The 144,179-nt window shown below is 32.3% G+C and overlaps 7 protein-coding genes across 14 annotated transcripts; 3 read left to right on the top strand and 4 right to left on the bottom strand.

The window, feature by feature from the left end:
* The first annotated feature begins 43,720 nt into the window (after positions 1-43,720).
* Positions 43,721-50,321, top strand: LOC128184855 (uncharacterized). The gene is made up of 3 exons (XM_052854478.1): positions 43,721-44,467; positions 49,174-49,331; positions 49,787-50,321. The coding sequence occupies exons 1-3, from the start codon at positions 44,215-44,217 to the stop codon at positions 49,907-49,909; spliced, it is 534 nt and encodes a 177-aa protein (XP_052710438.1). The 5' UTR covers positions 43,721-44,214; the 3' UTR covers positions 49,910-50,321.
* A 3,819-nt stretch (positions 50,322-54,140) lies between these two features.
* Positions 54,141-56,021, top strand: LOC128184811 (beta,beta-carotene 15,15'-dioxygenase-like). The gene is made up of 2 exons (XM_052854401.1): positions 54,141-54,385; positions 54,496-56,021. The coding sequence occupies exons 1-2, from the start codon at positions 54,230-54,232 to the stop codon at positions 55,867-55,869; spliced, it is 1,530 nt and encodes a 509-aa protein (XP_052710361.1). The 5' UTR covers positions 54,141-54,229; the 3' UTR covers positions 55,870-56,021.
* Positions 56,022-58,446: 2,425 nt separating this feature from the next.
* On the bottom strand, positions 58,447-67,303 carry LOC128186338 (uncharacterized). Its single transcript, XM_052856139.1, has 6 exons — positions 67,115-67,303; positions 65,844-66,263; positions 65,338-65,694; positions 64,334-64,420; positions 61,519-61,634; positions 58,447-60,664 (listed from the first exon to the last, which is right to left on the bottom strand). Exons 1-6 carry the CDS (start codon positions 67,188-67,190, stop codon positions 60,578-60,580), a joined length of 1,143 nt encoding a protein of 380 aa, XP_052712099.1. The 5' UTR covers positions 67,191-67,303; the 3' UTR covers positions 58,447-60,577.
* Positions 67,304-76,689: 9,386 nt separating this feature from the next.
* Positions 76,690-85,607, bottom strand: LOC128184428 (uncharacterized). 2 transcript variants are annotated; one of them, XM_052853882.1, is made up of 15 exons: positions 83,340-83,451; positions 83,080-83,183; positions 82,841-82,962; positions 82,123-82,263; positions 80,953-81,197; positions 80,731-80,809; positions 80,310-80,483; positions 80,033-80,106; positions 79,660-79,845; positions 79,050-79,223; positions 78,589-78,744; positions 78,314-78,391; positions 77,906-78,089; positions 77,477-77,676; positions 76,690-76,967 (listed from the first exon to the last, which is right to left on the bottom strand). In XM_052853882.1, exons 1-15 carry the CDS (start codon positions 83,372-83,374, stop codon positions 76,904-76,906), a joined length of 2,016 nt encoding a protein of 671 aa, XP_052709842.1. In that variant the 5' UTR covers positions 83,375-83,451; the 3' UTR covers positions 76,690-76,903. The 2 variants fall into 2 exon arrangements, with proteins under 2 accessions (XP_052709842.1, XP_052709843.1); XM_052853883.1 differs by lacking the exon at positions 83,340-83,451 and adding an exon at positions 85,375-85,607 and having other exon boundaries at positions 76,691-76,967.
* A 19,185-nt stretch (positions 85,608-104,792) lies between these two features.
* On the bottom strand, positions 104,793-108,874 carry LOC128186132 (tyramine receptor Ser-2-like). Its single transcript, XM_052855865.1, has 2 exons — positions 107,708-108,874; positions 104,793-105,678 (listed from the first exon to the last, which is right to left on the bottom strand). Exons 1-2 carry the CDS (start codon positions 108,222-108,224, stop codon positions 104,861-104,863), a joined length of 1,335 nt encoding a protein of 444 aa, XP_052711825.1. The 5' UTR covers positions 108,225-108,874; the 3' UTR covers positions 104,793-104,860.
* A 1,924-nt stretch (positions 108,875-110,798) lies between these two features.
* On the top strand, positions 110,799-118,832 carry LOC128186133 (receptor-type tyrosine-protein phosphatase alpha-like). Of its 2 annotated transcripts, none has more exons than XM_052855868.1 (14): positions 110,799-110,903; positions 111,722-111,872; positions 112,068-112,173; positions 113,543-113,602; positions 113,867-113,908; positions 114,079-114,160; positions 114,256-114,343; positions 114,478-114,554; positions 114,676-114,798; positions 115,260-115,382; positions 115,608-115,753; positions 116,275-116,410; positions 116,586-116,676; positions 117,051-118,832. In XM_052855868.1, exons 1-14 carry the CDS (start codon positions 110,874-110,876, stop codon positions 117,080-117,082), a joined length of 1,287 nt encoding a protein of 428 aa, XP_052711828.1. In that variant the 5' UTR covers positions 110,799-110,873; the 3' UTR covers positions 117,083-118,832. The 2 variants fall into 2 exon arrangements, with proteins under 2 accessions (XP_052711828.1, XP_052711826.1); XM_052855866.1 differs by having other exon boundaries at positions 110,807-110,903; positions 111,719-111,872.
* Positions 118,833-121,467: 2,635 nt separating this feature from the next.
* On the bottom strand, positions 121,468-143,663 carry LOC128184038 (uncharacterized). Of its 6 annotated transcripts, none has more exons than XM_052853337.1 (6): positions 143,527-143,663; positions 125,042-125,167; positions 123,807-124,078; positions 123,428-123,644; positions 123,131-123,286; positions 121,468-122,487 (listed from the first exon to the last, which is right to left on the bottom strand). In XM_052853337.1, exons 3-6 carry the CDS (start codon positions 123,858-123,860, stop codon positions 122,420-122,422), a joined length of 495 nt encoding a protein of 164 aa, XP_052709297.1. In that variant the 5' UTR covers positions 123,861-124,078; positions 125,042-125,167; positions 143,527-143,663; the 3' UTR covers positions 121,468-122,419. The 6 variants fall into 6 exon arrangements, with proteins under 6 accessions (XP_052709297.1, XP_052709295.1, XP_052709296.1 ...); XM_052853335.1 differs by lacking the exon at positions 143,527-143,663 and adding an exon at positions 132,363-132,515; XM_052853336.1 differs by lacking the exon at positions 143,527-143,663 and adding an exon at positions 130,144-130,286.
* Between the last annotated feature and the right edge of the window lie 516 nt (positions 143,664-144,179).

Genomic DNA, 144,179 nt, shown 5'->3' with positions numbered 1-144,179 from the left:
AGCGTTCTAATTTTGCTTGGTTTTCTTAGTTTATCTCTTTTCTCGTAAATATTTCGTTAAAACATGTAGAAGAAAAAAGATTTATATTTACGAGATCTTTTGTTTGACATCAAGGAAAAGGGACTGGCCCCTAAAATTAGGGACCTAGAACCCTTTAAAGTTTTCACTTTATAACTCAAAAGCGGTTAAGATTTCGATATAGCTGTCGCCGCAAAAGTTGTTCATTATGATCGAATTAATGTCATAACAATAATATTTTGTTCGGGTATTGCGTAATATGAGTGTTAAAAGCTAGACTTGTTACCATGTATTTGTATTTTTGGGGGCAAACGGGGTATTAGTGCGTATAACTGACATAAAAGGTACCAGTTTATATTACGGGAATAGTTAGAACATTTTATTTATTTTCTGGTGAAACACATTATGGATAAAAGAACTTCTTCTATGCAATGCACTTAAGTCGCATTTAAAATCTAGCTGGATTCCGAGCTGTGTATGTGAACAATGACGTATCCGATCCCTTGCCCGAGGCCGAGGAAATAGGTCACGGCTGGACTATCGAGCGGTCTACCGTTATCCGATACACCAAATTTGCGCCTTGCTGTTATGCACCCATGGGTTTATTTATTTAGCTGCAAACAGAAAAATTCCAATTCTAAAGATGATACCTACTTCCATAGACAGTAAACCAGCTTATATGCGGAAAGTGTTTAAAAAGTTTAACACTTTTATAGTAAGACACATTATGAATAGAAGAACTGTTTCTATGCAATGAATTTGAGTCGCATTTAAAAATCTAGCTGGATTCCGAGCTGTGTATGTAAACAATTTTAAGCATCCGATCCCTTGCCTGCGGCCGAGGAAATAGGTCACGGTTGGACTAGCGAGCGGCCTAGCTATACCGTTATACAATACACAAGATTTGCGCCTTGCTGTAATGCACACGAGTTTATTTCTTTGCAAAAGATTATACCTTTACCTACGAATGAATTCTGTTTTGGCCTCGTAATTTCAAAAAAAGATAGTATGACTGTCATTGAAAAAAGGTGTTACATAATTGTTCTTTGTGATATTGTCTATGTCATGAAATAGTTCTTTCGTTTAACAGCGCATCGATTGTGAACATTTCAGCATGGTTTAAAACAAGAGGGTTAAACGACCACGAAATTTGACAGATTTACCTACAAAGAGTGTAAAAAAGATGGATACAAAACACAAGTGCCATTATATCTTGTAGGAGATAAAAAATATATATAATTTATCTACGTTTGCCAGAAATACAAAATTTTATCATAAGAATATTTGAACATTTAGATCCGCCGAATATTTCTATTTCCCTTCATTGTTAGATGCTGATTTGAAATAACTTTTCGAGGTATAATAAGTGGAGAAATATTTATTAAGCTTCATGATTACATCTTTGTAAGATCATTCATTTGGTTTGCATGGAAACTTATTTGATACTCGTAATTACACGGAATTAATAGCCTTTTAACGTTAGAAATAAATATAATTGGGCATACAAAACCCCCATAAATACATCATGGGATAGTTTAGAACGGTTAACTGTTTGGTCTCATCCTTCGAATGACCGGGTTTATTCATCCTGCATGTTTTGCATCAAATTATAAACAACGTAAACTTCAAAACTATACACTTTTTTTATCAAATAGTCATGCTGTATATTTTATTTGTTATTGTCAAAATCGTAATACAATCATACTAGCTTCGGCGTAAGGGGCCAGTTTAAACACGAGGCGAAATAACGCGAAACCCTTTTATGTCGTTTATTTTGTAAATAAATGTGTACATTGTACGGTAAAACCAGTCTAATTTGGTGGATAAAAAAACTTGGCCGGAATGGCCGACTTCCTTTTAAAGATATTTGTTGCAAAATAATTATAGTATGTAATGCAGTAGGTCTTGATCGTGTATTCTTGCAAAATTTTCAATTCTTTCGAAATATATTAGATTACATCGATCTTATTTACGGTACCTTTTTTCATTTTCATTTTTTTTTCGGGGGGGGGGGGGGGGGGGCAATAAATCCATAACGGAATACATACGATGGAAATGCTTTTTCAATAAAATCATCGTAATTGATAATTTTTCAAACATCCGATTAACCTGAAAATTCTTAACAATGATTGTTAAAAAACAATAACAAGTCAACAGTGGGCTGAACTAACTAATGGCGAGAACTGTTATTATGCAGGAAACAATAGATTAATATTTATATATAAATGAGAATTTTATATATAAAAAATTGAGAATTTTGACAGAATAATATGCAGCTTTGTACGTGTACCCATACAACGGGGATAACAAACGATATCGGCAGTCTTCCTCCCACGGAATCCTGAATCACGGCCTTAAAAAAAATGGGGTGAACTATAATCTACCTATTTAATTTTGGCAAAAAATCCGTATTTATTTATAACAAGACTTAACGGTATAAACTGAAATGAGCTGCTAGTTTGGATCTTTATTCACAGTTGTTTAAATCAATAGCTACGACAGAAACAATTGTCGATAATTGAGCATTATTTATCTCGCAGAAGGCCGATCGATCGATAAGTGACCGGACTACGGGAGATAACTCTCACTAACTATAAGCATCGCGGCCGGAATAGACAAGATCCCGATTGCACAATATTTCTTAATAATACACAACATCCGGATTCAACAAGTTTCAATATGTATATTATTTTTTCATTGAAATAAGGCTTAATTGACCAGGAAAACTACTGCAACGTATATCATTACACACACACTTAGCATAACCCTCGTTTAAAAGCGTACAAATATTTTATTAAAAATCGGACCACGCAGCTTTAACATTAAGATTTACATGTGTAAGACACTTTATTTGTCATGTGCATGATCCTGGGCATGAATTATTTTCAATACTTGTTTATTTCTCCAAAGTGATCTCTAATTCTATCCACAACTGTTGTCATTTAAAATTACGTGAGGTAAAAAATTTAAAAATTTGAGTCGATCTCAACTGTTAACTGTTCTGTATCGAAGAAATCTATTGATTTTATCATGTGTTACGTAATGAGGTAATTAGATTTTTAGGGGTCAAACGTTGAAAATTTTGATCACCAATATATCATTTGATATTTGACATTTCATTTGATATCAAGAAAAGGGGACTTGCCTCTCAAATTAAGGGACCAGAGGGCTCTAAAGTCTGTTATCTATAGCTGTTTACTGAGAGATATTTTGTGAAAGGTCATAAAAGCAGAAATGTTATCTTACAGTTATGTATCCAAGCAATGTAATGATTTTATCATGCGTACGTAATCAGAGGTTTTCAGAGGTCAAATGTTCAACATTTAAACACCAATATATCAGAAATGAAATATCTTTTGAAATGCAGTATAGATGAAAAGATGCTCAAAATCATTTACTAAACAATATTCAACCTTCAAAATGTCGTTAAACGGCCCCTATAAGGTGATAATGAATTGGTCCCTAAAACTTTCTTTCCCATATATCTCAGGAACGGTAACAAATATCTAAACACGTGTTGAACAAAATATGTTTCAAATTAAAAGACCTTTCTTTTGAAATCAAGTAAAAGGGACTGACCCCTCAAATTAGGAATCAAGATGGGCCTAAAGTCTTTTTATCTATATAGTCATTTACTGAGAGATGTTTTTAATAGGTTCCAAAAGCAAACTAAGGTATGCAACGTACTTTGAAAAAATTACGCAGTTTGAATTTTTTTATTGAACCTAACAATTTAATGATCTTCTCATGCGTTACCTAATTAGGGATTTTAGGGGCCAGAGGTAAAACGTTTAATCTTTTATATCTCAATTGAAAGAATTACAAGCATTTAAAAAAGCAACGTAAGAGAACTTATAAAGCATTACAGGAAAGCATTAGTACTCAACTACTACTTCCAGATCATGTTCTGTCCATGACGTCAAATCCGTTCTAAAATTCGGACGGATGACCTCCTCGTTGCTCGCAACGAGATCGTGTCTAGTTATTATTAAGGTCTTCCGTTTCCCACGGAAGACCTTATTGTTTTTCTTCGGTTTTTTTTTCTCATTCTTCTCCTTTTTTAGGGTCTTCCGTTTCTCACAAATATTTTGTTAAGACATGTAGAAGAACAAAAAATTATATTTACAAGATCTTTTGTTTGATTCCTACAAAAAGGGGCTGGCCCCTCAAATTAAGGACCTAGAACCCTTCAAAGTTTTCACTTTATAACTCAAAAGCGGTTAAGATTTCGATATGGCTGTCGCGGCAAAAGTTGTTCATTATGATCTTATTAATGTCGTTACAATAATATTTTGTTCGGGTATTGCGTAATATGAGTGTAAAAAGCCAGACTTGTTACCATGTATTTGTGTTTTATTTGGCAAATAAACGGGGTATTTGTGCGTATAACTGACATAAAGGGTACCGGTTTACACACGGAAAGTGTTTAAACATTTTAGTTATTTTCTAGTGAAACACATTATGGATAAAAGAACTGTTTCTATGCAATGCATTTGAGTCGCATTTAAAATCTAGCTGTATACCGAACTGTGTATGTTAACAATTACGTATCCGATCCCTTGCCGCAGCCGAGGAAATAGGTCACGAATGGACTAGCGAGCGGTCTGCCGTTATCTAATACACAAGAATTGCGTCTTGCTGTAATGCACACATGGGTTTTTTTTATGTAGCTGCAAACACAAAACTTCCGATTTTAATGATTTTAATAGTAAATAAAAAAGATTATACCTTTATCTAATACCATAGACAGTGTACTAGCTTGCATTCGGAAAGTGTTTAAACAGTTTAATTCTTTTCTAGGGAAATATATTATGTGTATAAGAATTGCTTCTATGCAATGTATTTGAGTCGCATTTAAAATCTTGCTAGCTGTATTCCGAGCTTCATGTATGTAAACAATTATACGTATCCGATCCTTGCCCGTGGCCGAGAAAATAGGTCGCGGCTGGACTAGCGAGCGGTCTGCCGTTATCCAATACACAAGATATACGCATTGTTGTAATGCACACACGGGTTTATTTATGTAGCTGCAAACACAATGAATTCAGATTTTAACGATATTAAAGAGTAAATAAAAAAAAGACTATATTTTTACCTACGAAGTATTGCTGTTTTGCTCTCGTAATTAAAAAAAAAATAGATAGTATGGCTGTCATTGAAAAAAAGGCGTTCTTTATGTTCTTGTCTATGTCATGAAACAGTTTTATTGATGGAAAATAAAATTCAGTTATCAAACTGCAAACGTTAACAGTTCAAACCCACCACGTTGAGTGTACATTTTCATAACACGGGCCGAGGAGATGCCGCGCTAGTGGACAGCCGATTCACTGTAGGACACATGCTTCTCGTGTTTATACGTTATCAAACATTCCAATGCCCATTGATTCGTTGTTATTTTCATTTCCAATTATATTGGTTAACGATGCATCAAACCATTGATTTAAATCATAGTTCGTATAATAAAGGGGAAAAAAAGCTGCCATCAATGAATATAATACAATTGTACGTTTTACAGTCGTACGATTTGAAATGTGAATAAATTCACTTGTGTCCGTTTGTGACATTTTGCTGCTGAGAATTAAATGCATTACACTACAAATTTCAACAAAATATAGGCGATATTCACATATCTATGATAATGTGATACTTCATTTGGCTAACAAAATATTAAAATTTTTATGAGTTATGAGAGAGAGAGAGAGAGTGTGTGTGTGTGTGTTAAGCAGGATGTAGTAAGTAGAAGTTGAAATATATTTAAAAAGCGTTCGAGATAAGGCAGCTTAAGAAGTCCAATGTTACATGCTTGCAGTAGGTACGGGCACGATAAAACAAACCATTTTTAAACAAGTTGAGGTTTTATTTACATTCAGGCCGTAAAATAATAAGGGTCACAATATTGGTATAACCTCTTCTCAGTGGTAGTCAGATTCATTAAAAAGCAAACTCATTGCTGATTTTATTCATTTATAAATTAATTTTTTTAGATTCTGAAAGAATATGTGAGTTTTAAAAATGTAATGTACATGTACATTCATTGTAAAAGTTTTGACTGTATTCGGACAGTTGAAGATCGAGTAGCGAACACTAGACTTAGTAGATTAATTGTCTAATACAAATCGAATTGGCTTTAAAATTTGCATATTCAAGCACACTTAAATAGTTTATTCATAAATTATATATAATTATATTAATAAAAACGTCTGTATACTGTATTATGTATTTGCTGTCTGATTAGGACTGTTCTTCCCCAAAAACAAGCGCTCGGCGATCGCGTAAAAAACGTTCTGTAAAGTACAACACCTGATTGGAGTACATGCTTTTACATAAGCGTCGGAACCGGGGGGGGGGGGATGCAGTCCAGCCCCCCCCCCCCCCAATTTGCTTCCGACGCCAGTGTTATATACAATTTTTTTAAAATGTGTACGTTTAACTAAGCGAAATTGTAGATGTCATGGAGTCAATAGGCAAATCAAATTCGCCAATCAGGCAATATCAGTTATCTAATGCCTATGACTGATAATTTTACAAGGTAAATTAATACATGTAAATATGAGTTTTAAAGCACTCCCTGCTCCCGTGTTAAAAGCTCCCGTTACCTGCATTCTTTTATTAACGATTTTGTGCACACATTTATTCGGAAATGGCTCAAATTTGTTACACGGGCCCGATAAGAAGATGAAAGGATGACCCCTAAAATTTCTTTCCCAAATATTTCAAGAACGGTCTCAAATTTCAAACACTGGTTGAATAACTTATAACTTAATTTGTACAAATTTTATGTGCATGAATGACAATGTTCCTGTAACTTAACAAAAAATGACACTTTTTGAAATGTAAAAGTTTCTGAATTCATCATTAAAATTAATAATGTTAGACGGCCCATGCAGCGGGTTTTTCTAGTCGAGTCTTTCGTTCATCAGCGCATCGATTGTGAACATTTCAGCGGGGTTTGGGGTTGCAACAAGAGGGTGAAACGACCACGAATTTTGACAGATTTGGCTACAAAGAGTTTAAAAGAGATGGATACAAAACACAGGTGCGATTATATCTTTAAGAGATAAAAAATGATTAATCTGTTTGCCATAAATACCAATTTTTATCATAAGAATATTTTAACATTTGGATCCGCCGAATATTTCCATTTCCCTTCATTGTTTGGTGCCTGATTTGAAATAACGTTTCGAGGTATAATAAGTTGAGAAATTTCTTCAAGCTGCATGTTCCGATTTGTCGGCCATTACAGTATCAAATAATTTTCCTTGCAAACCTAATGAATAATCTTACAAATTTATAGACGTATTTAAACGGAAGTGCTCTCCTTTCAACGTTAGAAATATTCAAAGTAAATAAAAATAAATTTGGGGCATACAAAAACCGCCCAAAATACATCATTGGAATGTTTAAAAAAGGAAACCGTTGGGTTTCATCCTCCAAATGATTGAGTTTATTCATCCTGCATGTTTTGCAATGATTATAAACAACGTAAACATCAAAACTATTAATGAACAAATGTACACTGCTTTATTTTTGTTTAAATAGTCATGCTGTATATTTTATATGTTATAATAGATTATATAAAAAAAACAGATGTCAAAGTCGTAATACAATCATACTAGCTTCGACGTAAGGGGCCAGTTTAAACACGCGGCGAAATAACGCAAAACCCTTTTATGTCGATTATTTTGCGAATACACAACAAAACTTGTCTAATCCGGCGGAGGGTGGTTCTGAAAAAAAAAATGGCCGGATTTGGCAACATCCGGTTTAGAGGATATTGTTGCAAATTAATTTTAGTATTTAATGCAGTAGGTCCTGATCGTGTATTCTTGCAAAATGTTCAATTGTTCTGAATTATATTAGATTTCATCGATCTTATTTACGGTACAAATTTTCATTTTAAATATTTTTTTTCAAACAATATATCCATAACGGAATACATACGATGGAAATCCTTGAATTAAATCGTCGTTATTGATAATCTTTCAAACATCCGATTTACCTGAAAAGTGCATGCTTAACCGTAAATTGTTAAACAAAACATTAACAAGTCAACAGGTGGCTGAAATACCTGATGGCGAGAACTGTTTTGATGCAGGGAAACAATAGATAAATATTAATATAAATGAGAATTTTATATAAAAAAAAAATTGAGCATTTTGACAGAATAATATGCAACTCTGTACGTGTAGCCATGCAACGGGGATAACAACCGATATCGGCAGTCTTACTCCCGCAGTATCCTGAATCACGGCCTGAAAAAAATTGGATGAACTATAATCTAATTATCTAATTGCAATTCATAACAAGACTTTACGGTATTAACTGAAAAAAGTTGCTTCTTTGGATCTATATTAACAGTTGTTTAAATCAATAGCAACGACAGAAAAATTGGTCAATAATTGAGCATTAATATCTTGCAGAAGGCCGATCGATCGATAAGTGGACGGACTACGGGAGATAACTCTCACTTATAATATGCAGTAGGCTTTTTCATTGCGCCGGTTAACAGAATAGATAGGATCCGGATTGCACAAATTTTTTTAAAACAAAAATGATGGAAAAATGTCAAGGGGCTGAATAATGTCGCCGGATTGGGCAGCATGCCGTAATAAACAACATCCGGATTCAACGAGTTTCAACATGTACATAATTTTTTTCATTGAAATATGGCTTAATTGACAGGGAAAACTACATGTACTGCAACGTATATTATTGCACACATACTTAGCATAACCATCGTTTAAAAGCGTACAATTATTTTATTGAAAATCGGACCAAGCAGCTTTAACATTAAGATTTACATGTGTAAGACACTTTATTTGTCATGTGCATGATCATGTGCATTTATTATTTTCAATACCTGCTTATTCTCCACAATGATCTCCAATTCCATTCACAACTGTTGTCATTCAAAATCACATGAATTAAACAAAATTTAAAATTTTGTGTCGATCTCAACTGTTATGTATCCAAGAAATCTATTGATTTTAACATGTGTTACGTAATTAGGTAATAACGTTTTTAGGGGTCAAACTTCATTTACAAATTACCATTTTTCCTTCGTTAACATTCACAGGATCGAAAACAGATTTCCTACGGATATTTATAATGGGGAATGTTTACATCTTTCCTCAATTCGGAAGTCTTTCGGAATATCTAGCATAATTTTTTAAAGTTATCATCCGGGCTTTATAATGGCTGATGCAATGCAAAATCCCCGTAGACGTTCTTTTTTTAGCCGTGTATTAAAACCTGACAAGCTAGAGGGGGCGTTTCAAAAGGGAAATCTTGGGATTTTTTCATACTATCGAATGAACATCGTCTGAATCAAGAGATATTGACAAATATAAAAAAAATTTAAGAGAATGTGTGGCAAAAATATCTTGGGACAGACTTTAGGTATAATACGTTTATATATCCGTACAATATAATGATTTTCTCATGCGTTACCTAACTAGGGATATTAGGGGCCAGAGGTAAATAAGTTTAATCTTGTCTATTTCAATTGAAAGAAATGCAAGTATTTAAAAAAGCAACGTAAGAGACCGTATAAAAAGCATTACAGGTAAACATTAGTACTTCACTCCTATTGCCATATCATGTTTTGTTGTCGAAAATTAAAGTCGATGACGTGATTTACCTTTTAAAAATCGGACGGAAGACCTCCTCGTTGCTCGCAACGAGATCGTGTCTAGTTATTATTCTTTTTCTTTTCTTCTGACTCCTTTTTTGCCTCATAACTCAAAAGGTTTTTAACCAATTTTGATGAAATTTACAGAGATTTTTGCAAGTTGGCGTCCCTCAAAAATGTAAAAGTTTTAAAGAGAACGTCACCTCCGTTTTGACGTGACGTCATTTTTAAAAATTTCAAAAAGTCATTTTGTCCCGGACTTTTCTCAAAAATGCTTTAAGATAGAGGCTTGAAATTTTCAATAGTTATGATTTGGTCGATTAACCTCTGTAATAAGGCTCGAAATGAAAATCTGTCACTTCCGGTCGAAACCGGAAGTGAAACAAATTTTTCGAAAAAATGAATTTTCTGATCAAAACAAAAATGAATATGTGTTTTGTAGAGCTTATTAAGCTGAATCTAACCCTGAAAACCCTTTTAAAATCGGACAATGCATTACAGAGATATCGGGGTTTAAAAATTGATTTTTCCGGAAATTTTGATTCCGCGGCCTTGGTTTAAAAAATAGCATTATGTTTATCGGAAAGTTAACTCGTACCAAAAATAATTGTTAAGTCGTACTAAAACACATTCGGATTTTTTTTGTTAAGTCGTTCTTAAAATCAAAAAGGTTTTTGTTAATTCGTACTTAAAATCATTCGGATTTTGTTAAGTCGTACCAGGAATAATTCGATTTTTTTTATCTTTTTATTTCAATTACTCTTGTTATTGGTTTAAGAGCTCTGCTTCTTACATGAACTGTGAGCTTTACTTCTGTCATTAACGGAAGACCCACTCGTTGCTTTGCAACGAGCTTTGCTCTAGTTTTGATTTTTTTTCTTACCTTTGTTTCAACATCTATACCACCCCTTTTATTTGCATTTAAATAATAAATAAAATATATCTCGCACAAATTCAATGTATTAGCTTCCAAACCAGCCCATCTTTGAGACTCTGCCAGTCATCGTTAAAGCTAAACCCCCCTGGACAAAAGAAGTCGTTAAATTTTACTAAAAGGGGAATAACTCAAAACCGGATAGGGATTTTCCTCAACTAAAATATGCAACGACAACATCACGCGGCATGTTATCAGTCCTGAAAATTTCAAAACAATTGATGAACAAACGAGCGAGATATTAAGGATCAAAGTTGGCGTCTAGAAGAAAAAAAAAATAATAAGAAATTTGAAAATTTTTCAGAATAATAGTAAGGTTTTCCGCTCCCAGCGGAAAACCTTAATAACTTTTGGCGGTAATTTCCTTCCATATGCTATAGACGTCAATGTCACAAACTGTTAACAGGTCGAGACCACTAGATTTTGTGACGTCGATATAAAGTTTAAGGTGAATGAGTTGCAAGGCATTGTGGGCTACTAAAAGTTTCAGTGTATACAAAGCGCATTGAAAATATATACCATTTAATTTGAATTGTCCTTTGGAAACCTATTTTGAATGAATTTTCAGAATTTATGAAATAAACATGGACAATTATGTCTGAACTTTCATTTCTATGCTCACATTTAAAAAATGTTGCATATGAGACCTTATATCAACCTATTTAAATGCCCTATTGTCAATGTTCAACTATTGAATTTGAAGCAGTGAGTACTATTTTTTCACTAGATACCCCAGATTTGGGACAACATCAGTAAAATGCGCATTATTATTACATGTATCTTCAGGGACATATCAGAATGCTTAACGTACAAAATACTTTATTATACATAGCTTGCGCTTCTGCATTTGCATATCTGTGCATTTCTATTACCGTGGTTATTTACGTTTGTTAAAAACGTACATTTACCTGTATTTATTTCTAGTGCACAATGATAAAGTCATCAATAAACAATTACGCAGATTTTTATTATCAAAATCTGGTTGTACTTGTATGCGTATGTTTTCCAGTCTTTTGATACTGATCGGTGTTTGAAGCAACAATTGATCAACTAAAACAACAGTATTTTTCAATGTGCACGTGAGCATGGAACAAAGTTAATGGTACGTAATCTTTCCTTTTATACCTTCTAAAGTAAAAACCAAGTTGTACTGATATTCCGCCAAACAATTAAATATTGTGTATAAAACAGACAAAAACCACGTGCGTTTGTTAAACCGTAAACACGTTGTAGACTGTCATGCTTTTCGACTCATTCATTGGATTTTAGAATCTGTTTGACGTAAATATTGTCACATGTTAAATAATGCTATCCATATAAGGTAGTGTACCCAACCTGTTTAAGGATTGGAACATGATATATTGAATCTATCAAACTCTGTTTTCAAGTGTGTTTTATAGCAGTTTAAATGATTCAAGAATTTCAAAGATTGAATATAATTGCGCGTTATTTAATGCGGATATAAACCGTTTGTTGAATGAAGACTGCTTTGTGCTGGCTACCGTTGTTGTTAATTTAAGTGTTCTAATTTCGTTTTTATAATAGTGTTTAATATATCTATCTGCTTTTTATTATGGATATTTGAAATCTTTGTTGCATTATAAGTAAACAAAGTATTCATAAAAATAGGATGGAATATAAAAAAAAATCCTCTAGCTGTTAGACTTCTTAATCAAAATTTAAAATCAATGAAATTTAATAAATAAAAGATACACCAAAATATTATTGCCGAGCAGTTATTGAGAAAGTATCATGAAGTACGTCATATAATGCACAGGGTGTCAGAAAAATCTTGAATTGTGTAGTTTATCGGTTTACCTAGTGCATCTGCATCTGATTTGATTAAAGTCAGTGTTTCAATTTTTTTTTTTTTTTGGTAATCGTTATGCAATATATATATATATATATATATATATATATATATATATATATATATATATATATATATATATATATATATATATATATATATTTTTATAGTTTTTAGTTTATAACAACCTAAAGATTTAAATAAATCTGTTCCAATTCATGAAAGACTGTGTAATTAACGTAACACCTGAGAAATTGTAGCAAATTTAACTTTTTATTCAGCTGTTAAAAATATAATCACTGAGAGCAATCACGTTTTCATAGACATAATTTTCGAAAAGCTAAGTTATGTTTTCATAACAAATCTTTAGCAGTGTTGAAAATTACCATACCAGTATCATTAATCAACAAATGTACACCATACAGAAACGGTGCACTATTTTAAATATTAGAAATTTTCATTTCAAGTAAGTAAGAAATTTAATGATGTATATTTATACTATTGTGCAAAAAAAATATAATTATTCTGATTTGCAAAAGTGAGCATTTGCCAAATCTTGTAATTGTGTTTTTGCCAATGAAATATTTGTTAAATATTTGAATATTTATGTACCTTAAGATACAAGTCTCTGGAACAATTTCAGTTATCAATTAAATGAACATGATTTACCCTAGGGGTTTTAAGGGTTTCGAGTTATACATGTATGTCTAATTTTGTGACACTTCAAATTGCATGACACAGAGGTTTATCAGAAACACTTTTCCTACAGATTTTTCTTAAACTTACCTACTATTCTCTTCCTGAAACTTTGCTAGGACTTTCTTTTTTTTCTTTTTTTATCACACATTACCACAGACATTTAAAAAAAAAAACCCACAAAGAGCAGATTACCCTTTCTCAGAAGTGCGAATATTCGGGATTCATTACTAAAATCTTGTTAACCTCACTTGATACTATTACAAGTCACATACTAATATTATTTTAAAATACATATATGGTATCCTCTATCATGCTTTGAATACCATGCATAAAGATAAAACCACGCAATATGTTATAACCTGCAATGCATTGTACTAGCTCTTGTATACACATAGTTTTCACAATACCAGTTATCATATGATGCTTATCTCTAGCTGTTGTAAACATGCATTTACCATTTATGTACTACATTCAATCCTTTCCCTGACACCAACCTACATGTAAAAACACAATGAATGTCATCGTGCACATACAAATAGATAGAACGTGTTATATTCACAGTGTATATGTACGGGTAAATAATTAGAAAACATGCTTAATTCTAATATATCAAGAGTTGTCACATTAATTGTGAGATAACAGTGTCATATTCAATTCATTTTTTTAAGTATGATATATAAATGTGATGGAGTGTATAAAATATTACTAGGCCCGGCTGACATTACTTTTTTCTTTCTACTAATTAAATGATGATTTTAATGATTGATTGATTGATCAAGACCAGTAAATGCCACCTTTTAAACGGTAATTTTTTCTGTTTCAAGTCAGGTTACTATTACACATGATAAAAATTATTGCTGCATAAAGAATATATATAACTGCTGACGAAAGTTTTCTTTATTTATAGAATTGACGACATAGTTTTTTTTAAGGTGATCGAAAAATGTATTTATAAAAATTAATCTCAAACGGTTTCCAAAAAGTCGTTTGCAATTTGTTTATCTTATTCTTTTTTGTAAATTCACGTGAATGTGACACGGATGTGCCATTTTAATTTATATCCGTGCTGCAATAAACTGAAAGCTTAATGATCTGGCCCCGAGGTTATAAAAATTTCTTGAGTACGAATTCATGCTCCAAATCGTACTCCGTGCTCCAAATCGTACTCGTACTCAAGATATCGAGGTTATAAAACTTTTTCATTCCCATACTCTTACTCCGGCTGAGTACAAAAAGGGCGATTTTCTGAGTAAGCTATGGATCTTTCTTTAAGTAGTACTGAAAACATTTAATCTAAATAAAATGTAGAGCAAACATATTATGTTACATCGTGTAATGTTGCTATATTATACGCTATAATTTAATCCTAATTATATGTATATAAATTAAAATGGAAAGTCTTCAGCATTTTATCAATGAAATATCTAGATATAATGGAGGCGAGTTGAAGAGTAAGGGAGAGATGTAACTAAGATTATCAAAATAACTTTTAGATATTTTGCGTCATTAATTAATGAACATATACATGTAAATGTATTTGATTGAATAGCTCGACTTTTTAAGAATTCTGTTTATAGTAAAATTCGACTCATACTTCCCATAATTTAAAACCAAGATATCAATGTACATGTATCGTTATTAATGAATATTAATCAGATGCACTTTTGTGGCCCCTTGTTTAATTATAGTGATCATGTAGGTTAGTTCTAAACATTACAAAGGATGGGGGATCAAAGGGTTGGGGATGCATAAAAGTATAACACTTTCTATTACTTACTTATTAATCATTTATGTTACATGCCACAAACCTTGGAAAGGGAAATTTTTTATAGAATAAGCGGTAAATCGATGGCGGATTCAAGGAGGCCGCACCCCCGCCTCCTCCCCTAAAATTGTCAAAATAAAGTTAAATCACACACCTTGTGAGTTTCATTTATACTGTGAGCAATGGAAGTTAACGGTTAATATAAATAAGACAAAAATATTGGTATTTTCTAAAGGTCTAATGTTAAAAAGGGAATTTTACTTTAGAAATGAAATAATTGAAAATGTGAAAGAGTTTACATACCTTGGAATTGTTTTTTCACGTTCAGGGTCTTTCAGAAAAGCAAAAACACATCTATGTGAACAGGCACAGAAGGCTATGTATGGGGTCATCAGGAAAATAAGGCAATTTAATTTACCTGTCGATTGTCAGTTAGACCTTTTTGATAAAGTAGTAACTCCGGTACTATTATACGGATGTGAAGTATGGGGCTTTGGAAACATAGAAATTATAGAACGTATTCATTTGAAATTTTTGAAACATATACTGAATTTAAAAAGCTGTACCCCATCATGCATGGTTTATGGAGAAACCGGAAGGTTTCCGTTATCTGTTAACATATATACTAGAATGGTTTCATACTGGGCAAAATTGTTCACCGGGCCAGAAAATAAAATTGTTCATATACTTTACAAATACTTATTAAGTCAATGTAATAATGACTTTTCTAAAAACCCATGGATTGATTGTATACATTCTATTTTTGATAAGTGTGGTCTTTCAAACATTTGGAATGAACAATGTACTGTAAATGTTAATTGGATTACAAATGCTGTCAAGCAAAGGCTTAAAGACCAGTTTGTGCAGAAATGGTCGGCTGATATTGCAAATTCTTCAAAAGGTCATATATATAAAACTTTGAAATTTACTTTTGGATATGAAAAATATTTGAGAATTCTACCATCAAAACTTCGAAAAATACTTGTTAAATTCCGTACGTCGAATCACCGACTTCCTGTAGAAACTGGTAGATGGTGAGGCATTCCTCTAAATGAAAGATGTAGCACATTATGTAATAACAATCAAATAGCTGATGAAATGCACTTTATATTAGAATGTAATGCTCTTTCATGTATTAGACAAAAATACTTGGAACCTAGATTTTGTGAAAGACCAAACACTTTTAAATTTTGAGAATTATTGTCTACTTTAAAACTTAAAAAACTTAAAAACCTTTGTTTATTTATAAATGAAATTTTTGAATCAGTCTGTCCTCCTTGAACATTTGTACTTTTTTCTCATATTTTTTTCTCTAATTTGTACTATACATGTACCTCTCACTCTATACCTACACTTGTAAATATTTATATATAAATGTACCTCATGTACCGTCATGTTGACGGTTTGAGTGAAATAAATTGAATGATTGAATGAATGAATGAGTCTTAAATTATTAACATTTTTGGAAGCTCGTGGAATTTCTCTACATATTAGACTAATTACAAAGATGTAGTATGAAGAAAACCCGTTGGTTCAATTGTATAACGTACATAGAAAACCCAATTTGGTTACGCTGTCCTTGTTTTCAAATGTGACCAGTCACCCAAACAACCACCATTAAGTAATTAGTTGTACTAGCTAGTGTTTTAACGATTCTTCCATGCTTATTAAAATATAAGCTGGCATAGTTATCTTTTTCAAAACTTCATTAATTTACATTGTTCCATTGAACTTCATTTTTAAACTGAATAATTTACAGTCATTCGAAAGAAAAGAAATAAATAAAAGGAAATGTTTCTTATATTTCTAAAAGACAGAAGTTTTTGGTAACTGCAGGTCTTAAATCTACAAACATTAAATTTGTTTTTATCAATTTAAGTGTACCGGTGTTGTATAGCAGTTTTTCCCCCATAGTAGCTTTTCCCCACGGAAAACCTACTATATAGTAGCCTTTCCCCCCGGGGGGAAAAGCTACTATATAGTAGCTTTTCCCCCATAGTAGGATTTCCCCCGCACGTTTTTGGTTCAGATTTTATAAAAAATATTTATGGAAATCCAGTAAGGATTAAAATCAATGTGCATGTTGCATACATGTATATCTGCATTCATATGTACAGGTTAAGTTTCGTTTTGCCGATTTATTATCTTTATAGACGATGCTGAAAGTTGAACATGTGTGTCATGGAATTACACATAGAACTTAATTTAGGTAATTGATTGAAAAAAGTTTTACAAGTTAAACACTTATATTCATAATTCTGTGTTCTGAAATTGTATTAAACGAGAATGTTTTAAGAATTTCTTGATAAATCTATCAGACTGTTTGTCTGCTTGTGAAAATTTCATCCAGGCTAAACCTCTGTATTAGAGAAATTTTGTTTCCGATGTTTCAGAGCCCGATTTTTAAAATCCTATTATAATATTTATAGTGCATATTCTTTAGGGTCCAATGTCTCATAAACTAGAGATGACCATATCACCATATTTTTATAGTGGCAAAGGTTTATCACTTGAAGATGACTCTGAAAATTTCAGCCCTCAGGGTATGGGCCCTTAATGTTTCAGGGCCCGATGTTTAAAACCCCATTATAATGATTGAATAGTGTTCTTTGAGTGGTGACCCGAATCTCAAATTCTAGAGATGACCAATTAACCATATTTTCACAGTGATAGTGGTATACCACTAGTAGATGACACCGACAATTTAAGCCCCCATGCAGGGTAGGAGCCTTTGTTGTTTTCGAGCCCGATGCTTGAAATCCAATTATAAAGAATGTGTATTTTTAGGGCCCCATATCTCAAAAACTATAGATGACCACATGAACATATTTTTACGGTCATTTAAAAGTAAAACCATCATTTAAAAATACACAACCACTCATAAATTTCTTTATCAAAATGATTGAGAATTACTTTAATTCTGCTGCTTTTTTTTTTTTACTTACAAACAAAATTTTTTTAAAAGGTACGCGGGTAAAATTCATTATTCTTCAAAACATTTAATCAATTCATAAAATGACTAATGATATAATAGATAATTAGATAAATAAATCAATGAACGTTTATTCATAAAAGGAGAAATCGAAAATCAAAATAACCAACCTAAGCGCATATACGACTTTTTTACTTGTTAGTTGATTAGAAAAACAAGCTTATATTTTAAAAAAAGTCAGCTCATCACAATATAAGTGTTGGTTGTTTTTTGAGGTTTTGTTTTTGTTTTGTATTTTTAATTACCCTTGTTTAATTGTTCGAAGAAATAATATGGTACACATGGAAATCTTTATTGCAAAAATATGAAACAAATAGTATAAATTTTTAGGTAATGGAATCGTACATCTTGGTTTATATTGCATCGTTTTCAAAATTGTATATTTATAAATCACGTTGCAAACTTAAAAGTGGAAAAATTAGCAAATAGTGAGTGACAATATAAACATAAAGTTAGTTCAGGATCCATTTCACATTTTCCAAAGTAACCAGCAAAGATACCGACATTGTTCTGGTTGTGAAGACATTTCATTGTTTTTTAAAATGTTTAAATAAAAATATCTCGCGTTTCGTAGAAATGTGCTAAAAATATGAATATGCATAACCTTAAAACGAAATGGTAAACACTAACTTCACAAATGCTTTTAATACATAATTAAAATACCCCTTACCCATGATTTAGAACCCCATCAATCAAAGTAAAACTAAAACATTTCAGTTTCTCATCATATCATTGCATCCTGTCTCCCGTTTGATATTTGGCAGAAGAAATATATATTTGTTTTTAAGATCGTCAATTCTAACGGTATTAATTTAAAATTGATAACCTTTTGGACGAAGGGAGTAATACATTTCCACTTTTTATTACCTTCCTCTACAAAATTAAGTCAAGATTGGTCAGTTAGTTCCCTGGGAGAAGCTTATACATTGATGGTAATACATTGGAAAATTAAATTTCCAAACCAGCGTATTTTCACTCAAATGCGTTCTCGCGTGTTCATAACGTCGAAGTCAAAACTGTGGATAAGCATCGATTATAGATGAAAAAGATTCGAGGTATTCCGAAATCCGTGTAAAAGGTGTTCCAAAAAGGGGTGAGAACAGGTGAAATAAACGATGATGACACATGCATGTTATGAAGGCGCATGCCTTAGTTCATATTTGGACTTGAAAAACCATGTATTTTATTCTATGTATTAATAAATGCCATAATTATCCTTTTTGTGAGAAATTAATATCATATCAGTTATTGCAAATTATTGTCACGAGTGCTCCGCAATAAACATGGCCGGAAAGTAAAAATGGGGGAAAATCCACTATATAGTAGGTTTTCCATGGGGGTAATCTGGCTATAAAATGGGGGAAAGCCCACTATATAGTCAGCTTTCCGTGGGGGAAAAACTGCTTTATAGCCATTTTTCCGGGGGGAAGAACTGCTATATAGCCATTTTTCCGGGGGGAAAGATGGCTAGGGGGAAAAGGCACTATATAACACCGGTAATCACGAGAACAAATATCTCAAAAGTCTTTTTGAAGACTTCATTTTTATCCTACAAAACCTCAAGAATCCAGGAGCTTCCAGGGTCGGCTTAGCCCCCTGGGTCACCAACAGGGCTTTTACCCGGACCCAATGGGGCCTAAAAGCGGCCCCAGACCCCTGCCCTATACTGACGCCCCCTTTAACTTAAAATTCTGGATCTTCCCCTAGAACTTAATATTTTCAAGAGGAGTTGGTGTATGTGTGTGTGGGGGGGGGGGGGGGGAGGGGGGGGGAGGGGGTCGAGCTACTGTCTTTGGAAAATATTAACTTTTAAAAATCGCTTTTTCTCTATAGTGTTAAAAATTCTGTTTAATTTAGAACAATTTTGTACAAGGTTCATTTATTTTTATTTCGAAATATCAAGACCGTTAAAAATTATAAAATCCTATTCTGAAAGTTAATAAAAAGCAATCTTACTTGGAACAAGAGGCCAATGGGCCACATCGCTCACCTGAGGAACAATAGGTATGATAAAATCAGCTTAATGGAATCATAATACAAACTATCTGGACAATGTACAATAATACTTGTAGATCCTGTATAAATAAAGTCCATTTTACCCCGGGATATTCTTACGTTTATAATCATTGGTCCTTTTTCTAACAGGATGAATCTATAGTCATATCACATGTTGAAAATTGCAGTTCTCAAAAAAGATCCTTAACAATTGTTTATATATAAGATATAAACCTACATCAAACTCTGAACCTTCTTGTGAGTCCGAAGAATTGTCCTGGATCATAAAGAATCATCTGGCTGATTAGTTTCTGAGAAGAAGATTTCTAAAGATCTACTCTACATATTCCTATGGAAAACTTTGAACCCCCCCCCCCCCCCTGTGGCCCCACCCTACTCCTGGGAGTTTCATTATTTTCACAACTTTGAATCTACACTACCTGAGGAAGCTTCCACACACGTTTTAGCTTTCCTGGCTGATTAGTGTTTGAGAAGAAATTTTCAAAGATTTACTCTATATAGTCCTATGTAAAACTTTGATTCCCCATTATGGCCCCACCCTAGCCCCGGGGATCATTATTTTCACAACTTTGAATTAGCACTACCCGAGGATGCTCCCACACATGTTTCAGCTTTCCTGGCTGATTAGTTTCTGAGAAGAAGATTTTTAAAGATTTACTTTATATATTCCTTTCTTAAACTTCGACCCCCACCCATTGTGGCCCCAACCTTCCCCCATGGATCATGATTTTCACAACTGAGTTTCTGAGAAGAAGATTTTTAAAGATTTACTCTATATATACCTATGTTAAACTTCTAACCCCCCCCCCCCCCCCTCATTGTGGCCCCGACCTACCCCTTAGGGGTCATGATTTTCACAACTTTGAATCTACACTACCTGAGGATGCTTCTACACAAATTTCAGCTAATCTGGCTATTTAGTTTCTAAGAAGATGATTTTTAAAGGTTTACCCTACATATTTCTATGTAAAACTTCGACCCCCCCCCCCCCCCATTGTGGCCAACCCTACCCCTGGGGGTCATGATTTTCACAACTTTGAATCTACACTACCTGAGGGTGCTATCACACAAGTTTCAGCTTTCCTGGATGATTAGTTTCTGAGAAGAAGATTTTTAAAGATTTACTTTATATATTACTATGTTAAACTTCGACCCCCCCCCCCATTATGGCCCCAACCTACCCCCATGGGTCATGATTTTCAGCTCAGGTGAGCTAAAAATAGAAAGTAATCAAAAATCATTAGTTAGTAATTAAAAGCATGTTAAAGGGCATTTTTAAATTATGACGTACATATTTGGCTTCCTATTTGACCATACATACTACATGTAGCTGCAGAGATCCAGATGCGTATTTTGTCAATATAGGCTGCAACTTTTATTTGATTTTACCGCCCCTGTAATGAAGAAAAATGACCCCCGTAGAATAATGACTGGGGGTCATTTTTCGACGTAGAATAATGACCTCCCCTAGCTGAAGAATAATTGGATTTTTCTAAAAAATAAAATGTTTAACATAAGGAAAAATAACAGCCATAGAAAAATGACCCCCCCCCCCCCCGTAAACAAGAATAGAAATTGGTTACCCCGTATCCAAGATATGACTTTGAAATTACTTAATTTTTCACACTTTTTAACTGATTTTGAAGTTATAAACACCGAATAATAAATATAATAAGTAAATAAATCGCTGTATATAGTTTTTCATATCCGTAGCAAGCACACACAAAAAACTCTTACATTGCCACAAATTGATCGTTAACAGTTACGTCACTTCTCTTGTCGACACACGGCGGGAAATTACACAAATGAAGAAAGATTCATACACAATGAGGATATTGTGTGATAATTAACGAACAATAATTATGTAAGAATAATTGTTGTAATAATATAAGCAATATTCATTGGTGAATGAATCGTCAATCTTAGAATGATACATGTATATATCTTTATGGAAAAAAACTAAGGGGGCAGGTAAGGAAGGAATATGAATTCTTCTTATTTACATTTCTTGAGGAAAGTGATATTTGAAAAATCATTTTGCGTTAGTTTTATTTTTTTCTATGTAATACATGAACATCAATATACTAAACATTTGTTGTAATGTTGTATTTGTGATCATGAATAGACTTTATTCTTTTAGAGCAAATGTGTGAAGAGTACCTGACTATAGTAAATCTTAATAGATGATAAACACTGATCGATTATAATAAGAAAAGATTGTTTCTAAAAGCGTTGATAAGAGGTTAGGACCCATGTTAGGGGTTTATATCCCCCTTGATTTTGATCACATGATCTTTATTGTATCCAAAGTTACCAATGCTCATTCATACTATTGATGCATCAATCATATTGATATTAACTAAACTTACTCAAGGATGCCGACGATAAAGTAAAATATATTTTCTGTATGAGTACTATCAGTTCTTTGACGATTTTCCTTATTGGCCGTTAACCTCTACTAGCGTAATGGCTGCTGTCAGTGCCTACAAACTTCAGCTTAGTTATAACGTCTAACAGTGGAGTAAACTTTTCATAATTTTGGTTTCTTCATGAATTCTGGGTGATGCACTTGCAAACCAGTGGAAATCCTCAATGCAAGTATAATTCATGAACAATATGAAGAATATAGACGATGCGACGGCGAAGCGCGAAAATGCGAAGACGAAAGTGCTAAGTTGCGAAGGCGAAGAAGTGATACTACTATCGCTTCTTCGCCTTTGCAACTTCGCACTCTCGCCTTCGAATCTTCGCGCTTTCACCTTTTTAGCTCACCGAGACGAAGTCAATGGTAGCTTATGCTATACCCCCGGCGTCGGCGTCCGGAGCTGGTTAAAGTTTTTGTTGTAGTTTTTGTTGTAGGTCCTGTATCTAAGCTATTACTTGTCCTATCTTCACCAAACTTGTTAACTTCACCTAACCTGAATGGATGGTGTGTCTTATGATACAGATGCACCTGACAGGCATTGATGCTGAATCAGAGCCATAGGTTGGGGATACTTGAGGAGATAAAGGCTTTAATTGCTGGTGCCCTCTGATGATGATATCTTAGTTATTACTGGTCCCAACTTCACCAAACTTGCATGGATGGTGCGTCTTATGATACTGATGCACCTGACAGGTTTGAATGCTGAATCTGAGCCATAGGTTTATGATGCTTGATGAGGTTTAGTTTTTTGGAACAGGTCACATGTTTTATAGATGATAGCTTGCGTAGTTGATTTAACTATATTATAAATGAAACTTAGCCTCAGATGCAGAGCCTGATCTCCATTATTAAGTATGCTAAAGAAATCTTCTACCTCACTCAAACCTGCTTGAGGTGTCCAAGTAGCGTAGTGGACAATGCACTCGCTTTTCACCGCTGCGGCCCGAGTTCGATCCCCGTGATCGACAGTGGTTGTATGTGATAGGGTATGGCGGTCGCCCGCTTGGACACGTGGGTTCTCTCCGGGTACTCCGGCTTCTTCCCACACCAATGACCCCCTCGCGCTAACATCCGTGCCAACGAGAGATATTAATATAAGTTGTAGAACTTGCTTATCAATCGTTGTAAAATAAATAAAGGTCAGTAAACCTGCTTGATAGATAGATGTGGTTGTTGTTAAATGATATAACATGATTCCTATGATTTAGTATTGTATGATATGAAACACCCTTGTTTAATAGGATACAATATTATACCATATGTTATATTGTAAAACGTTATATGATAAGATATAATATTGTATATTTTTTTAAAAAATATTTTATGATATGATCTTGTATCATGATATTGTTATGTATAGCATTGTATATTATGATACAATATTGTATAATATTATATTGTATTATTAACTAATTATTTAATCACATGATAAAATTACATATGATATTGCAATATATAATATTGCATCCTATGATATAATATTGTATATTTTATGATAATGTATCATACAGTATTGTATAATATGATATTGATTTCTGTAATATAGAACTATATCTAATGAAATTGTATATATGATATTGTAATATTATAGAATATCGTATCATACGATATTGTATCTGATTGACCGCTACGCGTTTTTTAAAGCGTAAAATGTGGTTTTATATCAATATCAATTACATTAAAAAAAATATATTTATCACCCCGATTTCCTAAGGGGTCGTATCGAAGGTTTTCATATTTTACTATTAGACCCTACGGTGTCGCTTAATTTTCACATTTTCTTCATGTTTTTAAAACTTACTAGTACCTAACAATCTCTTTCTAAATTTTTGCAAGGACTTTCTTTTGATCAAACATACCACAAACATACCTAAAGTATATATTAAGTAACATACTTTAAAGAATCACAGAGGTATAATACTCTTCGTCAAAAGAGCGAATATTCGGGATTCATGACTAAATCTTTTACGTTACTTAAAGATTAAAACTATCACAAGTCACAAACTAGTACTACCATAAAAATATAATTATATGGTATCCTTTATCATGCTTTAAACAACATAGATAAAACTTAGCTATGTTATAATAAGCAACAATACTCTCGTATGCATTTTTTTTTCATAATACCAGTTATCATTTGATGCTTTCTCTGACACCCACCTACATGTACAAAATCAATGAATATTACCATGCACATACATGTTAAATCAAAACTGTATATATAAATGTAAATAAATAGAAAGCTTTTAAATTCTGATATATCAAGACGTGTCACACAAATTGTGAGATAACAGTGCCGTATTTACACCCCTGCAAATGTGTTTGGAATGTTTTCTTTATTGTTGCTAAGTATGTATTAAAATCCAAAATGCTCGAACGAAAGTTCACGAAACTTTCCCGAGATTTGTTCAGTTCCAGTGAAATTTCGAGCGGATATTTACTACAAAATAAACTAAAACGATGAGATTCAAAATTGGGTTGCTTAATAAAATCATAGCCTTGTTTGATGCTTTTGGTGTGCTTCACCATGCATTTTAAAAAAAGAACGGATGTGTGTTTTGTACAAAAATTAGTATATTGAGCCATTTTAAAGGAACATTCTGCATAAAATAGTATAGTCTTTTCACTATTAATGCTATTACTAGGTCAGGCGCGGATCGAAAATTAATCCTAAGGGGGTCGCTTCTTAGCATGTTATTTGTTGCAAGAGCAGAAAAAACCTATATTCTCTATTGTCACATTTATTTCTAGAACTCGTTTCATCCACTAATTAATGGATATAAAGTTTAAAATCAATAAATGCGTATATAGATTTTATATTTGATTACAAGTATCCAGATTCTGGGAAAAATACTATAAACACGAGGCGCGATTTTAACTGCAAAAGTGAAAGCGTCAAATAAAACCACGTGGTCTAAATTTAAATGACATTCGCAGGGTTGTTCAGTTTATTTTTTAAACGCCAGTAAAAGCTGCTTGGTCCGATTTCATATCAAATTTTGTGTAAGCTTTTAAAAGATGATTATACTAAGTATATAAATCTATATAATAATACACATTGCAGTAGTTTTTTGGTTAATTAAGCCGTATGACAATGAAAAAATGATGTACATTTTTTTATTATAGTAAACCAACGATATAAAAAGGACATCGCGCTATTGTGCCCCCGATGTCAAGGCGGCGATGATTCTATAACGACTCTGACATCGCATTATATAGAGTCTAAATATAGGTAGTCTGGAAAAAAAAAACAGTGTACATGTTGTGAACCATTATTTCTGAGTTTTGTTTTGTTTACAATCGATGCATAACATGCAGTTTGAATAAACCCAAACATTTAGGGGACGAAACTAAACGATTACTTTTCCCTAACATTCCCATAAAGCAATACAATATCTAATATCCTACACAAGTATTAATATTCAATCATTTGCCATAGCTATCCCATTCTTGTAAAATAGATCTTTCACCTTTCGGTTTATTGAGGCTCTTTTATAAATTGACACCTTTTTTTCCCATCACACATGAGCATATACGTAGTATATGAACAATATGACCACATAGATTGCAAACCATTTTTTGGAAGCCGTTTAAGATTTGAATCCTTAATACATTTCTCGATGAATTAAAAATTACCTATTTCCTCAATCCTATTATGAAATGTAACGTGCGTCAGCATATATATATATACTAGTATATATATATATATATATATATATATATATATATATATATATATATATATATATATATATATATATATATATATATATATATATAAAATGGCTCACGATCGACACAAACAATTGATATTGTTAAAAAAAAATAATTACCGGACACGCATTCAGTCCTTTCTTCAGGATACAAGAAATAAATTACATTAAGAAAAAAAAAAATCTTGCACTACAACTAACACTAAAAAAGAAACTATAATTAAGCGTATATTAAATAGTTTCCTTAGTAGTGTTAATTAGATGTAGTTGTAGGCCATACAAAAAAAACCCAACTCAGAATGCATCATTGGATTGTTTAGAATGTTTAAAATAAAACATAAATGTTTGGGTTTAGGACCTTCAACTCCAGGGTTTCTAATGCCCTTTAAGATTTCTCACATGAGTTGCGGGTTCAGTATAACCCTCTTTTAAAAACTTGCAGAAAATCTTAAATAAAATTGGACTAAGCAGCTTAATTTAACTAGCAATGATCATATATCCTTGACGTGATAAGATAATGTGCACGGTGATATTCATTGTGTTTGTACATGTAGGTGGGTGTCAGGGAAAGGATTGAATGTAGTACACGAATAGTAATGCATGTTTACAACAGCTGGAGATAAGCATCATATGATAACCGGTATTATGAAAACTAAATGCATACGAGAGTATACAGTTTAGTATACAGTTTATTGCATGTAATAAAATAGCAAGGTTTTATATATGTTATTTTAAGCATGACAAAAGACACCATAAAATTATAATTATATTTTTATGGTAGTTCTAGTTTGTGACTTGAATCATTATCATTTTAAGTAACATAAACAAGATTTTAGTCATGAATCCCAAATATTCACAATTTTGAAAAAGAGTATTCTACCTTTCGTTATTAGTCCCCTACCGGTTTTCACCGGAGGGGACTATAGCTTTCCTCAGCGTCCGTCAGTCCGTCCGCCCGTCTGTCTGTCTGTCTATCCGTCCGTAAAGTCGGCATGCCATATCGTGGGATATATTTCTGTACCAATCGGGTGTCAACTTCCTGTTAAATGACGACTCTGTTTATTTTTAGCCAAAATTTTCAAACAAATTTTCGTCAAAGATTTCTCAGCAGCTATTTATCGCAGATGCTTGAAATTTTAACACACTATTTGTTTTGGCATGCCATATTGTGGGATATATATTTTTGTATCAATCGGACGTCAACTTCCAGTTAAATAATGACTTTGTTTATTTTTTGCCAAAATTTTCAAACAAATTTTCGTCAAAGATTTCTCAGCAGCTTTTTATTGGAGATGCTTGAAATTTTTACACAGTGTTTGTTAAGGCATGCCATATCGTGAGATATATTTTTGTACCAATCGGACGTCATCTTCCTGTTAAATGAGTACTTTGTTTATTTTAGCCAAAATTTTCAAACAAATTTTCCTCAAAGATTTCTCAGCAGTTATTTATCGCAGATGCTTGAAATTTTAACACGCTATTTGTTTAGGCATGCCATATTGTGGGATATATTTCTGTACCAATCGGATGCCAGCTTTCTGTTAAATGTCGACTTTGCTTATTTTGCATATTCACATCAGAGCGGGGGTATCACTAGTGAGCATTGGCTCACAGATATCTTGTTTAGATTTATTTTAAAAGCAATGACAAAAAAATGTTTATAATGACATTTATACGATGTTATAATGATATTGGACATTTCCAATTTCTTATTTCTATGAAAAAATGATTGCTTTCAAATGAATATATTTTGAACAGCTAAATTAAAAATGAAATTTGTCTACATGCAATTGCTACGGTGTTTAGAAAAAATAGTTAATCATATATTAAAACCGATATTTGATATATTTTTAGGTTGTTGTTAACTAAAAACTATATAAATATTTTATAATGATTACCTAAAAATACCGAAAAAACCTATTTAAAAACACTGAATTTAATCTAATCATATTGTGGTCAGATACGGAAGCACTTTATGACGTACATCATGATGCTTTTTTAATAACTACTCGGCAATAATATTTCACGTTGTATATCTTTTATATATTAAGAGGGCTCAATGGTTTTGGCCATTTTAAGACAGTATTGATCTTCTTTAGAAAAGAACTGTAATAATTGAAATTCGTACGCAAGTTTCTAACTGGAGAGCTCTTTACTATTGTGTTTAATAGATTCATCTATGACATTTTTATATTTCTTGCTTGCTGTTTTCATGAATTTTGAGTCTGTAGATTTAATTCTACCGTGTATGGGTTTATTTATGTAAACATTTTCCTCAGCGCTGTACATTTATCATTGAGGTGCCTCACTTGACCTCGAAATAGTTTCTCAAATCAGCAGAAAATTACTTGGTTATGGTAGATAACATGATGGATAAGAGGCAAAAAGGTGCAATTTTGGAAAAAAATTATATTTTTAAAAAATGGCATTCAGTAATCATGACCAAAACCCCTGGTGGGTTCAAACTCATGATTTGCTGTTTACAAGCCTGATACTGAATCCACTGAGCTATGTCGAAACACATCTGAACCGATTGATACAAACAGTTTAACAAAACATTTTAATCGTCATCTTGTGACGTAGTGTCTTTTAAAGTATAAGTCTAGGTGTATTTAGGTACTTTAACCCAGGGCTTTTCGGTTTTTTTCCTTTGTGTGTTGTTTGTTGTATTTAACACCAAAGGCGTCCTTAGATTCACTTACACAAGAAAGACATGGCAAAGTTTTGCCATTCCGTTGTTTAAGATATTTTTATCCGCCACATTTTTCATAACATATTGAGTTATTTTCCTTTATTTTCAATATCAAGAATTATGAATCTCCATGCTACAAAAAAGTTTGCCTACTTAGAGCACCATAATTTCACACTCGACTGATCCTGGGTTTTTACCTTTTTACGTGGGACACTTTGATGCATCGTTATTCTAACTGTTTAGGGTTTGTGTGCATCAGAAAGAAGGTTTATGAAGTATCAGATTTTAAATTTGCAAAGCAAGCAAAAAGCTGTACACTGTAAACCGCAGACAGTAAGCAACAGTTCCGTAACTGCTTCTCTTGCATGTAAGAGCACCTATAGATTTATCAAGCAGTGCAAACTTTGAACTAATTCTTGCAAAATACGCAAGGAAAACAAAAGGGGCCTGACCATTGGACGTAATGAACTAAGGGCCAACATAGCTTCACATCAAGAATGAACCGAAAAAGAAACCATTGTTGTTATTAGTTCTCCCAATTCTTTTATGTATACATGTACCAACATCCAAGATATTTTGATATTAGCACTAACAATTGCTATCAAATTATTGGATTTTAACAAATGTTATAATAAATAATAATATCCATACTGTGTCACTATCAGGGGAAGTAAGGAAAATAATAAGCAATTTGTTTCGAAGCAAACCGCTTTGCATACATCAGCAATTTGTTGACGCGTTTTGTTTCCAAAGCCAGGACGCCAGGATACAAAACAGCAAACTTAATCTTCTTCATTTTGAATTTTCGAATTGTATCATAATAATAAAGGATTCTTTGTGATAAGTAGATCCATTTTTACGAAATCCATAAGAAAATACATGAAAGAGAAAGCCTACACCCATCCCACTCTAGCCTCCACCCCTCCCCAGAAAAAACCTCAATTAAACTTTAACCTCACCATCTATACTCTGTCCAATTTCCCTTGATATTTTGATAATCATAAATAACTTTGTGCACAAACTATGTTCATCCTCTTATATGAAAATATCCAGATTATCTGTTTTAAGATGCTCCCTTCTACCACTTAAAGCTTCAATATATACCCCATAATAGAAGTTTGCGGGGATTTTGCATTGCATAAGCCATGAATAGCCCGTATGATAACGTTGAGAAATTGTCTGAGGTATTCCTAGTGAGTTCCGAATGGTGAAAAGCTGTAAAATATTCGTAAGAAATCTGTTTTCGTTCCTGTGAACTTTTATGAGTGAAAAATGATAATGTGTTAATGAAGATATCTTGGATATTTCCCCTTCAGTCGATTTCAACTGTATCTCTTTTACAGGTATGTGTATTTTATCACAAATTCATCAGAAAATGATGGAAGCAGTAATTTGGAACAGGCCATAAAATACCTAATGTATAATGATACTCTTTACTGAACAGATGTTGAAGTTTGCCACTAAATGGCCAATTTATCCTGAGAAAGTTGACAAGAATATTTTAATTTTACTTTGCTCCAACGTTCATTGTAAAATACCACAGTTTAGCACTCGCAAATCTTCTTTATATTTCATAATTGCAAATCACGTTCTTTGACATTCTTCGCCTCTAATATTTCAGTTTTGTTTAAGAGTTGCATAAAGTAAAAAATCATAATACATGTACCATCAGGTTATTCTTTAACAATGACGTAAGCACCATGGATAAAGGTGGCGACAATGTGAATAAGGAATGGTAATAACATTTTGTGTATCCAGTTACCATGGAGCGTGTTATGTAATAAACATGGTCACTTTTACAGATTTAATCAAAATGAAGATTATCGTGAATTTCATTTTCCACGATGGAATCGTTTTAAACGTTAACAGTTGATGTTGCTGATGAATATAGATTGACACCTGTAAACTATGCTTTATATTCGTTAATTATAGTTGCTTAAGGTCAGACGCGACCTATCTTCCATTTTATTTCTATTTTTTCCTATCTCCACAATGTGAAGGTTTCTAAAAGTAATTTCAGAAATATATTTTCATGTTATATCATAATGATACTTTTTTATTTAGATATAATGTGTTTAATTGAAAATTTATAAACGTGACTTTATTCATAAGCATTTAAATGCATTTTGCATGCTGTTTTAAGAAAAATTCTAAATATTCTAGCTCTGAAAATAGCTTGGTAATGTACCCTGAATTTTTGGGAATAAACAGCTAGGTCTAAATGTTATTAAATAAGGAATAGTATATCAAGGAAAATTATATAAAATTGAGAGCGTTTCGTGTGTCCTTAAGAGTTAATACTTTCACAAATCGTGAAACTATATTTATCAGATGAACTCTGTTTTGCAATCGCAAATGATTGTTTTCAGTGGTATAGTGTACACTTTGGAAAGATAGATGATCGCGTAAACTGTGAGTTACAGATGAAACATAGAGATAAACGTGTTTAACTATAATAGTTACTAGTAACTGTTCCTGACTATGTTTAGCACGTATTTTTTTAAATAGGCGTGCCATAGAAGTGATTTAGAATAAAGGAAAGGTAACATAAAGTTGACATATGCCACACAATCAGCGCCCAAATAAACACTGAACTCTTTTATGATTGTATGCCACCTGACCACACAAAAATAATGTTTTAGTTTATGAGGTAGTACATATTCAAAGACAATTGTATACAATGAGTAACAGAAGAATATGCATATTTCTTAAATCTAGTGATTCTTCAAAATCATAACATTCTACAAATACCAAACTATATTTACTGGGTAGAGTGTCTATCTTTAATTCCCACCCTAAGCTAAATACGAACTCGAATGACCATGTAGTAGAAATCTTTGACTGACCTATTTGTGGCATGAAAATTCAAAAAATATATTTTTGTTAAAAATGAAAGTTCGCAACATATTATTAGATCATGTACAAAATTCACCAAAAAGTATAAATTACAGACTGTTTAAAAAATCGTTGGCTTTGTGGAATTTTTTTGAATTTGCCAACTGAATTTTGGAAGAAATATTGTATTTTTAGAACTGGTAATGCAAAATAACATATTGAGACTGGAAGATATTTAACATTTCAAGAGAGAACAAAATTTGTAAATTATGTACTTGTAATGAATCAATATGTGGATATTACACATTAAACTATAGATGGAGATGGATAGGTCATGTATTAAGAAAACCAACGAACTATATCACAAGAATGGCACTAAGATGGACTCCAGAAGGAAAAAAGAGGAAAGGCCGTCCAAGTACAAAAAGAAGGCAAACTGTTGAAAAAGAACTTAGAGACATGAACCTTACGTGGGAAGAAGCGGAAAGGATAGCCAAGAACAGAGAAGAGTGGAAATCCCTAGTCCTTGTCCTATGTGCCTCCGGGTGCAACAAGGACTAGTTAAATAGGAAGGTAGGTAATGAAATTAGAGATGAATTCCACTATTTGTTTAACTGTTCTGATATTTGTATAACAGATTCTAGAAACATTCCTTTACTAAAATATTATAAATCAAACCCAAATGTTATAACATATAAAAAACTGTTTAATGTATCAAACAAAAACCAACTTATTTCTAAATTTCTAAATACCACTACCGAGAGAGTTAGCTCTCTTGGTTAATGTACTTACTCTTCTTTACGATTTTATTTGAATATATATAAATTTATCTCTACACTGTACACACAGTTTATTGATAATAAAGCTCATTCTCATTGCCAGTTGTTTAAATATCGTTGCATTCTGATATTGAGCAAATTAATGCTTAAACACACGTTCATGGAAACAAATCCAACACACGAATGAAAATATGTCCGCTGACGAGAGGAAATCGGAACGTGTCTAGCTAAAGATGCAAATAGAATTCTTTACTGAATGCACGTTGTTCAATTCTATAAACCTAAACTAGTTATTTTGAATGACACAAAATATATTGGTAATGACAGTGAGGATTTCGAATGTGTAAGGAAGTTGATCACAGCAACAGAACACTCAATACCAAATCACATTTTTTTAGATAATCACTCAATTTCTCTCTTTCAATATATGCGGATTACTGGTATTACATTCATATTTTTAACGGAGATGTTATAAGAAATAGCAATATTTTTTAATAAAGTCCGAACCAAAAATGGTTTTATTAATTTTATTGATATATTCTTAGAATTGTCTGAAATTACCATTCCTAAGAAATATATGGAATGTATGAACCAGTAACTAACTTTCTAACCAACCATTTTGCAAAAAAAAAAAAAAAAAGAAAAAAAAAGAAATTAAAACCCTTACGGACTCGATTGTTCCATACTTCGCACTGAACAAATATTTCAATTGATATATTCGAAGATTATTCTGGAACTTCAATTAAAAATATTTACTGAGATATAAATGAAAGTAAGAACAAGTACATGTACTTATTCCTCTATCCAACTATTTTGCAAAAAAAGTTCAAAATCCTCACAAATTCGCCCGTTTAACTTTGCACCCTATCAAATAAACAAAATCGTGCTCAGTAGGCACGAATTCGTATGGTACCGGATACAAGTCGAGGGATTGGTGTTAATACTACCAGGGACGAATCTGACCTAAGCTTTCATCACAGCCGTCAGCAATACAAAGGGCTTGGCAACGGAGTGGCTACATTAGCAACATCTGCTACATTCTCTCTCTGGTGGAAGAGTTGACCATCATAACAACATGCAAATCTATGATAAATCTATGATGGTGGAGAACATGAATAAAAACAACAGGCACATCTGTGCTGGTGAAAAAAAGAAATAGATACACGAGGAACTTCATGCTGGTGAAATAAATAAATAGAAATCATTTGACAAACATGTTTTCCAACCCTTTGGGAAATTAGGAAATGTTTTAATAATTGTGTGGTTGTGTTGAAAACAAATAAAATCCCTAAAACTGTGCATGATTTCACAAGGTCGTGCTTTATAAATACAGTTTTTGGGAGTATTATCGAATGAAATTTTTTTGTAAAGATTCTCCTCTAAACCTTAACAAAATTTTCTTGATGACTATATACAATGCAGCTGTACGTATTTTTTTAAAATCAATGTGAATTTCAATGCATTGGTAGTGTATCCATCGATGGTAAAAAAAGAAGAATTAGTTTCCGGACCGAGCAGATGACGTAACGACATACAGAATTACACGTAACTTCTGACAAATGTTAACATATTACCTCCTCAAATTAACTCTGCTTGGAGTGGTTACTTAAGGTTGTAATGATAATGTCTCCGAGACGCAACCGGAAATGATACAACTCTCGGAGCAAATGACCAATCAATGATCGCCGTTATCGATGAAGCATGTTGACCCCCAAGTGTTATTGAAACAGGATTTCACGTGGGAACGCTATTAAATTAAATGGTTTTATAATTTCCTTTCGAATATGCTAGCAAACCCATTCACGTAGTTTACGTTTAATGAGGAAAACACGATCCTTTGAATTAAACATGTCATAATTACTAAAGGGAAGCTATGTACCAAGGTTACTACAGCAAGGAAGTGGTAACTACTTTCAAATTAGTTTTCAGAACTCTTTGATTGCTTGTTCGAGAGACAAGACACCGTTTGAATGCACAGAATATATGCAACTGTAATGCTATTGTTGTGCAATTAATGGACGGGTAAATATCAAACTAGAGGTGTACTATGTTTCAAATACAGAAAATGGTGTAAAAGACATTAAAATATGGCACGAACATGTTATGCTTGAAAGAATGGTACAATAAGAGACAGTTTTCCCCTAAAGCAATAGAAGTGACATTTTTGTCAAACCACAATCTTTATTAAGCTAATGATAGAGTATACTGTTTACATGTTTTCAGAATAACAATGCTGACACTGCATTATCCACCTATAATTCACACCACTCTATCGATCACACACTAATGTACCACACACTAGTATGCCTTGGTATAGTACAGAGTCAGTACAACACAGCACAGTACTTAATACAAATCATGGTGGTGTGGTGTAGTATTTATTGAATTCATAATTATACATTTTACCCCCCGGAAAACCCCCAAATTGTTGCCATTAATTACAATGGATAAGCAAATTACATTTGTCATCTTTACTATATATGTTACCATGGCAACAATATTACATAGCAACAAAAGAATGGTGATTGTCTTTTTTACTCATCAAATATTTATACAATGTAACGAATGAAGAAAATCCGTGGCTAAGCTTGGCCACCGAATTTTGATTCATACATAGAATTGATTTTAAAACAAGTTTTGACATTATTACCTATTAATTGATAAATTGCTCTCATTGCCAGGTGCAAATCGTCCGATTCATCTCGACACTCTGAGTCTCGTATGATCTAATGAACCGACCCTGGCAATTCGACTTGATCCGGTGTAGAGAAGAATTTTGACCCGGATTGAAAAATTGACCCGGGGGTTATTTTTCAACGTTGAATATGAAGACTTAGGGTATTGAATAAAGATCCTAGTCCATTTAAAATGCATCGTAGAATTTTGATCGTGAAACTGGTTCTTATTCAACAGCATATTAAAAGATATTAATGATTGATATTCATTTTCAAATTAATATATCATAACATTAGGAAAAACATGAAGCATTTTAAAGTTTAGCTCTCGATTTATCAGATTAACCCTTCATGTTTGCAACTATTTTAAATATAGTTAACTTTTAGCATATAATCGCTGTGTTTTGTGAAATTTATATTTTTACAAATGATGTCTTTATCAAAAATATTTTTGTTTTGTTTTGCATGGTTACACGAAATAAATGAACTATTTCGTCGAGAAATACTGTTTTCATACATGTTTATTAATTCTGCTGAACTTGGGGTGTAAATATAAAATTTACACTGCATCATATTGTTAATTTTGTATTTACACCTACCCAGTAAATTGAAATTGTCATTTTGTAAATTGCAATTTTCATAGCAGAAACTAATATATAAATACAAAAATTGAAATAGTCAAACAATAAAATGCTTTCTTTGGTGATTCATTCGGAATATGAAGGTGGTGACATTGCGGAAAAAAAAAACCATAACCGCGTTAGCGGGGCGTGTAGATTTCCGTCTGGCCATTTCTATAGAGCTATGCATTAACTTTAAGTTTCCGTAAGAAATAGAGGGGATCATACTCAGTAGATGTAAATAAAACATATTGTAACTTTTGTTCATACACCCACTAAGTATTATCAAAACTGAAGTTTTTAACTATTTTATTTACATCTTCCCAGTAAGTTTGCAAACAATAAGACCTACCCTGTAAACAACAATAAAACAATAGGCTTACAGTATTGCATTCGTTAAAGAGAAAGCTTTTACAGCAATCACTTTTAAAGTTCATTTTCCTTTAATTTCAATACATGTGTATTTGAGCCATGCTGCATGTTTTCATGCATACTCATTCCTTCACTATGCTATAGTACATGTAACTTTCTATTTCCATCTTGAAAACCGGTGTATTTTCAATGGCCTTTAAATTATTTTTTTTGTACAATTTAAATATCTAAATTATTTTTCTCAAAAAATTAACATCAATTGTATCACTCTTTTGTCATTGAAGTGGTTAAAGACATTTTTTCAATAAAAATGTGCATATAACAATTAAATTCTTTTATTGCGTTAATGGAGAAGGCTTACATAGGCATTGCCTGCTGCCTAATCCATTTATGTAAATGTATATTTGCATAATAAAATATGTTCAAATCAAATCAAGTAGATGATGAGGCTTAATGGTTTATATTAAATGCATCCTCTCCCTGTAGATTTTTCCGAGTTTAAAATTTCGTTAATGGAATTGCTTTAACTAGAGCTTCAAAAATATCCAAAACCGGGCTACTCCCTTAACACGCACGAAAAAGTGTCTAAAATATCAAGTAGGCCTTAAGATCGGTTTGAGCAAGTTCAATTCAAAGACAGGTCAAAACTTTGTTGTTGGGGTCAATTTTCAACATGGTCATTTTTCAACCGGGTGAAGGTTATCAGATATAAGAAACAAGAGGCCAATTGGCCTTAACAGTCACCTGAGTGGCATTTGACCCATACACAACCTTGTCGAGGTGTCTCATATATTCATTTTATTGGGTTTCATTCTGGAGTAGAAAAATTATAAATTTGTAATGACGACCACCTCCCTGCCTGAAATCTTTCAAAAAGAACTATGAAACCTATAATTTTTGCGAAAAACTTAAAGATCTGGTCTACAAAATCATTTAATACAGTTTTACTATATGGCCATATTGGTCCCACCCTAGAGCCAGAATCCTGACCCAGGGGCCTTGAATTTCACAATTTTGGTAGACTTCATGGATATCATAACCATGCAACCAGTTTTTTCTTCACATGTGTGGGAGTAGAGAAGAGGATTTTTGAAAATTTGGCTTTTTTTTTTTTTTTTTTTTTTTTTTACATATTTGGCCCCACTTGTGGTGCCCCGGGGGTGGTGGAGCCACGAATTTCACAATTTAGATTCCTCCTACCACAGAGATGTCTCACACCAAAATTGGCAATAATTAGCCTTGTGGTTTTTAAGAAGTTAAAAATGTAAAATTGTTAACACACGACGGACGATGCACGACGCCGGACGAAAAAATCTAAGCCGTGGAAAAATGACCCCGGGTAGAAATTTCATGACCTTTGGTCTCAATTTTCAACGTTCATAAAGTACCCCCGGATCAATTTTCAACCCGGATCAAAATTCTTCGTTACACCGGCTCTTTGCTTCAAGTTTCTTTATGGCAAAATATTTATGATTATACTCTGATTAAAAATCTTTGTCATATATCATATTTACACCACCATGAATGAAAACTCAATGTTTATTATCCAAATAAATCAATATCAATATATAAATAAAGTAGTAAAATAAAACCTTAACTATTGGTTTGTAATTTTTTTTATATACATTGTATCGTGTTACAATAGTAATCGAACACACACAACAGTTGTACAGCGTTGCTAAACAATCAAAAGCTTGTAAATCACAAAATTTGTATAAAAACAAAATGTATAATTACAAACGGTATTGACGACCAATTAGTCATGCTAAATTCAATTAACATCCCTTTTACCGTCGATAGATAGCGTTTGTCGTTTTTTTTGATTGATCAAAAATACGAAGCTTTTTCTGCCCACACCGGAAGACGCGACATACAAGGTGCGTTCGAATTCAGCGGAGTAATAAACCCGTTTACACATGCCTGAGATTACTGTTCAAAATGAAAAAAAAACAAGCAAGAGAATTATGACAAAAAAGTCTCTACTGTCGGGGTCAAGGTGACTTGGAGTCGTTGCGATCATTTCCGCGTGTTTTCTGATGCTGTAGGAGGGAAGCGTTTCCTCTCGGAGACAGATAATTAGGTGAGATATGTGATCAAAAATCACAGGCTCTACATGAATGAACACTGGGCTTTGTGGAACGGCTAACCTTCGTGCTTGTCCCTGACTATCTGTTCAACAGTCTCTCTTCCTCCGTGGTCTAACCCACATAGCACAGTACAACGCTTACACAAGTAAATGTGCTTAAAATCAATGTCTTTTTAAAAAAAAATACATATACCATTATTATGCAAAACAATAGTTTTTTTTTCATTTTTCTAAAAAGATTTAAAGTAAAATTACGAACTCTTTGTGAATCCCAGGCACGTTGCTGCCCCCCCCCCCCCCCACACTTTTTGTCATAGCGGACATTTTCATTAAATTTAAGTAGGGAAAAGTGAATTGATATTGGATCCCCCTACCATTTTTTGGGGACTCCGTCAAAAAAAAAATGGAAGTAATATTGAAGTTTTGAAATTCAGTGTATTATGTATGCTACATTAAAATATCATTCCAAACCGGACTAGGATTTTCAAGATTTAGGCATATTGTGGTTTTTTTTAAATTTCCTTTTTAAGATTTTTTGGACGTCTGCCCCCTCCCTTTTCAAAAGCGATACTACGTGCCTGCATCCATTCTTTCTTTATTCTTTATTAAAATGAAGATTATGGCACAGAATGTTTACAATTCACAATGCACAAATGTTACAATATTCATTATTTATCCATGAAATTTGGTAATGGTAATGGACTCCACCGAAATCTGATGGGATCCTTTTTACTGCCATTCGACAAATATCATTCTTTAATGAAAATGCAACAGCAGGTGTTCGCTATCTACAAAGATATCAAATGTCAAATGTCGGGAAACGTATCACATGAAATTAACCCAGAAGTGGATTAAAAGACTTTCACTGTACAAACCGACTTTTTGGTGATGAGTTCAGATAAAACATATCAATAATGAATAGTTTACCAAATCAGAGATCGGTTAAAAGCTTTGAAAAGTACTTATATGTAGAATATGTTGAAACATTTTCTTAAACATTTGGTGTGACCGATATTCTTGCAGTGATGCATCGTCTTAGCTGGCATATTTGGAATTAGACCCCCCCCCCCAAAAAAAAAGAAAGAAAAAAAGGAAAAAAAAAAGAAACTTCACATTAATTTGTACTTTTTAAAACATAGTTTTGCAGTGTTTCTAATTAAGTTAAGCTGTTTGTTTCTTATCAATATCCTAAAACACTCAATCATTTGTGAAATCAAGGCTTGAAATTTTTATTCAAATATTAACTGTTATATATATCAAAAACGTCTAATACGGTTTTAAAAAAAAAAGACCACGTTAATATTCATGTTACAGAAAGAATTTTATATCTTAGCAACCATGATATATTACTGACAAAGAATTATTTTTGCAGAATTCGTAGAAAGCTGTTACAGTTACTGTAAACAAGCAACGACATACAGATGTATCCATCTTTCTGTTGAACTACGACCCAAGACTAGGAAAATTAATTCGGGCAAACAGATCGTAAATTTACACTTCTGAACCAATAAGTTATCGTCAACATCACACAGCGAACTACATGTACTAGTAAAGGAAAATGGTTTACGTGTTTACAAACAGTAAAAATGGCGATACCTGAATTAAGATAATACAATTAATATATTTATCAGACAAATTAAGAGTCAGCAGCAATGACAGTTCTTCAAGATGATTTAGAGAGTAAATAAGTTTGAAATTTTGTGTCCAGCAATTTATACATATTTTTTCCATATTTGCTCTCCGATTTGTCAACCCAAATTTTCCGGCAGAAGCAAATAAAGTTTTGCAGGCAGCTGTACATAAGGAAACTGTTCTTCCGTGCACATTGCGTTATTTGTTAATACTCTGATACCGTAATAAAACGCTTGTAAAACCCCCAAAATGCTAATGTAAGGATTATGAATCTAAAGAATGACTTCCGACTTCCAGTAACAGAATAACATTATTAATGTATAATTATCTTTCACTCAGATCGAAAGAGGTGAGAATATAGTCTGAACAGAATTGAATGCAAAGAATTGAAAACTCGTGAATAAAATATGGACGAGGATGGAAATGCAATATGCCATTTTTAGTATGTGTCTCATTTCAGTAAATTAAATGTAACCATGGCTTTTTAAATATTTGATAATCGGAGATAACTCGATGGATTCACTGTGTCTAGAGTAATAACACTGTTGCTTAAATACTGAGTCAATAGAGCTTTACTTTAAAAATCAATGGATTTGGTCAATGCATATGATTCACAGTTAGAAGGCGACAAGAGATAGCGAAGTCTAAATGGTATACGACGATAGGCCCAGTAATGAAATTATTCCTGGCTTTGGCGGCACTGTCATGAAGCAAATTCAATTGGAAGAAAAAAGTGAGAGCAAAAATCGGAATGTATGCCAAAATCCATTACACAGAGCTTAAACAATGGGCAGTTATTAGAGATAAAATTGTTCACACCTCCTCATCATCCTTTTTCGTCACCACACATCACCTAGATAAGCTGTTTTACTATTAGATATATGCAGATAATATGCCGAAAATATCAATAGTATGATGCCACAGAAACTGGTATTTTTTCATACAGAACAATTTTGTCTTACTTAAAATACTGCCTTTATTGGTTGAAAACTGATTCATTTGAAAAATGTGGTCCGATTTTGAAGAATTATCAGTACTGCAATAGTGTGATAACATGTGCAAGATCAGACTGATGCTAAACTCACTTATAATGAACTATCAAAGGTTCGTGTGTAAATGTTTAGACTACAAGAACAAACGAATGATGTCACGCTAGTATTTTAAACAAATACTGTATGCAGTGTTATTTTCGCACCGTGTAATTTTCGCCCTTTTACTCTTTGAAACTTTTCCGTTTCGTCTTGAATTTGCCCGGACACAATGAAATAATTTTAGACATTGGAATACGACAAGTTTTAAATTCGCCCGCTGACAAGGAGGACGAAAGGGGCGAAAATAAAACGGGGGCGAATATTTCCCTGTACACAAAATTCAAAATTTTCCATAAAGTTTTCAAGTATTTTATTTTCTAATCCATATCAAATCATTTCAGTAGATAAAAATGAAAAATAATCATTATTCTAGAAGAAAAAATCCTGAAAGATATTTCTTGCTTTAAGATTTATTGTATAATTGCAAATTTTGCTGTTTTAGGCATTTTTTAATCGTATGTATCGAAACTCCCCCGCAGTCCCAACGGATTATAGATTTGGTCGATTGTTTATTCAATTTAAAGTGTTACTGCTATCTTAATTAAATAAAAGCCATTTATATTCATGCGCTATGCCAGATATCGGTCAATCGGAAAATAAATACATAATTACATTGCAGTGGAATCTTGCTCAAAATCATTTGGAAATGTAAAGATACTGTTTTTGTTTTTTTTTTAATTTTAGTGCAAATGACTTGCCCGCTCTTGTCAAACACATGGTTAAATTTGGAAAAGTATTTATTTGTCCGTCTTTTATTTGTACAGTAGGTAATAAAGTGAAAAAAACCCCTTAAATAAAACAAGTTCATGTAAGGCCAATTTACATTGCAAAAACCTCATTGTGTTGAATGTTCTTTTAAATTTCTCTGATTGATATTTAAAAAAAAAATCATGTATTTTCATTCTTTTTTTAAAAATAAAATGTAATTAATTCTTTTTTTTTCAATATACAAGACAATTTAAAAAAAAAAGTATTTTTATTGAAACTATGTCTGATATATTGCAATGTTTTTAATATATATGCGTTTAATGAAAAAAACCCTAATATCATATCATTTTTATTACATTTAATTTTAGAAATCGGTTATTCATTTACAAATATCATTTTAATTATCTCTAAAACCAAGAAAACAATTGAGAAAAAATCAATTCTAAATGTTCGTAGAAATTGCACTTCGATTAATAACAACGGCACGGCTAAGCGGAGCATCCTCTTGCAAAATAAAAAATTGTGGAGGGGGGGGGTGCATTATTTAGGATCGATATACAAGTAATTGAAAAGACCAAATATTTATCTTCACAAAACCTCTTTGAGCTCTGGGGTGTATCCATAGGTGGGGGGGGGGGGTTGTTACATTTACGTGATTGTACAATCTTCTCATCACTAGCAAAAACAAAACACGTACACAACACATGTTTTAAACTTTAGTAATATAGTTATATTCTCTTTTTTCAATGATCTAGCGATTTGTAGTCTGCCCTATGGAAAAATTTGAGTTAACAGGTCGTAACTTCCCCCCCCCCCCCCCCCCCCCCCCCGATATTTTTAATAGAGTAACGTATATACAGAGGTTAACATGAAAGGAAATTCGGGTTAATATTGTTGACAATACTTGTCAAAGTTTTTTCTAAATTATATAACTGTTCTTCTCTTAAAGAAATTCGGGAAATTTAGCCCGAAATTCGTCTCGGACAACTGCTTGTTTTGATTAAATTGGGATAAACTTAATATTCTCCTGATTAAATTGGGATGAACTTAATATTCTTCTGCTCACTTCAGTTTTTCACTTTGAACATCCCTCTTACTCCCCAATTCTAAAAACGTTTGCTTCTTACCTTTACAAGGCCTAAATCCAACAAAATATCAAGCTGTTGATTTGAAATGTTTACTTTTGCGAACAGGCAATGTATATTGTCAAGTCGTACATAAAAGGTCTTTTTAAGTGTTGTGATTAACGATATTTTAATATTTAACTGCATTATTTGAAAATCAACAGGAATTGTCCTTTAACCATGCTTAAAAAGTGTACGAAATTTGATAAACATGTAGCAAGGGTTTTCCTTAAATTTTGCTTGAAAGGTTCAAAATGGACACACATACATACACGCAAACGCAGAGCAGCGATGCTATAACCCCTTTGCGCGAGGGGATAATAATTTTCGTGGATAAACTTAATAACGAAATCCACGAAATTAGTATTCGACGAATATGAAACTTAAATTATTTCTAAAAATATATTGATTTGAGATATCAATCAAATTACCCATGTGTATGTCGTAAATTTTCCTAGATGATCGAACCAAGTTTCCGAAGACCATATCATGGATTAGGAGGATTAGAAATATCGATACACATCAGATTCAGTTTTGGACGACGCATCAGATTAAACTTTTAAAAGATAAAAACTTAAATCGTTAATTTAAATGGGGTTTTCTCCATCAAACCAAATGTGTGAATTTTATACATGTATTTGAGATTATATATATTTTCTAGTCTTGTTAAATTCGTGTCAGGAAATGTTACTTAACTATTGATATTATATAGTATACAAACTTTCACTAGCTATAGGAGAAAAGAAAAGGTCACGTACTAGGATTCTAAAGTGACGTAAACTCTTTGTGACGAAATACACATATCAGGCCAAAGTCGTCAACACCATTAAATAATGACGGATTTTAAAATCTTAATTTCATCAACCCGGATCTAACATTAATCAGAAACAATGTGTATAAAATCAGGGTGGGCATCAGCAAAATGCCAATGTACCAAAGTAGAATAAGTCAAATGTGAAACCTATTTATTTTGATTATCACCATCATTCCTCTAATACCGACTATGAAAACACTGTGAGCGATTGTATCAACAAACCTCAAAACGATGCCAAAAAACAGCATATGTTATCAGAATTTCAATCTGTATCCGGAAGTCAATAATGGCCATTGTAGAGCAAAATTCCGAGTCTGCCGCAGTTTGGAGAGACACTTAACGTACAGAAGAGAATTAAAGTAATATTCAGTCAGTGATGTGAAGAATCAATAATTGAAAAAAAAGATATACCGCTAATAAAAAAAATGGGCAGGACAAAAATCTAACACGTGGATGCCAGCAAAACGTCATTGAAACGATAAGCTTAAGTGAAAAAAAAATCAAGCCTTCTGCCTTATTTAAAGGTGTTATCGTAGGTATATATATTGACTATCGCGAGCGAATCTTTATTGAATTTATACAATGTGGGAGTAATTTTCTGTCTATATATATGTATTTGTTCTATGAAAGTAACACCAATGTATGTTGAAAAAGGACTGAAAACAAATTAATCTTTATTTTATTTTAAAACAAACGTGGAAAAAAACCGTGTGGTCCGAAGGCTCATTACAACTGAAGATAGGATATTTTGGAAACGAAAAATTGGCTTCGTAAAGATTTGTGATGCGTGTATTTAGATTCATATTTACAACATATTTTGTTCTGGTGTTTCTGTCTTCGACTTGTGCAAAGAACAGAGCCAGATTTAAAAGCAAGAAAAATACATGGCGCCTGAGACTTCTGCGAAAACTCTCAAAACTGTATCCAGATGTGGAACTTCTTAGTTTAAAAAACAAACATAATACATATTTACCCAATAACTACAATGGAAGTATTAATGGGAGAGCTTCATCTGGAAAACATGTACCAGTGATACGTAAGTTTTTTTTCTTTATCTTACATAGTATTGTTTTGCTGCAATGTAAGCTTATTCATAGTGATTCGTAAGTATTTTTTTCTTTATCTTACATGGTATCGTTTTGCTGCAACTTAAGCTTATTGATATCTCTTAATCATGTTTGGAAAAATAAGATCAGGTAGTTGAAAATGGGGTTCTATTTCCAATAGTACTTTCTCCAGCATCATGAAATAAGCAACAAATCAAGTTGTTACGTATGCTCATTTTACATTTAAATGCTGAATACTTGGATTGAATCTGAAGGCATTAATGTTGTAAAGGAATCGTTTAGAAAGAGCATTCGGCAATTGATTTATTTTATGATTTCAAATTAACGCTTGAATTGATATTTAAAAACAATGCAGCTATTTACTCAATACCATTTTAAAAGTTTAATGAATGTCATAAACACATGTCCTTTTCCGTTTAACATTGATTGGACGACTGCGTATTATTCTCTCTCAGAGAGAGAGAGAGAGAGAGAGAGAGAGAGAGAGAGAGAGAGTCATTATAATGATTTTTACGATTTTTTGGTGCCGTTTAATGTTGACATGCAGTCTACTTGATATGCTAGCGATGGGACATCAATTGGGCAGGTGGGTTGTAAATGTCGATGTTAATCAAATGCAGTTTTGTCATTGTGCAACTTTTAAGCCCATATTGCAAGCAAACTCAGTTATCCAGGCCATTTTATTGCAATTGTCCATATCCTAAAAGTTCAAGGCATCGATTAACATTAAAACAAACAAGATAGTCCAATTATATGATTACATACGTTGTAGGAAATTAACCTCAGATTTTGGCTTTGATATCTTCAAGGCATTTTTGATTAACAGTTAGACGACCACATTAGCAATTACAAAATGATAAAATTTGTAAAAAAAAACCAAAAAAAAAAAACCCCAAAAAACCAAAAAAAAAAAACCAACCCCCAAAACAGAGAATAATTATCAATTGAAATAGGTTCACAAGGAAAGGAGTGTTTAAAAGTCGTAAATGAAAGGGAGAAACCGTGTAATGTTAATTCTCTCATGCATACTTTTGTGGTTACTTTTGCTGTACACACCAACCAAAACCAAAGAAATTCTCTTTGTGATTTTTTTTCGATAGAAAACCAAAGAATAATTCTTTTTTTTTTTGTACTGAAATTCTTGTGGGTATTATTATCTTCACCAGCATTCTACGCAGTCATACAGGTCTCGGGAGGACACGCCATTTTGTCACGCCACTGTGGTTTTTAAAAATATTTTATGAATGTTTCGTTCATTTCTTTCAGGTTGGTTTTCGTAATACACACTTTCATTGTCACCAGCATAACTTGATTCATGATTTAGGATTTCATTAAAAATCTGGGGGTTGAATTTTGTATAAAACAATAAATATTTGGACTCCTTATTCCTCTAACATTATATTTGTTCTGATTTTGCTGAACCGTCAGAATTGGTCTTTCAGCATACTACACAGTCTCACTTGTGGTCATTGCAATATAGTCTATGTTTTGATGTATTCTGTTTAACAAATATATTATTTGAAAACCAATCCCCAAATCTCTAGTGTGGAATTCAAAATTCAAGGCAAAGGTATAACATTTTGTGACGATGCCTTTTAGTGGCGCATAGGTCGACAATGTATTAGTAACAGACTCATTATCAACAAAACCATAAATTAATTTGCTGATTAGTTCCTAAGGTAATTCATTCTATCAAAGGCATATTTCATTGATCTAAATTCTAGGGATATGATCTTTTGTTCAACCTTACTTTCAATTGTCTTTCAATGACAGATAAGTTGTAAGGGGACGGATAATTATGCAATTAATTGTGCTGTGCCTTTAGACATAAATTGGATCAAAATACCAGCTCTGATTTTTGTTTATAGTTTTTGTTTCCTTCTGCAGAGTTGAGTATATATGTATTTGTGGTTTGGTGGACAGACAATGGATACGACTGAATCTATCAGAGGAGTTGAAGTTCATGTGTACTTTCATTTTACACCAATCTCACTAATTAGTTAATTATATCGAGCGATACCAACAAGCAAAATACAAGCACAAGTGATCCTGACTATTTAACTGCTCTTAAAAATCAGACTTGAAAATGCTGTATAGACTCCTTATCCCGTATAACGAGATCCTAATCTCGCACTGAGAGAGGTACCTTAATGGAATTTACTATTTGACGGACACGTGAGTTGAATCCCTCATTTCGACCTTGCTTGTTATGAGGGGGAGTAGGCTTCATGTTATAATGTACTTCGCAAAACATCAAAAATCGATGACATTTCATAGTTTGTAAATATTAAAGTTATTACAGACACAGACAAGCGAAAAGATTATCGACGCATCAATAAAATGTTTTCACCGGCTTTTTAACCATTAAATTGAATGTCGAGTTTAACCTTTTAAAACTGCTTTTTCATTCAAACTAACCATCGTATCGATATTCTCTAATGGTGCATGAATAAAAGGTTGAAGTGTGTTCTAAAATTAAGTAAATTTTAAAATTGTGTGACTTGATACTTTTATTTATTTCAACAAAAAAAAAAATCGAGAATTAGAACACTTATGAAATAAAATTAAGTAAATTTTAGAAATGTGTGACTTGATACTTTAATCTATTTCGAAAAAAATCGAGAGTTGGAACACTTATAAAATATTTGATACTAAAATACCTTTTATTTTAAGCAAAATTTAGAATTTAGAATGTTGTGTTCCTGGTATCAGTGTATTTTAATCCATCGTAGCATTATTTAAACAAGCCTGCTTTTGTAATACAAATCCTTTACTTACAGAACTTGGCCGATACTAATGTTTGAGCTTTTAAAATCACGGATTAAGTCATCTTCCTCTCCTCTCTGTAATAATTTTGATTCAATCACAACGAATCGATCACCCATTCGTCCATTCAGAGAATAAAGTAGCATTGATTAAGAGAGAAAATGCCTCAAGATTATTCGCGCCATTAGACTCAGAGACCGTTTTACAGAAACACTAAAATAATCATTGGGATTAAAGATATTCTAAAATTGGTATTTAATTTATAATGTGATATGTTACATATCCGATATTTCGCCTGTTGCCTTTTAAGCTTTAATTAGGGATTAGCAGTTCGCCTTAGTGCTACGGAAAATTTCTCTGAAATATCGGATAATGGCAAATTGATAAGTACATATTTATCCTTCTTTACTTCCGTTTCCTATAGCATGGGTACAAGGCATTTCATTCGTCAGTAGAGCAAGCTAATATCAAGGTGTCATCTAAGTAATGGTACGAAATTTAGAGTACAAATATTAACCACATTTTCTTTTAGGCCTCTTCAAAGACGTTATATAGTTAGACATTTAAAAATTTTAAGAAATCTTAAAAATCATATAATATGATTTTTAAAATAACATATCGATATTATCGTATAGTTATCAGTACGTAATGCAATATTGTCAATTTGAACCACCATAAGTCAGATAATTATGAAAGTCATTAACAAATCCATTAAACATAAACTAGATTCTTTGACATATGAAAGGCTAAATATGAGTGTCTCAACTTGAACCGTTAAGTTTTACTTTCTAGGTCTTCCATATGCGAAGATATCAGAAAATACACATATCCAAAATTTGGTCCCAAATGCATAAGAGACAGGATTTTGAATGAAAGTGTTTGGTTTGCGAAGAGACAGAATTTGAAATTAAAGTTCTTTGGCTTGCGAAATGTGATTTCTTTATTTTTTTAGGAAATCAAACTAGGATGAAACATTTGACGCTTAAGATTATTTATATGAAGAAAATTTAGCAAGAATAAATACAATCTAAATAAAAGGTCTTGGTAGTAGCCGTTGATTCATTGTAAAAATTTTTTTCTGAATTAACTGTTCTTAAAGCATAAAATGATTACATGTCTAATTTTAATCGTTGAAAGGCAGATTTGGCTTTCAGTCTTTGATAGATTAAGGATTTACTGTAAAGTAATAAAATGTTCGCCTTCAAATGTTATTTCTTAGTATAACAAATTATAGATACAAAAGAAAAAATACGTTTGATGTTTTCCAGACCAATTCATCAAAAGAAACAAAAACACCAATATTCATTGTCATTAAATCAGACCTGTTGCTTAGAAATTGAAAACCTTGCCCGATGTATATTTATTTCAGCCTGTATGTGCTACGAATGCAAAGGCGTTTAAAAATACGACTGATTTAACGATTGCAATAAAAAACAACTTACATATCGTTTTTTCACCATCATAAATTAGGTAAGGGCATTGATCAGTTTCTAACGCTAATTACAAGTCTGTAATTTTTCCTTGACCTTTTTTTTCTTGAATTAAAAAATGTATTGACCGGTTATCGTTGCCCATTCCAGAATCTATAAAATATATTTGTGGTCACCAATTGAATGCTTGAAAAATTCCACTAAACGTGAGGGAAGAACAAACGACCAAAATTGTTCTTGTTTTTTTTTTTTTTTTGGTACTGTTGATGCAAGTGTATAATTCATTAGTTTATATTTTACATAATGTTCAGCATACAAGTTTTCGGCTTCTTTCATATTGTAAAGGCAAGTTTGTAATTTATGAGTTTATATTTTACATTCAGTTAGACATACACATTTTCAGTTTCTCTTGTACTGTAAATGCAAAAGTGTAATTTTTGAGAGTATATTTTACATACAGTTCACTATTTTTTCTTTAGAATGTGGAGACAGCTCGTTCGCAGACTTGATCGCCTGCCCCTCTCCTAGTGCTAGAGGGGAATTTTTCTGTATCAGTGAGGAATACCTCTGTGATAAAAGAATGGACTGTCCTAATGGCGAGGACGAAGATTTGGTCTCTTGCATGTTTCATCAATGGGTAAGTCTTTCAGTGGCAAGTCATACTTTGTCTTTATTAGTAAAATTGTCTTTTGAAAGTTAATTATTTACACAAGCCTCATTGACAGTAACCTAAAACCAATATCGCATTGCTCACTGACCTTGGACCAACTCCTTGAACCTTTTGTTATTAATAATATTTAGTTGTTTTAATCCACCAAACTCTTTAGTTCTTTTAAAATATGAACTTGAAGAGTATTCATGAAAACAGTTCTTAATAGATGCACATATAAGCATTAAAGCAATTGGTGCGATCTTCTTCACAAAATTGTGAAGGAGCTAAACGGAACAGTGCACGAATTATTAATGAGAACGAGAAAAACGCAGCGTTGGTTCACGGTAAGCGCATGTGAGACATGCAGATGGATTCTTGATGTTGCTTATGTTCACGATAAAACTGTTATGCTCATGCCTTTCTGTTGTTTTCTCTTTCAGGCAAACACCTTCTTCAAAGCCATATCAGAGTCACTAACCAAAATGAAAAGCAGTGTAATGAATTTGAGACGGTCTCTCGAAGATATGAAAATAAACAATAGTGGACTATACCGGTCAGGTTAAGGAGTTCATAGGACTTGAAAAATCTATACATACGTACCATGTCGGATTAAAGTTAGAGAAAGAAAGAGAGAATCCGTAAGAGAAGACGCAATCCCGAAAATAAGCGTGGCATATGAGTAATTTATAATGTCTGCCTCATGGTGCTTCAATCACGGCATTTGCTGCTGGTGTTATTTTTTATCTAGGTCAATGTCTCCAAAAGTACATTTCACTGCAGGGAATGTATGATTGTCACACATTTGCACATGTACACACATATGTATACGTATGTGTCATAATGATGTTTTAAGCTCGTATGTTGGAACTTACTAGCTTTTTCCGTGATGGAGGAAATGTTTACTTTGATATTTTTTTCGTTGACGAATTTGTTTAATTATTATTACGTATTTTTAATCGAAATAAAACGATGCAATCTTAATATACAAGCGTTTATTTTTATGTTGAATAATTTTGAATAAACGAATTTAAATGTCATTGGTATGAAAGCAATGGGCGGATACGGAACTTTTCCCGACCCTCTCCCCTTTCAGCAGTATAAAATCTAAAGAACTGTACAAAAATTGCCTATTATGTGAATTCAAAATCATTAACTTTCTGCAATACACATACAAAATATTTCACGATTCCGTGAAGTGTAGTAACCATTTTTTCTATTATTCTCTCTGTCAGTATTCTATGTAATATCGAAGAAAATGTCAGCTGCATGAAAATGCATAGAGCCTAAGACATCATAACGCAATGTATCGAGGGGGGTTTTGCTTTTTGGCGTCAATAATTTTTTTAGCCCTGATTCGTTTAATCTGCTTACAAATAACAAATGTATCACTTACCATTTCAGTAAATGTACCCTCATAGAGTGTCAAGTTGTAATTTTAAATAAAAAGGGTGAAAATAACACTTATAACAAAATTGCAACATGACTGTTATCAAATTGTTATTTTTGTATTTTTTTTTTAATTTACTACTTTTCACTTTCCAAAGTAAAAACAAATTTTAACAGTTTGATTAAATGATGTGGAAAGCGATACCAAACATCATCTTTATATCTCCACAATTAATCGTTTAAGTCTAAGTAGTAGTCCCATTTTCAAAAAACAACAGTACTGGTATCTGGTTCTCCAAAGATTAATTGAAGATAAAAATCAGACATTGGAGTTTTGTTAAACAACTATCATAACGTTCAATCGTAAGATAATCGTCGGTCTTAAGACAGTTCTTATTTCCAAATGTAAGAAAAATATAAGATTTTCATCCTGACAGAATGACTATATCAATATCTAAAAAAAATATGTTGAAAAATTCGACAAAAAGAAAACAACAAAATTGTACAATGTACAATGTAGTTCATAGTACAAATATTTTTAGGTTTTTAACAGTTCAGACAAGTTGAACGAATTTGAAAATGTGTTTTTGACAAGTGAAGAACAACTAATTAAACGTAATCGTTTTTCACATCTTAAGAATAAATATGTAAGTATGGAGGATTGCAACGCACATTGTGTATAGCAAGATACAGGACTCACTGTTCTATGTTATGTAAACAAGGCTCGTGCCTTGTTTGTGTTTACATAGGTTCAATATACCTGTAAAAAATCTTTTTCAAGCGGATTTGTCTATCTTCTTATTCATTCATTCGAATAAAAGATAAATGGTAAGTAAATTTGTTTCAATCTCTCTGAAGGTTTTTTTTTTGTTTAATCTGATATATCAAAAAACAAGAATTGTTCCGTAAACAACGATTGGTTACTGAAAAAGTCGCATTAATGGTAATGTCACATTATGCTGCACAAGCATTAAGCTCTAATACTTAAAGTGTTTTCCCAAAAATATTGTAGTTATTTTCTATTATTTACCTTAGATCAACAAATAGAGGACACTGTAGCAAAACACAGTGCTCCCACAGGGACCAAGCCCGTTTTAACATTAATTTCATTGTAAACATAAATAATTTTTTTTTACTTATGGTTACATTGAAATTAATGTTAAAATGGGCTTGGCCCCTGTAAGTGTTTCGACGAAGTTTTGACGACAATCTGTAGATGTAAAGGTTATCATTTTTGTCGGATAGGTTATTGTGTTTTTCAAAATATGAATATATCTGAAAGATTATCATAAGACTTTTATTGATTGATGCAGTTAGGCGATTGGGTTATATGAAATCTGATGATTTTTGTTCTGTTGATTTTTTGCCAGTTAGATTTGATATATTTTTCAAATTTAGAACTAAATTGTATGTTGGTTTATATCGATAAAATCAAAGTATTCACTAGATGTACATAAGCACCGAGAGACAATGCTAAATGAAGATCTATCTAAACTGCCTTGAAAGGATTACAAACAATAAAGGGCTCTATAGTCAATCACATCGTATGTTTTAAGACATAATTCTGAATTACTGCGAGTACTTGTACGATAATGAAACAAGGTTAAGTGGTCAAGATTCAGCCGATATTTAATCTATACTAGGATGATTAACACATTGTAACATATAACAGACATTGCCACACACCATTCTCGTCATTAATGTTCTATTTTACGGAAAAGAAATTGTCATTTCTTACCAGTTTTGCGTGCAGTTAAAAGCTTAATGGAAAATGAAATTGAAGTTCTGTAGGTGTAGCCATGAGAGTAAATTTTTTTTCTGTCAGCAATCTCATAGCAACTTTAAGTCCAAATCCCCGTGCTTTTCATCCCCCGAACGATGCGCATTAGAGGGAATGAGAATCCCGTAAGCGTCGGTAATTTGATCGGACTTTAACACCATATTCACAAAGAGTGCCAAATCTACACCAAGGAAAATTGTTGTGCGTAAATAACAAGTAAGGTAACATTAAAAAAATGTACATGTACAAAACTCTTGGTTTACTTACAGCCTTACTTATACTGTCATTTTTATATACAAACCATATCTTTGTTTTATCGGATACGATATTTCCATTGAAATGTTATATTGCTAATCTCAATTTGCAAATACCCTACAAATGCTCTGATATATATATATATATATATAGAGAGAGAGAGAGAGAGAGAGAGAGAGAGAGAGAGAGAGAGAGAGAGGTTGAATTTGAATCGGTTAGATTTTTACTTACTTATATCGATGAATTGAGATGGCAAGCATGGAAAATAATACACACGTTAAAACAATTTGATCTTTTTTAAATTTACCATTGGTTCAAAAGAAAGTTTGTCAAAAAAGATGTCTCAAATCTCGTTTAATTAGGGTTGCTTTTTCAAGTTATAGCCAACATTTTCAAAATATGACACGAGTTCCTTTTTCTAGCTTTGGTGGACATTTTTAAAGATATTTAGATTTTAGGCAAGTTTTAAAATAATACATTGTTACCATGATAAAGAGTTATAATATCACATGCTGACTCTTGTATTAAGTGGGTAAATGCTGAAAAAGTTGAGACTTGCACCACTGGATCAAAGTGAACAGTCTATTGGAAAATGTTATCGATCAACGTGTCTGAAAACTGAAAGTCTGCCTTTATCTGTTGTGTATTCATATCAATATGTTTCAGGCATCTTTAGATGTAGAAATCAGTTTTAATACTCATAAACTAAAAACCCACCAAACAAATAAACACCATAATAGCAATAAAGCTACAGACGCACAATAGCTTTGTCCATCAAACAATTTATGTATGTAGTTGGAACGCAAACAAGAGAAATTTTATTTCAAATTAATTCTCATCACCATATTAAATGCGTCAAAATAATTTCAACATATCCCACTGAAAAGAATATAAAAAAGCTTACACTGCCTGCAAACGAGTGTGGTTGCATTCATTATTTTACATGAAAGAGCCTAGAACTTGTTTACAGTTTGCTGAATGTATCATTTGTCCACAAAGCTATTCAGAGTCTGGTAATTTAACATGAAATGGTAACACAATCTTCCACAAATACGTTTTACGTCATCTTATTTATCATGAAAGACCATAAAAAAGGGAAAAAAGATCATTTTTACTGTGAATTAATCTCACTTCTATCAATTTATATCCCTTTTTCCCTTACGAGACCAGATCTTTCGGATTCCATTTAAAAATTCAAGAAAGAACGTATAATTTACTAGTCAGGAAAGATTTGAAAACTAAAAAGCAATAAATTGTTTTTAACAATCTATTTCGATTTTCTCGATTGAATTCTCTTACCAAATATTCTTTCAAAATCAGGAGATCGTGAATTACATAATCTTGCTAAACATAGTGTAGCTTGCGTAGGTATATTTATATAATGTGAAGAGTTGAACTTGTGGTCAGCAGTATAAATTGAGGTTAAAGACCAGGTGTAATCAAATCAAAACTTTTATTCAACATGATCCGTCTACTTCTGTGCTGTCTATACTTTGTGGCAAGCCTTGCGAAGACCCCTGGGTGGAACCTACTGTTTGGAACTTCAGTATTAAACGAGACCCACAAATATCCACTATACTTTGACAACCCCGTACCAAAATGGATTAAAGGCTCACTGGTTGGTAATTAAAATAAAATTACTTAATAACGAAAGAAACTGTTTTTCATATTATGTTGTGAAACTTTTTAACGTTAAATATGCGCATCTGATTTGTATTTTTTTTAAAGATTCGGAACGGACCCGCGAGGTATGAAATGGGAAGACGGTCTTTCCTGAATCTTTTTGATGGCTTTGGGAAATTGTATTCATGGCAATTTCCAGGCAATGGTTCAGCCTTCTTTTCAGCAAAATTTCTTGGTAGTGAATGTTACAACGAATCACTGAAAATAAATGACATAGCCCCCTACCAGACATTTGACGACCTGGTTCCGCCCATGAGCTTCTTTGATAAAGAACTTGCTTTGCATCACGGTTTAGACAACATGAACATCAATGTATATAACTTCTCTGGAGACTGCGTCGTTCTCAGCGACACCTGGAAACTGTATGTAGTAGACTGCTATACTCTGGACACAGTTCGTCCGAGCAAACCAGGTATTCCGGGAGTAGAAACCGGATTTCCTTATATTAGTATAATGTCTGTGGCACATCCTGTTAAAGAATACGGCAAAAATGGTCACCTCACCATTCTGCAGAGCTTGAACATTTTACCCGATATGCGTCATAAATTTACCTTAGTTCGAACAAAATCGGCCGATGTTCGTGAAAAGATTGCCGAATGGGAAGTTAAAAAGATGCCTTATCTGCACTCGTTTTCTACCACAAAACGATACGCTATTATTTTTGGATGTCCATTTTACATTGATATTGAAAAGATGTTGAGATACTCTCTCCCAAAATATAGCATTTCATTTCATAAAGACGAGCCAACTATAACATATGTTATAGACCTAAAAACTGGAAAGGTTGTAACGATGGAAACAGAAAATATATTTTCCATGCATCACGTCAACGCTTACGAACTGGACGACACCACCCTTGTAATGGACGTAGTCTCTTATCCTGATGCGTCGTTGACAAGTTTTTTCGAAATGGACATTTTGATTAACAAGACACGACGGGATAATGTGCCCTTTAAACCTGATCTAAGAAGGTATAAAATAGACTTGAAAGCCCCAAAAATGACCCCTGTTTCATTTGACAAAAACCCAAAGTTTCCTTTTGTCAACATGCTAGAAGTTCCTACTATTAATGAGAAGTATAGGTCAAAACATTACTGTTTCGTATATGGCGTTGTTTTCAAGAGCGACAACAAGATATGGGGCAATTTTTCTTTCGTTAAAAAAGACGTCTGTAACGCGTCCGGAGATTTGTCGTGGTCCATTCCTGGTCACTATCCTATGGAGGGTTGGTTTGTTCCGAATCCCGAAGGCTTGTCCGAAGACGACGGTATTCTCATGGTGCCAGTTCTGGACGGAAACCTCGGCAAAAGTTACATTTTACTCCTTGATCCAAAGACAATGAAACCGATCACCAAAGCCATCGTTCCTTTCCAAGTTCCTTTTCATTTTCATGGTAGATTTATTGAAAATGTATTTTAAGACACATAAAACTTCAGCGCGTGTTTGACATAATTTTTTTTTTTGATATTTCTGTGTGTAATGTATTCTTAAAATTGAACATATACAATTCAGTAGTTTAAATGATTAAACAGTTTTAATTTCGTACTATGTATGATTATTTATGAATAAAAACAAACAGTATACAAAAAAAAGTTTTGGTTCTGGTGTTTTATTTCAAGACTAGAAAATAAATGGGCTGTTACAAGGGGTCACTTTGTCGCCTATCCTATTGAATTGACCAATTAAATATTTTAAATCAATGAAGGACAAAGTTTTATATTTGCATTATGCGTTTATTTTGTTTCCTGATTTGCATTGGTTTACATCAAAACGTGTTTCTTTTGGTTTTATTTTGTCAAATTAAACTCCCAAAGATGTATATTGCCATTTCCATCAACATCTAATAATTTTTCTCTGATAATTTTTCGAGAACAAAAAAGGGAGGGGTCTATTGAAATACAAAGAATAAATAATAAAAATTGTTCGAATAGACAATTTCCCTCTTAGTCCTATAAAGCAGGAATGGCTTTCAAATATGTATCAATTCATGAAACAAGATTAACTAAAAATTAAACAAATGGGTTTTCGTATCCTTTCTGCACTCAATGCAATTGATAAATGTCCGGTGTTAGAGACCTTGATTGTACGTGTTATCAAATGATTGGTATTGATGTACGTCTGCCTTTCGATACTTTGACCTATTTATACACATTAAGATAAACATAAATTCAATACATGCATGTTATCTTTAATGCGCTATTCAGGTTCAATGTCATATAATGATATAAAATAAACAATACACGAGGTGCCATATAAAATCCCCCCTCCCTCCCTCTCTCTCTCTCTCTCTCTCTCTTATTGAGGGATCGAAATATTTTGTGTTTACTTATTAATTTGTTTTCTTAACATGGTGATAATAGAAATTTACAGATATATGTATGTATGCTATATGATATGTAACCTTGAACTTCTACTGATACAGGTTTGAAGTAACTGACCTACATGTACATCTGTACATACATCCATTGGCAATGAGTTAGATACGGCGTAAGACAAATAGAGATAACCGTGTTACCTACATGTACTAGAAAATGCTTTCTTGTCCAAAAAGTAATAAAGTATGGTAGATAGGTAAATTACCTATCTTAATATTCGATTGTCGTTTTCAAGCTTACCGACAGTTTATTGCAAAATGCGATTTTGAACTAAAAATAAAAGGTATCATGTATAGTGTCTTTAATAAGAGGGTATGCACTGACCTTGGACAAAGTTTCAGGGTTCAAGTCAGTGTTAGTAAAATGAAGTCATGTCCAGACCGTATGTTATCTCCCCTCAGACTTATCTGTATAATACTTCATAAGAAATTGCTTTTGGGTAATGGTTTGAAATGAACTAGCACCCAAATCATGGATCAAATGTAGAGGCCAAAACGTGTCTTCTTAAATTCCAGTTTTTGACTATAATATCCCTTCTATTTCTTAGGCCAAAGCTTGCTCTATTTACCAAAAAAGACTGTTATGAAAGAATTTGCATGGTCTTTAATTAAAATTCTATATCAAATGCAAAATCAATTTTAAGCTAAGCCATTTTTCATACCAAGTTCAACCCTTTAAAATGGCCACCTTCTAAATGATGTCTATTTTCTTTTTACTTCATTCAGCAGGAGACTAGTCCGTCCTCTCTTTGAGAAATCCTTCCATTTTCTACACATTTCAGTAATCAGATATGCGATGTCCCGTCAACATGAGTAAGGGTTATGATTTTTCTCAGTGCTAAAATGCAAACTCAGGATACTTAGAAGTGACAACTAGGAAGGTGCCAGTAGAATTCTACTTAAATATTACGCGTCTAGTATCAGATTCACGTACAGTCATTGTCAGATACAAAGTAACACGGTTTTCTGTTTCAAATTTTAAACACGTACGTGCCCGCCTTCAGTATGTAGTAGTAGTATTTCAGTACAATATGAACGATAACTCGAAGTATAATTTCAAAGGAATGTCAAAATATCAAATTGTAATGTTAATGTAATGCAATGCTTAAAGTACTGCCAAGAGTTAATTTGATTGCGTGGACCATGAGGTCCACGCAGAAAATATATAAGCGAGGTTATCCGGATGCAATGGGGAAAATTCAGCCTGCGCATGAGCTAGCCTGGTTCCTGTGCGTAATGGGTACCTCAGGGAACCAGGCTAGCACACGTTTATCTGAATCGGGATCGGGATTCCTTGCCATATGCACACATAAGTTCAAAGGCGCTGTAATATGCAAAGTTGTCGGTAACAGTACAGAAACAGTTTTCCTTTTAAAGAAATGATTGGCATGTGATATGAACTATCAGTATTATGAAATAAGTTAATGTTATGCCGAAACTACAACATGCATCAAATAGCATAATTTGCAATGTTTTGTTGTTTTCCGAATACACATGTAGCTTAACTTTACTTTTTAGTAGGCGAGGCTAGAGGACTTCCCGTTTAACTTTTTTAAGCATTTAAGTATGATCGAATAATTATGTCACTGTATAAAAGTTTAAATCTCAAGAAAAATGCATCAAAATATGAAATTTTTATTTCTACAAAGCTGTCACTGCATAGTTAACAAAGTAGTGCGAATCGTAATGTGTGCGCAAATAGTAGAATTCACCGAATGCCTGATACTATACATGCAAACTTCATTCATAGATAGATCAAAATTATTTTAGAAGTATGAACCCTTTAAATTCTGAGATAAAAAGTCCGGGCTATATACGTAATACAACGTACAAAATTAAGTGGTAAAAAGCAGAGGGCTAGAGTCGGTGGAATCTCTGATAATCTTAAGACTTTCACGTTTTCGTTGGAAACACATGCAAATGGTCCACGTAATGTAGTCCTTTTTTAAAGGACAGTAACTTGTTGATTATTATATTTTAAAAACAAAGATATGAAATTTTACAGAGCAAGTAGTTTCTTATAGCTGTATATTAATAAATACGCACATTTTTTTTCTAATATGAATTATTGGACTTTTTCGACAAGGCTTTCAAGCAAGAGATAAAATATTTAAAGTTAGCATTCATTCCATCAAACTCTACGATGCATTGTGTATCAATAGTCGAAATAATTGGATCCAAGCAATATTGAACTCTGGAGTAGAAATTCGACTGTAATAAAAATGTCTAAATTGCTCGAACCATTTTAAATCTGACTAATTTCAATGTATTTATAAATACATTTCCTTGAAAACAATTATGCTTCTGCATTTACTTGACCATGTTGTTCATTTCAACTGGTGATATAGTGGAGTCTCCCTTGTCACTCTAAATATGTATGTGCTGGCACGATAAAAAGCATCTCATTGTTTCAAGTGGTATGGTTACGATTTTGGTCAAATTTTATTTTTTTGTTTTTATTTTTTACAATACTTTAGGAATATAATGTATTTCTAATGATCAATTAAAATTTGAGAGTCATTCGTGGAGTAATAAGCAAGATAGAGGGCTCACAATTCTTTGTCATGTAAACAAGGCTCCTGATCTGTTTTTGTTTACATACTAAGTTCAATATACAAGTAAAAATTTTGTTTCCATCTCATTTGTCAATCTTTTTATGTATTTCAGCGTAGATAAACAGTTTCTAACGTTTAACACATTTATTTTAGGTCTAAAACTAGATTTTTATTTCACGTTTGTAATGTAAACAAACGCCTTTTTACATTCAATGGAGAGAATTTTAAGCTCTGTAACTTGCTTATAACTCAACGAAAAACCCTATAAATTTCGGTTGCCTATCAAAAATGCCGAATTGTAAATATAAAAATCGGTCAAAGAATTTTAACCAAAATCGTAACCATGCATGCCTCTTTAAACATAGCATGCACATTTTCCAAGTTGTACGTGTATTTTTAGAGAGAAACTTCAAATTAAAAAGGAACGTACTTGGTTTGATGGTAACATACATGTATCTATCAAAAGTTTTAAGAGCCTTTTATAACGTTGACATTTATCTAGTAGTTAATGACCATTTTGATATGGACAATATCGTGCGGGTGTATTTATAAAAAAAAACGACTTTAGAAATAAATCGACGAAGGTAACTAATAATAAATCGGATGTAATGACAGTAGAATCAAAATCATAACACATGATTAAGTATTACGAGAAAATAATCTATTGTTACACACACTTCTTTACTGTGTGAGAGTATTATGAAAAACAGATTTACATGTATATATTTATCATAATCACTTCATATTCTTTAAGCCTCGGATGGAAAACAACCGTATAAGATTCTAAGGAATATTTTTAACGTGGAACAATGAATCAATCAAATGTGGCATTTTCTACCTACTCATTTCATGTGTCGTATCCACTAAAATCGCACATCAATATTTATAATCGCAAAAATATTGTATCATCATCGTTCAATATAAAAAATGTTAAGGTGAATAACACACCTGGAAAAAGTCTCTCAAATTAACAGTTAATTATTTGATTATAAAAGATATAATAATAAATAAACTGTACATATATGTATGTCAAAAAAGAGAAAAATGTGCAGTTTGGGAAAAATGGAGGTAAAAAAAAGTGACAAGAAAAAACCCTTCAGAATTCGAATTCGGAATGTACTGATCACAAGCTCGACACTTTATCCACTCGGCTATGTGTGATAATGTTTTTTTCAGCCTTAAGTTGACACTTCCGAAGCTATTGCAGCTCTTTAACGTTGTTTGATACATTGTTCATTCCAGGAGTGTCTTCGTTTTTTGGAAGGTTTCTTCTGTCATCTTCTACCTTTAGAAGAAAATAAAAATATCTTGTAGTATACCAGTTATTTGTGGACTAAATAAATTTATAACCGTGTCTCTTGGAAATATATTAAGGTCACTTTGAGCAAAACAATTGCGGAATAAATTTAATATAACTTGTTGTAAACACCAAAAGAAAGCAAAATAATTTTGAAAATTCGGAAGCTTATTTTATATTATGTGTCTTTGTCAACAAATACAGATCTTTGTAACTCGACATGATACATTTATTTCGATGTATATACACATGCATTATGAGAATTAAGGAACACCGGACGATTCTTTGAGTATTGAGTATTATGAGGGGATCAAATACGGTCGGGGGCTTTCTGATAGTTTAATTACGTTCGACCGTATTTGTTCAACTCATAAAAATCAAAGAATGATTCCTTATAACTTATGTTTATATGATATTCAGGAACTAGACTATAAAATGTTTAAAAAAGTCATTGATGAAATTAATGTAAGGGATTATACGTTACAAAATCGATTGATAGTGTTATCAGAGACAATAGCATTGGAAGATGTAAATACTGCAAACTAATTGGCAATGTTATAATTAGTACATTCAATGTAGTTGTCGTAGGTCAAACAATGCTTTTCAGATATTTTTTTGACATATTTCCTTGACTTCCGTCCCTCGCCTTTAATGAGTCTGACATGATTTTATATTTCAAATAAAGCATTTGGAAAAGGTGCTGACAGCTCTCATACCTAAAAAGTAGTGGGAGAAATTTGGTATCGGAGAATAGTTTATCTATGTTTTAGACAAAATATATAATAGAAATAAGGGTGAACTTGTGTTGTGTTTTGCATTGAACATAAAAGAGATCGCTGTACTTTTCTATTTGTTTTGTTTGCTTTGATCCTTCTGTGCACCATAAAGCCAATTATAACACAGACTGCTAGAAACCCAATCCCTCCAGCTATGCCAGCTACCATATAACCATTCTGCTCTGCAAAAGATAACGTCACAAAAATATATGATTATTCATATATAATGTGCTAAACAAAATGATCGGAGTTTAGATTTGTGCAAAGAAAAACATTAATTGCTCACAGATTTTTTTTTAAATATAAAAAAAGCAAAATTTAGTGAGTATCACGTACATGTTATATTCAATTTTTCTATTTGTCAGTGTTAAAATATACGTTTAGGTGGCAAAAATAATCCAGACGAAAAGCAAAATTTAAAAGCATTTAAAATAAAATAATTAAATGTCAAGATTTACAAAAACTTCGAAACTTTCAAAAATGCGCTCGATTAAAAAATACACATGTTATAGTTTACCGATTTGGTATATACTTGTATATCTATGTATTACAGGCACCTACGTGTATTTATTAACAAAGAAATAATTTTAACACAGCTGTACATTGAACTGTTAATGAGGTTTGCAATTGGTGGTCAACAATTTAGACTTCAGGGGCTCGTTTCATAAAGAAGCCTACATTTTGGGCCTAACTTTAGTCTAGTTCGAGGACTTACACCGAAACTTAGTCGGGCGTATTTTGCATTTCATGAAGCGGTGTAACTAGAGGCGTAAACTTTAGACTGTAGCTTTAGCATAATGCCTTGACAACGCAGCACTGCACATGCATAAAATTGTGTCTATTATACTCTGTTATGTAAAGGTGCATGTAGCATGTGAAAATATGATCAAGTTTAGAGGAACTAGCAATTATAATAATTTTTATTTAAAATATTTAAGATTTCATAAAGTCTTGTTTCACACAAAGGTTAAAAATATTAAATAATATTCCCTCTCCTTCAACAATTTACCGGACAAAAAAACAACATAATATCAAAATTAAATTATACAAATAGAAAAAACATTATTAAAACGGCAACTACAAAATAGTGAAGTGTATATGATTTTCTGGAATACCAGCGCAAGGAGTATTATTTAGTGTCAAAAACACATGGAAATCTTATTTTAAAATGAATTATCCGTATAATACATGTATAATGTTTAATTTAAAGCGGGCTTACTCGGTATTATTTTGGTTGAGTAAATGACTTGCGTAATGTGCTCAATAGAATTACCAATATATCATTTTAATTAATTAAGTAGTCCAAAATATAAGTTATTGTATTACTTTTATCATATTGAATATTTTGAATTTACTGGGTCGGTGTAAATTTATATGTTGTCATATTGATGTTTACATCCAATTTTCTGACCTTTGTCGCTCTTTTTCATTGTGCATTTCAATTGAAAGGACTTTCAGGGGTTATAATGCATTTTTGTTTTCAATCAGTTCGCGATGTTTTGTATTTTATCGCAATATAATGTATTTTAAACATGTACATGTATTATGATAAGCTACACTTTCTGTATACAGTATTTAGTAATAATAATTTGTATTTATCAAATCAGTTTGAATTGCAGACTTGTCTAAACTCTAATGTGGCATCATTCGTGTAGTGAAAAACCATGTTTCAATAACATATCTTCACTTTGAAAAGAGAATAACAAATTTATAATTGTGCAGTTAGTAGTACCAGTGAGTTTAATCGGCCTCGATTTTCATTATTATTTGCATTTAATATTAATGCATCCAAAGGTACATTCATGGTATGTTATAAAAATATACTGTTCATTTATAAATTACAAAAAAAAATACCTTTTTTCTCAGGAAGCAATTTTAATGAAAGATTTTTAAAAGGTGAAGTTATTACTAAATGTGATGTAAACTTGTTCATGGTAAACGTTGTATAAAGAAAAAAAATGGTTTAGAAAACTATAACGTAAGTTTATAAAAATCAAAATTTAGGTACGTTTTTTTATATAAATTAAGATCTCTCTCTCTCTCTCTCTCTCTCTCTCTCTCTCATATTTATTTGGGGGAAACCCCCAAATGCACATTAATTCCAGAGAAACTCCCGTGGCAATCAAAGGCCAGAATTAAGAGTATAAATTGTTATTTCTCAGTATCTAAATGTGACAATACATTATATCGCATTAGTGATACAATACAATCGTCGTTTCATTATATTTATGCTTACTTATGTTTACGTCCGAACGCCTGCCTATGAGTGGACGTAAAATTTTGGCTTAACTTTAGTCGGACGTAAAGATTCGAACTAGTCCCGTATTTACACCGGCGCATCGCTAAGTCTCGACCCTTTATGAAACGAGCCACAGATCCACCTCACATTTTTCAAACTGATTCAACTGAGTATAAACTACCATTGAGTAAAGAAAAAAAATTTTTTTACTTTAAAATTACCGATATCTTTAAACAGAGCCCCCCCTTTTTTAAAGGAGATTTATATACTAGTCTAAATATGGCCACGGCCATCCAGCCCCCTTAACAGTTTCTAAACTGCTGTACACTCTTTGAGACAATTAAAGAAGTGTTATCGTTGTATTCAAAACTGGGTTTTTAACAATGTGCTGATATTTCTCTGACTCAGACATGGTTGTAAGTAAAAAAAAAAATACCACTTTATGATATCGTTTCCGTTGTCAACAACGGTTGATAGCCAAGGTATTATCTCATCGCATAATGCGTGTTGCTCAACTATACTGGATGGAAATAAATCGCATTCTGTTTTCGCAATAACTTTAAGGGACAGATAAATTTCATGAAGTGTCAAGTTGAGTTTTGAAAATGGCAATTCTAAAGTATAAATTTATATATTTCTTACTTTTTTCCTGGGAGAGTGGTTCAACATCGCCTGTGATTTGCGTCCCATCTGATACGTCACACGCAATCACAATATAGGCATCATTTGCTGTGCGGGTAAAAATATTTGAAACATTCTAATACATACTAATATATGTTATTAAAATACAAAATGTAATTATATTTTTCGGAGACGTTTGTAAAAATCACGCTGTCGAATGATCATCGATAAATATAATATAATATTTTATATATATATTTTTTAAAACTGTTCAATGCCAAATGTAGGTAACGATAAGTAAATAAAAACCGCGCCTGCTATAGCGTCCTCGGTAGCGCATTGGGCTACTGATACCTAAGCTAATAATAATAGGATTCAGAGGTCGATACCCGCTAAGGACACTCTTAAGATTTTCCTACGAAACATTCTCCGTGCATTATATTGGCATAGTATATTTATGCTACATAAATTCTTTGTATACTTTGTATGCGAAAATAGATGAGTATTATTATTGAATGTATTAGTGACAAACTGACAGGAGCACAATAATATGCATGTATCATATGATTTTTCATTAATTCAATTCAATTTATTATCCTTGAGCTTTACAACTCATCGGAATACAAATTATAATACATATAAAATTATATACAAATGTGCAATGTGCAGTAAGTGAGTGGACATATTAAGACAATATAATTAAGAGTACACCTTAGATGGATGCATAAAAGTCACTGATATAATTATCCGCACTGTTTATTACGGCACAAATAGTTATTTTAAAACAACTACGAAAGGAGTCTCTCGTAGAACTGTTATTGAATGTTTTACTTAGTTAAAGCATCCCATTGACCTCCTACCAAAAATGAATCCTACATTAAATTCCCGATCTTAAACCACAGGATGTCAAAAATTTATTTTGAATATAATTTCAATACATAACGTCATTCATTAGGTACACACAGAATGTCAAATTATTAAAAATAATAGCAGCTCAAATTAACATTCATTTGAAAGCTACTTACCTGCAAACCCGAGCCAAAGAAACTCGTCACTGCTCCTGACTGTTTCGAAGGTAATATTAATACTGGAGGAACTTGAAATCGGCTGCAAAAATGGCCGAGTATGATTTGACCCTCCTAACCGTTTTCCCGTCGATCCATCATATATAACCACTTTCTGGAGGGATTCTCTTCGGAATCGAAGGTCCATAATCCAGACCTCAATGGTTGAAAGGTTAGTAGACGCTGTTATACTGCATGTAACATTTCGGTCCAACATGCCACTCTTGTAAGAGTTAATATCGTTGGCTGTTAGATAAAACATGCCGGAATTACGGCTTTGATATCTGTGATTTCGAACTGGCGTTCCTATTGTGGCTTCTGTTATTGTGAAGAAGAAAAAAAAACAATTAAATGTTAACATGTGAGAAAAAACAGTAAACTTGAAATTGTGAACTTTTCGAAACAGAACTTATATCTCTTAAGGACGTAAATTTTTAAATCTAATATTAAATACATAAATATCTTACTTTTTATGCAGAAATAATCTAGATATGCGTAATTAGTTGTTGATTTATAGTGATATTCAGCCGAGCAAGACATATTGCTGGTCGATTCCCATACAACGTGTATATTTTTACAAAGGCTAAGACCCATGCAAGTTTCAATAATTAGTGTCCTGTTTGGGCCGTTGTATTCGCCAGTGCAATCAGTGGTCTCGTTTATATTTCTGCAACACTTTTCTTTTAAATCCTTATCATGTTCTGTGTAATCGTTTTCAAAGTCAAGACATCCCGTAGAATTAGGCTTCGCTCCGACATACACTTCTAATGGATACACGACCTCTGGCTGTGGACAACTTAAGTTGACAAAACTTGTGTAAGTAGAGCCGTAGCATGCTGGTTCCGAGGTTTTCTTGTTATTACTTTCATATGTGAATGAATCACTACCTGTTAAATAATAACAAAAACCGTATCATAACATATGCATCACTCATAACATTGTTGTCATACAAATTACGTAAAATTTGTCCTTATTGTAATTTTTGTTTCAGGAATATGCTACCAATAAAATAATCGATTTTTTGAAAATTATTGTAATCAGCTTGCTTGTGGTTACTAGTATTATTTCCATCTCCACTTCTGTGTTATTTCATATATTTCTATTTTTCACATGTAGTTACCTGTAATAAATTGTCATAGATTTTCAGAGAACGCTTCTTACTTTTATCACATATTTACGTTGTCTTAATTACACCAACTTATCATTATTTTTCACGTCTGCGCTTTACACTAAAATTTGTCAACTCATCTGAAACATTTCAAGGTAGCTCACTACATCAAGGCTTTAACATTTTATGACAATACGTCACAAGAAATTGTTTGTATCGAACAATTTGATTGAATATAACCATAGCTTTAGTGGTAAACGTATCGGGGTTTGAACTGTTTGATCGCGAGGTCAAATCCGCCTGAGGCTTTTGTTCATATTCATTTATTTTCTCTGAAGATGATATGCTTATGATTTGCCTATTTGACGTAATACTTTTTTTTTTATAACAAGTAATTTTCAGCTTATTTGAGAAACAATTATAAGGTGTAGCAAGCCACTTGAAGATTGTGTTTAAATACCCTTTAGAATACACATGAATTTATCAGTTGGTTTTCAATAAGATTCCTCTACGTTTTGATAAACTGATTTCCCCTGAATAGACAATCCTGGCAGTATAAAATACCTAAAAATTATTTTGTTTAATTTCACCTGAAATAATACCCATTTGTTTTCAAATGTCAAAACAAACCTCTTACAGTTGCACAAGTATATCCCAACACAAGTAAAGTAGATCCTATCATGTATAGGTTTTCGTTGAAACCCATGACTTTCAATAAAAACGCTAATCTTTCGATTCAACAAAGAGGATAAAATCTAAACAAATTCCGGATCCTTTGCAAACGAATGAAGTTTACATAATAAGGTAACTTAAATGTGCAATCGGGAAGTTTAAAACTTCGATTTATAGATTACCACATGGAAGGTGATAAGCGAGCTGGATAAATAAATACCTGCCACTCCAAGAACATTTATTTGCTCGTGATATATATGTTTTATAGTATATCTTCATGTCTGAGCGACTCTAAAGCGATTTTCGAATTTATGCTTATTACCTCGTATTATTGATTTTAATTTTGTACTGAGTGTAATTATTATACTATCTGTGGAAATCCTCATATAATAGACAGTCGTAAATCATTCAATTCACTCTAAAAATAATCAAATTTGCTTACTTTGATGGGTTAAAGATATATGAAACAAACGTTTTTACTGCAGACCTGTAGCTCACTGGTCTGAAAAAAGAGAGAAAAAAATCAGGAAGCTACAGTGCAACCGATTGAAACAAAAGGTCAATAGGCCTTAACAGTCACCTGAGTACCATAGCTCAAACACAAACTTGTCTCATATATGCATATAATTAAGTTTCATTCTGGAGTAGAAAATTTACAATATTGTTATGACGACCACCTTCCTCTCTGAATCCTTCAAAAAGGACTACGTGTATAAAAAAATCCCAAAGATCATATTAATAATAGAGTGCGTGGCCTGAGATTGAAAAGGTGCAAGACTCTGATAGAAAATAATTTTCCCATCTTTGTTAACTTTCAAAATAGGTTTTATGTGTATGTGTTTTCAAAGATATACTAAAACAAGGTGGTTAGTACACATGTTTTGTATAAAACAACCTCATCCTCTGGCGTAGACAGAAACTCTCCATGGTGGGCCTTTTAAGCAAAAAAAAAAATATTAAAAAAAACATGAGTACTTCTCCTGCTCCAGCTTATGAATATTTAACCTTCATTGAGAATTACAACCATTTTAACAAGAGCTTGGACTTTTGGTAGTTAGGCCAATAGCAATGTGACGTAAGTGTGTCTATTTCATTGCATGCCACTCAGCCATGGTTCTATGAAATCAACAAGATTTGTCTGGCTTTTAAGCTAAAACTATGCAATTGGTGACTATTTCGCTTGAAACCAGTGCCATTTTAAACTTGATTTGACTCAAGAAATATATAGTTATATCCTACTGAAAGTCCAATATCTTGTTAAAATGGTTTTAATTTATTTGGTAACAGATGAGACAAACATACATTCCCTCCCAGCCATAACCCTAGCCTTACATGTACATGTAGGTTACACGAAGTATTATTAAAGATGACAGTTTTGTGTTTTTTTAAATATGTAGTCAGGATTTATTCTATGCCAGTAGATGTTTTTTAAACATTATATACATTAAAACTAAATGTGCATTTTGGCCACACTTTAAAACCCCTACCCTATACACTATATGAGTGTTTTGGCTCCGCTAATATCAGCAGCCAGAAGTAAAGAAAAAAACACCGATTCTTTTAAACATTAACACTATTTGACTATTTTGATCCCAACCTAAAGCATATTCTTTGATAATGTATGGAAAAAATACCGGATTTTGAACTCAGTCATTTTTTGACAAAAAATTGCATATAGAAAACCCGCATTGTACGGATTCAAGATAGGAAGTTGTTCTTTTGCAGATCAATTGTATATATATCAAAGGTGTGCATATTGCTAGGATTTTGATTTCTGATAATATATGGAAAAAAATACCAACCTTTGAACTTTGTCATTTTTAGGCAAAATATTGCATGTGGGTACTCCATTTCACTGGATACAGTAGGTAGTGCTATATCAAATCAGGGTTGACATGGATTATGGATACAGTTCACATTAAAGAAAACCCGGTTTGCTTTTCACTAGTCTTACAGATGTGTGAGAGTAGAGAAGAAGATTTTTAAACACTATATGCATTAGCACTACATGTTTATGGCCATATTGCCCTCCCCCCCCCCCCCATGGCCCATAGAATTGATGGGAGATTGTGTGGACATCATAACCATGCGTTCAGTTTTTCCTCCATATGTGTGGAAGTAGAAAAGATTTTTAAGATTTATTACATTTTCAATATATGGCTCTATTGGCCCCGCCCAAGGCCTAAGCCCATGTCCCAGGGACGTATATGGGAGTACAGAAGATTTTCTTAGATTTACTATATGGGCATAATGGCCGTACCCTAGAGCCCGAACCCATACCCAGGGCCCATGAATTTCACAATTTTTGTAAAGGGCTTCATGGACATTATTTACAATGCCATCATGCGGGAATTTAGAAGAAGATTTTTGAAAATTTGTTTTTTTTTTTTTTTGCATATTTGGTTCGCCTATGGCGCTCCAGGAGTGGTACAGCCATGAATTTCACAACTTAGATTCATCTAACCATAGAGATACTAATCACAAAAATGGTAACAATTGGCTTTGTAGTTTTTAAGAAGAAGTTAAATATGTAGAATTGTTAACGCGCGACGGACGACGACAGAAAGCGATTGGTCACATGAGTTTACTCAGGTGACCTGTAAATGCATATTTACTGCGCACTAAAAACTGCCTATTTCTTTATTCAAATCTCCGTGCATTTCAGAATATTACAAGTACAGTTTGTTCCTTACATGTTCTTTAACTTCTTCTACAACATCTTTTACCAAAAGTCCCATGTCATGCACAAAGCGAGTTGAACTGAATTGTCTTATCACCCTAAATGGCCGTATACAAATTTATGTTTTCGAAGCTCTCAATTTCAAGAACAGGAGGGCTATTAACAATAATTTGGAGAAATGTTTTGTTCGGGGAGTAGTTAAATAATGGTTAGTGATATTTTGAGATTTCAGCTAAAATATACGGTGAAATAAATAAAAAAAAAAGCAGTGCTCTTTTTGCGCTTAATAAATATAGATAATTTATAGGTTTTTGTTCAGAACTGTTAGATAGAGATATTCAGCTACAAATATTGATATTCAATTTCATGCGCGGATTCAGAAATTTTTTTCAAATGGGACCTGGGGTGGGGTGTCGAACATTTTAACAAAATCAAACCAGTGATAAAATGTTCAATTCTTTATTTTCTAACCTTTGAAGGAAACGCTCAATATATCCACTGTGCCATACGGGTGACCTTTTTGTAGTGTGTGATATTTTCAGGGAGGAAATGTTATTTAGTTAAAAAGACTTGACTTAAATAATCTTCGTTTTCCTTGCCTAATAAATGATAGTACGGTTTCCCTTTGGTAAATTTCTTATGAATTGTGAAATACATTAGTGCAAGCCCAGCCAATCTGTCCTCTTGCATAGTATTGCGCATGTAAATCTTGATGTATCTTATTCCAGAAAAGGATCTTTCGGCCTCACATGTTGTGATAGGCAACACACATCCAATGTGAAGAAGAATTTTCACGTTCGGGAAAACGTCCCCATCTACAAAGTTGAAAAAATTGAGTAGACTGCAGAGCTTGTCTGAAGTTTCTTTGCTCATGTTAACACAATAATGTCTCCAATATTGACAGGCAAAAAAGAACATATCGAGTATGTGGTCAGGTCTTCTTTTTGAAACCTCGTATTTAATTACTGAGGAACAAGTCCAGAAAGGAATGGCTACGTCAGATCTATAATAATCTCTTGGATTATTTGTAGATATTTTCTCTGTGTTGCTGCTTAGAACAAACTCTTGGGGTTTGAATCACTATATTAAGGTCGTTTGCAATCTGTTTTGCATCTTCAAAACAAGACTCAAATTCGGTATCTTTCGCACTACGAATTTCTTTGATCCTATCCACGTGTTCCTGAACTAACTTACTTGCAATAAAAATGTCCATATCTCTCTTCTGAAGTTTGAGAGTCAAAGGTTTTATTGTATCTAGGACATACCTTATAAACATAAATGTTACCAACACAGAAAAACGTCATCGAAGCTAAAAGCCCTTGTGCGGGCACTTTAGTTTGTCTATCCAAAGACCAGTTTTCACTTGTATTTTCATAAAGGTTTCGACTTAGAATGTGCTGCAGACATTTGATGACGAAAATGTACATAGTGTAGATCACATTAAAGCAGATATGACGCTCATCCCACCTAGTCTTACAGAGTCAAACTAGTTTCTTTGTTGAAAAATCTACAGACCCATCATTTTCTATAATAGTCTCAAGAAACCCTCGTCGTTTAGGGGAACTGTCAAAGAAAATAAACACTGAATTAAGGGCATCTATCATATTCCCAAGGGGTACTTTGCAGGCAGAAGCGATGCTCAGATCCAATACATGACTCCGACAGTGTGTGTACAAAGCTGGTTTAGAGACTTCATTTGTCCCTGACACCCCCGTCTTCCGATGCCATTGCTGCTGCACCATCGTATGCTTGCCCTCGCATTTTCTCAATCGGAATTTCAAGAAAGCGGAGGATTTCAGTAAGTTTATCAGAAATTACATCCCCAGTAGTTCTGTCTATATTTGCAAAGTCAAGAAATTCCTCCTTAAAAATGGCAGGATGTTCTCTAGTATCTAGAAATCTAAGACACAAGACTAAAACTTCTTTGGTAGCGTACTTGTCAGTTACCTATGATGGAATAAATCCCCCTCCCTTGTAAACCCTTCAAAATTTTACCTGTGATGTGATTTCCAATGAGTTGGATAACCTCATTCTGAATGGTTTTGCTGGTATATAAGGCGTTCTTATATGCTTTTAGTAGATGAGACCAGAGCTGCTCATCATACTGTAATATTGCAAAGAAATTACCTTTATTTGTGGTATCATCCCTGTGTCCTCGGAGAGGAATATTTTGTTTCCCACAAAGAATGATCGCATCCACTATTTTCTTAAGCAACTTTATATATTGCTGATTGAGTTTATACGGAAGAGACAAAGTTGGCACTTCGGATGTCATTTTGATTTGTGATAAACAGATTTGGCTTCCGTGTGGTGTTGCAGTAAAAGGTTGCGTAACAAAATTTAATGTATTTTGATGTTGGACATCTGACTGAGGAAACATGACACAAAACTTACACAGACCGCCATTTAACAGTTTGCTGAAGGCCAACCACGAACACTGATTCATCCACGAAGATATAAATGATAACTTTTCTTTTAATTCACCCGTATTCGTTGTTTGAGCACGACCCGTTTTTAACTTGGCAAATCGTCTGGCAAAGGTTGCTTTAGAATATAACTTATCATTTCAGCTGAGGACATTGTGTTCAACTTTATTGCACCTGTTAGGTTGTTACAATTTTACCAAAATCAGAAAAATCCGAATCGTCAAAAGATGTTTCATGTTCTCTACATAATTCATTGTCATCTGACTTAATCAATTCTCCTAATTTTGTAAGTCCATGGTGATATCTGAATCAATACAAAGTTTTGACTTTTATGGGCAGGTTCCTACATTTCATCAGATTAAGTAGATAAAGCAGTTGGTCAACAAACCACAAAATGATTTGGTGACCAATTGTTTGGATTGCTATTTTCAGTGTGTGACCACATGATATAGATGGCCTTGGGGGAACCTTGTCGTACCTTTTCATCTGAAAATGGCTTTATTTCTTGTAGAAGAAAATGTCTGTTTACAGCAACATTTTATATTGATGGATAAATGCTATATACTGGTTGAGTCAGGGCATTTGCCGCTGCGAAAGAATGAATCAAAGAATATTATTCCCCTGATTTGATTGAATTTAGAGTTTCATTCTGAATCGACTTGAGAAAATTCCCCGGTAGAAGTGAGCTGGCCGATACTGACGTCTCCACAAACATATTGTACGCTTGTGAAATGAGAACACATCTTGTCATAAGTTGCCTGTGACGCATACTTCCTCTTCTAATAAGGTCATGGCACGAAGTTCGATATGTCTCTCTTCATGCCCAAAAATGGCTTAAAAGAGGGTCCTATAGAAGCAATTACCATATTGTACACTTTCACGGGACAAACGTCTATCGGGCCATCTTCTGGATAAAGCGCCTTGGAAAATTTGTTAAACTAAAAAAACTAATGAAACTTACGTAGTTAAGGATCTTAAGATAAGGTATACATGTTGATTTTAACAGCTGGTTTATTTCATTTAACATAGATAAATTGTTGGTATTAAATTTAATACATTTACTTGCCTAATTAGGTTTTGTATATGAAAAGGTAGATTTACTGTTATATATAAAATGTTTTTATGAGATCTCTAATTACAATGCACTAACATGACGTAATTAATGACAAGCAGTATAATATCAAATCCATATATATAAATAAGTCAACCCATGAATGTTTATTGCGATCGAAAAAAGAATACAAAGTCCTGACAGCAAGGCTCAAACGTCAGTATCAACAAGCGGAGGGAAACATGCTGGACTTCCTACGTAAAAGTAACCCGAAAGCCTTCTACAGAAATTTCCGAAGGAAAAAAAGGCAGCAGACAAATATCAATCCAAGTGTATTTTATGAACATTTTAAAGATATCGCGCACACCATGAACGCGTCCGAAAAAAGTACAGATTGTATAGACTCTGATCCTATATTTGAGGAACTAGACTGTCCAATCACAGAAAAAGAAATTGTTGATGCTATCAAACGTTTAAAAAACGAAAAATCACATGATACTGATTTGTTAATTAAAGAACATTTCATTGAGTTTAAAAATTATCTTGTTCCAATTATACTAAGATTATTCAATAGAATATTGTCTTCTGGTTTTTCCCCTAATATGGGGGCACAGTGTATTATAATACCAGTTTTTAAAAAGGGTGATGCATTAGACCCCAATAATTATAGAAGCATTAGTCTTGTCAGTTGCTTTGTAAATTATTCACATCTATTTTAATCAAAGATTGTTAACATGGTCTGACGCAAAAGATGTAATCACTGATGCACAGTTTGGATTTCAACCCAAACGAGGTACAGCTGAGGCTATATTTAGCCTTTCAAATATTATTAATATGTCAATAAGAAAGAAAAAAGATTGTATTGTTGTTTTGTTGACTTTAAGAAAGCATCTGACTCTGTTGAAAGATTGAAATTATGGGAAAAATTGTCTAACGTTGGTATTAGAGGAAAATTGTTGAATTTTATTCGTAGTATGTATAATAATATGAAATCATGTGTAAATTCAGCAGGAAAGTTATCTGAGTTTTTTAAAAATAACACAGGACTTTTGAAGGGAGAAGTTGTATCTCCAATATTGTTTTCATTATATGTGAATGATTTTGAAATGGAATTTTTGTGCAAAGGTAACATACCAATACAAATTCAAGAGTGAAATCTTTTTGTTTTAATGTACGCAGATGACATGGTAATTTTCTCCGAAACTGCACATAAGCTTCAAGAAATGTTAAATACATTGTATTCTTATACATCTGTCTGGGATCTTACTGTAAATGTACAAAAAACCAAAATTGTCATTTTTAGAAATTGTGGTAAAATTCACAATAATGAAAGGTGCCATTTAAATGGCAAGCCAATTGAGATTGTCGATAGCTTTACATACCATGGCCTTTTGTTACAATATAATGGAAAGTTTAACAATAAACAGAAACAGTTGGCGAGCCAAGGGAGAAAAGCCATGTTTTCTTTAAAGTCAAAAACAAGTCAATTGTTTCTGAATACAGAAACAATGCTGTCAATTTTTGATACTAATATTGCTAGTATATTAAATTATGGCTGTGAGATATGGGGCATGCATGCTGCAAATAATATAGAAAAAGTGCATTTAGAATATATTAAATTTTTGTTAAGTGTGAAGAAGAATACAAACACTGCACTTGTATATTTTGAAACTGGGATGCTACCTATGAAAACTATACAAATGTTTAGAATATTCAAATTTTGGTTCAGATTGTTACAAAGTCAGAACTGTATTTTGCAGTCCTGTTACAAAATGCTGTATAATGAGTGTGAATCGTCTTTGGCACCTGCTGAAAATTGGGTTACTGAAAAAGGCTAGGACATATATGGTATGAACAGGAGTATATACATTGTGCAACCTATTTTCCTCTAATTAAGCAAAGAATCATTGATCACTTTATTCAACAACTTGTAGAACAGATTACTTCCTCATCTCGATGTTATTTTTACAAGCATATTATTGACCAGTTTTCATTACAATATTATTTAACAAAATCAATACCTTCTACATATAAGAGACAAATTACAAGAATTATATTGTCATCTCATAGACTTGCAATTGAAAGTGGACGACACACTAATGTACCAAAAGAAAGACGCCTATGTAAATTTTGTTCAGATATTGAAGATTAATTCCATTTTGTTTTGAAATGTCAGCAGTATAGAGAAATCCGAGTAAAATAGATTAAGAAATATTGGAAAAAACCTTCTGTATACAAATTTATACAATTATTAAGTGTTTAAAATTTTAAAGAACCGTGTAATTTGGGGAAGTATCTCCATCTAGCTTTCAATATTCATGATAATTAAGAAAATTTTCTCGGTTTTTTTCGCCTATTAATAAAATTTTATTTTATATACATTGTCAATGTACTTTACATGTACATGAACCATACCATTATTTCAATATTGCTATTATTTATATGTAATAACCTATGCCATAAGATGTATGTCTTGTGCAAATAAAGAATATATAATACCTTCGTTTCATAATCTAGTATGGCGATATCTATGAACGTCATTTAGTTAATAATCAATGAACCATTCATCGTTGATGTAGCCATGTAACTGTTCACGCAACTAAACACAGTTGAAAAAACCTATAATTAAAAGTAGTCAATCTTATTAAATTTCATTCGCCTATTGCATGGACGCATAATTTAAAATCAAGACGTTATAACATACATGTAAACAGTAACTGATTAATAATTTTTTCATGCAAGCTTAATCTGTGATTTGAACATGTTTCATTATCATGTAAATATATATATTTATGAATTGGGCAGCAGCCATTGCCTATGGAAGTTCTTCCCTTAAGGTACAAGGTACATACAATCAATGCATATAATCCTATAACAGATGCGTGTTTTTTTTTCAATATAAAAATGTAATATAGGATAACTCTGTTTATTACTGTAAATTCCTTATATTACGCGAGTACTTAATTCCGCGATCCCGCTGTTTTGTATCAAATGGCGAGAATATAAAATCGCGAACGCGGAACATTTATCCATATTTCTTATAGTTATCAACTCTCAGAAAATAATTGGGAGGTTTTAAAATCCGCGAGGGACGCTTCTCGCGATTTTACGCGGATATAAATTCCTCGCGTTTTATTAGGAATTTACAGTATTGCTACATATAGAGTGGAAGAAAATCATGAATGATAGAAATGGATCATTGAAGAATGACAGCAGAGGGAGAAAAGGGGGACTATTTTTTACACTTTGATTGAATGGACCACTCATTTGGGAACATCTTTAATAAACTATTAACTTAAAATGCTACATGTATACCTTTAGAACCTATTTTCCTCTTATTAAAAAAAACAACAACAAGCGATTTGATTTGCAAATTTATGTAATTTAAATAAAACTATAAAATTAAATACACTTTGAAATTTGAATTGCAAACATTTATCATGTACAAATGCGTGAACAACAATTCATATAGATATCATTCAAAATATAAATATTAAATGAACAAATGTTTATACATGTATGTTTCAGTTAAATGTGATGATTCAACATCATTATCAAATTTAAAGCGGCTTTTAAAGAATTTCAAATTTTCAGTCACTTTTCGCATCATTTGTCTTTTTCTCTTGTAGTTCCACTAACTTGTCCAATGTTTCTCTGAAGCAGAAACATAAAAGTTGTTATCGCAAATGTTTATTTTTATCAATTGTTGCGGGCAACTGTTGTTTGGAACAACATTTTGTTGGTAATTTTTCATCACGCTCAAAGCAATTTAGTAGAGACATGATTTATTTTAAATTGACACTTTTTGATTTTTAATCAAAAACACTAAAATTGATGGGGGCTGATTTTGATACTCAAAATTTATTATAAATGACCAATAAGAACATTGTTGAAAAAGATCACGAATAAGTTGTTTAATAGGGTTTTTACAACATAATTACAATTAGTTTTAAAAATTAAAACGTATTAATATGATGTTGAAATAGTTTCATAATTTAAAAAAAAATCTCGTTTTTTTTCTGTGTTAGATATTAACAGTATTTTGTTCAATATTATTCCAACCTGCGAATATGACCAATGGAACAACCTTACATATTTATCAGAATCATAATTAATAAAAAACTAATTATTTGTTGAATTTATAAGCAATTAATGGTTCTCACTGTATTTTGGATAAAGTGGACTCCTGACGGGCCAGTCTGTTCCGGACGGTGAGCAAGTTCATCTTATGAGAATCAAGACTCTCCCATATATCTTGAATACACTTGTTCATTTCGTTTAATGGCGGACATTCCCATTTTTCTAGAACGTCCCTGACATCATATATATTTTCACTTTCTTTGTAATGAGTGATTCTGTGTCCCTGAAAAATCAATTCATACAAAAGAAAATTTCAAACACATTATTTGATGCAAGACCTTTTTTTAACCTTGTCCATGAAAAAACGGCTTTTTAAACAGCAAAAGAGGTATAAATTTTATTAAGAAGTTAAACTTTGATATCAGTCCCAATTTTCTCACTGGTCTGCTAAATCAATTTTGTAAAAGCTATACTTGGATCAAAAGTGTATTATGGCCCCTGAGCCTGATCACCTTTCCGATATAAAGACTGTTGAGTTCCACCCTGGATACTATCCAAGCTCGGTTAACCTCTAACCCTCGTTGCGCATCTTGCTGCACATTTTGATAGGTGTCGCTGAGTTGAGCAATCAATATGTTTAATAACAGAACGCATATTGTGAACAGAAAGGCCACCATGATAATCAAACTCATCGTTCTGCAAAAATAAAAAAAAATAACATACTTTGGTAAATTCATTCTCTTAAATGGCCTGAAGTATGAACATTCTTAGGAAAAAAACTTGATTTGAATCTTATTATAGTTTCTCAGTAGCCACTTCCGTACTCCAAGTGAAAAATGTAATCGAATGTAAAATTACAATATAACGAATTTTTGTAATCAACTTTACAAAACGAAATACATGTTTAAATTGCAACCTACTGAAGTTCAGTATATTCTATAATTCTTTCTGCCTCTATCAGAATCCTCACTCCAACAAAAAGAATGGACCAAAACGAACTGTAAAAAGAAAGTAAAATGCATCTTGGTTGGTCAAATCAAAGAGAACAACAAACAATGTCTTGAATAAAATTACTAAAACGTGTCAATGATATTCATAACGTTTAAATTGTTATCTTATTAAGTAAGCTTTAGGCAATTCATTTAAGATTTTGTTTTGAAGTATTGTTGGTAAGGGATGGAGAAGAAAAAAGCACCTGCTTTCGGAGAACTGTTCTAATGATCCTTCTCCCCGTAGAGACAGTAGAAGACAACCACTGAAGGCCAGGAGAATGAACACAAAGAAAGTCGTAAACTGTACAATGTCATGTATGAGGATCCGCCATAGAATCTGGGCATACGCTCCTGTTTGTCTGAAATGTATTTATTAAGAGAGTATAAGAAGCATTTTTCGTTTTGTTTATTGAAATGCAACCATCATCAACATTAGTGTACTTAAGGTTATAACATTGATAGATACTATATAACCAGTAAAAGTTTAGAAAACATCTGTATATATTATATCTGTAAATGTATTTAACATAATTTTAAAAGAGATTTTTTTAGATAATATTTACGATTTAGTAGAAACTATTTTAAACCTCTTTAGAAGATAAATACCTACGTATTTATCAAAAAAATTCATTATTTTAGTATTGCCTTTTAGAATCGTATTAACCTGAACACCGCAGCGTATTTGAATACCCGAATCGTCCACAATAAGAATGCTGCTGAGAACACGAACCACTGCTCATTCCTGTGAGTGAACCGTAATGGCGGCAGTAGAAGTATCAGGATAGAAGAAGACAGGTCTATCCAGTTAAAGGCATCCTGCCAGTACTCCAATCGATGTCTAGAAAAATGTGGGAATAAATTTTACAAATGTCTTTGAATATGTATTGATACTCTCTTTTACGCTGTATAATTCTTTTCATAATATGTATGTAACAGTCAGCGATAGGCATGGAAATCAATTTACATTGTATAAGCATTCCATTAAAAAGAAAACGTAAATAAAGTACTGTGGTTTCATCAATATTCGTTGAATACCAATTTTCGTTGATTTCGTTGCTAAGTTTATCCTTGAAATTAAATATTCATTGAACTGCAATTTCTACTAATATTTTGTATTGATACGGTCATTGGCCACGAATTTATGTATCCTTGAAACTGTGATTTGCACTTTATCCACGAAAATTGATACCCTTGAATATTGATGAAACCACAGTATTTTACTTTTTACCAAGTGGTACAAAAATGTGGTTAGTGTTGTTCTTGTTTATACGTACTTACGTAGTTGGTTTAATTCAGAGACTAGTGTGAGGGCAGCCATTCCAAGGGACCAAATCTCGCAAACTGCGCGCGCAATTTGTAAAGTAGAAACACCATACACCGTAGGATCCGGGACTGTGCTTGCCACAATGGCGGAGAAGGTCAATGTGATGAGAGTTATCATGTAAAACAAAGAGTTGAGTCTGAAATATATATTTAACAGGGATTAAATCTAAGTAATGATGCTCAATAAAGATGTGCAAGATTTTTCGGCAACTGACTCCAAATGCTAAAACTACATGTGTTCTCAAATTAAAAAGACGAATTCTAAATTGTAACGATACGTAAAGAAAGATTTTTAAAATATAGCAAATAAGGTGATGCTCTTACAGGAATCTGAATCTTGCATACTCTTTCCATTTCCTTCTTATAAGTAATCGCACAACATCATGATACACTACGGTCTACAATAAAAAATAAAATAAGATTGTACACATCTGACAGATTAAAGCAAAGCGCTTCTAGTCATCTAATAAAATCCGTTCTATACTACCAATAAATAGTCATCTAGGTATTTCAAGGTTTATTGATTGTTATCCTCAAAGCTTTATGTTCTAATACCCTTAATATGTTTTCTGAATACATCAAAATTCGCAAATGAACTTGCTTTATTGCCACTTTTTGCTATAATTTGAAGCCCAGATTTGGATCGAGAATTAAACATGGAGTCGGTCGGGACTCGTCCATTGTCGTCTGCGTCTAACACGTTGTAATACACGCATACGTCTCCACTGGGGCTCACAGGATCTATCATACAATCCAGCACGGCTATAATCGTTTTCTGGAACAAATAAATCAAGCCAAAAAAATGCAATTGTGATTTTAAAAATGCATCGCAGTACATGTTAAGAATATCGCAAAAATAACGCTGATTTCACATATTTATGCATCATAAAAACTAGAGCTATATCAACTAACAATGGGTCAGATTAAAGGTTGAAAGAAATAAGGATAAATTCTTATATTTTTGTTTTTGTCACAATCGTATTAATTAAATCACGCGCTAATTGTATTTCACATAAACTTACAGGCATGTTTTTCTCTAGCAAATTATGAAAGCTGAATTCCGCAGGCGCATTTCCATCACTGCTATATATCCTGCGCACGCTAAAAAAATTAATTACACAATTAACTGATTAAAGGGTCAAATCTGTTTCTTAGAAGAGGCATTGCTATAAAAATAGAAAAGAGCTGTATGTATCAAAATTGAACGTTTATACACGACGACGGAATATTTGAAATTAACTTACAATTGGTTCGTCATACATGTAATTAGCATTGAAGCAATATCGTCATTTCCGGCCTCATACGCAAGTGTGTAAGGCATGACTCCTTTTTTGTCGCGTGCGTCAGGCCATGCCTCGTGTTCCAAGAGTTTTGAGCAAACGCCTTTATAATTTTTCTTCACGGCGTAGTGTAATGGAGTCCATAGATCCTTGTTACTGGCGGATGGGTTTGCACCTCGATGAAGCAAACAGTTGATCAACATTTGTACCTAAAATAAATTACATCATACTAGAGTGTATATATTTTTTTTTTGTTATCGGCTTCGGCCGATCACAGTTGTGTCCATATGAGGCATCCGGCAAACTTCACTATTTGCGCACACATTACACTTTGCACTACTTTGTTAACTATACAGTGACAGCTTTATGTTAATCTTTAATTAATAGTTTTATAAATAAGGAACAATATTTTGATGTATTTGACTTGAGATTTAACCATTCACACAGTTACACAATGATTTTCTTTGCATGCGTAATAATTTCGCTCGGAAGTACACTTTGTATTAAACTTTAAGTTAATTCGTCCCTTGTTGTTTCAGAAAGCAACTAACAACGCGATATATCCTATTTAATGCAAGTCGTGCTTTTAACAAATTTTTATCTAAAATATTTTATGTTGACAATTTATAACACATGCTGATCATTCCTTTAAAAGGAATGCTTGTTTTACAAATATACTGTAACTTAGGTTAAATAGTTATTAATACTCGCGTTGTAAAACACGAAAAGCAACCAGCTATATATTTTTATATTTCTAAACAGAGTTTATAGATCGACAAAGCTACATATAGATCAAAATAAATTTGAAAAAATATGTTTTGGTTATTGTTAGTTTTAAGATTATTTCATTGTCAAATCCATGTCATATTTTGGATTTACCATGTAGGAGGAATTAAAAATATTTACACATACATGTAAGTATACCAGTATTAATTTTGTTGCTCTTAAAAATATTTCCCACTCCTCTAATCTTAATCTCTATCTTTGATAATAATGAATATTCCTTTTGTGATCAATATCTCTCACTTGATTGTTTTAATATTTTTTGTTTTGTTTTTGTTTTTTGTTTTTTTTGCGGGGAATGTATCAAGCCAAACATTTGGAAAATTAGTTAGACGAACACTCATCAAATACCTTGTTTTCGTTGGGTATTTCGGAAACGATGAATAAAAGAGCACGGTCCTTACTTCCTTCTTTATTGATGATTCTGTCTAAGAATACTTCCGTTTCCGCTTCCTGTTTTCCCACGAAGTACATTTGAGTTTTCTCCGCTACCTAAAGTAAATTAATCAAAAGAATGCCTTAAAACATTGTCTAAGGTCATACTGTATTTTTCAACAGTTTTTCTCTGTTTTGAATTTGCCCCAGACACAGTTAGAACCTCGCCCAGTCTTAAATTTTGCTCGCTACATGTAAAATGATCAAGGGTAAATAGGTTGAAAATAAGCGAGGGAAGTATTTCCCTGTATTCAGTAAGATATATAAAATTACCATTTATACAGTAATTGAGGAATTTTTTATATATAAAATCAATACAGATGACTAACATACTAATCAAATTATACTGACTTTTTTGATTTTACAATTCTATATAAATGGATCATTAAGTACATTTGTAAAATTCTTAACAAATGTTTTAAAAAGTTTAAACTCTAGTGGGTATTGATATTATGCAATAAACATGCGATCATACAATGTAGTTATTCATGAAGTTTATTTAGAAAGAAAGTGTTCTCAATAAAGAGGTGTCCCATACCACTTTATAAAGGCTTGTAATTACAATATTATAGTATAGATCCAAATTAATAATGGTTCGTATCATTTCTTAATAAATGATAAACAATCGATGTACCTCTTTCTGAAATGAATCGTCACTAGCTGCATCGACGAAATCCGAGTTCAGGGACTGAATAGAGCTTGATCTGCGCATGTGCGAAATCTCGTGTACCGCTAGGTTCTCATCGCTATGAACATCTACAAAATTGAGAGATGTTTTACTTGAAATGTTGTCTCAATATAGGTACATGCCTTGTGTGTCTCAATGAGCTGCAGAATTGTTATGCATATACTAATTCTAAAACGTTACTTAACCTGGGTGTTTCCGAGGGATTTCCTTGAGTGGCACATGATGAAAACGAGGACGGTTTCCGTCGCTGTATGCTCTTCTGTGTCTTCTGGGTTCATTGCTCATGGTTCTAAAATATGAAATTCACATTAATTGTACGTAAATTTACAGGCATTAAATGACAATGTTTTCACACAAGAATTTGATGGTAGCTAAATCATTGATATACACAGTTACACATATTTTGCTACGCCTCTAAAAAGGGAATTCCACATTTTTTTTTTACCTTTCCATGAAAATCAGTGGTCTGCTTCTCAGCATTTCTATCTGATGTTGAATACATATGAACCACACCTTTGTTTAGATATGCGTTCAAATACTTATTCTTCATTACGATGGTAAGAGCATTAAGCTAAAGGAAAATATCGATTTTCTTTCCCACCTTTTTTCATCTCCCTCTTGTCTGTTCATAAACTGATCACGTGATTTGTCAAAATGATAGCGATCTCAAGTTTCAGTATCATTGTGCTTAAGTAATTATTAGTATATGGATTATACCACGCTCAATTAATTTTATTTTGTGATGAATGCATGAATGTTCAGTCTATATACATCTGTTCTTTGAGGGTTAACCAATGATACAGTTCAACTACTAGTACATCATTTATTTGATAACAGGAAAAATATATCATACCCCTTATCTTTCCTTCCAAAAAATACTTTATTCAGCAACTTGAAGTAAACGTATAAGAACGGAAAAAGAAAGAAGCCATTTTGTTAATTAAGTACAGTGATATTGAAAAAAGGAGCTGGCCAACCAATAATTTCTCCAAGGATACATGTGTCTTAAAGAACCTGGAAGTGTTTCAACATAAACACTTTTTAAAAATCAAATTCTACTGAAGAAATCGTGTAGTCAAATAAATCACTGCTTTTTAAAAAAGGTGTAGAGCCTTTTTCTCGCGCGCAGATGTTCTAAAAGATCATAATGTTTTTTTTAAAAACATAACTAACGTTAACGTTTTCTTTTTTACATGTACATCATGTTTGTTTATAAGCACATGCAATTGAAGTAAGTTGATTTTTTTTCAAAGTGCGTTGATATACTAGACGATATCAACACTGTTTGATTTGTTATTTCAAATCGCGTTTAACTTGTCCCAAAATTAACAAACTTTGAAAAAAAAATTCAAAGTGCGTAATTTTGAAATTGTAACAATGCTTATATTTATTGTTTTATATTTACAGGCACATTTAGAACAGACAGAGAACAATTCCGTAAATAGATAAATAAAATTTCCATTGTCATATTGATTTCATATCAGTTACAACTTATTATTAAAGTCAGGTAGGCAGCGTAGCTGGAAATAATTAAAAGTAAGGCGTGACTCCTAACAGTGACATAACCAATTTAGCGAAAGCAAAAAGTAGTATCTACTTCAAGGAAATTCATATGAACAAATACTCATATATACATGTATGTGTATACTAGTGTTTGTCAATGTCATCACGGGGCCTCAAGTCTTACTCTAATTGTTTGTTTTTGTCGGGTGATGATGGTGGTTAATGGGATAAAGAAAAGTTTTCTGAATGAAATCAACAAAAGCAAGTAGCATTTACGAAACTTAGGGAAATGGCGTAAATGTGTGTATGGGGTGGGGGGTGGGGGTTAGGGGGGAATAGAACGCGACCATGTGTGTGACAAGTTGTTAACGGCTGTAATAAAGTTGTGAACGGAGGGTTAATATGGAACCTCCTTACTGTCTCCTGCTTATCTACGGCTTTGGTGAAAAAAAGAAATGTACATTTTTTTGTACGTGTTATAAACTTCAAATGGTTTTACACAGCTAGTAGCAAGTACTTCCTTCTTACACGACGACGTTTGAGAAAAACTAATTGCCATTCACTTACATTACTATCAAACACTTAAGGTATATGGTGAAACAATGCCTTGCTCTTGAATAATATATATATTTTTCTTTTTTTACTTTGCTGTCGTAAACAGTATGTACATGTATATGTATACTAAAACTCCCTGCGACCCAATAACACATGTATAGACGAGAAAAATGTATCGTCACTTTGTTTATAAAGATCGGTAATGAATAATTTCATGCATCGCTGAAATAACACCTGACAGTTAAACTCGCAAAGTAATGTATACAATGACATTTAATCAAAACACATACCTACGATTCAAAACAACGACAATGTTTTAATGAACTCTTTCCCTAGGAAAATGCATGCTTATTATACACTTAATTATCATATTTTTATACGAATACTGTAACATTTTCATAAAAGCATAAGTATATACTTACGTGTGTGCAGTCTGTAACCGGTGCACTGTCTGCAATATTACATACGATCTGCTCAGATTGTGTAAAAAAGGGAGAACTACAGCGCCGATCTGTCACCTCTTGTTAATTTTTAAGAGGCCATGAGGGGGGTCACTGGAGCTTTGCGGGGTGAGCACAAGGGCGCAGACAGAGCGAAAGTAGGCTTCCATTGCATTAATTGATTGTGATATCCGAACACAGGGGCATCGTATCCGCTCTACACTCCATGACATAACGTTTTATATATATATATATATATATATATATATATATATATATATATATATATATATATATATGTGTGTGTGTGTCATAGAGTGTAGAGCGGAAACGATGCCCCTGTGATCCGAATGTACGATTAATTATAATATTTTATCATTTTTTTTTTGTGAATGCTGAAGTTTTATTTTGTTCTTCTGTCTCTGACGTGTTTTGACTTATGAGTGAGTCATGGTTAAAAAAAATTCAGCTTAACTGCATATGGAGATATGGTACTTGTGTTACATTAAAAGTTTAAAATTTATCAATTTAAACTTAACTATAACAAAGTTCAAAGTATTTAGAAGTTTGAATAACCTTGATTTGAGATTTTTCATCATCTGGCAAAGTACCATTTTCAAGATAAGCATAAATGTCTTTAAAGTCTGGGCATTCACGTTGCAAACTTGAAAGATTTGATAGATTGGAAAGATCAGGATTTTGAAAACTAATTTCCGTTTCTGGTTCTAGAGAAAAGATTCCTTCATTTGGGTCATCTTTACAGTAGAAAAGAGTAACTTGAGTAGGTTCTGAATTTGGTTCCTCAGAGACAGGTTCAGAGATAGATACAGAAAAGTCAATTTCTTTGTCATCATCAACTGAATGATTTGGTTGGAAAGAAGCTACTGTTGCATTATTGGTTTCATCTGAATACTGTCGTCTACTCAAGGCATCTGCTACTTGGTTAGATTTACCAGGTTTGTGTATGATTTCAAATTGATAACCCTGTATTTCCATAGCCCAACGTGCTAATCGACCTGTAGAACGCTTTTGGTCCATAACGTATTTCAAAGCTTTGTGATCAGTATAGATAGTAAATTTTTTGTCAGAAAGATAGATTCTGTATGAACGAATTCCTTCTATAACTGCAAGCATTTCTTGTTCAGATGTTGACCATTTCCTTTCACAAGGAGAGAGACTCCTGCCACCGAAAGCAATGACATGTTCTTTCCCAGAACTGTCTATTTGACCTAATACATATCCAATAGCTGAGGAAGATGCATCACATGTAAGAATGAAATCTTTGCTAAGATCTGGATAAACCAAAATTGGAGAGGAAAGTAAAGATTGTTTGAGTGTATCAAAAGATAACTGACATTCTTCAGACCAGTGAAACTTGGTATCCTTTCTTAAGAGATTGTTTAAAGGAGATGAGAGCCTCGCGTAGTCCTTAACAAATTTGCGGTAGTAATTACACATACCAAGAAATGATCTCACATCTTTCTGAGTTTTAGGGACAGGGAATGAACTAACTGCTTTTGTTTTGTTTGGGTCTGTTCTTACACCATGTTTAGAAATGATATGACCAAGATATTTAATTTCTTTGGCAGCAAAATTACACTTGCTAGGTTTCAGCTTAAGATTAGCTTGACGTAAGCGACTGAAAATCTGTTCAAGATGTGACAAATGATCATCAAATGTTTCAGAGAAAACCAAAATGTCGTCAAGATATATCAAACATTGACGCCAAGTCAATCCTCTAAGAACTTGTGTCATGACCATTTGGAAAGAGACAGGGGCATTCATTAATCCATAGGGCATACGTTTGTACTCATAAATGCCATTTTGAGTAATAAAAGCAGACTTATGTTGAGAGTCAGGGTGCATCCCAATTTGTAAGAAAGCACTGTGCAAGTCAAGAGATGTGAAAAATTGAGCTTTGCTTTGTCCAAGAGTATCAAATACACATTCTAACCTAGGCAGAGGAAATGACATTGGTTTTGTGATTTTGTTTAATTTTCTGAAGTCAGTAACGAGTCTAAATTCACCTGAAGATTTCTTAACCAGCAAACAAGGAGAATGCCAATCACTATTGGATTCTTGAATAATGTCATTTTTCAACCAATCTTCAACTTGTCTATTGATTTCTGCGTGATGTGCAGGTGATGTGCGATAAAATGGCATTTTGACAGGTTTGGCATTAGGGTCAGTTTCAATTTTGTGCATGTATGTATTGCATTTTCCAAGGTCATGAGTTCCTGTAGCAAAGATGTCTTTGTGCTTGTGTAAAAATTTTGTCATGGTCTCCTTTTGAAATGTATTTAGGTCAGAATTACTGAGGTCAAATGAGATGTCTTTTGTATCAGATGGAGTTGTTTTTGACTTTGTTTGCGCCATGTGATTTGTTTTAGTTGTTGTGTCAAGGTTATAAACAGCACAAGAGTTATGGTCAAAATCTACAACATTGGCAACAACTTTACCTCTACCAAAACGAATGCTTCGATTGGTTGGATTTAGGACTCTTAGAAATGAGCGACCATTTTGAATTTTGACTAAACACTTAGAACCCAATACATGCATACTATGAAGTTCATCATCAAGTGGTTCTAAAAGCACTTCTTCATCAGAATTTCTCTTTGAAACTTTAACACTTAGAATTGTTTCTGAATGAGGTGGTAAAGTTGTAGACTTTGCAATTCTTGCTATACCACTATTTGATTTTAACATAAAAACATTAGCAGCTTGATTGAGAAAAGACATGGTTTTGTTGGCTAAGTCTAAGTTCACCTTGTATTTTTCCATGAAATCAAGACCAATTATCAAAGAATGGGGCAATTTGTCTACAACATGCACTGAAAAATTAAATATAGCACCTTGAAAAGATATGGGAAGATCAAGTTTACCCAAAACCTTTAAACGACCTCCTACTCCATTAACAAAATGAAAATCTGGTTTCGTTAACACAGCATTGGCATAAGATGTTTTGTTCAAAAATAGAGCACTAACTACAGTAATTGACGCACCAGTGTCAACAAGAGCATTTGTTCTTTTCTTGTTAATAGAAACATCAACAGTGTTCTTTGTCATGTTAGTAGCAATATTGATATCTGCTGATTTACATTTTGCACTTTCATTTTCAAAATTTTCGAGGCGCCTATCCATATGATGGATAGGCTTGAATCCCTATTGACATGAATGATTTGACTCAAGATTTGCTAAATATTGATAAAAAGGACTATTTGGATTTGAAACACATGCAATTTGAAAATGATTATATCCATAACAATAATAACATTGTTTGCCTAATGCAATACAATGAACCGTATCACAAGTGTCCATAAAACAATTTGAGCACTTACTGGGACCTGGTGGATGTTGGAACTGGGATGGGCGGTTACTATGCTGGCTGGAGGTGTCTCTGGACTGATGGGCTGGCCGAGGAAAACGGTTGCCATGGGTACCATGTGCTGGACGGGGTCGTTCGCGATACTGGGGACCGGAGTTCTGGTACTGTCTATTTCCATGGAAATTGTTCCTGGGTTGGAAATTATTAGCACGGTATCCTTGGTATCGGTCACGGTGGTCACGTCCCTGGGATTTTTCCTCGAACCTGGCTGGACTGGGGGAGTTCTGTTGATTGCTTAGAGCCATAACAGTGGATTCCAACTGTTTCGACAGTTTGTCCATGAGTCTGTCCTCCATTCCCTCAATTGAAGCTATTAAAGGGTTGTTATTGCGTAACTTTATAGTTGACTCTGCCCTCTTCGCAAATTTGAAAAGGTCCTCAAAAGTTTCAGGATCCTTGTCAAGAACTTTTTCTGCAATGTCCGTTTTAAAACCTTTTGCTATAAGATTGATTAGCATAAGGCTAGGGATGTTGTCGTCACATGCCAATTGTTGAATTCGCGAGATGTATTCTTCACAGGTTTCATCTGGCATTTGTTTAATATCCAAAACGTCGAGATGAAAGGAATTTTGTTTCCCGAATCTGGCCAAGAATGATAATTTCAGCTGTTGGAGGGTACTTCTCGAGGATTCTGGTAGTGATAGGTACCACTGTTGAGCCATATCGGTCAAGTGAAAAACAATCCTTCCGAGAATTTGTTGTTCAGAAAAGGCATGAAGGGAACACCACTGTATAAAAAGCATCCACCATTGTGTGGCACTGACATTTCCACGTTTTCCAGAGAATTTGGGAAGCTGGGCACTTTGCTCTGCTCTATGCATGTTGACCTGACTTGCACTAGATGTTGTCACTGTAGCTGTTGTTGAATTTGACACTGATGTTGATGTAGACGGTATTGTTGATGCGGATGATGTTGATGTTACTGAGCTCGATGTTGCTGGTGTGGATGACGTTGTTACGGTAGCTGTTGTTGATCTAGACACTGACGTTGATGTAGGCGATGTTGTCGATGCTACTGGAACTGAATTTGACGTTGCTGGTGTAGATGATGTGGTTGATGCTGCTGATGTCGATGCTGGCAATGCAGATGTTGTTGTTGCTGCTACAGAAGTTGTTGCCAGTGTGAATGATGTTGTTGAGCTTGCTGATGTTGTTGAAGGCAAAGATGATGTCGTTGATGCGGATGATGTTGATGACATTAAGGTACGGTCTCTTAGATAATACGTTAAATATTTCCTATCTTCGGGGTTGACCATTACAGTAGATGAGGAACTCGCTGGCGAGAGGTTAACCTGGATCGGTTTGATTCTGACCACCAAAGTTCCAGACTTCAAGCTTTTTGATAAAGTCTTGATCAAATCCCACAAGGTTCCAATTGGCTTGTCTCCGAAACTAGTTGAGAAATACCAAGGTCCATATTACATATCAGAAATTGGTCCTAATTTCACTTACAAGATCAGAGATTGCAAAGAGCGCAAAGAAGTGAAATCTTTTATGAATGCTATTCAATTAAAACATTACAATGACCCTGAAATTGACAGACAACATCTTACAGAAAATTCTTGCACTAATGTCCAAAATGAAGGTCAGACACAGAATGATGCTCAAAATCTAGATGAAGAAACTCAAATTGACCCTCCACCATCAAGTGATGATGATACACAAGATGAAAATGAAATTGATCAGTTCCCTTTTGACATTCGAAAGCTTCTTAAGTACAGACATAAAGACCAACATTTTCGAATTGAGTGGACTGATGGGACCAAATCTTGGGAACCTCAAGAAAATGTGCGCCCAGATTTAGTTCAACAATACTTTGAAAAATATACAAAGAAAGGCCGCCTCAGGAAAAAGTAGTGATTATGACTTTGTTTCGTGGATTTCTGTTCGATAAACAGTGTTAATAGTTTTGTGATTACTGGTCATTGTTTACATTAGATTTTATTGGTTATAAAGTTATTGATAGTATAGTGGCAATTTAAAAGGCTCCTTCAGAGAAAGCGTCATGTATCAGTCAGATAGTTGAATTGGTTACTATCGCTTCCATGGAATTGATTCAAAATCTATGATTCATTTAGAAAAGGAATAATTATGGTCTATAATAGTCATTTTGACAAGTTTAATTCTTGTTAGTTCTTAGTGCTATATATGTGTCTGATCAACACATCTCTTTCGACTATTTCCTTAATTTATTCTTCTTTATGTCCTTGTAGGTTTTGGTCAATGGCGTTGGTATCCTTTCTTCATCTGCACTCTGGTTTGCCTTTTCCATCCATCAAATGCCCTCTCGACACCAGCCAAACACGTTATTACCGAGATAGACAATGCCATCCATCGCCTTAATTATGGTACTATTTTTAAGTCAATGGGGAATCTTCATATTTCTAGCGAATATTGGTTGCAGACCTACCAGATATCTCTTCCAAATCAAATAACCAAACCAAAAAGTTTCTTTGTTAACAAACAATCTTGTTCTAAACTTAATTGTCAATTTTTACAGTCTTTGTTAAACCAAATTCATGGTATTCAGGTTGACACTTACAGTCATGTTAGCAAAACTCTTGAATTTCTTAAATCTGTTGTCCCTTTTCATAAAAATCAATCTAAAAGGAAAACTCGTTCATTACTGCCATTTGTAGGATCACTCTCTAAAAGTCTTTTTGGTACGGCTACAATGGATGACGTTAACATTTTAGCTTCTCACATCAATACTTTAACTCAGACATCCAACAACTTAGTTAATGCTCTCCAGAAACACAGCGAACATATGACTTCATACATGGCAACAACAAACAAGAGAATGGACAATCTTCAGTTTGGTATCTCAAATAATTTTAGAGCTATTAACACACTTTCTAAAACATTTTTCCTTAATCTGCAACATCTTGAAATTGTAATTGAGAATACAACAGGCATACTAGTCAATCAGTTAGACATTGCTAGTCAATTGAGAGCAAATATTGACAACTTACATGCATCAGTTTTAGCTTTGATTCAAGGAAAATTGACTCCATATCTCATCTCTAGAGAACTTTTACAATATTCAATTTCAGAAATTCAAAAATTGTTGTCTCACAAAGAACCACATTTTTACCTTTCTCAAAAATCAGTAAACTGGTACTACCAAAATGCAAAATTTTTCTATGTTAGACACAAAAGCTCATTATTTATCACTGTTAAATTTCCACTCACTTCTCAAAGACAACCAATCACACTATACAAAGTACTATCATACCCAGTACCAATCAATGCTACATCATCACATGCTACTAGTCTATTGAATCTCCCAACTTACTTTGCCGTCACTTCACACCAACAATTTTACACAACATTCACAGTCACAGAAATAGCCTCATGTCAAAATGATGATGAAATTCACTGCACTTTCAATAAGGCTCTTACACCTGTTACATCACCATCTTGTGTCATTGGTCTTTTTGCTAACAATAAAAAGTGGGTTAAAGATTTTTGCAATTTTAGATTTTTACAAAATGTTTTGAAATCTGACATCATTGAACTTTCAAGTACTTCAGTCCTAGTCTACAATGCATGGAATATAGATATGAACTGCCCCAATAAACAACAAATTTTAAAAGGTTGCAAATTTTGTGTACTGCACATTCCTTGTAGATGCACTCTCACCACCAATACCTTGTTTTATTCTCCAAAGCTTGTTGACTGTCATAAATCTTTACAAAATATTACTACCTCTCACCCTCTCAATTTGGCTCTCCTTCAGGAATTTTTCAGTGATTCATTATTAAAGTCAATTTCAGGTGACACTACATTTTTAGACCCAATTCAAGTAAACCTCCCTGACTTTAAATTGTATTCACATAATTATAATCAATTTTTGGCTGCGGATCAAAAAGCTCATCTAAATTTGACAAAAATGGTTCAAGTTGCAAAGAAGGATCAAATTATTTTCAAATCTTTGGCAGAACCTCTACTTGATGGTAACATAGAAATTAATTCATCTTGGCCTTCTGTTAATGATATTGTTGATTTTGTTGCCCTGGGAATAGCCATTCTTTCTTTAGTAGGGTTAATTTTTATGTTTTTCAAAGTTAGGAAATTGCTTTTAATTGTTTCAATACTAACACAGGTTAAACAAGCTAAATCTGAATCAGAAATACCTTCTTTTGTTTACAAACCATTTCAACCTGCTACCTCCTCTCCAACAGAGTTTGAATACTTGTTACAAAATTTTTCATGGAATCATGCATCAGTTTTGTTGTCTTCAATTGTTATTTCAATTTTGTTTTTCTTCACTGTATTTCTTTGGTATTCAAAAAGAAAACTGAAATGCACCCAAATTATTTTAGAACTTACAACTGGTGGTGAATGTATACTTGTTCCTGTTTTAACATTACCATTGTGCCCTTCATTTTGGCAAATCAACCCACCTTCTCAAATTAATCATATTTCTGTCAAGTTTTCATTGTTTTCACCCAAAATGTTTATTAACTGGTCAGATTTTACTGTGACAAATATTAAAGGTACTCGAGCGATTACTGTTAAATCAAAGATTAACCTTGATTTTTGTACTGCATACAAAGCAAAGAGAATTACTGAACAGCCTTTTGATGTCCATATTTTGATCTCTCATCATGGTTTATATCAACCACTGCCTCATTTTGGCACTTTTATTGTTGATTCAATGAATTTTAAAGAACATTCCCCATAGATCTTGTGTATGTGTTTCAACATTGTTGTATTTCACTTGATTTTATTTTTCATATCTGTGACTCAAGATTTGTACAACACATGTTTTGTGAATTGTAGACAAAATTAGTGAATTGTTTTTCTTCCCTGTTTGTTTTGCATGTATGTCAATTACTTTTTATTGCTTTGGCAATTTACTTAATTTAGATTCATTTCACCAAGTTTTATTAGTTTTTTCTGAATGTAGATTTTTGTATATACTTGTAGTATAGAGTATTTTCTTCATTATAATATACATGAAGTTTGTCTATCAAGTTGTATTATGAATATCATTATTTTTTTTTTTCATGTATTACATGTAATATTTTTCCTCATCTTTAATCCTATGCTGATAGTTATTCATTTGTTTAGCCTGTGTTTATTGTCAGTTTTTCTTGTATATATATGCATTTATATTGATTTTTCATTACACTTTTCAATTTGTAAATATATAAAAAAAAAATTAAAAAAAAAAAAAAAAGTATCCATTTAACAATACCTACCAGTTGAGTCACTTTGCTTTGGAGGACCAAAGCTTATTTTGGCAAGGGGGGTAAACTGTTATAGTTAAGTTTAAATTGATAAATTTTAAACTTTTAATGTAACAGTTATAAGTAACATGAATCAGCAATTCATGATATTTAACTGTTCAATTAATTGAAAAATGTTGTTATTTGAAATAGAAATTCGTGCATTTATGACCTTTAATTACGTATCAAAATTTAATAATTGAAATTAGTTTAATTAATTTACTTCGTTTAGTGCGATGAAATATCTCATACATTCTTTTAACTTAAAATGGTATTCTTACATAAATCTTATTTAGACTAATTTTCACTCCCAAAGTTTACTAGCACATCTTATGTAACACATAGAATGTCATTTTACATTAAAGAATTTTTGACAGGCTGTTAGGTAGTAATGTAAACATTTCGTTTTTCGGTTTCTTTGGAAATAAATTCTTTGGCACATTAGCTTGACACTTCGAAATTCCACGTACAGTACAGGCAACGCGGATCCCGTACTGGCCCGCGTTACCGTCACGGTATTTATATCGTTCCCGCGATACACCATCGCGGTTTTTGATCGCGGTATGGATTGCGACCGTGATGACACCGCAACGGTGTGATTTACCGTTATTCCTCCTGCTGCTTGTTGTTTTTTACTTTACCTGTACTGTCCATTACAGGCAATGCGGGTCGCGTAAATCCACGTCAAATATGCAACTTCAGATTTAAGCATAACAGCTGCATTATAAATAAATTGTGGTCCATATTATTATAAAATTAATAAATTTTATTTATGAAATAGAATTTCATGAAAACGGAAACTACATTCGAATTACAACATAACATGATTATTACGCTGTTAAATTTTGTGATGTGTAAATAAGAACACATATCTTTGTATTTGACGTGCTAATTTCAGTTATTATTTCTATTAGTTGATAATCCTGTTTTTATAACAATCTTAAAATCAAATATTTTCATTAAATGAACTCGTATCAATGCAGAGCAATTTCATCTTCTCATTTTATAAGTTGACACGCATAGCGCCGTAAACTGTCAATACATGTGTATGTTTTAAATTGAGAAATGAACAAATGTCGGGAATCAACTAACAAATCTATTTTCCATTCAATAATAAAATTATCATTTATATAAAAGTTGGTGCTGCGTTAAAGCACATGGAATCATAACGTGTTATGTCAGTATGCGTTTCCTGTGTATACATATAAAGTTTAAGTCACGATCATTTATTGTGTATACATGTAGTGATTAACAAACTCGTGGAAGAAAACGACATGCCCTTGAGGGTTTTCACACCTATTCACGACAAAAGAAAAAGTCTATATCGCGTACGGCTTCGTCTAATCGGACAACACCTTACAGAAGAGAGAGAGAGAGAGAGAGAGAGAGAGAGAGAGAGAGAGAGAGAGAGAGAGAGAGAGAGAGGGAGAGGCGTTTAGGCGTAATTTAACGTACACTTATGAGAAATATACTAATATCCAATACTAAATATTCATAAAATTAGTATTCATAAAAGAATATGGAACATTGTGATTGAATCCATCATGCAATTTCAGATTTGAGTCCACGTGCTGCACCTGTCAATCAAATCAACCCGCTAGCTCTACCACGTGTTCCCTCCATGATAAAGTTTCGTTCTACTAGTTTTATTTTTAATAAGAAAATAAGAAGTATGTCTAACAGTTCAGTTTTTTTTACAATGTTCGTGATGCATGATATACTGTGTTTGGAAAGTTTAATTCGTTGTGTTATTTCTCTATCTCTCGTTTAGTTTATAATGGGTGTTTTTTCGGGAAGGAACATCTTAAACACGTTTAGCGGTTAAAGAACGCAGTAAAATGAATCAATTTTAAGGTTAAGGTAAGGGGTAAGGTTACGAAAACGGGAAACGGGTTACATATGTGTAGTAGCTTTATATTCAATAAGATTACATGTACATGCACACATAAATGATATCAATACATTTACTGAAATGTTTAAATGTGTTTTTTTTATCGGCATGAAATATCAACAGCAAAACTTTCAAAACATGTTCCTTAATTTCTTTCAAATGTGTAAGAACATAAGAACGGTTTAACAACATTTCTTTCTCAAAAAAAATTATCTAGTTATTCTGTTAAAAGAGAGAGAGAGAGAGAGAGAGAGAGAGAGAGAGAGAGAAAGAGAGAGAGAGAAAGAAAGAGAGAGAGAAGGGGGGCTCGGTCGCGAGCGAACGCTAACCTCCGTCACGGCGGGTAGCTACAACATGACATGGGATACCCACAATATCTTTCGATTACATAATTTTATGCAACTCTGGGTATCTCTAAGGCTCCTTACTCTCCATTTGTTTTAATCCAGTTCAGAGAGATACACGTTAATTTGATTTTTCGCATTACGATGGGGCGTATTCGAAGAAGGTGGCAAAGAAGTTGATGAGGAAGGAAAGGCTGATAGACACTCGGTATCTTCCATCTCTCGCAGCTTGGCCCTCATGTCCTTCTCACATCCAGCATGCAAGACCACAGCTCGATCGACTTCCTCAGGCCGGCCCCACTGAACGTCATTCTCATTGAATATTCAAGTCATTCTGAGTCTTGAAGAACACACGGCTTCGCACTTAAAGATTGTTGCAAACGTAACGCACTAGAAAGTGGGAATCCTCGCGCAATGACAAACGACGAGCCATACTTAAAGTAACGCAACACAAATTCATTAAAACGTGAATTCACAAAAAATGTTTTTTACACGTAGAAGACCTTGTAAGAAATGAACGGAACGTGCTAAAAATACCGGGCTGGTAATTTTATAGGAAGCCCTAATTTTTAATCACTTGCTCATCATTAGTTGACACGCATGGACATCAACAACAAACAATACAAATGTAGGCGGACCAATTAATTGTTAAGAAAACACTATCACACTGCGTACACACTTATAATTTTATTGGCAATTTAAATCATTTCATGATAATTTTTAATTTAACGACCTTCTTAAAATATGATAATGGAATCGAAAATATTTTATTTGCAAATGCTGCACAAGTATTAAATTAAATACTTTGATAATTTATTTAATAGCTATGAAATAAAAAAAAAATAGTAATAAAGACTCCAAGTATTTCGATTATAATCTCTGTCAAAATCTGGTTAAATATCGTCATTAAATATAAAGAATTTATCATTCGGGGAGATAATTCCCGCTTGTATACGATACTTTCCATCGATAATTTTACCGTGGCGGGGACAGGTAGATGATGAGTTTACCGTGATGGGAACGCGGTATACCTGTCTCACCTGGCCGATCACCTCGATGTGTTTATACCGTGACGGGGCGCGGGAAACACGGGATCCGCGTTGCCTGTACTGTAGATAAACTTATTTATTTTGTTTCGGCTTCAAGTTAATCCTGTCTTTGTTACAGGTCTTCTTTGCGGAAATGCGAGTAATTGTTGTAACACCTCTTTGGCTTAGTTAACAGTGTCAAGCATCAAAGAAATTTTGCCGAAATTGGGCGTTAACCTTTTTAAAATGAGTTACCTGATTGGTCAATTTCAAGTCCGTAGAGTGACCGCGTTGGTAGGTGATTTTTACGAAATCACTTTCCAATTGCGGCTCATCGAAATAAACATCTTTTAATTAATTTCTACGGATTTTGATTTTGATTCCTCAGGTAAGCTCGAAATTATTTCTAAGTACTTTTTAATAATATTTATTATTTAGGAAATCTTATTTTAAGACTTTTGAAAAGTTTTTTTATTATTATTTACTTGTAAGGGAATTTGATTAATAAATCATGACAATTCTTAAATTATCAAATCTAACTATAAAGATTCTGTTCAACTTATATTAATTTTGTTATTGAACTAAATAACGTAAGTAATTCGTTATCCTTATTAATTAATTAGTTTCACGAATTTTTCATATTTCAACTTTAAATTTTACCGCGCTAAATTAAAAGAACTCTTCTGTGCTAAGAGATAAACAAGCTAACCTATACAAAACGAAAATAGAAATTTTATCCGCTAAATTCTAAAACATGTCAAAATCTTAAGTAATTATTTTATTCTTTCGATAATTCATTTTCGATCCATTATGTTATTACAAAGGAAACATTTTATAGGTAAGCCGTGTGCTTGATCTTGTTTTGATTTCTTTTTATGTGTACTGTACGTTATTTTCACTCGTGTTTACATGTTTGTTTACATCATCATTTGTGTTTTAGATAATGCTTTTAATCTCTGAAATTGTACAACTTTATATTTTTATATTTGTGATTTGAAACCACTTTCCAATTGCGGCTCATCGAAATAAACATCTTTTAATTAATTTCTACGGATTTTGATTTTGATTCCTCAGGTATTGTGAACGTGAGTTCCTCACATAGCCACAAATCTGCTGAGCTATTCCCCAAACATCACGACGGTGAAAACAAGAGTGTGATACTTGTACGTACCAACCGTCTTTCAAATCAAAAGCATCACAGATATATGTATATCATAATGATGCCTTGGACGTCTGAAATCTCAAATCTTGAATAAATTAATTTCATGCCCTTTTTTTTCTTCATATATATATATACACTACGTATGATTTCATGAAAGTTAAGATTTCATAGCTATTCATTATATGTCAATATATTTTTTTTTTCAGGAAGACCGCCATTTATTTGAACAAACTTCGGTCAAAACTTTTAAATAGAACCGGTAACACCCCCCCCCCTCAATATATATATATATATATATATATATATATATATATATATATATATATATATATATATATATATATATATATATATCACTAACTTATATATATATCGAAACATAGTGAGTCTACCTGTTTCTGTCATTCAAGATATGAGTAACTATTTTACATGAAAATTTTCCAATGTAAAAATCACAGCTCACGTTGCATTAACTGTTTATATTATACATAACTAGTACTTATATATACAGCGATGATGCTTTCAGTACACGTAACTTATATTGAGCCGGAAAGAGAGGAAGATCATCTGAAAGTTCTTATTTAAGGTTTTTTTCTTTATTGTAAAGATAAAATACCAAGAGAGCGGGAAAATGTGCACTTAAATATGCGTGTCTTTCATATAAATAGAAATTGAGTATTTTTGAGAGGAAAACGTCGATCTTTCCATACATTATGAATTTATGATAATACACACCTGGATTTGTCTTATTACTGTTAAGATATAAAACCTGAATAGTACATCATGATTTGATGGGTTGTAAAGGAAATATTTTATAGACAAATAAAACTCATGAATTGTTAATACTTAGATTCTATTGCCAGGTGAACTTTTAATCCTAAGCCATTAAATTTGCCCACACCAACATAATTTCACAAGTCTGAGTGACAATTGAATTGATAGATTTAATAGGTTCTTAAAGTGCGATCACTTAATTATCTGAATCAACCGATATCAACTACTCTAAATATTGACCCTATGTACGAATAAAGTGGAAATGATCACGTACTTCAATAGCTACATGTATCATAGAGTGATACAACATCAAACGTTAATACCTTCAGGAATGTAAAATCTTTCCCACAGTATTCGCTCGTTACTCTCTTCTACAACACTGAAATAATTTTGTTAGCTCACCTGAGCTAGAGCTTAAGTGAACTATTCTAATATCTTTTTGTCCTGCGTCATTCCCTCTGGTTACATGTACATGACCGTCAAATAACTCTTTACATTATTGACTTCTTCTCCTGAACCAACAGGCCAATTTTAATAAATTTTGGCACAAAGCATAAAGAGGATTCTAGTTTCAAATCACGCCCTTTGACCAGAAAGGCTGAAACTTGCAGGAAGACTTCTATGGTAGTGTAGATTCAGAGTTAATATCATGACCCTCTTGGTAGAGTAGGGCCACAATGAAAGGTTAAAATTTTATACTGAAAATTATAGAAAAAAAAATTAATTAAAATATTCTTTTCAGAAAATCATTTAGCATGAACGGCTGAAACTTATCTGGATAAATCCTCAAGTAGATTCACATTTTTTTTCAATTTTAAGGAAGTTGGATAGCCACCAAATTAACAATCAGATCTTCCTAAAAATTTTACACATAATTTGTTAAGTTATAAACTATCATTTAGAAAGAAACCATCCATACATTTCATCTTTTAATTTTTGGTATTTTTCAATATTTTCATACAGAGCTCCTCTTGTGAAGGAGTCCAATATTGTCTAAAAATGGCCACGGCTGTCGAGCTTTCTTAACATAGAAATAGATATATAAATTCGTTTACATAGGAATAATTAAATATCTATTAAAGGAAAACAATAGAATAGGCTTAATGTTTAATATAAGAATTTGTAAGGAAAAATTGAAACTCTTTTAGACAGCACCTACTTTACTAAATTTTTCAGATATTTTGCAATTGATACCAGGAAGCAAATTTGATCAGAGTTAAGGCTATTGTTGTTCAGGTGGGCGATGTGGCCCATGGGTCTCCTTGTCTTGTGTGTGTGTGTGTGTGTGTGTGTGTGTGTGTGTGAGAGAGAGAGAGAGAGAGAGAGAGAGAGAGAGAGAGAGAGAGAGAGAGAGAGAGAGAGAGAGAGAACAAAATAGAAATGTTGTATATGTTTGCTATTTTTCAGTATACAAACAACATCAGAGAGAGAGAGAGAGAGAGAGAGAGAGAGAGAGAGAGAGAGAGAGAGAGAGAGAGAGAGAGAGAGAGGTTGTTATTCTATTTGAGGATCCTGTAGAAAATTTGTGTAGGAAGAGAACAACATAACTTACAATGTTTAGACCGTTTCCTTAAGAACGACATATTCCAATTTGTTGTTATATTTTTTAAAATCAATAAAACATTAAATCACAGATTACACGAAATGGTTAATCTATAGGATTAATCAAAAGGTTGTTAATTTTTGTGTTAATTTTTCTTTCATACACATTGCACTTTTCCTCTGCTGTGAATACTATAGAAAATGGATTTATTTTAACCATGACTTACGTATTTTGATGCATTACTCAATGTCGCAAAATAGTTTCCTTAATAATCTCAGAACACGTTAAGATGCAATAATAAATGACGGAAGGTTTTAAAAATGTTTTTAACTGCATTTCTTAATATCTCTATATTAACCTGTCCGTACCTAGGTTTTGTGGAAACATTTGCTATTTGATTGATCGTATCCTATGATAATGATGAATATATATAGCTGAATGTTGTTATTGCCCAATTTTAAGAACAAATAAAAACAATCCCAATGAAAATCTAGAACTAAATTGTTGTCACTGCGATGCAGGATGGTTGAAACAAAGAGAAAAGATGGCAAACTGTCAAGTTTGAAAAGAGTTTTAAATGGTTTTTATACGACGGCGTGGAAAGGCAAGACGAAAAAAAAATATTCGGACATATTAGTACGGCGGTGTTGAAGGTCAAGATGAAAAAAAAAAATAAAACAAAATCCATATAACTCAAATTTTAAATTTAGATTTGAACATTTTTCTTTATCTTGATACAAAGTTCATTTTTTCAAGAAAATGAATATAGTCTTAAATAGGCACAACCATCCTGTCCTTTTAATTATAACGAGACGAAAAAAATGACACCCCCCCCCCCTGAAAAAATTAAAAAAAAAACTAGTAATACTAGAACAAAAGCAGATAGAAACGACAGATTAATCAATCATTAGACTCCCTGGATTTTCCAGTAAAGCACTAACAACCCCTCCCGATTGTTTATTCGTTTGTCAGTAAAGCCCCAAAACCTACGATTGCCATTCAATATATAATTTTTATTATCACTTTTTTGTAAGACAAAACTTTACATAAATAATAAGGAAGTTAGATTAGTAGAACTACATGTAGATAGACAGATAAACAGTTTCAGCTGCATTGTGGAGTTATGACTAAAATAAATGTAAAGGTAAAACGATCTCAAACTCTATGCATATAGTAACAAGAGGCCCATGGGCCTTATCGGTCACCTGTTTAACTGCAGTGTGGCTTCTGCAATGCATAATTATTATTCATGTGCAACATAATTACGAGGCTAATGAAATCATTTGTAATATCTGGGATTGTTTAATCCAATAAACTTTCTATATTTGAAAAAAAAAAACAAATATAGAAAAAAAACTGTGGCACAATATTCAGTGATAATAATTAAACAATTCTAAAATACAAAAAAATTGGTCGAAATTACACCATCCTACCCTATATGATCATTAGAACCCTGTCCTAACACCAGAACCCCTGACCCAGGGCCATGCAATTCAAAGTTTTGGAAGAGACACTCTTCCTCATCATAACCATGTACTTCATTCATCGAACTTAATAGTATTACCTAGAAGCAAAGGAGATGATTTTCAAAGAATTACTGCATTCATTTAGAGCCCCACCCCAACATCAGAATCCCTGACCTAGTGGCCATGAACTTCACAATTTTGGAAAAGGCACTCTTCTTCTTCATTACTATGCAATCATTTTATCGGCTAAATACCCAAGAGCAGAGCAGAATATTTTTAAAGAAGTAATGTATTTCCATTAAATAATCATCCTAGCTCACCCTAACACCAGAACCCCTGACCAAGAGGCCATGAAATTCATAATTTTGGAAGAGCGCGGCTATGTTAAGGCTGCCCGATTATTTTCACAGCGATATGTAGAAAGTCACTAGTCTGTACTTCATAAGATATGACGTCATAGTTAACTTTGACGTCACGATCTGCATTCCTTTCGATCGTTCTTAGGGAATGTATCGTAACGTAATAAGTGATATTCATTGTGCATAATAAAACTGCTTCATTCCTTTACATAGACACTGTTGTAAATACTAGTGATACTAAATTCAATATCACCGATATGGAGTATAAAAAAATCAACAGTTTTAAAGCTTCGTAATATGTAAATAACTATTCATAAACTAATGGTTTTGAGACTCCCCATGCTACGTGTAATCTAATGAATGGTGATATGTATGTGCATATAAAAAAGGGCTTGGCACAAGTGAAAGATAAAAACAATCTTAGTATATTTTACGTGAAATCGGGAGAGAAAATAAGTACCACTTTGAATCTTGCTGGGGGAAACCTATCGATTGACCCGATTTTGTGTAAATCGAGCCTAAAAGGTAAATATGTGCCTAATTTCGATGGCGGTGCGAAATGTTTTGACAATATTTGAAATAAACGAAATATTTATATGAACCCCCAGCAAGAACTGCAAAATACATTACTTATCGAAGGATTTTTCATAAAAATATTTTTGATTTAATGTCATTATTCATTTGTGGCGATGCGATTTTTATAGATTATTTACCGTGTTAGAATACACCCGTCACGTGCTTAAGAAAAATATATGACGTCACAAAAATACATCAAATATAGTGTTGGATGCCACTGTTAACTTATGTAATAAAAGTTTAAAGAAACTCACTCGGTTAAAGCATTTTTCGATAATTAAAATAGTATCATTTTTCGATATATATTTAGCTTCGGACAGCCTTAACATAGCCGCGAGGCATTCTTCCGCATCATAACTTTGTACTAAATTTATGGGCTTTATACCTAGGAGTAGAGCAGAAGATTTTTACTAAATATAATAATTAAAGCCCTACCATAGCGTCAGAGAGCCCTTGACCCTGGGACAATAAATTTTACAATTATGGCAGAAAGATCAATGCTTATTACAATCATGTCAGCAGTTTAACTGTTTGATGTCCAGAGTAAAGAATATTTTTAAAGATGGCATAAAATTAAATGTTTTTGGTTTTAGACCGTCAGACCCGGGGGGGGGGGGGGTCATGAATTTCAAATTGACAGTTTTTACCCCCCCCCCCCCCCCCTTTACCCATAAATACTCTATTTCTAATTTGGATGAAATTGATTTAGTGGTTCCAAAGAAGAAGCTAAAAATGTTCAAATGCTTACGATCGGCGAACGACCTACGACGAACTACGACGAAATAAAAACAGATGGAAAGGTCACCAGAGGGACTCATATTACTTAAAAATTAAAATTTGTCATCGTATTACCTTTTCTGTCGTGGTTAAGGTTCCTCGACACACACAAACATTTTATTTGATGGATCGATAAAGAAACGTTTTTGAAAAAAAATATGATTTTACAAATAGAGACCGATATCGGCTTTATAATATTTATTAATATAAATTTTTCTGTAATTTTTCAGTGAAATGGGGAAAATTGTTATGACGGTAAAAAAAAGTATGATAGAGCTTAAAACTTGATCTTAATTGATGTGTAATATATTGATGAATGAACACATGCCGAAGATGTTGTGGTCAAGTTTTTCTTAATATTTGAATTAAAAATATATTTTTGAAAGATAAATTGGTATTATTTTTATCTTCTAAATCTATAACAGTATGAATAAAATCCCAAAAATAAAAAATAAATCATTTTAAGCATTTATGCGAGTGACCGTTGATTTGTAGTTTTTTTTCATAGGTTTGAAAAATATCTTTAATTGTTGATTTTCATATTCATATTTTTTTCAAAAATATTATTTATATAAATAATGTAAAGTTTATTTGTCCGCTTTGATATGTGTTTATAAATAACTGGATTGTGCATTAATTGCTACCGGCTTTTTTGCTCTATACTAACCTGATCGCAGGTGTTTGTACAATCATTTTCAAAAATTTTCTTTATGACCCACCCCCCCCCCCCAAAAAAAAAATGCACTAGTGTGTCGATGCCACCTTCAGGTGTTAACTGAAGAAAAACTTCCAAATCTTACAATGCACGATAATTTAACCCCGCTAGGCAGAAAAACTGAACAATTTAGATAAAATCATATATAAGTAAGTTTAGTTTTTATACCCACTAAGTTTGTCATTATTATAAATAAATGTCTAGAACAACAGTGTTAGTTTGAACATTGTCGGAACGTATTGAAAATCCGTCTAAATTCTTTTCCGAATCGTTTGTTTAATACTCCGTAAATTATTGGATTGCAAGAACTATTAAAATATCCTATTAATAAAGTCGTCATATGAAATGATCGAGGTAGAAATATTTCTTGCCAGTATATTGTAAACAACATGCTGACGCAATACGGTGACCAACAGATTGCAAAAACAACGACGACGATACACAACATCCGGGCTAGATGAATCTCGCTTCGACTTGCAGAAACAGTTGGCGGTTGACTAATTCGACTTTTATCTGTCTTTTTAGCTTTCTCATTTTCACAATGACTTTCATTAACAGTTGGTGTTGATTTTATCTGAATTTGAAATGCCCGGTTTGTTGCTTCTTTTGTTGATAAAAGATCATCCAATGGAATAGAACACACGACTTGTTTTTCAATAACCTCGCTTTCACTACAGATTGTTATTGTGTCACTTCCGCCGGAAGACGTTTCCCCAATGTTTGTGAATGTTGCCGGAGTTAGTTTTCTGTTCAGATTATGACCTCCCGTTATCACGTTGACTACCGCCTTAAAGTGAATCTTTTTACGGTTCATGACCCTTCTGTTCCTTCTCCTGACCTCGCGCAGAATCATCAGATTACAAATCAGCATCACGAAGAGTGGACAACCGAAGCAGCACGAGATCATGAAAATGGCGTAGGATGGTGCTTTGGCCCAATCACTAAAGCAGATGGATTGGATAGGGGCATAGCTGTAATTGGTCCAGCCGAAAATCGGGGGAAGAGAAAGTACAAAGGCAAGAGAGGTGGACACTGAAAAATATAAAAAAAAATAAGGGACTAGAATTAATAATGAAATGAATGAATATGCAATGCTAGTATATTCTACACAAATATGATACTTGAGTATGTGATATGGCATTTATTTGGGTGATATAAATGTCATATGACATATGATTCAGAAATGCCGAAAACGGAGAGGGTGAGCTATGGGAGGCACAATTCCATTTTGTCATTCGATCCAAAATTGGAAAACTGTTTTTGTAACGTAATACAATGATCAGTCTATTATATTAAGCATGATTAAGCATTTTAAAACAGGTGTCGAACTTTGATGTTAAAACGCAAAATTAAACGTCAACACAACACCTTTTGGGGTGGTCACTATTATAAATTAATAATTTTGCAGTTATTTACTAATCTAGTGTGATCAAATGGATTTCCCGTTCGAACAGAAATTGCTGCTAAGGGGCGAAAACTGGTATTTGCTATCTCAGTTCAGTGAACGCTCTGAATTGCCCAGTGGCACAGATAACATATGCTTGAATTCGAAAGCATCCACATAATCTACCAATATACCAAATTTAAATAGCCTAGACCCCAGTGGTGTCCTTTTTTTTTAGTAATATGTGATGGGATATCGATTTGTAGATTTTACATCGGAAATTTCATATTGCTAAGCTATTAACTGACAATAGACATGTAATGGTTCTGGATAATGTTCGACTAGGACTAAGTTCTTAACTGAGAGTTCGGTTATTCAACGCTTGATTTTTTAAGATTTGGTTTTTGCTGTCGAATGTTGTGAATAAAACACTCTCAACTTTGCTAAATGATTTTCAATGCTATTTTACACATATGAATATCAATTAATATGTTACCCGTTAGTTTACATGTTTTAATATTCTTCGACGATCAAGATCATACCGTAATAAGTTATAGATATGATATGAATTAAAAGTACCTAGAAGAACTATGATAATTTACTTCGACATATATATATATAATGACAATAAACTTAAAGTGAATTTTTTCGAAATTTACAATTTTCGATTGAAACGGACTTTTGCGCAATCATGTGTAAAACATTAATACATTACGATTCCCGATCGAGTTATGGATCGATACAATAGCAGCACTTATTTAATTAATTATCTTATAACTTACTAGTGATATCATTTTACAATATGTTTTGATGGGATAGTTTATGTGAATTCATGAATGAATCACTAGTAGCTTATCATGTTACATGTACGCTGTTATTACCTAGGCTGTGACTTACGAAGTGATTTGTTAACAAACTAATCAAAAAAGGATGTTCTTAGAAATGCTCTACTAATGAGAGTTAGGTTTTAAATTGTAAAGTTTTACAAAATAATATTGAGAAATAAAAAAAAAAATAAAACTGTATCATGTTTTATCTCAATTTATCATGCATCATGTAAATTTTAGCTGACACATGTGATTGGTCCTATGCCAGTAACGGTAACTGTTTATTATATTAAAATATATATTTTGAGACAATATATGATGATAACCAAATATTTTATTATACTCCGTCCCGAGTTTTTGCTTCCACCACTTTTTGCTTGATATTTCGATAGTCATAAATACCTTTGTGCTCAAACTACGTTCATCCACTACTATGAAAAATGTCCAGATCATCTGTTTTCAAACGCCCCCTCTACCGCTTCGGGTTTCAATACACATCCAAATATAGAAAGTCTACGGGGATTTTGCATTGCATCAGCCATTAATATGCCCGGATGATAACGTTGAAAAATTGTGCGAAGTGTCTTGAGTACTTCCGAATGGAGAAAAGATGTAAAATTTCCCATTATAAATCTACATAAGAAATTTGTTTTCGTTCCTATGAACTTTTATGAGTGAAAAATGATAATTGTTCAATGAAGATATCTTGGATATATTCCATTTTATCGATTTCAACAGTATGTCTTTCACAGGTATGTGTATTTTTATTAAAAATCATCAAAAAGTGATGGAAGCAATAATCTGGGACAGACGACAGACTATAATTGGCATTATAAAAATAAACCCTGACCTGCAATCATTATGATGGCGTTTCTCTTGGTGTAAACATCCTTAAACTTGGTAGGTTTACAGACCATGATGTACCTATTAATGCTTATGTTACATAGAGATAATACGCTGGTCACAAGGGTCAACATATTTATGAAGCCCAGCGCTGTACATGCAGTCTCCGAAAATATCCACTGACCCCTGAAAATGGTTAAAATTGTCACCGGCATGTTTATAATGGACACCATTAAGTCCGCCGCTGCTAGAGTCAGCAGAAAAGAATTTGTGACAGTTCTTAGATCTTTGTTCCGAATGACTATAATCCACATACAAGTATTTCCAGTAATAGCTAGAATGCATATGGCAGTCAGAACTAGTCCCTCTGCCACGAGTTCACCGGTTGAAAAATAAAGTTCATTGTCAGTGCCTGCTATACGTGAATTGGTTTCATTTCCTGGCACTGTCTTGTTTAGATCTGTAATATTTATTATCCCACTTACAGGTCCAACTATATAAGTGACCATGATAATAATTCGCATCTCTCGAAATTCACCTATTAATTTCTTTTCAAAGCATTAAGATAAACACGAACTCATTATAACTCCAATGTTTGAGTTTCTGTGATTTCTATATGCTGCTTACAAAACCAATCCAACGCACTGAAAATCTTGCGAGAACTTTGCCTCTGTCCATCAGTTGTGGTTTTGTAATGGCGACTGTCGTCACTCGTCAATCTCATCAGGTAAGTGACAACTTTTATTGGACGCCACTTGACTATCATTTAGACTCCTTAATAATGACAACATTCATCGATTGCATGATGCTTTAATTGTAGCAGAATTCGGGCCAGCAAAGGAAAATCTGACTGCCATGGCTCGGGGACCGGGCGTAGCGAGTGTGTTGATTATTGTCAACCAGAAGGTCATTATAGCTAAGTGGATTATTTATCCTGTGTCTTTGAATCTGGAAATCGGACATAAAGGGACCTTGACGCAAAATTGACGGCAAATTCTGCTTCATCAATATCTAATCACTTCTGTTACACACCCTAGTGCATTTTACGATAATGGGTCCTTTGTAATATGAATCACAGTTTACGATCTGGAATTACCACTTTAATGACCTATGGCAATACTGTAGGTATAAATAATTTTTTTTTTTAAATTTATTAAATTTTGTTTGTAAATGACCAATGATCAAGTGTGGGATGTATGTTTCTTATCCAAAAAGTCAACATAATTAAATTAAATAAAACATTTACAACGATTTATGAAATTCGTGGCTCAAAATCAGAAATCTTGATGGTTTGACAGATAGAATGTGCGAGATATTTTAAAAAACTTGCGCTGCTTTAAAGATTTTGTTGTTGCTTTTTTGTACGATTATGTTGCGGAGAAGGTAAGATACCGTATTCTAAAAAAAAAAAGAATACAAGAAAACAGTTAAATTCATCAAATCAAGTGTTAACAAATTAACCATGAAGAATATTTTTTTAAAATAATAGTTTGTTTAGTTTTAAAATTTCAGCGTATATGTATAAAAAAAATTTCTGATATATTTTAAACAATATAAGATGCATTTTCATGTCGAATTTTTTTTTTTTTTGCGAAAATATTTTTTTCTACTAAAATGACAAAAAATATTATAGTTTTTAAATTTTTGTTAGCCATTTTTTTGTGGGGAAAGCCGTTTAGAAGTCTTAATTGGAGCAAAATTGAATTATTGTCGTCCTGTTCAAAAATTGATCTGCAATACATGTACATTCCGGAGAAGAGAAATCTTTCTTCTTACAAAACTTCTTGTTTATTTCAAATCATGTTAATCGTAAAAGTTTAAGTTACATGCAAATTTATCATACAAGCAGGTTTTAACCGCAAAATTAAATATTAAAAATACAGCTCATATTGCTTTAACCTTTAAATAAGCATGATTGTTTTCCATAACTTTACACAGCGTTCTTCTATTTCATGAGATTTATGTAGTTCTAAAAATGGTCATGAATACACAGTCCTCCTTATGTCGGAAAATTCGATACGACAATATCAAATTCAAATCTTTTACTGTAAAAAAACCACACCAAATAACTAATTGTGAAGGCTTTTCAGTCCAATTAAAGTAAATGATACTATATTGATAAGCAGATACATATATTACAAAGCAAGAAAAATAGGAAAACCTAACTCAACGAGGAAGATAAATTCAATTGTTTACATCTTTATCATGTCTACTTTAAAATATACACTTTATTGTAAAAATACAAAAAAAAAAGAAAACAAAACAAAACAAAAACAAGAAAAACTGAAATTAATACTAGGTTGTCTGCACGGTCTTCTTTGTTTGGAACAGGCAGACGATCGGTATTATTTACATAACTGTTAAGCTAAAGCAAGGAATATGCAGTCACTTGTTTGTTGATTTGATTTGAACATATTTTGTATTAATATTTACCATTGGGGCTGGACACAAGTTCTGAAACTAAAAAATCTCCTGAAATTTTGATTGTTTATTGCTTATAACAGTCCGGTACAATCTCTTGATTTAGCTATATAGCTTGAAAAAGCTTTATAGCTTTATAAAGCTATTCAAAATAGCTTGAAAAAGCTATTTATGCGCAGTTTTTGAAGAAAATATTTATTGAAACTAAAAAGTCTCCTGAAATTTTCATTGTTCATTGCTTATAACAGTGTATATGAGTGGCTATGCGTAGGAATTTTGCCGAAAGCCAGTAAATAAATGTAATATTAATCATTTTATTTAAACATTTAAAACTCAGTGGCGTTTGATATTAGTATATGACATATGTATATGACATCACAGAATTATTTAACATATATTTGTAAACAACGAGTATTGATTTAATATGATGATGACTTTTCAGTGTTTTAGTGTTCCTCGAGATTTTGAGAAATTATAATGTATAACACTTGTTTGATTTAAACTTTGATAAGATTTTCGTCATTTTTATTCTAATAATGATCTTGATGTCTCTCAAACTTTTTGCATGTGATATGATGTTAATATGGAACTGATATAGGTGAGACCTAAACCAAACCTCTTTATGGTCTAATCCATTGCATAACCCTACATTCTGCGTACATGAGAACTTAAGAACTCAATTCGTCCTTGAAAAAGTACAGTCTCACCATTGAGAACGTGATTTCATATACTTCCTTGTCTGAAATTAAAGTATGCGGAGAATACGACAAATGATTTTACAGGTAAGTACAAAAGATTGATTTTGTTATAAATATTTGGATTTTCATCGTTCATTTTCTAAAATCAGAATACCTAATAAATTATGTATGACATAATAAAAAAAAGTTTGGAATGACATCTATGGAGGCGTATTTTCTGTGGTGTTTAAAAAGAAAAATCCTTCAAAAATTTACGTTACGATTTTAGATGCAGATAACCCACAGGGCTGCATTTTACAAAATCACTTACGAAAAAGTCGTAAATATTTACAGTCTAGTAAAATGATCTTTAGAGAACAAAATTGACATAAAACCATTTGTTAACAAATATTTCAATTCCCATTGATAGTTATATTTTCCAGCCATAAGAATAAATCATAGCATTCATAAATTTGAATGTAAGTCGTAAGTTCTTTTGTAAAACGCAGCCCATCGTATATATTACTTTAAAATCAGTAAGGCTTTTAGTAAGTAATTGATACGTAATGAAATTACTTACATTTGTATGTGTATAGTTCCACAAATATCCATTTTATCGCAAGAATGTTTAATCGAAAGACTGAAATGCAAATTATAAGTTCAATAGAAAATACCCTTGCAGATCATTCTTTGCATAAACTTGTGAAATTTTAATTTTGACAGTCTAATTGTGTTCATGGCGTTTCGCTCAGTTACATTGAATTTAGAAGAAAATCAAAGCAAATAGCTTAAAAGAAACCTTTAACCCGAAATTACATTTTCTTTTGTTAAAACCGTATTTAAAAAAAAAAAACCCCACAACACTTGATACAAATACTACGTTGTGGCAATTTTTCCTTTGATAAATATGATTTAAAAAGCAGGTAAGCCTCCTATTGTTCAAGTTTGCTGAGGCAGAACTAGGAGATCGTTGCTTGACCCTGGGTGAATGTGGCGGATACACAGGTGCGGTATGTAGAAATGGCTCCTGTCATTGTGTTGGGACCATTAACGCAGAAAACCAATGTAAATTGGGTATGTGTATATACTCGTATTCTAGGCAATAAGCATTATAGAGGTATTAAATGTACATTTTTTAATATAATAGAAATATAACATTTACAGTCAATATTTTTGCTATATTAATCGACAAACATCATACATGTCTGTATATTCCAATGACACTTCTTGTACATGATTTAAAAAATATATATATACTTTGCTGTTTAGATGAAACATCGCCAAAGGAAAACATAATAATCGCTGTAACGATGGGTGTTGTATTTCTTCTATGTCTATTGTTAGTTGTTGCCATCTTGGTTTACAGAAAATGTGGGTAAGACATTCTAGATACACGCATATGCAGTTTCTATAGGTAAAAATAAATAAAGAAAACATATTTCAGAAAACCAAGTGTGTTTGTTAAAGAAATAATTTTCAACCGTCGATCATGTGGTATAGAAGCAAAGTTTATGATTGCATGACCTTAAAGGGGCGTGGTCACGATTTTGGTCAAATTCTTTTTTCTTTTTTTATCATTTAAAATGCTTTCAGAATGCATTTTTAATGATTAAATGAATTTTAAGAGTTAGTCATAGAGTAATAAACAAGATACAGGACTCGCAATTTGTCAAGTAAATAAGGCTCGTTCCCTGTTTCTGTTTACATAGGATCAATATACCCGTAAAATTCTTTTTCAAGCTGATTTGACTATCTGCTTCATTTAAAGCATAAATAAACAGTTCCTTTTGTTTAACACATTCATTTTAGGTCTAAAAACAGGAATTTTCTTTTTAACATAAAAATGTAAACTAAAGCTTTGTTTACATAACAAAGAATTGTAAGCCTTGTAACTCGTTTATACATGTAACTAAGCGAATTACGCTCAATTTTGGTTGCCTACATGTATTAAAAATGACTTACCGAAGCACTGTAAGCATTAAATTCGGAAAAATTTTCTTGACCAATATCGTGACCATGCCCCTTTAAGAATCTAATGACAATTACCTCTAATTTTTTAACATAGATACATGTAAATATGATGTAATTGTCTGGTATTGATGTAGACAGATATATTATAAAATCTGCCAGACCAATCGTTACAAGAAAGACCCCCCAAAAAATATGAAGCCTATTTTTCCTTTTATATATAATCAATCGACAAGTAAAATGTTTACAGGCAAATACTACAAGCGTTTAATGGTTTTTGCTCAAAATCCATCTTGATTATTGTAGTCAAATTCAAAGTTTGAAAAATAATAAACTTGTTAAAGTTTTTGAGCCTTCGTGGGTAGTACAAATCAATAATTCAATCTTTTTCTTAAGATAAAATATCTAACTCTATTACGACAAAGTGTTGATTACAATTATCAATGTATTTTATTTAAGATATTTCTTGAGTTTTTCCAGATGATACGAAATTGTTACCAGAGTGTGTACTGAAAATCAGTTTTGAGCAATACATGTTCAAACATGTTTGCACATGCGTTTATTGAATAAAATTAAAAATACAAAGAGGTAGTTTCTATTTTTTTCACATTTAAGACGCTTACCTTGATGAAAAATAACATAAATTTTCTGGAGTAGAAATATACCTTCACATTATTTATAATTATAACACATATCTTGAGACATATGTAAGGTAAAAAAATGAATTAAAAACAATAAGTGTACTCTACACTAGCAAACAATAATTGTTTTTACAGACGAGGAGGATTCAATGTCAAAAGTTATGACGATTTGATTTTTTCTGATATCACTGCAAGGTAAGATCAGTTATTAAATTATTCATAGAATTTAAAAAAATACTTTCCCGCCCAATCCCCCCTCCAACACCACAAACAAACAAAAACAAACAAAAACAAACCAGAATTCATGAGAACATAAAAGAATTAAACACATTAATCGAAATAGATTTAAATGTTTCATGTATAATTACTATAGCCATTTCAACATTCCATAAGATGAAAACAAAATTAGTTTTTCTCTGATATGTCTTTCCTGAATTAGACTACATGTTTATTTTTCAGTGCCATTGGATATACTCCCATTACAAAAGTATCTAAAATAAAGTTAGTATCATTTTTCTTCAATACTTATATATATCATTCCTATCGTAACTTCTGCTTATTGCAAATTTACGATTGAGATCAGGTCTAATGATATAATCTAAAATGAGGTTGTATTTTAAGTGAAACAAAAACGGACTCTCACTAATATACGCTTATAACTATTTTTTTAGACCAGTTAAAATTGATATGTTCCAAAATCATGTCCACGAACTGCTAAGAGACGATGGAATTGAACTATTCAAAGAATATACAGTGCGTATCCTATATATTGATTCTTCAGGTAGTTAGGTATTTCTGCCCTCGTAGCAGATTTTTTTTTTAAAAAATCGATTATCAATTCATTGTAGGAGTTAGCTGAGCTAGTGTCAAGTTGTATAGCAACTGTCGGAAACTATCCTCAAAATGTAGAGAAGAACAGGACTTCAACAATTCCATGTAAATGACATTGCAATAGGGATATTTTCAAATCTTAAATCTAAAATAGCAGAAACATAGGACACCTTTGTAGTACCATGTATTTTGTTTATGCATGTATATCTATAACTTAAAGAAAAATGTTTATAATACAGATGACTTTAACAGAGTAAAACTGTTGGATGAAAATGGAATACTTGAAGGGAGTTATATTAATGCAAGCCATGTTCTTGTAAGTTAAATTACACTATCTTTTTTTCTAGTAAGCTTCAATGATATGAATACAGTTTCATAGCACTTAGATATGTGTAATTGATGCAATTTCTATAAGATTGTATTTAATAAATTTGCAGCAAAATAGATACATAATAACCCAGTTTCCCCAGCGTCGAACGATGGTGGATTTTTGGAGAATGGTATGGGAGCAAAACGTCACAACTATAATCATGTTGGCTCCATTAAATGAAATGAAAATGGTACATATTCTACTTAGGTTTTGTTATGATGTCTAAATAAGTTTTATCACTAAGGAGACTGGACGGTCAACAAATTATCAATTAGAACTAACTTAAAAGTTTTAATAAAATATTTTGGTCAAGACCATTAGTTAGTTGAACCTTTTCTTTATCTTGTAATAGAACTCTTTATCTAAATGAAATTAATATAGTCTACAAATGGCCACGACCATCCAGTCCTCTCTACAATTAGATGAAACTCCAAAAATAAGATACAGTATTATTGTATCACAGCAAAGAGTTTGTGAAGATAACAGAAAGGTACTATACAAATCCTTGATTTAAGTTACTGGTATTTTAATGTGAATTTCAACATTCATATGAATTTCTAAATTGTCGAACTGATTCATTTATGCTGTGGTTAAAGTAAACAAGTCTTACTCAGATGACCTGTTTGTCCATTGCATTGTTTTTCTTTGTAGTGTTTTCGGTATTACAGTCGCCAACCAGGGAGGGAGTGTGTGTACGGTGACATCAAGATCACAGTGATTGCCACTTTTATGTATGGTCAAAATATGAAAATCCGTCACTTTGTTGTGAGTAGGGTAAGTTTATATGTTGATAAGTTGATATACATAATGTTTTCGCAACGGAACAAACGTACTTTCTATATTATTTTATGACAAACGAATATTATTGTATATTACCCTATGGATCCCTGACTTTTCCTAAAAACTGAAAGCATTTTTGTTGATTTCAGATTCATTTTTAAGTAATAATTTGATTTAATAAAGGAAACAAAGTGTTTTATTGGACTTTTTTTTTTATAGAAAAAGGTAAACAGAAGAATAACCCAGTTTCATGTTTATGCTTGGAACCATCTTTCTATTGCTCAAGATATTGTTGACTGCATTAAAAGTGTGAAGTTAAATGTCCATTCCAGCAGACACATCAGTCCTATTGTGGTCCATAGTGGGTACGTCATGTCGTGAACTATTCAATGTTTTAATTTTTAAGCAAAAGGATAGAAAACTGGTGGAAAATTTTGTTTTTTCATCAGTTTTTAAGTAATTTAATTTAAAACAATTGTATATATTTCTTCTTTAAGAGCTAAACTCTTTTCGGTTTTTTTAATATGCCATCATAAGATAATTGAGAAAATAAGACATTCTTCAAGTTTCTTTATTCATTTAAATTTCATGGGGGAAGAATTTCTGTATGGTCCCTAGAAATTGGAGTTGGGTAATTAAGACATGTTTGACAAGCATTTTCTCACTTAGTTCTTCTGTTAACAAAGTTTTTTTTTAAACATCATCTTCCTCTCAAAAGAATCCGTTAGTATAAAAAACAGTGAATAAATTATGAGAAATTTATTTCCTATCACAAGTCTTACACATTTTCAATATCAAGCCATGCTTTCTTTTTATAATAATAGTAAATATTATAAAATCAAGCCATTTTGATTCAAAATGTGTAACGATTCTAATGTTTCTGTAGATCTGGGGTAGAATGGAGTGGAATATTTGTACTAGTGGACTACTTGATACAGAAAATTGAAATTGGTTCAGAGGTCATCGATGTACCGGCGGCTACCTTAAACCTTCTTGATGAACGAATGTCAATTATCTCAAAGGTAAATATACATAATATTGTTGGTGGTGAGGGGGTTGATATTAAAACAGCATATATTTGAGTCATATATCGCCTTTAAGTTGAACACTTAAAAATGTATCCGTAATTTCTGTTTTAAGAACTGTTTCTAGAGATTCAATTAAGATAAACGTTTGAATGACTTTTCATTTCCACAGAAAGCTTATGGACTGGTTTACTCCTGTCTCCATGAATATCTAAAACGAAATATACTTACAAGTAATGATATTTCTACAACTGAACAACAAGGTCTGTGTTTAGATTTTATGTCACTTACTTTTTAGGTTATGAAACAAGTTAGACCGATTACACTCTTTGTATTTTAAATTTCAAATCTTTTTATGCAAAATTTAAGTTTCATATTCTAGTTACACGTTATTATATTAAGTGTTAATTAAAATATATTTTAAAGTTTTCTTTGATTTGTTATGCATAGTTCTGATGAGAAAAAATTAGTTACATGATATAATAAACAAAATGGTTTTGGAGCTCATATTAAACGAATACTCAAACTGGATTCGGGGCAGTTTAGAGTGATGCAAAGTTATATTAGACCCATTTTAAACAAGGTTATTTGAAATTAAATAAGGAAGGTTTTAAAAGTATTTTTTTTTCTTTCTTAGAACATTCATTAGATTATGAAGAGCTCCCTTAATCACATATGAATGAGATGAAATCGACGCGGAAACAAAGGAAAATGACAGAAGCCCATCCATGATGTTAAAATGAACTGACTGTACGGTATACCACTGTGATTCTTACATTATTTATTGCAATTATATATAATCTTTAATACTTAAGTTTCGTTCGCTTAATTATATATTGTATAACAAAAAATACAAATTTTGACAACTACTCTAACCAATGTAATGGTGATGTGAAATTGTTGTTAGATTAATTTCCCATTGATAATCAATGGCGGGAAGAATCAAAGCATATTCAAGGCCAACTTGTGTACGAATTTTTTTTAAAATTGATTGGATATTTTAAATGTCAATCACTGATCTAAAGGACAGTTGTTCCATGTTTTGGGAAGTTGAAATTTTATAAATCATCACATGCCGTGATGTAAATACAACGCCCTGATTTTATAGATTTATATTAAGAATGATAAAAATATGCATCATATAACAATAGTTAATGTGTGTTGTGCATGATGACAATTATATGCATGAATATGTATTCACTTAGACGATTAAACCTGATATTATTTTTTTTTCCATTCAACAATTTGATAACATGTGCTTTAAATGGCAAATTTACTTAAAATGTATTCCAATGAGCTAATGATACAGATAGTGTATTTAAAATTTAAAACTCAAAATTAGCTGTTTAAAAAAATGGCAAAAATTTTACTTTACGTAGAATCATCTCTTTGATAAAGTGGTAATGCACTAATGCACATGTGTATAAGTGAGATCATAGAAAATTATGTCACAAGTTATATCATAGGAAGTTTACGAAACTAACATCACTTAATCATTTTATTTGAATATGAGTTATAGGGCGGGTTTTGACCCAAGCTTTCTCTTACGCCTTTAGCCTCGCCTTGTTTCACTCATACCAAAAAAATTATACATCTTTAACATATCAAATGTTCAATAACTAGCCATTATCTTCTCCTTAGTTATAATTATTTATCAAAATTTTGACATCTCGCTTATGAACAAAACAACATCATCTCCTTTATAAAATACATGAATGCACAAGTCATAGTAGTGCTTAACAATGTATAATTCTTGCAAATGTGTGATATACATGTATGTTTATTATATATATTTAGATTTATAGGGGCATGGTCACGATTTTGGTCAAATTTTATTTTTCGGTTTTTATTATTTACAATGCTTTAGGAATGTATTTTTAATGGTCAAATGAAATTTGGGAGCCATTCGATGAGTTTTTAGCAAGATACAGGGCTCACAATTCTTCGTCATGTAAACAAGGCTCGTGCCCTGTTTATGTTTACATAGGTTTAATATACCAGTAAAAACTTTTTCAAGCTGATTTGTCTATCTTCTTATTCATTCTACACTTAGATAAACATTTCCTAACGATTAACGCATTCATTTGAAGACTAATTTTTGCCTACAACAAATTATCTACAGAATCATATATGGCATATCTGCGATTTATATCTCCTTTTTGCATAAACAGCCCCGAACATTGCTTGCTGTTTGGAAAAGTCGTTTCTCTGATGTATGATGTATTTCTGGAAAAGTTAGGCAACATGTATAGTTGGGAAGCTTTTTATATATAATACACGTAATTAGTTTCAGTTTTGATTTGAATTTTTGAATCCAAACAACCCAAACTAAAACTAATTACGTGTCTCTGTAAACAATCTATCCAGTTATTCTGTTCTGTTTTTTTTGCTCTTACTCAAGTTGAATATCATATAGTTTTTATCTTACATGTATTTAAAATATGTTTTAAATACTTTTTTCTGATATGGCATTCAAAATGTTGAAAGTATATTCTATTATAATGGATTCATTTTTTAATATATTTGGTTGTGTCTTGTTTGTTTTTTCAATAATAATCTTATTACAATTACTTCGCAACATTATAAAATCTTTAGATAATGAAACAAAAGAAATAAATAGACAAAATGTATTTTGTAATAGTCAGTATCCGTTGAAAAACACTTCACGTAAATCTCTCTATTTGTATGCTCTATAAATACGTCATATCATTGGATTTAAATCAACAGAGGGAAATATAAACATCTGAAACTTGTTTCGATATAAATGGGACATTCCGGTAGGGAAACCCCAAGTTAGAACGAGAAAACGCGAAGACAGCTGGGGTTTATGACTAGATGTTCCGCACTTTAAACGGAGAGAGAACTAGGTGTATCAGTGTCATATTTCTCGTGGAATAACAATTTATGTGCCATTTCTAAAAAATAAATGCTGTAAGGAATTTAAAAACGCAAAAAATTGTTGGAAGGACTTAACGTTATCTTTTTATCACAGTCTAACTAAATAATGTTCAACATAACTACTGTGGTTTCATAAATATTCGTTGAATACCAATTTTCGTGGATTTCGTTGTTGAGTTGATCCATGAAATTAAATGTTCATTGAAATGCAATTTCTATTAACATTTTGTATTGAAAGGGTCATTGGCCACGAATTTACGTATCCTTGAAACTGTGATTTTCACTTTATCCACGAAAATTGATACCCTTGAATATCAATGAAACCACAGTATTGACTTTTTCGTTTCATTTGGATGCGGACTTGTGCCGCATTAACTTTAGGTGCTTTGTTGTGTTGGCGATTTAAACAAAGAAACAGAAATACTCAAAATTATCAAATCTATAGATATCTATATTCAAATCTTTATAGGTTTGATATTAACCTTCAAACATTGCCTCATCTAAAGAAGACACTATAATGGACCCATTATAAAAAAAAATCAAGTCATAAAATTTGAAGATATTAGGATATAGTTAATATATTCTGTTTAAAACTTATATATATATTATAAAGAATGTTTCCCAAAATTATTTAAATTTGTAAATATAGAGTTTTCTGAAACGTTCAAAACATAATTAATGATAAGCTATAGAGAAGTGCCCGTTTTTGTTCTACATTTCTCTTCATCTTGATTATCATGTCTTTTACTTTCGGACTAAAAAGGGAAATATATGGTTAATACAATATACCCTTATAAAGTTTAAATATACAAGAAAATTCAAGTCCTTGCAATTGGCTGGAGGCAAAATTAGTGCGTATCATACTTTTTATCAAATCAATCGATTCTGTGTAAAAGGGATAGTTTAGACTCTCAGAATAATGAATAGTTGTTGTGATTTCAGTGGATGGCAGACTTTTCACTTTGTGGACCAAGTAAAACGTATAGTCCATACTAATGTGAAATGGACTTAACTTATCGATATCAGTGTTCTAGGTTGTAATGGATTTTTTTTTATTAAAAAAGGACATCTAAGACTTCCATGTTATTTTAGGACTTGTGAATAATGTGCTATGTTTGCCGAATAGTGAAGAGATATTTGATTGTTCAGTTACTGTTAAAAACTGTGGATGTGAAAATACTGTAACGGTAATTTACTTTTATTAGCACTATGAAATCTTTTTTCACTAATTATTTTAATGAGATAAAAAAAACCCCAGATCTTGGCGATCACCTGAGTATCAAAGTCCGTAGATGCCTGGACCTGTCAGGAAGTATCATGTTTGCATTTAAGCTGTATTTAACCTAATGCATGACTCCTCTGACTGTTGCTCCGGCTTTTATTACTTTTACCCCTGACCCACTGGCAGTAAACTTTGCAGTTTAAGAAGAAGACATTTTATGTATTTTCACAAGATGAACAAATTAGCCATACCCAAGGGTAAGAATATTTTATCCATGTGTCAGTGCAAAAAAAAGTTTCATAGACATTATGTCATGCATTCAGTTTATCTCCCCGCCATTGAGGTAGAGAGAAATATCTTCAAAAATACATTTTCATTTGATGGCCTTAATGGTCTCACTTCATCTCTGTGTTTGCTTAAATTTTTTGAAAATATCTTTCTCATAGCAAACTTTTATTCACATTGATCAATATAAAACGTAATCCCACTTTTTGAACTAAATTTTATTTTACATAAGCAGTACATTATATAATATAACACACATAAAACACCATATTACATTCAAAGTAAACCAACACAAATCGCCAACTTAACAAACAGATAAATACCAGATAACTGATATTCTGGTCTTAAACTTCGAAGGCATCGGAAGCAAATTGAAAGGAGGGGGGGGGGGCAAGACTAATCCTCAGACATTTTGACAGGCAAAAAACCCAACCCCCCCCCCCCTAAATCCCAATCGGGGGGGGGGGGGGGGGGTCAGTATAGGTATAGCGTAGTATACCTATGACTCCAAGTTCTCAATATTTCCATCTTTTCAAGGTAAATTTAGTATCAATTGTCTCTTTGCTGCAAGAAGAAGTGGGGGGGGGGGGCTGAACCCTCTATGCTGCTATGTGCCTAATGGTAAGGTCTAACTTTGCCAAAAAAGCCCCCCCCCCCCCTTAGCCCCCCCTCTCCCCCCGGTTCCGAGGCCTATGAACTTTATGGTAAAAACCAATTATTTTAATTTTCCATGACACACAATGGACATAAAAATATTCACTATGTCTTGTTAGCATGAATACTAAAATGTTTTTGAAAAAGAAAATATTGATAAACGTTAATAAATCAAAATTCCCAATATTTTGGTATGTAGCTCTTTTAGCAAAAAATAAGATATGGTTACATCTAGTAGAAGATTAATAAACAATCAATAGAATAAAAAGAAAGATCTCATAATAGATATAAGTAAGGTGTTAGTCATTTTAGTTAAACACTGATGGTATGTTTTTAAAACACGTTTAAGTTATATAATTAACAAATTGTTCTTCTAAACTATCCGCAGTTGACAAAGTCGTTAAGATCAAAACAGTTTGAAACCAGGCTGATCCGACTCTTGTTCCTTCATTACTGGGACCTTATTATAAATTTTCAAAGTATTAAAACAAATTTAAAAAAGATTTCAGCTGTCACTCTTTCTTAAAACTGTAGAATTTACACGGTCAGTTAATTTTGAACAGCAGTACATATATATGTATGTTAGTACATTCAAACTTATGTGAGACACATCACAATATGCAGACATTAAATTTTAAATTGGTTATACAATTGAATAAATCACAAAAATCATTTATTGTTTTTAGCTACTGTTATATAAAAATCAATGCTATCTTTCAATTTTACTATAGCATAGAATAAGTCACAAAAGCTATGCTATTGATATAAAGACAAATATAATAAAATCAAAGTCACAATATTGCAAGAGAGATAACTCTCGCAAACTAAACACAAAATTATCAATATACATAAAACATTTTTTGAAATTTAATGTTTTCAACGTCAAATACATCAAAGGGATACCCATCAATACTATCCAGTGTATGTTCACTTTGTTTCAAGTACCTTTAGTCACTTGGTATTAAACGTTGGTCAATGCCATACCTCTGAACAAGCTCGTCGTAACTGGGCATTTCTGGAATAAAAATACAATATGTTTTAAACATTTATGAACATTTTCCAACTTTAAATTTATAGTATGCAAACTGTTACATAAGTCAGATGAAAACCAATTGTACGAAAATTGTCTTAATATACTGTATAAAGGGGAGTATCTGCCCTCGTTTATTTTCGCCTTCTTGTTCGCCCTCCTTGTCAGCGGGAGAATATGAGTCTTATTTATCTTATATGTCTTATTTATCTATCTTAAACACATCTGTGTCTGGGTGAATTCAAGATAAGCTCAAATGTTTGCAAGAGTAGAAGGGCGAACATTACACGGAGCGAAAACATTTCTGTATACAGTATTCTCTGATAATCTTCTCATTTTTTGGATTTACATATACTCTATTCAGTCAAAAAGGAAAAATAATGCGAATTCATAGTCTAATATATATTCATGGTAATATATGTAACATCGGAATTCAATTAAATTTAAGTATAAAGTGTTAATATTTCTAAATTCGTAATTTGATAATTGTAATTATTTAAAAATATATTTCTTAACATCGCATAAATGTCTTCTACGTATTATTTACAATGTACATTAATATCTCTCAAGGTCTCGCAATTTATTATCATCTTACATTGAAACAACTCATAAGATGAAGTATACCAACCATTTTCATGAGAACGTCTGTGGAATCTTTTGAGCTCGTGAAGGTTTATCATTCCTTCACGTATTTCTTTCTCCTGCTTCTCGATGTATTCCAATACAAGAAGACATGGCTTCTGATGGTATGTTTTAATGTCATTTACGGAGTTGAGTTGAGGAACTAAAAGTTGAAAATGTATAACGGGAATACAAAAAGATAAATCAAATAATCTAATGTGAGAACATAGTTTCATAAAACGTTTGCCATACATTTTGTTTCTAATAAAATTATTGAAATTATTATCAAGTGTTGTAATTATACCGTTGTTCAACATGGATACTTTTGCACATCCAGTGCATTCAATATAACCCTCATCGGCGTTGTACACGCATCCACTTGCTGCAAGGCGAACGGCTGATATTTTATGCGTGACGTCCTGGTCTGTTAACTTGGAGAACGTCGACAACCTTTGTAGGTCAGTGCTAACGGTGTATTCACATGGAGGCAGTATTCTGTTCATTCTGTTTGTATTGCCTCTCTGTATAAAAAATATAAACACATTATACCTTTTGGTATTTTGTGTTTGTCGACTCATAGAATTAGATTTCTTTCTTAGTAATCTATTACATATACCATAATATGTGAATGTATCAAAATTATATCTAAATCCAAATTTTGATTAAAAAATATACAAGCTTACAAGCATATTTTCTCCAGAAATCTCTCTAATCGAGTCTGTCGTGTACGAGGCCATGATCCGCACTCGCCCAAATCCCCCAGAAACTTCCGTTAGCTAGGTGGCAGTGATGTTTCCCTACCGTACTCAATTCAGACACGTAGGAAATAGATGGTGTTTTACTTATAATATCCAGGAGAAAGTGCACAGGTGTTGAACGATAATCGTCTCGATGAAATTTAACAACTGATATCTGTATCCAGGCCATTTATATCAAACAGGATAATACCATTGCTCTGCAATAAAAGTATCATTTCATTTCTTAATTTACAAAATGACATAACATTTTAAATAGAGTTCATAGCCAAAAGTATGATATTCACAAATTGTATGTCGATGTCTTTACAATCAAACGTGTTCTAATGCAATCTAAAGTGTAGCTTTAATTCTTAATTCCAAAAATTCTTAATTCCTAATTCCAAAAAATATAAGAAAAATCTTCAACAACCTCAGTCATATATTTGTCATCGATATTTCATTAGATAGCATAACAAATTAATATGATCATAATAACAGTGTACATGTATTACATATACATACACTATCATTTCATATTCTTACACTTATAAATTAGAAAATTTCTTTTTTGTCATAGAACTAGAACTTTAAGTAATTGGGTTACCGAAAAAGTAATGTAAAGTCAAGGTACCATGCATTCATACAACAAAATGATACACACAACAGTAGATGAAGAACAGAAAACTACTAATTTCTGCACACAATTCTTTGTATCTGATGCACAATATTTTGTGTAGCAAACACAGAAGTCTATTAAATTTTCTTCGCGTTAATGTTACACTGTCAGTTTATATTTGAAATTTTTTTTTAAGCAATAAGGAGAATTTAATACATAGGACTAGCATATCCTGTTATGTAAATATCACAGAATACACAATCTATTTTGCAAAACGAAAGTTCAGAATGAGTTTAATGTAAATTATGTGAATATTTGTTGCATGTTATTATTGAAACACAGGAATCAGTACACTAGCCGTCATGCTAAGTTTTGATGTCAAGATATATTCAAGAAATACGAAAAGAAAATATAACTCTTCTACATCATTCATATTCTATGATGTAATAAAGATAGCAAAATAAAGCTTGTTTACGAAAACGTTATTGACAGAGACTAATGAGCAATACAGTGGATAATACGGAAGTTGAAAGTCTTTTTTTTGTCAAAGAGCGATAACACTTACTGATTTCGTTAAACAACGAACTTGATGATGGATTCTGAACAACTCTCTCGCCAGGCTTTGATTGAAATCAACACTGTGTTTAAAGAACCTGGTAAGGTAGCCCTGAGCTTTAGAAAAATTAAATCCCTGCAATACAAATAAGAAAGTGTTATTTTGAGGGAGTTTTTCTATACTGAATGGTTAACCATTTTAAGGAGCTTTTTTTTTACCTAGATAAACCTTTCTTGTATAAAGAAAAAGTATGTCCTTAGAATGTATACACTTATCATTTTTCATAAACTAATCAAATCATATTTTTTTAAAATTCATTTTTACAACTAAGAATGTGAATTTTTAAGCTTTAATCTGAAAATGTTTTTTGAATAAACTGCTCTACTGATTAAAGTTTTTTGTACAAACAAAGATCTCGTCATTTTATTAAATCTGCATGCATAGCATAAACAACTGCCCAAACTGGTATGCTTCATCAAATATTTGTAAGAATTACCACTTTATCTTAGAGCAATAAAGATGAATTAAAGAATAAAAATCGTTACGATCATTATGACATTTAAACCCAATTAAATTTCATATATGAGTGACATAAAAAGTAATAATTAACGTTGCATGTGTTCAGCTGTATTCATGGTATAACTGCAAGTAACCTTAGAAGAAAAGACTTTTCCTGAATTTTTATTTTATTTATGCAGAAAATGAAAATAAGATTTTGTTTCCAAAATAAATTAATGATGAATAAAAAACGTTGTCTTGTCGCATCAAATAAACCTTTCTTCATAAAAGTAATTGATTAGTAAAAAAAAAACCTTTTATAATTTTACAAAAGGCACTTTTATCTATCACTACCAAACCTTACCAAAACAGCGTGATTCAATGCATGATTCAAAGTTATTGATTTTTTACAAGCAAAAGACAAACCCTTTAATAATTAAAATCTTACTCTTTGTGTTGTTGAATTTGAACGGATTTCCTAAAGGGTAATGTGTAATGAAATTGATGTTATTAAAAATAAAATTGAGGTGTGTGTTGTTTAAAAAAGTGTACTTTCAAGGTTAGCACACTTGTAACATTAAGGTTTTTAAATTCAAAACCATAATTACAAAAACAAGCCGAGTGACATCAAATCGAGTAATCTCTTACTCAATCATTCACAAACAGAGAAAAGTTGTGTGTGAAACATTTATCAATGTAGGGTATCTCATTGATTGGTGTAAATATGTGCTACAGGACAAAGTATGTATAGTTAATGTGTTTCCCAGTTTTCAACTACACTACAATTCAAGTATTCTTGTATCTCAGTTTGAAGAAGACCATTAGAATTATATTTTTAAAACTATGTTCAGAAAAAAGCAAATAAAAGACAAATCTTGATGCAAATCTTGTTTAAGTATTATTCAAGGTAATTTCCCTCTAGAACAAATCAAATCGTTTTAAGAATAACCGGCATTCCTTTTTACTAATTGACCTGGATTTATATATTTAGTTACTTAATTAGTTACTTTAGTTATCGCATACTTAATCGATAAACACTAGACACCACCATAACATCAGTCAAAACAAAAGTAAACAATAACAGCATGTTTCGTATCTAATTTTGAGTAAAAGGTGACGTTTTCAGAGATAATCATTTAAACTTACTTCATAAATTGAATAAACCTTCTCCAAAAAGATCCTTTGAACAAAATGACTCTCACAGCGTATGAAAATTTAAAAATCACTCCTGCTGTGTTGACTCTGTTTCAACAACTAAAATAGACTACAAATACCAGAGTGTACTGATATAAATGGAGACATTTAAATCACGTGGCAATCTGTTTATTTTCAATGCACCTTGTGAAAATTTTCAAAATGAAAATATTTGTTCGTCTCTTATGAAGATGAATTATGATTCACTTTACCAACAAAACATCCTGTATATCTTCATCGTAATGAATCAAAAGGACTGAACAAATGATTTGATAACCTTAATGGGGTCGGAAGTTACTACTTCATTTTAATGCATGTCATGTTGTAACGTTTCAAATATCGATGCTCTAGATGTTAGAGGGGTGATGGAATTAACACTTACACCTAAGTACATTGATTTGATGCTGAACACTTCTTACGGAAATTGTTTGTAGATGTCTGAAGTTGTGGATAGAACATGTGATTTGATTTGAGCATATTTTATTGTGTAATTAGACAAGAGAATTAGAAACAAGATCTTCTTACAACCTACATGTTCCTCTCCTATTGTTCCTCTCCTATTGTTTGATGTTGAAAACTTTTTACGAAAATTAGACGTAGTTGTCTGAAGTTGTGGGTATCACATGTATTAAGACATTGATAAGATGTCTTGAATTGCTTTGCAAAAAAAAATAGGAAAAAACACCAATGCTTCCGTTTTCCCAGTTGTTATCAGAATATTTAAAATGCATACACAACACGCATTAAAGAATGACATGGTCTACTGTTTACTGGTATTCTAGGTTTTGTCACTCGTTTATTTAAATGTTGCCACACTTGTATTTTTAAAATTTCAACATTTGGATGCATTTGTTAACGGCAAAAAATACATCTTTTGTTTATTATAGATAGGATGAATGACAATTTTTAAAGACATTTATTTTTAAACAACTATATAAATTGGGTCGGGTTTTTTAAAAAATCATTAAAGGGGCGATTTTGTAAAAAAAAAAAATGTATTTACTATTTCATCGAAACCTTGTTAATTTCAACCCTTTTTGACGTATTCGATTTTGTTATTATCTGTGTTCAATTTAATTAGGTTTTAAAAATTCTACAGTCTGTTCATTTTTTTAAAGTTAGAAAAAAACAGGATAAAAAAAGCTTCAGAGATCAGCATATCGGAAACTTGAGCAAGTATTAAAGAACACTGTTTATTGGTGTACACCCTGTGACATTCTCGGTGATCATGTGTGTGTGTAATAGAACACATGTTGAAAAATCAGATGGGAGAAACACACAGTGTATTTTTTTCTCACATAATTTTCACTTATAAAGACTTAAAATCAAATAATACATTTTATGTTGTCTAATAGTCTGAATGAACATTACTTCCTCCTATTATAGTTCTTACAATGTTTGTATAATTGTCAATCGGTGTGAATGTTATACTCTTTTACATTAACATGTGTTATAGCTCAGTTTGAAAAAAAAGGTTTATATAATGATCGCGTCTTACTACATGAATCATTGCAAACTTCCGGACAATAACTTAGAGAGACCATGCCATAGCATTTATACTTCCTTGTTTTACTAGAACTTCCCCAAATAACTTCCCCTAAAACGGATATAACTGTTATTATTTAAATGTTATTTGGATGTATTCTTATATCATAATCTATTCCCCCATCAATAATTCAATCACAATGACTACGAATGTCTCACACCGATATACTGCACTACTTTCGATGCATAACAGTCATATTGGTAACATGATAAATAACACAATTTTTTATCTTGACAAATGGGAATACCGGATACACATTAATTATTCTTTTTCTTTATCATACTTCTACGTAAGCAGATCTATTTATTGAAATGGCCTTATGGAATTCGTTTCTGATAATAAAGATCAATAGTTGTGTTAGTTGCAATTTTTTTAAAGATGCGTATTTGATTCATTTGTTCTGTTCGAAGAAACAATTGTTGTCATACTACATTATTATCATGAAAGTCTGTTTTACGATTTTGGAATGGATCGATAACGTAAAATATTGTTCTAATTCAAACTTACTTACAAGGAATGATTCAATCCTTTTCACAAGAAATTCTGCTGCACTAGTATTAGTAGGGATATAAATGTATATACCATTAGCGGGGACCTTATCTGTTGTATGTCAGCCAATTACATGTTCTGGCTTTATTGGGTATTTGATAGGTTGAAGGAAAATGCACGATCACTATTGTAATGCATGGCCATAAAACATATCAGAGGTATTTCACTTTAGTGTTTAGAACAAAAGCCATTTTGATAATCTAGCACACATGTTGTATGTTGTTTAATAAATGCAATGGTTTGTTTTATTTGACGATGAATCCAATAATTGGTATTATTTTCATTCTATGTAAAAACATTATACGATCACACTCGCCAGGAAAGGTTGCACATGAAATCTCAGTTATGCGGTTAAAATAAAAAAACTATAATGAATAATCTAAAGAAAACTTATAGCCATTAAGGGCTTCAACGGGATGATAAGATATGTATCACTAAATTTTAAAAGTTTTGGAGATGCATGTGTACTGGAAACAGTGCGTGCGGTTTCAATGAAGGGATTTTATGGGTTTACTATTATCATATGCTTGGACAGCTTCTACCAGCTATATGGAATGTGCGGCAATCTTGTACATTTGATATTTCTTTAACAGGTTTATTTTTGTTAAAAACTGAATAAAACTGTTGCCAACAGATTAAAAAAAACCCGATAAACATGAGGTTCTGCATGTTGTTTTGTTTGCACATAATGCAATACAAGAACAGGATAATATCCTTTCATTCTCTCTTTAAAAAAGTATATATTAACTGAAATTGACTGGTTCGTAACTGAGTAATTGAGATTGCAAGACAGATATAGTTATTAAGAAGACAGCAATTTAAATATATCATCTCCATAGATTAATCTTTTTATTTACTTTGAGCACATTTCACTTTTAAATTTGTAATAAGTTTCTTTCATGAGGTTTACAAGTTAATGCCTTTCGCATTTCAGAACAATACTAACGTAGAGAGTATGTCCTGTAAAGAAATGATTCTAACACGTTGACTTATTGTTTATGTTTAAAAAATGTTTGGCGAATGAGTCATCAGACGAGAAGTGGATCTCAAAAGGATCCAGCATTCATGTTTGTGCATTTATTTTTCAAATGTTAATATTTGACGTTTTAATGGACACATAGATTATAAATCTTAATCAATAACTATAGTCAAAATTTTGATTTTCTGTTCTATTGTTGAAAATGCATCATTGTATTGCAGACAATACACAACGATTATTGCATGCATAAATAACAAAACACGGAAGTCATTTTTTCATGCTCTGTGGAAAAAGGGGTGTTATAAAGCGAAACTTACAAATTGTTCAAAGTTTTGAATAACTTACTTAATATTAAGGTAAATTTGTCTTTTAAAACTTTATCCACACTACTTTTGACACTTTCCGTTTGGTATATATCCAAAGAGCTTTGTTCACAAATGCTGTGGGTTTTAAATGGCGATCAATAGATCACGCCATATGTGTATAACTATTTATAAATATGACATAAGCTGATTTTAAGAATAGAGAGTTTTTCCTGGAATACAAAAAATGAAAATCTTACTCATTTGTACAGAAGATGGAATGGTTTGATACATTTCGAAGGCTGAAACTCTATACCTTTCTTAACATGCGTGAACTATTTTTTTCAAATAAACAAATTTAAGGAATGTATATATGGTCCTTTAAATAAATAGAATATCTGTAAATTAATATATAGCAGAACACTGCAACAATGGAAAAAATGTGAGATCAACTGAATCCCGCATCTCACGTCCATAAGTAATGATGGTTTTATGTAGACTTATCCTAATGATAGTGGAAGGCTTTGATTGAATTTTGTGTGTTAAATATGATGGGTAAAGGAAAATGAGATGTGTTAAGTTTATGATACCAACAAGAAGGGCAGGCAGATCAGAATGAGGTAAAACTAAATAATGGTGAATTCATCAAAAACTGAATTCATTCTTTTTGGTGGTAAAAGGCAATAAAAAAAATGTACTACGAAGGCAATAATCATTAGAGACAATTAGATCAAAACTGTGAAATGCATACGGTACTTTGGTGCCTTTTTAGACGAAACTCTTAATTTTGAAGATTATGCAAACAGAAAAATGCCATACAGCAAAGTTATCAAACGATCAACTGTATTTTAACGAATGAAGCAACGGATATTTTAGTCTTAACCGTAGTCATTACTCTCATTTAGATTAACGCAACGTCATTTTATCTTGAACGGCATTAGGAGAAATAAATACATGGAAATAGATAAACTTATATATAAATAAACTGGAAAGAATTTCAGGACCATTTGACAAGGCGTTATACTCTGATGATTATTGTGGACCATTTGCCTTTTGCTAAATGATAAAAACGAGTTACGCCCCTTTTTATTTATATGGTAGTATTACTAGCACCATCCCTTGACCTTTAAGGAAAAATTAGATTTCAAATCTTTTGAACCACAGGGAAATGTTTTGTAAATGATCTTTTAAACGATTTGCAGTGTGAACCTTTAATTTAGGAAGATAAGCTAAGAAACTATCAACAACAAAGATGACGACTTCTGACGTAATTTGACAACTAGGTTCAAAATAGAATAACCAGGACCACGTGACATTAGTAGGAAGGTTATTTCATGGAGTTTGTGACATAATATTTGCTATATTTAACATAATTATATCCTGGTTAGAATGACCTAGTAACCTACAAGCCTACTGACATACTCCTGATTCAGTGTACACATGATTTACCGATGATAGCGTGAATCAATGATTCAAAGTTATTGGTTTTTTAAAGCAACTGACAAACTTTTCAATAATTAAAATCTTTCTCTGTGTGTTATTGAATTTGGGCGGATTTTCTAAAGGGTAAGGTGAAAATGAATGATATTACAAATTGAGGTGTGTGTTGTTTAAGAAGGTGTACAGTGTGTTAACCATGAAAGTACATGTCACAAACAAGTACATGTCACAAAACCATAATTACAAAAACAAGCCTAGTGGCATCCAATCGAGTTATCCATTACTCAATCATTAAAAAAAAACAGAGAAAATGCGTGAGTGAAACATTTATCAATGTAGGGTATCTCATTGATTGGTGTAAATATGTGCTACAGGAAACGTGTTTTACCACAGGAAACGAGTACATATGAGTGTTGGCCAGGATCAAAGTATATATCGTTGATGTGTTTCACAGTTGTTAATATGCTCTACAATTTAAGTATTTTTGTATTTTATTTTGAAGAAGGCCATTCGAAATATATTTTTAAAACTAAGATTTTCGGAAAAAGCAAATAAGAACAAATATTGATTCAAATCTTGTTTTTAGTCTTATTCAAAACATTTTCCTTTAAGAATAAATCAAAGCGGTTTAGGAATAACCGGCATTCCTTTTTACTAATTGACCTGAATTTATATATTTAGTTACCTCATATAGCGTACTTAATCGATAGGCACTAGATACCACCATAACATCAGTCAAAACAAAAGTAAACAAAAACATCGTGCTTCGAATCTAATTTTGAGTAAAAGGTGACGTTTTCAGAGATAATTATTTAAACTTACTTCATAAATTGAATAACCCTTCTCCAAACAGATCCTTTGAACAAAATGACTCTCACAGTAAATGAAAATTTAAAAACCACTCCTCCTGTGTTGACTCTATTTCAACAACTGAAATAGACTATGTTTACCAGGACGTCTGGATTTAAATGGAGACATTTAAATAACGTGACCGTTAATGTGTTAATTTTCAATGCGCCTAGTGAAAATTTTCAAAATGTTTTTTATTTGGATAAATTATGATTCACTTTGACAAAATGCACCCTGTGTGTCTTCATTGTTACTGAATAAAAAGGACTGAACAAATGATTATATAATCTTAAAGAGGTCGACTTACTACTTCATTTTAATGCATGTTATGTTGTAATGTTTCAAATATCGATGTTCTAGATGTTAGAAGAGTGGTGTTGGGATTAACACTTACACCCAAGTACATTATTAGATGTTGAACATTTGTTACGAAAATTAGACGTAGTTGTCTGAAGTTGAAGATAGAATATGTGATTTGATTTGAGCATATTTTATTGTGTAATTAGACAAGAGGGTTAGAAACATTTTCTTCTTACAACCTACATGTTCCTCTCCTACGTGTTTATCTCCTATTGTTTGATGTTGAACACTTCTTACGAAAATTAGACGCAGTTGTCTGAAGTTGTGGGTAGAACATGTAATAAGACATTAAGATGTGTTGAATTTGCCAAAAAAAAAATCATTGCTTCCTTGTTTCCAGTTGTTATCATGATATTTAAAATGCATACATAACACACATTAAAGAATTACGTGGTCTAAAGTTTACTGGTAATCTAGGTTTCGTCAATTTTGCATTTAAATGTTGCCATACATGTTTTTTCTTTTTAAATTTCAGTATTTGGATGCATTTATTAACGGCAAAAAATACATTTATGGTTTGTTTTAGATAGGATGAATGAATGACAATTTTTGACGACATTTATTCTTGAACAACAATATTAATTGGGTCGTTGTTTTTTTTTCAAATCATTAAAGGGAAAAAAATAACAATAGCAAACCGTCAACCATCTCAAAAATCCATTAAACAAAATACAAATTCAAAGCAGAGCAACACGGACCTCCAAATAGATAGAGATAGGATCAGGTGACTAGGAGGAGTGAACATCCTCTGCTGACCGGGCGATTTTGTAAAAAAAATTATCTACTGTTTAATCGAAATCTTGTAAATTTCAATTTCAAAAATTCTACAGTCTGTTCATTATTTGTAGAGTTTAAAAAACAGGATAAAAAGAGCTTCAGAGATCAGCATATCTCAAACTTGAGCAAGTATTAAAGAACACTTTTATTTTTTACTCCCTGTGACATTCTCGGTGATCATGTGTTTGTGTTAAAGAACACATGTTGAAAAATCAGATGGGAACAACAAATATAATGTATTTTTTTCTCACATAATTTTCACTTTGAAAGACTAAAAATCAAATAATACATTTTATGTTGTCCAATAGTCTGAATGACCATTTATTTACTTCCTCCTATTATTGTTCTTACAATGTTGGTATAATTGTCAATCGGTGTGAATGTCATACTCGTTTACATTAACATGTGTTATAGCTCAGTTGTTCTAAAGGTTTTTATGATGATCGCGTCCTACTACATGTATCTTTGCAAACTTCCGGACAATAACTTAGAGGGACCATGCCATAGCATTTATACTTCCTTGTTTTACTAGAACTTCCCCAAATAACTTCACCTAAAACGGATATAACTTTTATTATTGCAATGTTCTTTGGATGTGATCTTATATCATAATCTATTCCCCCATCAACAATTCAATCACAATGACTACGAATGTCTCACACCGATATACTGCACTACTTTCGATGCATTACAGTCATATTGGCAACATGATACCTAACACAATTTTTTATCTTGACAAATGGGAAATACCGGATACACATTAATTATTCTTTTTCTTTATCGTACTTCTACGTAAGCAGATCTATTTATTGAAATGGCCTTATGGAATTCGTTTCTGATAATAAAGATCATTAGTTGTGTTACATGTAGTTGCAATTTTTTAAAGATGCGTATTTGATTCATTTGTTCCGTTCGAAGAAACAATTGCTGTCATACTATATTATTATCATGAAAGTCCTCTGCTTTATTTAGAATGGATCGATAACGTAAAATATTGTTCTAATTCAAACTTACTTACAAGGAATGATTCAATCCTTTTCACAACAAATCCTGCTGCACTAGTATTAGCAGGGATATAAATGTATATATCATTAGCGGGGACCTTATCTGTTGTATGCCAGCCAATTAAATGATCTAGCTTTATTTGGTATTTGATTGGTTAAAGGAGAATGCACGAGTCACTATTGTGATGCATGACCATAAAACATATCAGAGGTATTTCACTTTAGTGTTTAGAACAAAAGCCATTTTGATAATCTAGCACACATGTTGTATGTTGTTTGATAAATGCAATGGTTTGTTTTATTATAACGATGAATCCAATAATTGGTTTTATTTTCATTCTATGTAAAAACATTATACGATCACACTCGCCAGGAAAGGTTTCACATGAAATCTCAGTCATGCGGTTAAAACAAAAAAACTATAATGAATAATCTAACTTATAGCCATTAAGGGCTTCAACGGGATGATAACATATGTATCACTAAATTTTAAAAGTTTTGGAGATGCATGTGTACTGGAAACAGTGCATGCGGTTTCAATGAAGGGATTTTATGGGTTTACTATTATTATATGCTTGGACAAATTCTACCAGCTATATGGAATGTGCGGCAATCTTGTACATGTGATATTTCTTTAACAGGTTTATTTTTGTTCAAAACTGACTAAAACTGTTGCCAACAGATTAAAAAAACCCGATAAACATGAGGTTCTGCATGTTGTTTTGTTTGCACATAATGCATACAAGAACAGGATAATACCCTTTTATTCTCTCTTTAAAAAAGTATATATAAACTGAAATTGACTGGTTCGTAACTGAGTAATTGAGATTGCGAGACAGACATATTAAAATTTATTAAGAAGACAGCAAATTTAATTTTATATCATCTCCATAGATTAATCTTTTTATTTACTTTGAGCACATTTCACTTTTAATTTTGTAATAAGTTTCTTTCATGAGGTTTACAAGTTGATGCCTTTCTAATTTCAGAACAATACTAACGTAGAGAGTATGGCTTGTAAAGAAATGATTCTAACATGTTGACTAATTGTTTATGTTTAAAAAATGTTTGGCGAATGAGTCATCAGAAGAGAAGTGGATCTCAGAAGGATCCAGCATAGTACATGTATGTGCATTTATTTTTTAAATGTTAATATTTGAAGTTTTAATAGACACATATATTATAAATTTTTATCAATAACTATAGTCAAAATTTTGATTTTCTGTTATATTGTTGAAAATGCATCATTGTATTGCAGACAATACACAACGATTATTGCGTGCATAAATAACAAAACACGGAAGTCATTTTTTCATGCTCTGTGGAAAAAGGGGTTTTATAAAGCGAAACTTACAAATTGTTCAAAGTTTTGAATAACTTACTTAATATTAAGGTAAATTTGTCTTTTAAAACTTTATCACACTACTTTTGACACTTTCCATTTGGTATATATCCAAAGAGCTTTCTTCACAAATGCTGTGGGTTTTAAATGGCGATCAATAAATCACGCCATATGTGTATAACTATTTATAAACATGACAAAAGCTGATTTTAAGAATAGAGAGTTTTTCCTGGAATACAAAAAATGAAAATCTTACTCATTTGCACAGTAGTAGGAAAGGTTTGATACATTTTGAAGGCTGAAACTCTATACCTTTCTTTACATGCGTGAACTTTTTTTTTCAATTAAACAAATTTAAGAATACATAGATGGTCCTTAAAATAAATAGAATATCTGTAGATTAATATATAGCAGAACACTGCAACAATGGAAAAAATGTGAGATCAACTGAATCCCGCATCTCACGTCCTTAAGTAATGATGGTTTTATGTAGACTTCTCCTAATGATAGTGGAAGGCTTTGATTGAATTTTGTGTGTTTAATATGATGGGTAAAGGAAAATGAGATGTGTTAAGTTTATGATACCAACAAGAAGGGAGGCAGATCAGCATGATGTAAAAACTAAATAATGGTGAATTCACAAAAAACAGAATTCATTCTTTTTGGTGGTAAAAGGCAATTAAAAAAATGTACTACGAAGACAATAAACATTAGAGAAAATTAAATCAAAACTGTGAAATGCATACGGTACTTTGGTGCCTTTTTAGATGAAACTCTTAATTTTAAAGATTATGCAAACAAAAAGATGCCGTACAGCAATGTTATCAAACGATCAACTGTATTTTAACGAAGGAAGCAACGGAAATTTTAGTCTTAACCGTAGTCATTACTCTCATTTAGATTAATGCAACGTCATTTTATCTTGAACGGCATTAGGAGAAGTAAATACAGGTAAATAAATAAACTTATAAAAAAATAAACTGGAAAGAATTCAAAATATGTGTGCAAATTTGGTTTTAAATGAGAGGAAATATGACAGTTCTAATGAAGCCCAATCGAACTTCACTGGCTACCGATCAAATGCAGAATATCATTTAGAATCTTAACATGTATGTACAACCGTCAACCGATATAGTATTTAAAAGAACTTTGTCGAAACAAACAATAAATCATAAATAACGTTCTCCTCGAAGTTCTTAAAGCTGTTACAATGTTATTTTTCATAAAAGAAAATCCTTTAGTGACAGTTTTAGTACTATTAGACTAAAACTATGGAATGAACTACCTTTTCATATTAAGCATTCAAAATCAATTGAAGATTTTAAAAACAAGTTTATATATATATATTCTTTCTTTCTTGTTTCTATGTGTACAAAGCCAAGGAACGCGTTTATGTAAAAAAAAAATTAAAAAAATAGGCGTTTAATTAGAAAATCAGTTTCAGTTTCATCTTGAATATATTTTGCTCAGCTTGTTGGCGTTTAGCATCCGAAGTAAGTACATTGATGTGATGAACTATAGTGCAGATTTGTATTGATCATGATCTATGATATATAGTGTTAGGGCGAAACTCCGTTGATGTTATAGAAACACTATGAATTTTTCTAAGAAGTTTTTTGTCTTCCACTTCCAAAATTGTTTCTCTTTTTTACGGGATTTATCAAGAATATTGAATGCATGCTTACAATGAATTTTTTGGAGGGGGTTTAAAAATTACAAGACAACATTTTACAAGCTATATGAACCTCTTTCCATTATTGATTATGTAGAATTAAAATCAGATTAATCTGATTAAATATATTTTTAGTGTGAGAAAAATTTCGTTTCTGAATTGTTCAACATGAATTATCGTTTAGATCTACCATTCTTATTAAATACCTATCAATTGTTGCATCATGATGAATTAAAAAAATTCTCAGGACAGTGTTCGATAACCGATTTATGATTTTTCCTCAAACTCAAATCAAACGACTATCCGAGAATCAATCCGCAATTTTAGGACCATTTGACAAGGCGTTATACTCTGATGATTATTGTGGACCATTTGCCTTTTCCTAAATGATAAAACGAGTTACGCCCCTTTTTATTTAAATGGTAGTATTACTAGCACCATTCCTTGACCTTTAAGGAGAAATAGATTTCAAATCTTTTGAACCACAAGGAAATGTTTTGTAAATGATTTTTTAAACGATTTGCAGTGTGTACCTTTAATTTAGGAACTATCAACACCAAATATAACGACATCTGACGTAATTTGACAACTAGGTTCAAAATAGAATTACCAGGACTACGTAACACTAGTAGGAAGGTTATTTAATGGAGTTTGTGACATAATATTTGCTATATTTAACAGAATTATATCCTGATTAGAATAGCCTAGTAACCTATAAGCCTACTGACATACTCCTGATTCAGTGTACACATGATTACCGATGATAGCGTGAATCAATGATTCAAAGTTATTGGTTTTTTTAAAGCAACTGACAAACTTTTCAATAATTAAAATCTTTCTCTGTGTGTTATTGAATTTGGGCGGATTTTCTAAAGGGTAAGGTGAAAATGAATGTTATTAAAAATTGAGGTATGCGTTGTTTCAGAAAGTGTACATGTACTTTCATGGTTAGCACACTTGTTACATTAAGGTTTTTAAATTCAAAACCATAATTACAAAAACAAGCCCAGTGGCATCCAATCGAGTTATCCCTTACTCAATCATTCAAAAAACAGAGAAAATGCGTGAGTGAAACATTTATCAATGTAGGATATCTCATTGATTGGTGTAAATATGTGCTACAGGAAACGTGTTATACCACAGGAAACGAGTAGCTATGAGTGTTGGCCAGGATCAAAGTATATATCGTTGATGTGTTTCACAGCTGTTAATATGCTCTACAATTTAAGTATTCTTGTATTTTATTTTGAAGAAGGCCATTCGAAATATATTTTTAAAACGAAGATTTTCAGAAAAAGCAAATAAGAACAAATATTGATTCAAATCTTGTTTTTAGTCTTATTCAAGCCATTTTCCTTTAAGAATAAATCAAAGCAGTTTAGGAATAACCGGCACTCCTTTTTACTAATTGACCTGAATTTATATATTTAGTTACCTAATATAGCGTACTTAATCGATAAGCACTAGATACCACCATAACATCAGTCAAAACAAAAGTAAACAAAAACAGCGTGCTTCGAATTTAATTTTGAGTAAAAGGTAATGTTTTCAGAGATAATCATTTAAACTTACTTCATAAATTGAATAACCCTTCTCCAAACAGATCCTTTGAACAAAATGACTCTCACAGTAAATGAAAATTTAAAAACCACTCCTCCTGTGTTGACTCTATTTCAACAACTGAAATAGACTACGTTTACCAGGACGTCTGGATATAAATGGAGACATTTAAATAACGTGACAGTTAATGTGTTAATTTTCAATGCGCCTAGTGAAAATTTTCAAAATGTTTTTTATTTGGATAAATTATGATTCACTTTGACAAAATGCACCCTGTGTGTCTTCATTGTTACTGAATAAAAAGGACTGAACAAATGATTATATAATCTTAATGAGGTTGACTTACTTCTTCATTTAAATGCATGTTATATTGTAATGTTTCAAATATCGATGTTCTAGATGTTAGATGGGTGGTGATGGGATTAACACTTACACCAAAGTACATTATTTGATGTTGAACACTTCTTACGAAAATTATATTTAGTTGTCTGAAGTTGTGGATAGAACATGTGGTTTGATTTGAAGATTTTTTATTGTGTAATTACACAAGAGGATTGGAAACAAGTTCTTCTTACAACATACATGTTCTTCTCCTACGTGTTCCTCTCTTATTGTTTGATGTTGAAAAATTTCTTACGAAAAATAGACGTAGTTGTCTAAAGTTGTGGGTAGAACATGTATTAAGACATTAATAAGGTGTGTTGGATTGATTTGCAAAAAAAAAGTCATTACGTCCGTGTTCCCAGTTGTTATCAGGATATTTAAAATGCAAACATAACATACATTAAAGAATGACGTGGTCTACTGTTTACTGGTATTCTAGATTTTGTCACTCGTGCATTTTAATGTTGCCACACTTGTATTTTTAAAATTTCAGCATTTAGATGCATTTGTTAACGGCAAAAAATAGATCTATGGTTTTTTTTTTTCATAGGATGAATGACAATTTTTGAAGACATTTATTCTTGAACAACTATATTAATTGGGTCGTTGTTTTCAAATCATTAAAGGGGCGATTTGTAAAAAAAAAAATGTATTTACTGTTTAATCGAAACCTTGTTAATTTTTACCCTTTTAATTAATTAATTTAATAAATTAAATAATTTAATTAATTTTTTAATTTATAAGGTTTTTTTAAATTCTACAGTCTGCTCATTATTTCTAGAGTTTAAAAAAAGGATAGAAAGAGCTTCAGAGATCAGCATATCGGAAACTTGAGCAAGTATGTAAGAACACTTTTTATTGGTGTACACCCTGTGGCATTCTTGGTGATCATGTTTGTGTCTAATAGAACATTTGTTAAAAATTAAATGGGAGCAACACACAATGTGTTTTTTTCTCACATAATTTTCACTTATAACGACTAAAAATCAAATAATACATTTTATGTTGTCCAATTTTCTGAATGAATATTACTTCCTCCTATTATACGCAGCAATGTCAAGGCGTCCTGGTGCTGAAATACCGCTGGAAAACGATATTATTTGAATCAATGCAAAAATGTTTTGTCCGGGAGTATTTCTCAAAATCTGTTACATTTATTGACAACGATGTTATAAACATTATACTGATCTATTTTTGTGACATCATATGTACTTTGTAATCACGTGATAATATTCTCTACCAATTTTACGTAAAATATTCTAAAATGGTGTTGATCTTTCACCTGCGCCAAGCTGGTTTTTACATGCATTAAAATTTCTTCATTCAGTTGTTTACACGTAATAGGGAGAGTCTCCAAACCACTAGTTTATAAATAGTCTTTTACTTTAAACGAAGCTTTAAAACTGTCGATTATTTGATACCGAATTTTGATATGAATTCTGTACGTCGAGCATTCATGGAAGCATCTATGTAAAGGAATTATGCAGTTTTAAACTGGTTTGATATAAATCACTTTTAACCGTAAGATACTTTCCCTGAGATCTATCTACAGGAATGCAGATCGTGACTTCAAAGATAATTATGACGTCATTTCGTATGAAGTACAGACAAGTGACTTTCTATTAATCGCTGTAAAATCAATAGGGATTAACATGCTCGCGTAGTTCTTACAATGTTGGTTTAATTGTGAATCGGTGTGAATGTCATACTCGTTTACATTAACATGTGTTTAAAAAAAGGTTTATATAATGATCGTGTCCTACTTCATGTATCTTTGCAAACCTTTGGACAATAACTTAGATGGACCATGCCATAGCATTTTTACTTCCTTGTTTTACTAGAACTTCCCCAAATGACTTCCCCTAAAACGGATATAACTTTTATTATTGCAATGTTCTTTGGATGTGATCTTATATCATAATCTATTCCCCCATCAATTATTCAATCACAATGACTACGAATGTCTCACACCGATATACTGCACTACTTTCGATGCATAACAGTCATATTGGTAAGATGATACCTAACAGAATTTTTTTATCTTGACAAATGGGAAATACCGGATACACATTAATTATTCTTTTTCTTTATCGTACTTCTTCGTAAGCAGATCTATTTAATGAAATGGCCTTATGGAATTCGTTTCTGATAATAAAGATCATTAGTTGTGTTAGTTGCAATTTTTTTAAAGATGCGTATTTGATTCATTTGTTCAGTTCGAAGAAACAATTAATGTCATACTATATTATTATTATGAAACTCCTCTGTTTTACGATTTTGGAATGGATCGATAACGTAAAATATTGTTCTAATTCAAACTTACTTACAAGGAATGATTCAATCCTTTTCACAAGAAATTCTGCTGCACTAGTATTAGCGGGATATAAATGTATATACCATTAGTGGGGAACTTATCTGTTGTATGTCAGCCAATAAATGATCTGGCTTTATTGGGTATTTGATTGGTTGAAGGAAAATGCACGATCACTATTGTAATGCATGGCCATAAAACATATCAGAGGTATTTCACTTTAGTGTTTAGAACAAAAGTCATTTTGATAATTTAACACACATGTTTTATGTTGTTTAATAAATGTAATGGTAAAAACAATATACGATCAACCCCGCACAAAAATGTTTTACATGAAATCTCAGTCATGCAGTTCAAGTAATGAAATCTATAATGAATAATCTAAAGAAAACTTATAGCCATTAAGGGCTTCCACGGAATTATACAATCGGTTCAAGCATATCTTTTACAACATACACCATAGCATAGCATAGCATTGAAATATCATAGCAAAGCATTGAAATCTCATAGCATAGCATTGGAATCTCATACCATAGCATACAATCTCATAGAATCGCATTCGTCATATCATACCATATCATACCATAGCATAGCATACAAAATTCTTTTTACTCGGTTTTAAATATGTTTATATGAAAAAATAAATGTTTACATCATAGATTTGTGGTAAACTTTGGCTTCTTATTATTTTAATTCAAAATGTGTGGAACTCTTCTGTGTATGGAGGCGTTTTTGTTCAAATCTCATCGCATACCATAGCATAGCATACCATATCATTAAGCCCTTCATTTCAATTTCTCATAGCATAGCATACAAATCTCATAACACAGCATACAAATCTCATAGCATATCATTAAAATCGCATACCATAGCAAAGCATACGTTTGTAAAAGATATGCATGAAATGACTGTAAGATATGTATCACTAAATTTTAAAAGTTTTGGAGGTACATGTGTACTGGAAACAGTGCGGTTTCAGTGAAGGGATTTTATCGGTTAACTATAATTATATGCTTGGACAACTTCTGCCAGCTATACGGAATGTGCGGCCATCTTGTACACTTGAGGATAAGAAAAACTCCTAAACAGATAAAAAAGCGATAAACATGAGGTTCTGCATGTTGTTTTGTATGCAAATTATGCATACAAGAACAAAATAATACCCTTTTATTCCCCCTTAACAAAAGCATATGTAAACTGAATTTGACTGGTTACTGAGTATTTAAGATTTGGGAGACAGACTTGTACTAAAGTTAATGAGAGGACAACAATTTTGTATTAAGTTTCTTTCAGAAGTTTACAAGTTAACGCCTTTCTCATATTAAAACTATGCTAACGTAGAGAGTATGTCTTGTAAAGAAATAATTCTAACACGTTGACTTATTGTTTATGTTTTCAAAAATGTTTGGCGAATGAGTCATCAGACGAGAAGTGGATCTCACAAGGATCCAGCACACATGTATGTGTATCTATTTTAAAGATGTAAATATTTGAAGTTTTAATAGACACATAGATTATGAATATAAATCAATATTAATACCGTAGTCAAAATTTAGAATCTTTTTTAATTATTATTGTATTGTATTTGTCATTGTAGTCATTGTATTGCAGACAATATACAACGATTATTGCGTACATCAATAACAGAACACGCAAGTCATTTTTGTGCTCTATGGAAAAAGAGGTGTTATAAACTTACAAATTGTTCAAAGTTTTGAATAACTTACTTAATCTGAAGTCTTTTAAAAGTATATTCACACTTTTTTTGACACTTTCCGTTTGGCATGTATCCAAAGATCTTTGTTCACAAATGTTGTGGGTTTTATATGGCGATCGTTTTTTAGTCAGATTAAATCACACCATATTTGTACAAGTATTTATAAACATGACATAAGCTGATTATAAGAATAGAGAACTTTTTCCGGGAATACAAAAAATGAAAGTCTTACCCATTTGCACAGTAGTTATAAAGGCTTAATACATTTTGCAGGCTGAAAATCTATACCTTTCTTAACATAGGTGAACTTATTTTTTTTAATCCGCATGTTTAAACATTACATTTTGACAGACATTAACACGTAAACAAACTCGGATTTGCGAATTGTTGTATATACATGCAAGGTAAAACCAATTTAAACTTTCAAACTGTATATCTTGAATCGCTTTATTTGTTACATCAGTACATGTGTGCAAACATCCTTAAAAAATTTAAGGAATGCATAGATGGTCCTTTAAATATATAGAATATCTGTATATTAATATATAGAGAAACACTGCAACAATGAAAAAAAGTGAGATAAACTGAATCTCCTTCCACATCTTCAGTAAATGTTGTGTTTATGTAGACTTCTCCTAATGATAGTGGAATACTTTGATTTAA

This window comes from Crassostrea angulata, chromosome 5 (genome assembly GCF_025612915.1).
Source record: "Crassostrea angulata isolate pt1a10 chromosome 5, ASM2561291v2, whole genome shotgun sequence".
Lineage (NCBI taxonomy): Eukaryota > Metazoa > Mollusca > Bivalvia > Ostreida > Ostreidae > Magallana > Magallana angulata.
Note: the sequence above shows the minus strand (reverse complement) of the source record. Positions and strands in the feature narration are given on the sequence as shown.

Excerpts from the sequence above, each read along its gene's own strand:
- LOC128184855 (XM_052854478.1), top strand. The coding sequence starts at position 44,215 with ATGCGTGTATTTAGATTCATATTTACAACATATTTTGTTCTGGTGTTT. Across the intron at positions 44,468-49,173 it reads AAAACATGTACCAGTGATAC|AATGTGGAGACAGCTCGTTC; the intron begins GTAAGTTTTTTT and ends TTTTTTCTTTAG. Across the intron at positions 49,332-49,786 it reads CTTGCATGTTTCATCAATGG|GCAAACACCTTCTTCAAAGC; the intron begins GTAAGTCTTTCA and ends TTTCTCTTTCAG.
- LOC128184811 (XM_052854401.1), top strand. The coding sequence starts at position 54,230 with ATGATCCGTCTACTTCTGTGCTGTCTATACTTTGTGGCAAGCCTTGCG. Across the intron at positions 54,386-54,495 it reads AATGGATTAAAGGCTCACTG|ATTCGGAACGGACCCGCGAG; the intron begins GTTGGTAATTAA and ends TTTTTTTTAAAG.
- LOC128186338 (XM_052856139.1), bottom strand. The coding sequence starts at position 67,190 with ATGGGTTTCAACGAAAACCTATACATGATAGGATCTACTTTACTTGTG. Across the intron at positions 64,421-65,337 it reads TCTTTGGCTCGGGTTTGCAG|CAAATGATGCCTATATTGTG; the intron begins GTAAGTAGCTTT and ends TTACCCGCACAG. Across the intron at positions 60,665-61,518 it reads CAAACAAAACAAATAGAAAA|GTAGAAGATGACAGAAGAAA; the intron begins GTACAGCGATCT and ends TTTCTTCTAAAG.
- LOC128184428 (XM_052853882.1), bottom strand. The coding sequence starts at position 83,374 with ATGCTGAGAAGCAGACCACTGATTTTCATGGAAAG. Across the intron at positions 82,963-83,079 it reads AATCCCTCGGAAACACCCAG|ATGTTCATAGCGATGAGAAC; the intron begins GTTAAGTAACGT and ends TCAATTTTGTAG. Across the intron at positions 82,264-82,840 it reads ACGATTCATTTCAGAAAGAG|GTAGCGGAGAAAACTCAAAT; the intron begins GTACATCGATTG and ends AATTTACTTTAG.
- LOC128186132 (XM_052855865.1), bottom strand. The coding sequence starts at position 108,224 with ATGCGAATTATTATCATGGTCACTTATATAGTTGGACCTGTAAGTGGG. Across the intron at positions 105,679-107,707 it reads CGCCATCATAATGATTGCAG|TGTCCACCTCTCTTGCCTTT; the intron begins GTCAGGGTTTAT and ends TATATTTTTCAG.
- LOC128186133 (XM_052855866.1), top strand. The coding sequence starts at position 110,874 with ATGCGGAGAATACGACAAATGATTTTACAG. Across the intron at positions 110,904-111,718 it reads TACGACAAATGATTTTACAG|CAGGTAAGCCTCCTATTGTT; the intron begins GTAAGTACAAAA and ends TGATTTAAAAAG. Across the intron at positions 114,344-114,477 it reads CAGGACTTCAACAATTCCAT|ATGACTTTAACAGAGTAAAA; the intron begins GTAAATGACATT and ends TTTATAATACAG.
- LOC128184038 (XM_052853337.1), bottom strand. The coding sequence starts at position 123,860 with ATGGCCTCGTACACGACAGACTCGATTAGAGAGATTTCTGGAGAAAAT. Across the intron at positions 123,287-123,427 it reads AGTATCCATGTTGAACAACG|TTCCTCAACTCAACTCCGTA; the intron begins GTATAATTACAA and ends TTCAACTTTTAG. Across the intron at positions 122,488-123,130 it reads CAGACGTTCTCATGAAAATG|AAATGCCCAGTTACGACGAG; the intron begins GTTGGTATACTT and ends TTTTTATTCCAG.